This window comes from Chiroxiphia lanceolata, chromosome 7, assembly GCF_009829145.1.
Source record: "Chiroxiphia lanceolata isolate bChiLan1 chromosome 7, bChiLan1.pri, whole genome shotgun sequence".
NCBI lineage: Eukaryota > Metazoa > Chordata > Aves > Passeriformes > Pipridae > Chiroxiphia > Chiroxiphia lanceolata.
In genome coordinates, this window is record NC_045643.1 from 10609957 (window position 1) to 10726503 (window position 116547).

General features: G+C 40.1%; 5 protein-coding genes and 2 long non-coding RNA genes across 24 annotated transcripts; 2 read left to right on the plus strand and 5 right to left on the minus strand.

The window, feature by feature from the left end:
• Positions 1 to 1086: 1086 nt before the first annotated feature.
• On the minus strand, positions 1087 to 5229 carry LOC116789787. 2 transcript variants are annotated; one of them, XR_004358155.1, is made up of 3 exons: positions 4860 to 5229; positions 2330 to 2410; positions 1087 to 2188 (listed from the first exon to the last, which is right to left on the minus strand). It is a non-coding gene; the product is annotated as an uncharacterized LOC116789787 (long non-coding RNA). The 2 variants fall into 2 exon arrangements; XR_004358154.1 differs by having other exon boundaries at positions 1087 to 2410.
• A 248-nt stretch (positions 5230 to 5477) lies between these two features.
• On the plus strand, positions 5478 to 16611 carry COQ10B (coenzyme Q10B). 2 transcript variants are annotated; one of them, XM_032692732.1, is made up of 5 exons: positions 5478 to 5578; positions 8964 to 9110; positions 10860 to 11052; positions 13661 to 13762; positions 16357 to 16611. In XM_032692732.1, the coding sequence occupies exons 1-5, from the start codon at positions 5523 to 5525 to the stop codon at positions 16522 to 16524; spliced, it is 666 nt and encodes a 221-aa protein (XP_032548623.1). In that variant the 5' UTR covers positions 5478 to 5522; the 3' UTR covers positions 16525 to 16611. The 2 variants fall into 2 exon arrangements, with proteins under 2 accessions (XP_032548623.1, XP_032548624.1); XM_032692733.1 differs by lacking the exon at positions 5478 to 5578 and adding an exon at positions 5628 to 6963.
• LOC116789205 lies at positions 8423 to 11960 on the minus strand. Its single transcript, XR_004357939.1, has 3 exons — positions 10826 to 11960; positions 9405 to 9546; positions 8423 to 9066 (listed from the first exon to the last, which is right to left on the minus strand). It is a non-coding gene; the product is annotated as an uncharacterized LOC116789205 (long non-coding RNA).
• Positions 16612 to 18349: 1738 nt separating the features above from the next.
• On the minus strand, positions 18350 to 28665 carry HSPD1 (heat shock protein family D (Hsp60) member 1). The gene is made up of 12 exons (XM_032692713.1): positions 28563 to 28665; positions 27663 to 27838; positions 24650 to 24902; positions 24060 to 24142; positions 23275 to 23370; positions 22882 to 22975; positions 22316 to 22484; positions 21868 to 21967; positions 20433 to 20678; positions 20051 to 20225; positions 19272 to 19450; positions 18350 to 19182 (listed from the first exon to the last, which is right to left on the minus strand). The coding sequence occupies exons 2-12, from the start codon at positions 27834 to 27836 to the stop codon at positions 19030 to 19032; spliced, it is 1722 nt and encodes a 573-aa protein (XP_032548604.1). The 5' UTR covers positions 27837 to 27838; positions 28563 to 28665; the 3' UTR covers positions 18350 to 19029.
• Positions 28666 to 29017: 352 nt separating this feature from the next.
• LOC116789203 (MOB-like protein phocein) lies at positions 29018 to 47611 on the plus strand. 3 transcript variants are annotated; one of them, XM_032692731.1, is made up of 9 exons: positions 29018 to 29149; positions 31076 to 31240; positions 39617 to 39679; positions 40138 to 40238; positions 41429 to 41471; positions 41723 to 41809; positions 43355 to 43434; positions 44268 to 44379; positions 45266 to 47611. In XM_032692731.1, exons 1-9 carry the CDS (start codon positions 29147 to 29149, stop codon positions 45395 to 45397), a joined length of 786 nt encoding a protein of 261 aa, XP_032548622.1. In that variant the 5' UTR covers positions 29018 to 29146; the 3' UTR covers positions 45398 to 47611. The 3 variants fall into 3 exon arrangements, with proteins under 3 accessions (XP_032548622.1, XP_032548620.1, XP_032548619.1); XM_032692728.1 differs by lacking the exons at positions 29018 to 29149; positions 31076 to 31240 and adding an exon at positions 37701 to 37824; XM_032692729.1 differs by lacking the exons at positions 39617 to 39679; positions 40138 to 40238; positions 41429 to 41471; ... (2 more) ...; positions 44268 to 44379; positions 45266 to 47611 and adding exons at positions 32310 to 32399; positions 32962 to 33321 and having other exon boundaries at positions 29019 to 29149.
• RFTN2 (raftlin family member 2) lies at positions 47601 to 83268 on the minus strand. Of its 7 annotated transcripts, none has more exons than XM_032692716.1 (10): positions 80105 to 83268; positions 75976 to 76159; positions 73990 to 74101; positions 72118 to 72430; positions 68967 to 69167; positions 65835 to 65956; positions 64673 to 64776; positions 58185 to 58263; positions 52923 to 53196; positions 47601 to 47734 (listed from the first exon to the last, which is right to left on the minus strand). In XM_032692716.1, exons 1-9 carry the CDS (start codon positions 80241 to 80243, stop codon positions 52927 to 52929), a joined length of 1524 nt encoding a protein of 507 aa, XP_032548607.1. In that variant the 5' UTR covers positions 80244 to 83268; the 3' UTR covers positions 47601 to 47734; positions 52923 to 52926. The 7 variants fall into 7 exon arrangements, with proteins under 7 accessions (XP_032548607.1, XP_032548609.1, XP_032548608.1 ...); XM_032692718.1 differs by lacking the exon at positions 47601 to 47734 and adding an exon at positions 47772 to 51102; XM_032692717.1 differs by lacking the exon at positions 47601 to 47734 and adding an exon at positions 51129 to 52719.
• A 1885-nt stretch (positions 83269 to 85153) lies between these two features.
• BOLL (boule homolog, RNA binding protein) lies at positions 85154 to 112598 on the minus strand. 8 transcript variants are annotated; one of them, XR_004357938.1, is made up of 11 exons: positions 109474 to 109617; positions 106448 to 106539; positions 104212 to 104266; positions 101863 to 101944; positions 98705 to 98871; positions 98122 to 98193; positions 97303 to 97350; positions 96088 to 96213; positions 94579 to 94653; positions 91078 to 91146; positions 85154 to 89239 (listed from the first exon to the last, which is right to left on the minus strand). XR_004357938.1 is itself a non-coding variant. In XM_032692727.1 (11 exons), the coding sequence occupies exons 1-11, from the start codon at positions 112210 to 112212 to the stop codon at positions 89165 to 89167; spliced, it is 951 nt and encodes a 316-aa protein (XP_032548618.1). In that variant the 5' UTR covers positions 112213 to 112598; the 3' UTR covers positions 85154 to 89164. The 8 variants fall into 8 exon arrangements, 6 of the variants coding, with proteins under 6 accessions (XP_032548618.1, XP_032548613.1, XP_032548614.1 ...); XR_004357937.1 differs by having other exon boundaries at positions 94579 to 94656; XM_032692727.1 differs by lacking the exon at positions 91078 to 91146 and adding an exon at positions 112195 to 112598 and having other exon boundaries at positions 109474 to 109614.
• Positions 112599 to 116547: the final 3949 nt, after the last annotated feature.

Genomic DNA, 116547 nt, shown 5'->3' on the forward strand with positions numbered 1-116547 from the left:
GGCAGGTCAAGTCTACCCAATATTGTAGTAAAGGAGAAAGGGAAGCTGTGTTTCTAAAATTGGCAGATGACACCAAACTGGCCGAACCTGCTGGAAGGTGGAAGATGTAACTGAGAATCGTTGATTCATACAAGAAATAATCTGAGATCAAGGAGGTGGACTTTGATAACGAAAAGCAGAAGTTACTACATATTAGAATTCTAAATCAGTATATGAATTCAAAATAATAAAAATCTTTAGAAAGTGATGACGTGGAGAGCAAATCAGAGCTACATGTCTGTCATAGCACTGTGCTGCTGCAGAGGAAGTAAATTACTTCTAGGCCATTAAAAGTGGCATTGCACAAAAATCCTGGAAAGTAGTCATTTCCTTTTACTTGGCACAGGCAAAGCCATTGATGGAGTTCATTTTAAGACTCTACAGTTCGATAAGTTCATGGACAAACTCAACAGAGTCTGGAAGAGAGCAGGACAGACAATCAGAGGTCTATGACACATGACCCAGGTGGGAATGTAAACAAATGGTTTAACTGCCCTGCACTAACTGACCTTACACCACTTCCACATTTCATTTACCAACTTTTTCCCAGTTCTGTGGATGTAATGTACACATGTTTCAGCATCACTGTCTACCATGTACGTCATAACTGAGTGGGATCGATTCTGTCCTCCTGCAAAGCCCTTGGAACTCCCCCTCACAGTCAAATATTGTGAATGAGCTCATTTTTTATTCTCTGAACTTTAGTATGAATGAGCATCAACCTCAGTAAAACACCAAGGTGCAGACTAAGGACAAAGTCCATGATTGCTTACTCATACAACACATCAATGACATTTCATAACACAGTGACATATGTAAACTTAGAGTTTATTTACTATCATGCAGCTCTTTTGTACAACTGCTAAGCTCCTCATCTCAGAAGCCACTGCAACAAGCCAAGTTGGGTCAATTTGAAAAGTTCTGGTAAGGTAAAAAGTATAAAGTATTTGCAAAAATGGGTGATAAATGCATGATGGCAAAACTCATTGACCCCTCACCAATCACTCCCCTTATGAAAGCTGGTAGGTCACATTTTGGCTTTTTGAGGGTTGTCATAAGGCAAATAATACCAAAGTCATGTGTTTGTGTTAACATGTACATTTGATCAGCCAATTGATCTATAGATCTGTCTGCTTTGTATTGATTTGTTTGCAGAAGTTTGTTGAACAGTTCTGCTTGTAATATTTTACAGAACTACGTGTACTCAAATGTTCCTAAGAGCAACTGTCATTTGAAGGTGCAGAGGGTCTTCTGGGTCTTTAAAGTTACTAAACTCACATTCTGCATTTCTGGAAAGAAGCACTTGCACATACTCACAGGCTACAGAAGGAGATATTTCCTGAGCTGGCCAGGGACATGTGGGAGTGAGGTTGAGGCAGACACTAACTCCCTACTGCAAGAATTTAATGCATGTAACTATTTTAAGGAAACGTCACATGCTCAGATTCACTATGAAGATCAATTTGCAGTAACTTTCTCTTGTTTCTTTGGCCCGACTTCCAACTTATGTTAAGCAGAACAGTTGCAATATTACATTACCTCTGTCATTAAACAGAACTCAGCTCTGGGATGAGATCCCAAGGAACACTTTAAAGTAGTCATTTTGGAATGTGCCATAAAAGGGAAACAAAGAACAAACAGGAATTGTGCTGTGATGAAACAACGAGAAAATTGCTTTCTGCTTGTGTCTCTTCCCTGCTTTCCTGGCAAATTCTGTATGTTGTCCCAGGTTCTTTGTGTCTGCCTGTCAGAGCCCTGAATATGGACTTTTGCCTCCTGAACAACAACTCCATCACATAGTTTCCACAGGATACTGACAGAGCTGTTACTTAGTGGTTTCCCAGTCCTATTTCTCCAGCCCAGGTTCCCATCCTTCTCCCCCACATACACACATGTACACACACTTTGTGGAGGTTCCTGCATGGATTTGAAACAGATTGGATTTAAGAGCCCATAAGCTTTGCAGATCTGGAATCATACCTATATTACAGACCTGTGAGATCCCACTTTATGTAAGATTCAAGTCCAACTTCATTGGCAGCTTAAGCTGCCACTGGCTGGCACTGCTGCTGAAGAAGTATCCAGACACTTTGCCTGTCCTTGATCGACCCCATCCATTGTGCCAGTAGAAGCTTCTGGCACTAGTTCACTGTAAGAAGCCAGGCTTCTGACTACACTCTCCTGCTGCTTCTTCCAAAACCAACTTTTTATTTGTATTCATTTTTTTCCCCACACACAACGCTATGAAGAATCGTACAGTGAACTGACATTATGCAGAAAAGCTACAAACCTGGTCTAAACTCTCAGTGCTTCATTTTATCCCAGGTTTGTGCTTAGCTTAGCCAGGGACAGTTCACTGATGTTCATATATCTGTTAAAGGTAGGGGCAGAAATTCTTAAACCAAAGGGAAGAAATATTCAACAGCAGCAACTATGTTTCAACTCCACAGAAACTTAAAATATGAGCAAGAAAAAAAATAGCACAAAATAAAATCTCTTCCAATCCCATTTTTGCTTCTGATGTCAAGAAGGAATAAGGTAGAAAGGATCCTTTTTGTCATTGGAAAAACAGTGAGTTGAAAAAACGCACTTTGGATGACAAACTTTTGGAGGGGTTGTGTTCTGCAGCACGGGAGGTGTGTGTGTAACCTGGACACAAACCACCCCTGCTTTGTGTGTCACTGCTGGCGAGGATGAGCTGAGGAACAGAAATGAAAGAGGGAATGGGGTTGTTATCCATGCTCCCACAGTCCTGTGGGCACCCCTGGAAGGATTTTTTTGTACATTCTGTCTGTAGAGGAGCCAGGCTTCAGGCCCACAGAGCCCGTGTCACCGCTGGCACAGCACCCAGGGCTGGCAGGGGGAGGGCAGCTGGGGAAGGGCCACACCAGCCCTCTGGAGAAGCCCAAGACAAGACTCTCCTCCAGCAGCAACCCTCCCCCAGCCTGCCAGAGCTGAGCCCGGTGTCTGGGTGGGTTAGTGAGGATCACATTCTTCCTTAGCAGTTAAATAGATACAGACAGTACTATTTTGGAAGTGGGACAGAGTAAGAACACAGCAGCTGGATTTCAAAACTGGCTGTGAGCAACTATCCACTGAGATTTCAACCCTTTTTGGATTACAGGCCCACCAAAATCTTATAAAGGTCTAAAAAGTCTAATCCTTTACATAACAGGTTTACAGCCAAATACTTCAATTATCACAAGTTCACTGGTGCTACGTGAAATGTAAGAAAATTCATGTGATTTTATATTGTAGCTCCTGATTAATCCACTTGAAATAGTAAATCTGCCCTTAATTCCTAGCTGCATCATTTGCAGACCATGTAACTAGCAACTTAATCATCACCCATGCTTGTAGATCGTCTTTCTTAGCCTAAATGTATGATTGTGAGATATTTTGAGATCTTTCAAAGGCAAGTATTATTCAAAACTAATTTATGAATAGGAGTACAATGGCTATAATTTTGCTTTGCTCTTTATCTCTTAAAGGAACATACTAAACCAGCTGCCCTTTTCAGTAATCTGTAGAAATAGAGCTGAATAAACTGTGTAAAAATAACCTGCTTTTACACAGGGATGCACTTGCCTCATCTGGGATTGACTGTCTCTCTGCCCACTTAGAGGTGTCTTTAAAATTCTTAACTGTTTTTTAATAGGATAAATCTCATAATCAGAGTTTAAACCTAACCTTTTCTCATGATGGTAGTGTTACAGAAAATAGCACATAGAAAAAAAATTCTGTGTGACCATACCATACATCTCTTTCTGGTGTATCAGAAATGTCTTGCATCCCTCTAAGTGTTAATTGTTAATTTGAGCCCCTCTTCCTGTCAGAGTTAGCAAATGCACATCTCTTTTCTAGCAATAGGTATCAGGCAAGGTTTAATGACTACAATCTTGAGCCTACAGGAGAAAACAAAACAGGCAAGAAAACCTCAGAGTGCCTTAGACATCCATCATCTTGGACCTCTCAACACTTGACTCTTCAGTTATTCTGAAAGACATCAATCTCTCTAAGAGGCAGCTCCTGATCCACAGAGCAAGACAGAACAAGGGGACAGAACACACTCCCATGGCAAACACAGACACCAGCAAATAAGAGCAGCTCTGATGGAAGTTGCAAAACACACAGATGAGTTTAGTAAAAAGGATTGAAGGAGGAGGAGGGAGGCCAGGATTGGGGTTTTTGTTTGTGTTTCTGGAGTGGCTGCTTGTTTTCAGCCTGCGCTGGAGAATGTGGGTTTTTCACATGTTTCTGTTTTACACCAAGTTAATAGGAATATAATACAGGACAGCTTATCTGAAGAACACCATGCCCTGAGGTGGTAAAGTAAAAGCTGCTCCAACTAGTTTCAGTCATCCAAATTGGTGGTGTTCTTGTTTAATGGTGAGTGGTTTTGCTAATGGCAAGGACACTGGGATAATTAAGGAGGGATAAAAAAGGAGGACTTTTCTGAAGAGGTTGTCGTTGTGGGCTTACATAGTTGGAACTGTTATTTTTGTCCAGAAATTTTCTTGCTTTTCAATGCATTGGCTAAACGGCTTTCATTGAATTTAAAGTTCCAGTTGCATTTAATTGGGCGGGAAAGGGTTCTTCCCACAGCTGGAGAGACATTGTTGACAATGTATCCAAGCTGGTTTTCTAGTGTGACACAGCCCAGACACACGTTCAAGTTCAGGGTGAGTAAACACTAAACTCAGTTCAAGATTCCCGGTCAGAAGGCTGCCAGTCCACCAGGTACTAAATTAAACAAAACAAACCAAAACAAACCCCAAACCACCCAAGCTATTTTATGGAAATAGATTTTGCAGACTTACCTTTAAACAACTTACATGTAATACATATTAAATACAAAATATGGAATGTGTGATGAGTTATATTCAAACAGTAGTTCGTCAATCACACTGTAATGGTAAAGCAGGCTTTCGTTGAAGGAGGCCGTATTTGAAAGGCGAATTAAAAGAAAGTAGTGAGCTCTTTGCTTCAGCTTGTGTTAAAACGACGCTCTGTGGTTACAGTCGGGTCTGCGGCCGCACTGTTGAGTTTTAATGACGCTGGTGACCGTAACCCTGAGCCCGCACCGAGCAGGAGAGGGACGAGCTCCAGCTGAGGGGCCGCGGAGGGAGCTCCTTCGGCGGGGATCCCCGGCTAAGCGCTGTGCGGGGGGCGGGACGGGGACGGGACGGGACAGGGACAGGGACAGGGACAGGGACAGGGACAGGGACAGGGACAGGGACAGGGCCGGGCCGGGGGGCACTGAGGGGACTCCCCGCGCCCACAAGCCCAATTATGGCCGCGCGCGGGGCTCGCGCGCCGCCGGGCCAATCACGGGCAGCGCCGCGGCCGCGCGCGCCCGTCCCGTGACTGCGCGCCCCCGCCGGCAGGACGGGCCGGCCCCGCGCCGCGACGGGCGGCGACAGGCGGCGACAGGCGGGGACAGGCGGCGACAGGCGGCGACAGGCGGCGACAGGCGGGCCGGGATGTCGCGGAGCGGCGCGGCGCTCGCCAGGGCGCTGGCCGGAGGGGCCGGCGGCAGGTACGCGGGGCGCGGGGAGCGCGGGGGTGACAGAGAGGGGCCGGCTCCCCGGTAGCGAACTCGCCTGTTCTCTGCCCGAGGCGGCTGCGCGGCTGCGAGCGCAAAGAAACTAAAAACAGTGAAAAGCCTGCATGGTTTTCGCTTCAGATAAGGGAACATGTTCCTTCTCCCCTGAGCACGTGGAAGGCTGGCTGCAACAACTCGAGAAAAGGAATACGCTTTGGAGAAGAGTTAATCTTGTAACTGGAATTAAAAAGAGCAAGCAGATGAGAGAGGGCGCGATTTGAAATGTTAGGAGAAGAAAAATGGTTATAGCAGTGCTGCTGTGTTTCTTTGTCAAAGTCTGTCATACTCACTAAAACTGTCAGAAAGTGGAATAGATGTTGGTTCATGATGTCAAATTTCAAGCAGTCATTTGGCACCATTGTTACTGTGCAATGGTATAATGTAACCTTGGGGCACACTTCTTACTGTGTATCCTTTGTGGTAGAACCTTAAGGATGTGTTTGCAGCATTAAATTAATTCAGTCCTGGTAAACGAAAGCGCTGTTTTAAAAAGTCACTTATTTGAGTCTCGAGGGCAAAATCCAATTGCTGGGAGAAGGGTGTTTTGTATAAGGAAACACATTAAGTAACTAGCTGGACACTAAGTTTCACAATGTTTCTGATGTAAGCTGCGAAAGCCTTGGTAGCTGGTTTTAAGCAAGTGCTGGGTCAAACCCGGAGCTGTGTTATCTGTAGCCTTGAATCCGGAGTTGCTTTGGCTTTGCAGTTGTCACTGGTGTGCACGTTGTACCTGCTGCCAGCTCAGCTGAGCCCTGGCTGTGCTGAGCAGCAGATCGCAAGGGGCCAGGGGTAAATAGTCTCTTCTGCTTATTCAGACTGAGATGCTAATGAGGATACTTGCTGGTACACTCATTTTTTTGGGATATGAACAGCTGTCAGCAAAAAACTTGAATGGGATCAACTCATGTCTCATAGACCATAAAATGGCCATCAGATATCACTAACCTGATGGAAGTATCAGTTGGGGTACAGTAAACACAGTTGCCCTGGCATGCTCTCAGCACTAATGTCAGTCTTTACAGTGAGGGGTTGGAAACCCCTTTTTTTTCAAAAATACATTAACCTTTAGGCTTAGAAAACTGTGTAGCTATTAAAAAAAACCAAAACCAAACCAAAAAAACACTGAATATAGATTACTTACGTGTGCATGTCACACCAGAAATGCTTCTCTTTCAGGTCATGGAGGTCGGGTGATACTGTCATCAGTGCCCAAATGCTTAGGGAGAAAGCAGCGAGTGGCAGGAGTGGAAGAAGGGAGTGAGAGCAGTGTGAGGGGGGATGGTTCTGTTACTGGCAGAGGGCAAACACCGAGGCGGCAGGTGTGTCTGAATTCCAGCATGGACTTGGCTTTTCTTCTGTGGCCCAGGTCAGGTTCACAAAAACAGTCCATGGAAACCTACACTTCTGGGATTTCTTGCAGAGATCTGCTTTCCTGAACTGGGACCAAGCCCAGCACATTCTCACAGTGTCTGTTATTCTTCAGATAAAATCGGGAGAGGGATGGAGTCTCACCAGGCTTGTTAGCATTGTAACCTCTTAACCCTGTCTGCCTCGAATGGCAAAATAATGGTGAAAAGGACATTGTCCTACAGCAGCCAAGGGATTGTTTGTAGGGGTTGTTTTTCAGCCTTGCAGCCGAAACAAGTTTAGATAAAACTGTATGAAACAATAGACTGGTACAGCCCTACAATAAAAACAGACCAAGAGACGAAACCCGGTGACCAGTTTGAACTGTGTGCTGTACATAGCCCCAGATAAAGTGATTTAAATCTGCTGTGCAGAATGAGGTCCGGTCCATACATTTGAACACTTTCTTTGGCTTGGGCTGAGGCAGCTACAATGTTACTGGCACCCTTCAACTTCCTGTCAAAGCAATTGTCAAAGCTTTTCCTTAAGTATTGTCCAGTTTGTGTGGAAACAAAACAGACTATGACCACATCCCTTGAGATACAGTTGCAAACATTTGCAGAGTTGTTGTCTAAAGGCTTTTAAAGTGGACCTATTCTTTCTTAATATTGACACAGTACTTCTGTCCCATCTTAAATAATTTCTTTTCAACTGCAGTGGTTACAATCTGTGTTTGTCAGTCATCTTGTTTCATATCACAGTTGCATAGCTGGTTTTAAAAAAGTCTATACAGATTGTTTCTAACCATCTGCTAATGATGACTATTTTCCTCTAACTCAATACCAATTTATTATTTGCCTGTCTCCCAACACAGTGACCACATAAGCTGATGTGCTCACTCATGGGTTACTACTATACTTCTTTAGAATTTTATGTTGATTTTTTTAAAGAACATGTTCAGTTTAATTGTTCAAAATTGGTAACTAATTTGCTAGACTATTTTGGTGGTTGGGAAAAAAACACATATCTAATGCATCTATCTGTTCACTGTGTTTAAAAACCCACCAAACCAACCAAACAGACCCCCGAAGAAGCCTAAAGCTAAGTAGGGAAGTTTGGTTCCATTTCTGATTATGTGAATCCTGATGCAGAGTCCTGATTGTTTAATTAGAGAAAGAACAGTAAAAGACCTGAGTTACTCTTTAGCTTATGTTTGTAGAGCCATTGAGGACAAAGAGTAGCATTTTTAATTTCCTGGTGCCAAAAATCAGAACTTTTGAGGCAGCATTTTGCATTTTGATCTACTTGATCTCAGCAAAATCAGTAATTTAGCAGAACAGAACTGTTCTGAATCACAATGAATATTTTTTAGATTTTAGTGTAGATGTTCACAGAGAACACTGAGGTGCAATCTTAAGGTTATTAGTCCTTTTACAGGTAATTAAGTTTTATTTATGAAAACACTGTGTCCAAGGTTTTGATTATATTTTCCAAAGGAAATTTGGAAAGCTGGGTAACAATGCACCTTCTGAATGGACTTTCAAAATTAAACTGTCCTTTTAAGAGAAGGATGGCACCAGAGTTCAGCTTTGTACCTCCAAGTGAAATCTTCTCCACTTTGTGTATTCTGAAAGGGATAATTATTGCAAACCTTGATTTTGCTGTTAGGAAAACCTGTTCTGCAAATGAAGTGCATATGAGACTTGTACATGAACTCAGGCTGCCATGTGTCCAAGTGTTTAATGAGGGCCTTTGTGTTTCACTCTGCCAGTTACTTTTGTCATGACTGGGGGCTAATTTTATTTTCTCTTAAGGAAATGTTTGACAGTTTGTGCACTGTTATGAGCCTTTGCTTTTCCATCTGACAGACATTTTCTGGAATGTTTTACAACAGGTTGTTTGTCCCACTTGAATGTGCTGTTACTTATTTTGCTGATATGAAACACATCTAAAAGCATTTTCACTCTTTCAGGCACTTGGCTTCTTGTGGTGTTCTGATGACCAGAACTTCTCCTTTGCAAGTACCTGTAACGAGCCAGACTTTTTCAAGGAATTTCTTCAACATTGCTGCACCACTAGTAAATAAAAGAAAAGAATATTCTGAAAGAAGAATTATAGGGTTTGTATAAAACTGTGGAAAGAGACTTTAAATGCTTATTGCTTTTATATCTGCTGTAATTAATCTGAAACACTAGAAGTTCAAAAGGAGTTAAAACCCCCCGTCCCTACAGACATATGCCCCTATGATTTTGCCCAATTGGAATGTAAAAAGGAGTTCTGATTTTCAGGATTTGTAAAGATAGGATTTACCAGTCCGAAACTGAGTATAAAAAAAGTAGAAACCCAAAACCCTTGGTCCACAGAAAGAAAGAGCAGAAATAACTGTTCTGTTCCATGATGAAACAAAACCAACCTTGAAAGGGAGTGATATACTGATAATTTCATGTGGTAAAATATGAATAAACCAAGGTGTGAAAACTCTGTTTCATCCTGTCCCAAATCCATGCTAATGTTTGCTCGTACGTTATATTGTAGTTCTCAAGATTTTCTTCTTTCTTTAAAAGAAGGAAAATAATTGGTTGTGTGATGAAGAAACTAAGACACATAGAAAAAGATTTTGAAATCCAGTTTGCCCTAGAGCTAGTGGGAAAATTCCAGTTCATTTAACAATGCTGGGATCTGCCCCCAGTCTCTGGTCCACAATAGCATGAATTACTTTTTTATTAGCATAATTTTTTGACTGTACTTAACATTCCTTTATGTGATAGCTCTTGAACTGCAACATATCTGCACAGTCACTAAAACAAGGCCTTTATCCAAGAGTACTCACTGCTGAGTACTGTTGAACATATGCTTCATTTTAAAGAATTGAAGCCCATGTTTAATCCCATCTGTTCCTGAGTCAGAAATAATAGTTAAAAACCATTGCTAATAATACTTTGCCACGTTACAGTAGAATCAACTAAAATGCTGCTATTATGTGTTTCATCTGATTTCAACATCCTGCCTGAGCAGGGGGGTTGAACGAGTTCCAGAGGTCCCTTCCAACCTCAACCTTTCTGTGATGCTGGAAGGTTTTTCCATTGTATGTATTTTTTAATTAAGCTGATGTGAGGAACGTAGTGTTCCTCTGTTTAAACCTTATTAACTGTAATACTTGAGTTTTGATACACCTTGTCTTGGTAGCCACGCAGTGTGGATTTTTCGAATGTGGAATGTCTAAGATCAACCTCAATGAAGACACAGCTGTGCTGAAAAAAAATATGTTTCATTTGAAATGTATGCACATTTACATGACACTTAAGAGAGAGTCATGTTCACTAACTTCTTTAGAATTTTATGTTGATTTTTTTAAAGAACATGTTCAGTTTAATTGTTCAAAATTGGTAACTAATTTGCTAGACTATTTTGGTGGTTGGGAAAAAAAATGTACCTAATGCATCTATCTGTTCACTGTGTTTAAAAACCCACCAAACCAACCAAACAGACCCCCAAAGAAGCCTAATGCTAGGTAGGGAAGTTTGGTTCCATTTCTAATTATGTGAATCCAGATGTAGAGTCCTGATGGTTTAATTAGAGAAAGAACAGTAAAAGACCTGGGTTACTCTTTAGCTTATGTTCACTAACTTTACTGCTGGATGGTGTGTTGTATTTTGCTTCTTTATGTAAAGACTAGCACCAGCTTACTACTTTCTTTTCCTCTTAATTAGCAAACCTGCATTTTTAATCTCCAGAACCAGTGGTAGTTTTCAGGTGACTGTATGTTCACCTTCCAACTGCCCATGCCATTTATACCATCCTTGACACTTCCATACTGAATTAAAGTTAAAATACCTTGTAACTGTAACGCTCCTATTTCTGTTTCCAGGTATTCTATGCAAGAAATGTATGAAGTTGTTGCTGTTGTGGAGAATTACAAACTGTTTGTTCCTTGGTGTAAAAAGTCAGACATACTCTCGAAGCGCTCTGGGTACTGCAAAGCACAGCTGGAAATAGGATTCCCTCCTGTAGTAGAGAACTACACATCAGTTGTTACCCTAGTGAGACCACATTTAGTTAAGGTAACTGGTTTTTTTTTTTTCTCTCCTAACTTTCCTTAACATTTGTTCTTGAAATTTGAATATTCCAGGAACATCCTGTTTCGAAACAAAATTGATGCCGGAAATTCTTTCTGTGGCTCAAAACTTGTGTTGTTTTTCTTTAAGGATTTTAGATAAACTGGGGGAGAATTTCAATGTGCTTTTAAAACATATCCTGCCACACGGGGGAGAAAGAGGAATCACTTTTTCACTTGCCTTTGCTGGAGAAGATGGCAGCCATTGATGAAGACATAACACTTTTGATTTGTATTTTGTTATAATTTTGTCCAAGACTCTCTAAATACAAAGTTAGTACTTACTTTAAAGTTATCTTTGACATAAAAGTTATCTTTGACAACACTAGCTTCTGATGCCTTAGCAAAGTTGCTATTTGTCATTACTTTTCTTCTCACAATTTTAACTAATTAACATGAAAAGCCTTAAACGTAAGTGTAGGATCTGCTGAAGAGCTTGTTATTCAATATATTGATGAGAAAATGGAAGAGTGATTTAAAGTCAATTTTTTTACAATTAATTTGTTCAGAAGAGAAACAGTTGTATTTCTCCTTTCAGCTTTTCAGTAATTAAGAGAAAAATAGAAAAGAGTCAAGGCAGAAATTTTAAATGATGTCTGGATCTTCTAAGAATTTGCTTGCCTTATATGTTCAAACCTGTTTTAGTAAAGAATGGTTCAAAACAGATTCCTGACAGCAAAACTGCCTCTCCCTTCATGTGGCAGATCCTGAATGTTTTGGAGTAATTAGTGGAAATTACAACAATTGGTTGCTGTTCAAGATAATTGTTTGAATACCCTTATTTCTAGGCTTCCTAATAAGAGATACTTAACTGAAAATGAGTTTCTGAAGTACAGGAAAGACGTAAATTGGAAAAGGAATATGCAAAGTGCTTTTATTTAATGCACTTACTGATTCTGGAAAGAAAAAAAAGATTTTTTTTTCCCCTTTATTAGGAAAGTTGAGTAGCTACAATGGGGAAATGTGTGTTTCACATGCTGAGAGCTTTCCTCTTCTACTCTTCCCTGACAAGACAGGCTTTTTTCTTTCACACAGCTATCAGACTGGCTTACCAACTCTTTTTCCCCTCTTAATTCACTCAAAAGAGGTGTTCCTGTCTCAGGAAAAAACCCCATAAAACTAGAGAGGTAAACCATTTCTTCAGATTTTCTCCTCCTGGACTCATTGGCCTTTTCTCTGCTGCAATTACCATTCCTAGAGATTTACATTATGTTCATATGACTGTAGGACATTTCTAGAGAAGCCACTGTGTGCTTGGATTATTTCACTCTCCTCTGAAGTAACTCTGGGCAAAGGCACCTTGCATGTGGTGACAAAATGGGGATGGGTTTTTTTATTGTTGCTTAAGGCAGCAGCACTTGAACAATTGAATAATCAGACTGGTAACAGCAGTCTTTGCTGAGGGGGAAAGCATGGAGTGAGTTTGCTACTCATAAGATTGTGAGCAGGGGGGACACAGTGGCAGTTTTCCCATTCTTCCTGCTGTTTTGGCAGCAGTAGGGAAGCAAACCCAGCTCATTGTGTTTAATCTTCCCTCTATTCCCTTCTTTCTGTTGTAGAAGTAGCAAGGCCCTGCATCATCTCATTCCTGGAAAGAAAAACATAGGTATTTTCGTGCTGCTGATTAGTCTTTGAGATGACTCACCACAGCTTTCCAACCCAAGCAACACCTATTCCTCGTGGGTGGTCTTATTGGAGCAGAGCTGCTCTTGGCAACAATAAGAACTTGTAACAAAAGAAAAAAAAGATTTAAAAAAAAAGCTACAGAAATTTTCTCTCCAAATTCTAACCCAGTCGAGGTTATGTATTTGGATGATTTTGAAGAATAGGTCTTTCAATCTTTTTCTTTTATACATACAGCCAGACAGAACTAGCTCTATGTGCCAAAAGCAAAATGAGTGAAAATAAAGACTCTATTGTCATGAAAATTATGATGCCAACTAATGCCAATACTTCACTGTTTTAAAGGACTGTTTGCAAGCCCTCCTAAAGCACTAACCCAATAGGACTTGCCTAGAACCAAAAGGCAGAGTATAAGCTGATCATGAGCTTGAGTGTATGGTCTACTGACTTTGTGGCAGCTCTTGGTCACAAAAGGATCTTGTGACAGAGGATCTTCAGAGTTTGTCTTCAAACACATTTGTCCTGGGGCTAACCATTCCTATGGCCCAAAGCTACCAGTCCATAGATCAGTATCTAAAACATTCTATACACATAACAAAGTATATCTAACAGTAAATATCCATATCCTTTGCTTAAAGCAGTGTTGTTCAAAATCCTGGTACATAACTAGCATGATGTTCCATGTATCATGCCACAGATCTGCTTCATGATGCTCAACACACAAATTTTCCCCCTCCCTTAAAAGGAGGGGGAAAAAGTTATTTTGCCATAAATTACACATATGGGACCTTATGCAGGCTGTGCTGTGAGAACAGTATCAACTTGGCTGTGACCATCACTGCCTAAGAAACGCAAATGCAAACTTCAGTAATACCAGTTTGTCACGTTTGTAAAAGCCTAATTGCAGCTTGACTTTTTAAATTTTATTTTAGGCATCGTGCACAGACGGCAAACTATTTAATCACTTGGAAACAGTGTGGCGTTTGAGCCCAGGTATCCCTGGATATCCAAGGACATGTACACTGGATTTTTCAGTAAGTATCGTAATTAAGGAGCAGTGCCTTAATTAGAAACACTGTCTTCAACTGTGTAGGGTTTTTTTTTAATGCCTGGTACTTTTTGTTAAACACAAATACACAGAAAACAAGTTAGTTTTAGTCAATACTATCCAAAAACCTGACCACACAGAAACCACTACAGTGTCCTTTAGAGACAGGAATCTTCTGTGAGGTGTCCAGGTATCAGAAAACATTCTTGGGATGGGCACCTCTCACCATACAGTTCTAAACATGCTGAAGTTTTCAGACAGTCAAATACAGAGGGAGAAATGCTACACATAGTTTGCTGTTTCCTTTAATTTTTCTACAGCCTAACTTGGGAGAGCACCTACTTTCTGGTACCATCTGTCCTGTTGGGCCTGCAGTTTGGTCAATTTGATTTCCTGGCTTTCAGTTTTACTCTGTCACGTATTTTAAGTCTTACTTTTTCCTTTTGGCATAAAAGGTTTTTCCTGTCTAATCTTTCTAATCTGTGATGGGATATCGCTGCAGCCCAAACTATTGCTCTTCAAATCCAGTACCTGATTGAGCCTGATTTTACTCCCAGACAAGTTGTTTTCCACTCCAGTTATTGCTTTTCAGTGCTGCCTGTTTAGTCTGTCATCACATTTTTTTCTTGCATTTTATAGCATAAAGTGTAGGAGTTGCATTGAGCACATAATTTAGCTGGGGATCACAGCAGGCTGCAAAAGTGCACAGAGATGGGTTAATCCTGCTGCCATCTACTGGAATACTCCACTTTGAAAATTATCTTCAGTAAATAGGAAAAAGCTTTTGGGGTATTTTGAAACTAGCACGTTAACCCTCTTTGGGTTAAAAAGTTTTAGCTTATTGCTGTATTTCACTTCTTACGGTTCAAGAATAAAAATTTATCTAGTGGCACTCAAAAGAATACATTTCTCATAGGATTTATTTGTGATGCTTACACATTATTTGCTCATGACATTTGAATTTCTCCAGGGAAATAAGTGCCAGTTCCTGCTACTAACCAGCACATAAGCTAGTTTTTAGCCCAAGCCCTAAATCCCAAGCCGTAAAAACCCAAGTTGAGAAAACCTGAATTAAACAACTATTTAAACCTATAATCTAAATACAGACTCCATGAGGAAACACACAACCCACCCCCACACCAAAGCCACATTTTTGACATTTCAGGTCACCTAAAGGGAGTCAAAACTGCACTTGACATGGACATTTTCCCTTCTTGGGGTAACACTATGGACACATCTTACTGCTCACCCCTTTTTGAGGCAGCAGCAGCCGGTGCAGCCAGCTGAGCTGGGGCTGCCTCCCTAGGGCCTTAACCCTTGCTAGTTCTGCCTCTGGGCACATGCAGACAGGAATGATAAGCATTGCACAACAAACTCCTCAAAACAGGCCGTGCAATTACAGATATTCGAGAGAAAACTTTGATTTCAAGAACACCTGTTTGCTTTAGAAAATGTTACTTGAGTTTTGGGTTATGCCGGTTCCCAGAAGCTGCTGTATCCTGTTTTGCCAGCCTGATTCCAGGAGACATACATATCCAGCAGGGAACTTTCCTAGTTTGGTTTCAGCTCTGAAATGATTTGGTACATAGATTGAAACACACCACCACTCTTACCATCTGCAAACTTCCTAAGTGTATGGATATAAATGTACCACACCCCAAGATTTACGAAATTCCTGAGCATGATACCAGTTTCATTATCCCTGCTCTGCAGAACTCTGCATGCCTTGAATGATAAGTCTCTGACTTACAAAATACACATTAATTTTACTGTTGCTTGAGGTCAAGAAAATGTAAATGAAGCTACACTTGGCTTTTGGGCCAAGTCATTTAGTTACTTCTGTTCTACAGCTTTGTACTTAATGTGCATTGCTCATAAGGAATTTGGGAGAAGCTGTATTTGCTCCATTTGGCATTGAATCTGCTGATTTCTCAGAGATGACACAAATACTTCAATCTCAATCCGTTCCATTGCCTGCCTATGTCAGGTTGGGAGTGGGAGCTGTTCAGGTGGGAGATACAAAACAAACCAAATCTGTAGTTTTAGTTAGTAAACTGCTTGTTTGAACATATCAGAACTACTGCCACCAATAAGGACTGATTTAAAATATTGGTATTTAATAAGTAACTATTTCAAGCTGCTTTTAAGTCTCTTGGGTGTGCTCCAGCTTACCTGTAAGTCTGCTGTCTTGTCATGCAGGATTTTTCTTCAGACAACTTTCAGTCCCCCAAGTGAATCCTGTGCACAAAGTAACAGTTATTGTTTGTCAGTAGTTTTTCATTATCCCAAATCTGTTTTGTGATGCATTTTTTATTAAAGACAGCTTAGGTGAATGATTACTTCAGATAGAAAGGATTCTTCTAATTCAAAAGCCCAGGGGAACAGTCCTGAGACCAAGGAACACAGCTTTTCTTCACAGACACACTCACCTTTACCTCAGAAAAGGTAAAGGTTCTTTCTCCCACAACTTACCTGAAAACTTCACTACAGATTCTTTAATAGAGTTGTCTATTTGTAACAGCATTTTATCACAACAGTAGATAACAGGAAAAAATAATTCTTCTCTATTGTCTTAAACAGGTTTCTTTTGAATTTCGTTCACTTCTACACTCAAAACTTGCTACGCTGTTTTTTGATGAAGTGGTAAAGCAGATGGTTGCTGCCTTTGAAAGAAGAGCATCCAAACTCCATGGCCCAGAAACCAGCATACCTCGGGAGCTGATGCTCCATGAAGTTCATCAGACGTAAAGGGACAACTGTAACCACCTCATTTACAACCTTGTTTGTACACTTCATTTGTACTAAGTGCCGTGCTCCACCTTTGGGGCATCTATTTCTTATCTGAGCTGTGTGTTAAGATTTTATACTGTACCAAACATACCTGCTCAGCCAGACCTGTATAGAAAGTTCAAAAGCTGCAATCAAGTGCAACTTAAAGCCTTATCAGTAACAGACAACAGGCAGCAACTGTAACCCAAGATATCTCAGGCTGCCCTTAACGTGCCAAACGGCTCCCGGAATCACGGTCCAAGTTCTGCCTTATCCAAGCTCATGATTTTTCTTTTAGCACTGTAACATATTAACTCAAGTTTAAGTTATTAGTAGTGTGACTGTAATCTAACAGCACCAACTCAGCCAGCTCTGGCCAAGCCAAGGGAAACCGACATTCTGGCTTCACAGAGAACGGAACACTTTGCCAAGCACTGACTGGTGGGTGCTTTCAATCCAGATGAATGGCAAAGGTGAGTCGGGAATCTCTGGCTGCTCCTGAACTGACCTGGAACTGCTATAGAACACTCTCAACTATCAGAAACTAAATGCAGGGGATACACATAAGGAGTACTATAATCTGAGTGCAGCAGTCTCAGCTGCAGCCAGGGGTTCCCAGTGGATCCGTCTGGGCTCCAGACACCGATCACTCTGTAGGACATTTGGCAGGCTGAGCTTGCCCCGCCCCTCCACTCCTGCACCCTTAAAGTTGCACTTCAGTTAGTTACTCATCTAATGCAAACAGTTCCCACACTGTAAAACAAGGAAGTGTTACCTCTTTGAGAGCAAGGGACCACAGTACTGTCCTCTCTGGAAGAAGGGAACAAGATGTCCTCTGCTCCCTGCAGCCAAGCACACCCACAGCCAGCTGTCATTAAAAAGCATTACAAGAGCACTGAAACCCTTAGTTCTTAGGGGGTTTTCTACCATTTTATTCTCAGCCCATTACGATAGCACCAGCTGTCCTGATTAAATCCACATTCAGTACTTCTGTCCCTGGCATAATTATTCTTTCCAGTCTCTGAAGAAACACAGGTGAATAGGTTTGAATAGATTTTAAATCCTCACTGTGTGCTGCCTTGCATTATCCAATTTCCTTACTGAAATTAGGTGAAGCTCTAGGTCAGGTGCTGAAGCTGGTCCTTTCTCCAAAGTGTCTGTAACCCACGTGGTTACTACAGGACAGCATGTTACGTAACATAGGAAGGTTATGTTTCAGAATAAAGACAGCCCTCAAACAGTTTCAGATTGTTTACTTTTCCAGAAAGAGGAGTTGGCATGTCACATGTCCCCTCTGCGAAGGACAGTTATTAAGGGCAGGAAGCTGAGGAAAGTGACAGCTGGATTGAGGTCAGTTTTACAGCACTGAGAAATTGTACAGCAATTTCGTTTGTTGAGGCAATCAGAGATGAGCATACAGAAGTTTGGGAACACCATTGTTCTGTAGTTTGGAAAGCAGATGACTTTACACATCACTGATATTAGCTTTGTCAGGTCAAAGAACCCAGTAAGTGGCAAAGCAACATTTCTAACGGTAAAACAGCATCTAGTGCAAAATAACTAAATTCTGCAACCCAATACCAGAAAGGAAGACAAGACTGGAAGGCTTAAAGTGAGGAGGTAACCATATATTACACCCGATCAAAGGAACTGTTTAAAACCTCCCCAAACCCTTTCTTAGGCAAGACTTACCTGTTTGATACCCTCAGGGCACTTCCCTTCCACTGTAAAAGGTGCACTGGGCCTGTTCAAGCACATGAAACAACCAGCATAGACAGGGCAAAATAAAGCCAGTGCACGTGCCTTGTTTTCAGAGCATTGTTTAATATTTCAAAGAACTGTAGTGCAGTTCAGCTTAGGTATTTCTTACCAAAATTAAAGTCACTTGCATTTCTGAGAAACATTCTAGACAAAGGAATGTTTCTCAGTGTGAAATGCCCTGTCATTTTTTCAAGCATTAAGTGTCTATTTCTAGTAAATCTTAAGAGGCAGGCTGTCCAGGCTCTCCCATAACTATGGCAGATGAAAAAGGTGATACATTTTTGTAACTTTTGAGCAGTTTATTACATAAAGGTCACATAACTCTATTTGCCTACTTTGTACACAATTGTCTAGTCTCACGCACAGTGGCTTCCAAGTTCTTCCTAGTACTGGCAAGCACCAAGAAATTCTGTAATAGAATATCAAGTGCCTTAATTAAGTTCAAATCAGGACCTTGGTAGATGGATCTTGCACCCAGTTATCAGGAATGTACAAATGTCTTTATTCAAAAAATACAAAATAAATTATCTGTAGGCATGGACAATGACTGTAAACAATTACACGTGTGTTAAATGAAATCCAGTAACTGATGGTTACAGTGATTTTTCAACACCAGCCTCACTTCAGTCACTATCCACCCTCTGACACTGATAGCTCAAGTTTTTAAAGTCAGAACTGTCAGTCTTCAACAGCACAGCTCATGATGCATCCCTACCCCAGGAATTAGAACATGCCACCTCCCATTCCTCCGCCCATGCCACCCATTCCTCCCATTGCCGGCTCCTTCTCTTCTTTGGGAACCTCAGTCACCACTGCTTCTGCTGTTGATAGGAGAGACGCGACACCGGCGGCGTCCATCAGAGCAGTTCTCACAACCTAAAAACAGGGAAGAAATAACTTAATGCCTGCTGGCTGTCACAGGAGGTGGGAGGAGAAGAAGCTGAGAATTAAGACTTTTAGGTTACCTTTGTTGGGTCTATGATTCCTTTTTCTACCATATTTACAAAGTCCCCAAGCATTGCATCATAGCCGACGTCTGACGGGCTCTGCAGGATTTTCTCAACTATCAATGATCCTTCGACACCAGCATTCTTTGCAATAGTCATTGCTGGGATTTTCAGTGTTCTCTTGATTATATCAATCCCTGCAAGAAAAAGGGTGGTCAGAGCTATGTTTTGCATACACTGCTCCCACTGCCAAGGCCTGCCTGCACCAGCTGCTGGAGGATCAATACAGAGAACAGTCTGAGCAAAAACATAATCTATTTGTATCAGTTCCAGGAGGAAAGGTTCTCTGCTACCTGACATTTGTCAACAAATGAAATATTTGTAGGATATTCACACACATTTTAGTTTTACTACATTTTGAAGAAGTCAGGAGTACTCTTCATGTGTAACATGGCACAAAGCCTTTTTCCATTTGATTTGCCACACAATCTCTTAAGCATTATTAGATTTTGCTTCTGTCTGCAATGGCTGAGAACAGTCAGCTCTAACCATTTGCCACTCTCTGCAGGGGGCACTGCTGCTTTACTGCTACTGGGTCTTTCACAGTCAAGTCAGGCACTCAGTGAAACCTCCCTCCCCCCGAAAAGCAGAGACCACCATACCAAGGGGGTGTGAGGTTCCTGAGATCAAGTAACTAAAAACTCCCTGGAAGCAATCTGCATTTCATCTGAGAAAGCCTCAAGTCAGGACAAAGGCTACTCGCAACACTTCCACACGCATTCCAGTAACTTCCTCACCAATTTTCTGATCTTCATTGGCTGGGGTTAAGGCATCTAACGCTGGAATGCAGCGGAGCAGCGCGCAGCCCCCTCCCGGGACGATGCCCTCCTCCACGGCAGCGCGGGTCGCGTTCAGGGCGTCAGTGACTCTGTCCTTCTTCTCGTTCACTTCAACGTCGCTCGTGCCGCCGACCTACAAGCAGCAAGGCACACGTCAAGGTCCACACGAGGAGCCCGGGTGGGAGAGCACTGCTGGCTAAACACTGCTGCCCCCAAACTAAACAACCAAGACCACTGACAAGTGCCAGAAAGCCAACCCAGCTTCTCCCGTGCTGGCAGCCTTCTGTACCTCAGCAGTCAAGAAACCCAAACACAGTTTTAGTTCATTATCTTTTAATACCTTCAATACTGCTACTCCATCAGAGAGTTTGGCCAATCGCTCGTTGAGTTTCTCCTTTTCATATTCACTGGTGGTGACCTCAAGCTGCTCGATAATTTCTTGAATGCGCTTTTCAATCTGAGCCTTTTCACCCTTCCCCTTCAGAAGCATGGTGTCATCTTTGGTCACAATGACCTCTCCCACTTTACCAAAGTCGTGAGGCTGAATATCTTCCACATTTAGGCTCAAACCCTCTTCTCCAAACACCTGAAAGAAATTACGTGGAAAGCTGGAATTCACAGGTTCCCCATACATCAATTTTTTATCTATAGGCACACGAACACATACAGCTAATGGTGCAAAATAATCACAGTACTGCAGTTGAACAACACTTTTCCCTTCTCCTGAAGGAGTCCAGGCATGCAGGTACCTCACAAACATTTCTCACAGAATGGAAAACGAGCAGCTTCTCACTCGTGCCTGACTCGTGTAGCTCACTGATTCAAAGTGCCTGGGATGTAAAGTAGTGTTACACAGTCCTCACAGAATATCCTGAGTTGGAAGGGCCCCACAAGGATCATCCAAGTCCAACTCCTGGCACTGAACAGGACAAACCCACGAATTACACCATTACAGAGCATTGTCCAAACACTTCTTGAACTGTGGTGCTGTGATCACATCTCTGGGAGCCTCTTCCAGTGCCCAACCACCCTCTGGGTGAAGAACCTCTTCCTAATATCCAACCCAAACCTCCCCTGACACAGTTTCATGGCATTTCCTCAGGTCCTGTCACCGGTCACCTCAGTGTATTTTGAGAAGTTAAAAATATTGGCACTTCACAGACTTTAAAACAGTTTGCTGGCTTGTTACTTTGTGCTGCAGTTAGCTTAAACATGAAGTTTTATTTCAATAGCCTCCTTTGCGTCTCAGTATCGTGCCATGGTTTTGAAGTATGTGTAACAAAAAGGCACGTAAAGGGACATTAATCAGTGCACCAAGTATATGCAAAGTTTAGTGCTAAGAAAACCATTCAGTCAATTCTACACATTTTCAGTTATTATATTTGCCACACTTGAGTTCAGGCAATTGTGAGACAATCAGTTTTACAAGGCAGCAAGAAAGCTTTGCTGTATTTCTAAGATACTGTCTTGGAGTTCCTCCTTCCCTTTAACAGCCTAAATCCTGCAAGGAAATCACGTGTGACTTCAGCCAGTTACAAGGATGCACCGCTCATGGTTGGCCAGGGCTGTATTACACAGCAGTTTTCAGCGTCCGCATTTTAAAAAAAACAGGAAGATTCTAATATTAGAGTTACTGTTACATTTTTGAAAGACAGAACACAGCCTGCAGCCCATAAAATACAAGCCAAGGACCGAAAAATACACATTAATTTCCCTCCTTAAATATCATTTAACATTTCTTAGAGCAAAAAGCTACTCAGAACATCATTACTTACAGCACCACCGGTAGCAATCGCCATATCCTTAAGCTGGTTTTTCCTGTTGTCACCAAAACCTGGTGCTTTTACAGCAACAACCTGAAGGCCAACCTTCAGCCTGAAGAGAAAAATTCAGAGAGCAACATTCTACATGTGTTCAGAGAACGAGTCTAATTACTAAATCCAATCACTTCAGTACAGCTCTACCAACCAAGCAAACAAGACACCTTCATGAACTGAGCTGATTTTGCTCAAAAAAGTAGTTAAGACACAACTGAGTTTTTGTCTGAATTGACACAAAGTATGGTGATGTCCAAAACTGCTGTTTCTTTGGCACAGACAAGAGAACAAACAGCACTACACCACAGAAATATGAAACATGCTCTCTTCTATGTACTCCTTTAAAAGGATGGAAATAAGAAAAAAAAAGCAGTATTTGTCTAAAAGAATGGATTTTAAGCCTCACCTGTTCAAGACTAGAGTGCTGAGAGCTTCTCCATCAACATCTTCAGCAATAATGACTAAAGGTTTCCTGTTAGCATTGGCGATTTCAAGAGCTGGAACTATGGACTGTACACTAGAAATTTTCTTTTCACTGATTAAAACGTAAGCATCCTGGAATTCACATTTCTGCCCTGCAGAAACAACACGCATTATCTAAACAATTCCATTACAAAACCACCAAGCATTCTTTTAACTTCAACAGCTATTTTGCAGCAACAGCTGCACTTTTTAAACTGCATTAAAAAATGAGACAAATTCTTTCCTCCAAGACCCCACTTTCAGTCCTGCATTGTTCTTGCAGGTCCAGTCCGATGTTAGCTGTCCACTCTTTGTGTAGAGAGGAAAACGAACCCCCAAAACTCCAAGCTTTTACCAAGTTAAAGTTTCCTGATGGGGAAGGACCCCCTGCCTTATTTGCTGTGGCACAAGCATAAGAGACTGTAAAGTATAACTATAATTATTTGTAATTTACAAAATTATTGTAATTTACCACTGTAAGGTATATGACATGGGTTGTTGGTAACTCACCTTTGGTTGTGTTAATAAAATATGGAGAGATGTAGCCTCTGTCAAATTTCATACCCTCAATGATTTCCAATTCATCATTTAGAGTTTTTCCATCCTGTTTAGATGCAAGAAAGTCTACATTAAAAGATCCCTTCTTTGTTAGCAAAAGCACAAGTATAACTTTAGCATACCATGCACAACAGAATGACAGCCTCTGAACCACACACCAGTTTCATGTGCTTCCTTTCCAAATAGAAGGAACAATGTTCAAACCCTGATCTAAGGGAGATGGGGAGGAATTATAATGGGAAACCATGTGAGCAGCAGCAGCTACATTCCATGAGACAAAACCCAGCCCTAACTGGAGAAAAGACAGTCACCTTGCACTTAGTCTGTATGTTGGCCAGTTCTTACCTTGACAGTGATCACACCCTTTCGTCCCACTTTTTTCATTGCATCAGAGATTATATTCCCGATTTCCTGATCTCCATTTGCTGATATCGTGGCAACCTGAAACAGTAAAGCATTTCATCTCATTTCACAATACAAGTCATTTGCTTTTTACTATAAGGAAAACCAGGATAACCATTTTCAGTTAAAATGTGACAAGACATGGCAGCTGACTGTAGCACACCCACCCCAGGACCCAAGATCTCTGTTGGAAGGGCTCACAGCTCTTGGACAGCTCCAGCACAGGAACAGATTCCCTGCACTGGGCTCACACACAGACCACCTGAATCTGCAGCCAGAAGGAGGTATAACCCACAGAGACCAACACACCTGGTGCCCAAGACCCAGCTGGGCACCCACCAAAGTGATCTGCCACATCCTCCAAACTCTGCCATCACCTCCCATCCACAAACACAGCTTTGCTCTCATCAATTCCTCCCAAGTACACAAATTTATGTTTTAAAACCACACTTAGGAATGAAACTTGAAGGTGAAAAAAACAACCTAATTCTGAACTAACTTCTAGCAGTGTAACTGAAGGCAGAATATTGGGAATGTTAAAATAGGAACAGGAAAGCATAACCATGAAGATAATTCATCAAAACATAACTTGGACCTTGATGTATAAAGAAAAATGCCCAGGTGTCACATGCACACAACCCAACTCCACTAAACCTAACTGCCCAAAACTTTTTTCTGAACAGCTGTGTAAACTTGGGTTACGTTTTATTGTGGTTTTTTTTTCTAACCTGTGCAATTTCTTCTGGAGTTGTAACAGGTTTAGACAGCTTCTTCAGTTCACCTATGATAGCATCGACTGCAAGCATCACCCCTAAACACAGAGAAAATACTTGTGAGTGAACAAAACAAGGTATACGGCACAGAAAAAACCCAAACCACCCACCCACCTACCCCACTGAACAGGTTTCATTACAAAAAAAAAGTCCACACTGCAAAAATGCATCAAGTTTGCATGTCCAAAAACCAATAGTTCTAGTTCTATATTGTCTTTTGTGTATCTGGTGACCTTTTTCGGAATTGGTGTGAGATATTTTGTCATGATTGAAATTTGTCACAAATTGCCTTCCATGGCAGCAGTAAATGCAGAAATAGGAGTTTACCTATGACAAGTAAATTAACGGCATATAAAATAATAGAAAAATGATTAGAAGAATGAAGAATTGTTCAGAGTCAGCAAGGTAATAGAAATAAGTATGTTCTCTGAGCATCACTTTTCATATAAAGGCTCTTCAAATACATGGCCCTCTTCAAAAAGAAGGCAACTTATTCAGAAAGTCAAATTCAGGATTAAACATTAAAAACAAGGGAAAAAAATTACCCCTCCTAATTTCTACTGGATTAGCTCCTTTGCTGATCTTCTCAAAGCCTTCCTTGGCAATAGCACGTGCGAGTACCGTTGCAGTAGTGGTACCATCTCCTGCTTCTTCATTCGTGTTGTTGGCAACATCTTGAACTAACTTAGCTCCAATATTTTTGTATTTGTCTTTCAAGTCAATTGCCTTTGCTACTGTCACGCCATCTTTTGTCACTTTGGGGCTTCCCCAGCTTTGTTCAATAATAACTGTTCTTCCCTAGGGTGACAAAGAACAAATATTAAAACCAAAGCCAACCCACAGCACGTTACTCTTAAGAGCTCAGCTGAAGATGAAGGTCCTTTTGAACAGCCAGAGCTGAACACCTTGCACAGAGCCTTCAGCTGGGACTTTTCAGCAAACACTACCAAGGTTCTCCAGAACTGGAAAAATGGCTCCAAGGTTTCATGCTTTCACAGAATGAGGCTTCACTCCTTACCCATAATGCTTAATACCACAGTCTGCAACTAAAGACAGACTGGCCTTACAGACAAAAATAATTGAAGAGATTCCCTCTAACGCTAATATTTTACCCAAAAATTAAATAAACAGCAACACAAAGAACTAAACTTGCAAAATTTCTATTAAACCACAATAAAAAGTCTTCGTGACTGAGAAAAGTAATACAAAGGCCAATTTGCTGCATGTGGTAGAAAGAAAAAAAAAGTAGAGACTTGCAAACCTCGCTGGTGACTAGCAAACAAAATTCAGAATACTTAACGAATTTAATGTGTTATAATAATTTCTCCAACACTGCAAGTTACCAAGCCTTTCCTCTCAGCCCACACTCAGATCCAACTGAAAAGCTAGACTATTCTACCCAACAAACACAGACACAGTTAACAGCGGAAACTGTGAACCACCCAGGGAATGCAGGGCAAATGCACCTGCACAAGAAGACTGCTTGTTCTCAGATGACTTCAATAGCTTGAACAGCTGCCCCAAACAACCACATTCCAGTTTGAGCTGGAGGGAGCAGAAACACAAGGGGCCTCCTCTGCTCCACCGCTAACCTGGAACTCCTGAGCTATCCTGACAGCTGGAGCTGTTGGAAGAGGGAAGGGAGAGCACCTGCCCCCCCTCAGCTTTGCTGCTCCCAGCGGACCCTGCACAAGTGTTCTCACCGGGTCTGTCAGGTCCAGCTCAGGGCTGACCACTCTGGCTCCTGCCTCAGTGTGGCTCCAGCTCCACCCGGAGCTGGGATCACGTGCCAAGCCAGCCCAGGACTCCCCTGCAGTGCCTACTGTGCTCCTGCACAGAGCCCAGCACATCTGCCTCAGCCACTGAGCTGACTCTGGCTGCCTGCCAGACACGGGCTGCTCCCCAAGTACAGCCACCCCTCGGAGCTACAGAGGAAAGGTTACGCTTCAGTTACTCAGGCTGAACTTGGGGAAGGGCTTACGTAAATTTACCTCTCTGACATAGAAAAGCTATGCCAAATAATTCATACCCTGGCTGCTTACCACTGTTTTATTCAACCTGCACTTTTAAATCTAAAAGTGGTTCAAGAATAAGAAAACTCTTCTCTGGTGGATCCTGCTACTAGGAAGTTCTTCATGTAGTCTCTCTAGTTTTGCCTAATTTTATTCTATGTTTTGCTACAATCTTACTCCAAATGTTTGGTTTGCAGCTTTGAGAAGAATGGCACAGCAAAACCTATTTCTCTCCAATCACATGAAAGGACAAAATCTGTGTTCCAGAAGCAGGGAACACCACCAGTAAACACACATGCATTTGGAATACTCCTGCATATTGAGAAGCTGAGCTCTCACATAAACTGGTTCTGTTGAACACTTTGGAGCATTATCAAAAGATTGTGTGAGACCACAAACCACATTCCTTAAAATGCAGAACAGTACCTAAAGGAAGTCTCCTCAGACTGATATTTATTAAAAACACTAAAAGCACAATCAGGTATTGCTGTACAATCCCCAAATTTCTACAAATACATAGAGAACAGCAGCAAAAGTGAGAACACTGGAACAAAAACCCATAAGGTTACACTAAGTTGCATCAGCAGCTGCCCTTCAGCCAGTGCACTCACAAAGTAGCCGAATCCAAAAAACCAGAAGTTAAATTAACTAACTACACTTAAACTTTGTTCGTTTATGGAAAATAGACACAGCTTGCTGACATCCAGTTCCTTAACCTCCATCTGCTCAGTTTATGGCATTTTTGCCTTTGGATAAACCTAACAGAACACTAAAAACATACAGAAAATACATGAATTATGTTACAGAGGCCAAGCAGCCTTGAGAAGAACTACCATGCACATGTATTACATGGAACAGACATTCACACGAGCCCAAAGAAAATCAGCGTCTCTTCCTTAAAAACAAAGCTCATTCCAAGCTTTACTGCACATTGCATGACTATGCAGGATACCACAGCCAGTTTTGCAAGAGACCTAGAACTCACAGGACAGACTATAGTGTAACATGAAGGAATGCCACCTCCACGGCATTTCACTGAAGCTGGTAACATTCACCAGCCAACAGAATGCTCAACATTACACTTTGGATGTGTTTCTCACCTCATTAATACTAAAAAAAAAAACCTGATTAACAACCGTAATTTGTAAAAACAACCCATCTGCCCCCAAGAAACAGAAAACCACACATGCTGATTAACCCACCCCACAACATAGACAGTTACATTATCTACTGCATTGTTACAAGCTATCAACTGAGGTAGTAACACATTATGCACATCACCTTAACCTTCAAGCCACTACACTGCACCTCTCACAGTAATCCGAGTGATTTTAATTTGTTACCATGAAAAGCACGTGCACTATTGTCACGCTTCAGGTGACAAACACCGGAATTCAGCTGCCTGCAGCTTTCAGCAGCCTGTCCATACCCTTCACCCTTTGCACTGCAGTTCTGCAGATGCAATCATGCAGCTCCACTGAGGGAAAGCTAACAAACTTCTGTGCTATGGTGTTTTCAACCAGGTCAGTGTTAAGTCTTCGATTACCTTTGGCCCCATGGTGACAGCTACAGCGTCTGCTAGAAGATCTACTCCTTGTAGCATCAGAGCTCTGGCGTCTGCTCCGAACTTCACATCTTTTGCATAGGCTCGTGTTAGATGGGGGGCGAGTGCTCTGGACACTGGTCTGATCTGACCGAGTACTGTAGATAAACGGAGCATGTCTGAAAGATTAAAACAAATGCAGAGAAAAAAAATCAGCATGATGGCTTCTCACAGCTGCTTCTACAGTAAAAGAAGGGAAATGGATTTAGGAAGTAAAGCCAGTGACCCTGATGAGCCTTTAGTTTTTCGGCTGGCTGGAACCGAGACACAGAAGCAGCTGCAGCGAACAGGGCTTCGATCCCCGCTCCCCACGGCGAGGTTCGCGCTGCAGCAGCTCCCCCGTGCGCGGCCTCCGCGCTCCTCCCGCGGGCCCTCCCGGCGGCGGGGCAGGACACGGCGAGGGCAGCGTGGAGCCCCCGCAGCTCCGAGTGCCCAGCGCGGCGGTGCCGGGGGTGCCCAGGAAGGCTCCCGCGCCCGCCGGCACCACCAAGGGCACAGAGGTGAGGGCCGGGCCGCCCTGGGCCCGCCAGGCCCCCACGCCGGCCCGGGCCCCGCGGGCACGTGGCCGCTGCTGCAGGACACGCGCAGCAAGGTCAGCGCCACCCGCCCCCCCCGGGCCCGCCACCGGCACGCGGGGGGCGCGGGCCGCGCTCCCGGCGCCCGGGCACGGCGAGCCTGCGGCCGCCCCCCGCCTCCGCCGCCCGGGCCCGGCCGCTCCCGCCGCGGAGCCCCCGCGGTCACCGCGGCCACGCGGGAACAGCCGCCGCGCCCCCCCGGGCAGGGCAGGGCTAGGCCATACCGGGCCGGGCCGGGCGCGCGCCTCCGGCCTTGTCAGGCGCTCACCTGCGGCAGCGCGGGGGCAGCTCCGCGGCTCTGCGGGCTCGGGGCTCGTCTGGCGCGGCGGCGGCGGCGGGCGGCGCTCGGCACTCACCGCCTGGGCCCCGCCCCCCGCCACCGCCGGCCCATGTGCGGCCCCGATCGCCCGGCCCCGGAACCAGCATGGCCGCCGCACCCATCCACGGCCCGCCTGCAGCGCTGGGGCGCTGGCCGCCTCTGCGCATGCCCCGCGGACTGCAGCATGAAGCACTCATGTTCCGGGGCCCGCCGATTCCAGAACGTTCTGGAACGCTCATGCCCGCCGCGGGTCAGAGGTGAACTGACCTCACTTCCGGGCAGGGCCCGGCCCGGGACGCGGCGGGCGCTGTGCTGCGGGTCCGCAGTGCCCCCGGAGCGCGGCCGCTGCCGGGACCGGGACGTAGCCCCAGCAGTCGAAAACAAACGGTGGCTCTGAAGGCGTCCGGGGCCGATGCGGGGGGAGATGGCCCCGCCGGGGGGCGGGGCGCGGGGCGCGCATGCGCAGACCATGACCTTCTTCACGTGTGTGTTGGCGGCAGCACGGTCAGTGGTGCGGGCAGAGCGGCAGCGCCATGGTGAGTGAGGGAGGGAGCGGGCAGCGCCGGGGCCGTCGCCCGAGCGCCGCTGCACCTCCTGTCTTGCAGGGCGCTCCCGGTGCCGCGGGCACCGACACCCCACAGGGCCCGGCGGCGCCCCTGCTCGTCCCCCCGGCGCGGCCAGCTGCGGGGCCCCTGAATAGCCGCGGCCGCACCGCCGCGCACGGGTGTGCCCGGTCCGTGCCGCGGGCAGTGCCGAGGGCGGGCGGGAGGGAGGGAGGGAGGCAAGGAGAGAAGGAATGAGGGAAGGGGAGGTGGCGGGCGGGCAGCGCCGCAAGGTCACGCAGAACGTGCGGCAGAAGCGGCCACACCGTCAGACGCGGGGGCTGCGGCCGGGACGTGTCGGGGGTTCGGAGGGGCCGCCTTTGGCTGCCCCCAAGCGCCATCTGAGGGTTCCTCCCGCCGCAATGGTCGGAGCAGCCCGGGGACAGCGGCTCTGCGGAGAGGGCCGTACAGGCCATGGCGTGATCCTGCAGAAACAGAAATGAACCTTCTGTGCTGCACTCCCGGGCGCTCCTGCTGCTCTGTAACAGTTTTTATAGAGAACTTACACACTGAGGAACAACTGGGTAAAGACTGTACTGCCCCTGTTCTTTCAGCGGTATTGATTTTTACGATAATAGTGACGTGAAGAATTGCAACTTAGTGTAAAATGTTCGTGGTCGTAAGTCTGGCAGTTTTATTTCTGTGAAACAGCATCTCTGATCCTCTTTTTTAAGAGATGTTCTGTCTTTGCAGAATGAAAACTGACACAATAGGCAACCTTTTTGCCTTTTCCCTTTGTTGTCTTTCATCACTGTGGCAGTGACATCGGTTGGAGGGACACGCATCTTTCATGCGCTGTCTTTTGTTCGAGCTCTGCCTGTAACTATGTTTTCTCCCGCTTGTGTGTGTGTGTGTGTGTGTGTGAGTGTGTGTGTGTGTTGGTGAGTGCCAGCAAAGGGCACACGGATGCCAGGCCCTTGTTTCTGGCTCTTTCGAGTGTGGGCTCTGGGTACCTGTCTAGCGGAGCAGGAGCTCCATGTGACTTGGCAAGTTGCCATATCTATCCTTATAAATCAAAGCAAGTTCCTTCTTCCTGACCCCTGTTCGTTGGGATAAATGCATGTGCTTGCATATATCTAGCACGTGGGAATTAAACTGATATTTCTGAAATGCAGACAAGGAGCAGTGAGTAGTTGCAAAAAAACCCCTCAAAACCAAATGAGAGGAAAAAACCCCCCCTGACTCTGTTTAAGCAGAGGCAGATACAGAAACAGTTGAGCAGATGTAATACCTTCCTATTTCCAGGGGCTTGAACCTAAAGTTTTTTGTAAAGTCTATTTGTAGAAGTCAGTACAAGTAACTTGACAAGGCTCAGACTCCTGGATTTTCACATACCGTTATATGAAAGGTTAAGTCTTCAAAGCACTTGGAAAAGACTGACAAGGGGGCACATAGCTGGACTTCTGCTTCTTCAGTTTAAGCCACTCCACAAATACAGATGCAACTGTCCCAAGGGGTCCTTAATGATCTTCACATCTGGTTGTGAACTGAATAAATACAGTTCATATAATCAATAGTTGTGCTCACAGCGCTATAACAATTAAGGCTTTGGGGTTAAAAGCCTGCAGAGCTTTCCAGCCAGAGGAGTCTGCTCCGTCTGTGGGTGGTTTATTGCCCAGCTGGAGAACGTCTTCCTAAGGCTGAACTGTCAGGATTGCCCAGCATCTGACTGTGCCTTTAACGATTTCTGATGCAATCAGAGGTAGTATTTGCTTGCTGCTGTTAAATAAATGCCTAGTGGTTTTCTCAAACTATTAATTTATCCCGTAAGAGAAATCACTATGTGTTGGGGTTTTTTTTTTAAACTTGCATTTTTTTTTCTAATGGTCCTCTTGTTACAATGTACAATTACTTCCCCAGGCGGGAAAAGCATTTAGGAAATTTCTTCCCCTCTTTGATCGTGTACTGGTCGAACGGTGTGCGGCCGAGACAGTAACCAAAGGAGGAATCATGATACCAGAAAAATCTCAAGGAAAGGTGCTGCAAGCAACAGTAGTAGCAGTTGGATCTGGAGCCAGAGGAAAGGTAACTATCCTGAAGCATTCCATTTGGGTAGAATTAGTAATGGGATGGTAGTAGCTGGAATAGTGCCGTAAGAATGGGGTGGTTATAGTGCAAATGTGGTAGCTCACAAAAATGGATGGCTGATGGCTGAAGTTGGAAGTACAGACTCAGAAAGGAAGTAGAAATTCTAACTGTCTCTGGCCTTGAATTCCAGCATTCCTTTCATTAGTTGTAAAATGGAGTGGGGGTTTTTTGTGGTCCTGGAAGGACCAGCAGACTTCTTTGTTAAAATTACTACATGCCCAAATTTCTGTAAGTTGAGAAGGGTGGAATCCCAGAATGTGGTATCTTGTGCTGTGCAAAATGTTACTGTCCATAAGGATTAGGCTTATTGGACTAAACAAAATTGGGAATCAAAACAAATAAGTGTCATATAACTTTGTTAATTTTGCACATTGATTACATATCCAGAAACCATAAAAAAACCCCAGTCTTCACAAAAATTCCACTGGCTGTGGGCTTCAGCATCAGAAGGGCTTTTTTTCCACCAAGGCAGTGTTGAGTTAGCAGCACCACTGGAAAACAGGTTAAATTTCAACCTGGGCATGTTGACTTGGCCCTTCTTTACCATGAGCCCCTCCATACATACCCTGCTGGTTTGCGTCACTGTCTGATTTTTAAAGCTTTACGTTGTGAAATGGTGATAATATTTGACTAATGTGTTAATGTTTTATTTGTAATGCGAAAATTTAATTAAACTTTGTCAGGTGTTTCTAAACAACTGATTTGGCAGAAACAGTGACAAGTTGATCAAAGTAACAAAAATGGGAAAGTGCTTTTAACTGGCACTTGGAGAAATTAGCCTTGGCTATAGGATACAGAAATGGACTTTCTCCCTTGATTTTACAAAGGGGTTTCATGGTTCTTTAAGTGAAGTCCTGTTCAGTGTGTCAAATAAAGACCTCACAGTACTTACAGTCAAAACTAAATGCAGAGTTGTTGTGATTTCCTGAACTTTTTTTAATATGTGGATGGATCATTGTGGTTTAGAGGAATTTTAAGGATTTCTTTTTTTTTTTATCTCCTTCAGAATGGTGAGATTCAGCCAGTGAGTGTAAAAGTTGGTGAAAAGGTTTTGCTACCAGAATATGGTGGTACTAAGATTGTACTAGAAGACAAGGTAGGTTTCCCAACTTATGAGAGCAAATTAGGCTGGTTCTCCAAATGTCACACTGCCTGTGATAAACACTGGAGTTACTTTGTAGTGTTAGCAGCATTCCAGAAATGCAGGGGTTGGCATTCAAATGGGAGCAGGGGGACCCAGCCACCTTCTGGTACCTGTGGTATTTACTACTTTGGCCCCTGCATGAAAGGAAACCTCTGATCTGATCTTTGCTGGGTGGACAAAATGGTTCCATATGTCAAGCAGATTACAGGGAACCCAAAAAGGCTCTGAAATTACTGGGGTTATCCTTGCTTTTGACAGGGAAAGCTTGCAGAATTGTCTTCTTACAGTTCTTGTGCTTCCCACTACTAAAAGTAGTAACTTGGTAGCTCTCCAAAGAGTATCTTGTGAACAAAAAGAATGTTTTCCAGACTAGCTCTACATGTTTGCTTCTTGGTTAGCTCACTTTTGCTTTTGTACTTCATGACTGTGATAACCCTGACCTCAGAACAAAACAGGCTTTGCAAAACAACAAAAAACCCACTATGTCAGATACTAATGTTTCTTTTCTTTGCAGGACTACTACTTGTTTAGAGATGGTGACATTCTTGGGAAATACTTGGACTAAACCTGTTGCAGTATCAGTCATCCATTCCACTAAAATGCTGAAATTTTTCTTTCATCATGTAAATAATGTCCTTTATTTTATAATAAGCAGGCATTGAGTCTTTGAAATAACTTGTGATCTCACTGTAAGGATGGAACACAAATAAAAATATGTACAGTCAGAAATCAGTTGATCTTGCTTGAGTTCCATTGAACAGTGAAATTTGGATGACCACCAACCAGCCTTAATTATTCCAAACAACACCATTTTATATCCTTATCTCTGTACTGAGGTTGTAAAGGTCTTTACAATAAACTTATAAAACTCTTCTGCTTCTGTCTCAGTTTCTGCTGTTGCTCAGTGAAACTGAGTCTCGATTGTGTAATGAACTAATCTCTCTGAAACATTCAGTTGTAATAATATGTTATTTTCCCCAAACTTGTATGAAATGAATGTGAAAGGGCTATCAGGCAGATGCATTCATGCTGGGTCTTTCAGCTATCTCCCTTGCACATTGAACTCCTGAGACAGCATGGAGGGGGTTAACTTCCCTTATCTGAAGACCCTGAAACACTGGAAGGTTAAAGCACACAAAGCACCCTGCCACAAACAGCCTGTCCCCCAGGAGAATAGAGGAGCTTGGTACTAGTCCTGTCTGTGCTAGAGCTGAATCACCCAGTTCATTGATGAAGCAGATAAGAATGGTTATTCTTGCTTATCTCTCAGTGAATTTTGCCAATAGAAAATGACTTCCCCACAGCAGTTAGGCAGAAGGGAGGCTAATGCTGAGCTTCAGTGAAGTTCCTTTACTGATTACTATGCTGTTGCACCCAGATCTCCAGCTTTCCCATGCCTCGGTAGAGACCCGATTTCATAAACTGATTTATACTTAACACACCGTTCTTAAATAGCAAGACATTTACTCAAGTAATGCTGAAGTAATCAGATTTGCATATTTCTAGCCACTCTATCTTGCCTTGAAAAAGATTCAAGGTTGTTCATGCAGGAGTACACAAATCTGCACTTTACACACTGTTCCTAGTGACACTTTGAAAGCTGGTGTGGGTACAGTGACCTAGTGCAGTCTAAGAACACACACTCTGTTAAGATGCTCTTGTTGTAGTCTGGGTGAAGTAAGTCAGTATATGACTTACTGCTGCTGAAACTGTTGACTGTAGTTGAACTGTGCTTCCATTCCATTCAAGCTGATAAATCATTGCTAGATACATTATAACCCTTATTCTGGGAGTAACACCAAGGAACTGTAATGAAAAATATTTTTCAGCAGCTGCACTAGGGAGCTCAGACACGCAATCTATTTTGAACATTTGAATGTGTTTGTAGTCTGAAACAATGTATTTTCTGCCAACAGAAAATTCCTCCATCAGCTGAACTTGAGCACAGAGGTGAGCTGGAGCCACATTTTTCCCTAAATGCCAGTGATCCCCCAGCTGTCCCACTAGGAGCTGCATTTGACAGTCTTGGCTGCAATGTCTTTTGTTCCCCACAGCCCTGGGGTGTGCTCCTAGTTGGCTGGTTACCCCTGCCTGCTCTGGAGCTGCAGGCAAAGCAGGCACCAGTCCAGTGGTTCAATTTGCACTGAACTGTGGACTGACAGAGGAGGTGCTCAATTAATAAAAATACATGTTTTAGTATAAAAGATGAAATCTGCCCTGTTGGCGTTTTCCTTCAGTAGTTCCAGCACTGCACGTCAGAGCTGAAACTTAAGATAACCACAGGACAAGTCCCTTGAAAGACAATTGATTGTGTAATGAAACACAAACTCCCTGAGAAGCACTATCTCCCCCTAGAGCCAGCAGGCTTTTATCTTCCACGATAAGGTAGGCGCTCTGGTGCAGTTACATACCAAAGAGGGGAAGGTATTCTAGATATTTCCAAACTACTCAGGGAAACTAGACCCTCATCTCAATGAGAAAAAAAATGCAGTAGGAATTAACTCCCAACAGAGAAATGTTTAGGCTTGACATTTCAGCATTTCTTTCCGTGATGGCTTTTAGAGACGAATTAAGTAGGATCACTGAAGTCTCACCACACAAGCCTGGCTGCCCCCAGCTCTGCCTCCAGCCCGTGCTTTCAGCCCCAGCAGATTTTCAGCAGCTTGATACCGTGCTTATTTAGTCAAATATCTAGCATGGCTGTACCTACCAGTGTTTACATAACTGATTAAAACCAGAGGTCACACTTAGATGGGAATAAGTAATGTACAGATGTGGGGGGAAAATAGCATTCCTGAGCCTAATCAAATTGAGGACATGCTTGAACATCTGCTGGATGGACAGACAGGGAACATTCTATTCTTGCACTGTGAGGCTATCACTGCAAGCAAGGACAAGGCTACTGCTGCACAGCCAAGGTGATCCGTCTGCTGTTACTGTCTTTTAGTCCATGACTGCATGCCAAATTCTATATCCCTCAGGTTCTACAGAGGAGAACAGAATCAATCACAAATCCTCTTTATCTGCTGTGTTGTTCCTGTAGGAATTTAGGCTTCTTTATTCCACTGTTTTCTAGATTATTTCAGAACTTCAAATTTAGCATAAATGTTGCATGTTGCCCTACCTGCCTTTTTGGGGGGGATACAGTCCTTTTCCACCTTTCTTCAGTCTATCTGAATCACAAAGAAACAAGATGGATTCCCCCTCCTTTTGTGACTTTCCTGTCTTAACATTTCAGAACAGTTTCCATGAGCAGCAGCTTTATTATTTTCAGAAAGCTTTTATCATCCTGGTTATGTTATCCTGCCGTGGTAAGACAAGGATGAAACATTTACATGCCAACAGAGGAGAAAGGAAGGCCAGGACCCCAACAACACATGAAGGGTTAGTAAGATTTTGGCCAAATATTCAATTTTTCATTCTTGAAAGCCATGAGGCAATGAGGACCAGCTGAATCAAAACCCTGAAATTAACGTTGATCAGATTTTGTTTAAAAGCAACTTGAAATCCAATAAAATAATGAGCAGCTTTCAGGAACACAGGGTTAATTATCAAGAGGCAACATGAGATACCCTACAGACTTCAACATCTTAATAAACAGGGCAGATTTCTTTCCTTTTTTCTACAGAATCCTGAGCCAGTTGCAGATTAAAGTAACAGATACATATTTCTCTCTGAGAGGTATTTCTTCACAGTCAGATTTATTTCCATTTTAAAAGCAAGATGGCCATGAAATAAAAGTCAGAGACAAATGAAAATGTCAAATCCCCAACTCTCCTGTGCTAGAGATACCAGTTAAACCTTGAATATGATGAAAGGAAAAGAAAACAAACAAAAATAACCCTAACAAGCTGCTGAATTTTGAAGGACTTAGCTAGAAGTGCTTTTATTTTGAGACTAATTATAATATCAATCTCATAAAAAAATTAATGTCAGAATACAGCTGATCTCATGAGGTGAGAGGACATTTGTACCCTTCATTCTAATACACCAATTTCCCTGAACATTTTTAACCTTCTGATGGTTTCTTACACGAGCTGAGTTTCACCACACGACCCCAGCAGCTAACTAACATCTCTGGGGCAGCAGTGCCGACCAGCAGTAAAAAAGTAACTAATGCAAACTGAACTGGGGTGCCTGAAGTCAGGAGCCGGCCCCGTGTTACAGTGTAACGTGAGGGTCGGTGTAAAGTGCGGAGTAGCTGGGCCAGGCGGTGACCGGGGCACCCATTTCTCCTCGCTCCCACATTGCCCAGCTTTCAGCTCTTCCCTGCCCTCCAGAACACCGCAGGGTCCTGCCCATGGCATTGCTCAAGCAAAGCCAGGGTTCAAAGTGCGCTTCTCTTTCTGATGGGAAAGCCTATTTAGACATTTTCCAATGTTTTCAACCTAGAAATGTTTCACAAACTTAACTGTCTGTGGGTAGAAGGAAGAGGTTTTAACATGGGGAAGCACGTGTTATTTAGAGCAAATTAATTGAGTGAGGAGGGGAGCTACACAGAGCATTCATCCTGTAAGGTGGTGGAAGCAGGGGCAGCACCACTTCTCCACTTCTCAGGACACAACACACACCTGCAACCACTTATTCACTGTTTGGATAAGGGAGGTATCTCACCTGTGCCTTGCTGCTTCACAGCCTCTCAGACTGAAGCAATTCACCCTCCTTTATTTACTCTGTGCTCCTTTCTGCCATCTATTCCCTAGAAACAAGGAAGCTTCCAAAATATTTTCTTCCTGCTAACATGAGCCACTCTGGTCTTCCAAAATGTTTAGTTTAGTTGCTTGTTCTTCGCTTAACAACTGTATATTTCGAATACGGGAGCTGGAATGTTTTTTAAATTCGCACCGTTAGGGTTTGTTTCATACAGAACTCCACGGACTGTGCGGAGACAAGACAGGACTGACTGACCTTGCGGGGGCGCCCGCACAGCCGGGGCTGCCGGGGGGGTGCTGATGAAACAGGGTGAAATCCGCAGGGTGGATTTCCTCAGCAACCACTCCGCTCCACAAACCCGGCAGCTCGTTCGCCGCTGCAGCCGCCGGAGCCGTGCCCCCCTCCCGGCCGTGCGTGTGTGCGGGGTGTCGCTGCTGTCCCTCAGGAGGACAAAGCTCCGCCCTGGGGAAGAGGGACCTGTGGCCGCCCACACGGCGCTGCCCCCCAGGGAAGCGGATCGGAGGGGGCGGGAATGTTGAGGGGGCTGGCGCTGGAGCCGTCCCTCAGGGCCGCCCCGCCCGCTCTCGCGAGAAGCCGTTCCCGCCCCCCCCCGCGCGGCCCCGGGCACATCCGGGCCCCGCGGCACATCCGGGCCGCGCTCGCCATGGTCATGGCGGAGGGCACGGCCGTGCTGCGGCGGAACCGCCCGGGCACCAAGGCGCAGGTGAGCCCCCGCCGCTGCCCCGCGGCCCCCGGGCGGGCACGGGCAGCGCCGCTGTCGAGGCGCCGCCACCCGCCGGCCCGGCGGGGCAGTGTCGCGGGCCACGCCGGGCCTACCGGGACTGGGGCGGGCGGCGGCGGCAGCCCCGCTGCGGGGATCGCTTTGTTGCCGCCGGGGGGGAGCGGAGCGGGGACGGTGGCGGCTCCTTCCCCACGGGTCCGGCGGGTCGGCGCCGCCCCCCGGGGCTGCCGAGCTCGGGGCGGGGGCTCGGGCCGCGTTCGGCCTGATGGGTGAGGGACCGGACGGGGGCCTCGGCGGGCCGGGCGCACTGTGACAGCCGAGGGGGGCGGCTCCCGGCGCTGGCAGGCGCTGCCGGTGTTGTTAGTAAAACACGGAACGCACAGCCCGGCAGGGAGCCCACCCACCGTGTGCCGCACCTGCCGGCCCATCCCACAGGGGAGTCATCCTGCCCTTACGTAACTGCGCTCCCGGCACTGGGAGCCGCTGGTGTCACATCGCCTCTCTTCATCGACACTAAATTCGTGTGTTTCTGGGGTCTCAGGGTCAGCTGGAAAAGGCACGTCTCGCTTCAGAGATGTGGTCTGTGAGGCCTCGGTGTGAGACTTTTACTCTGCTTTTGGAAGGAGAGCTCACAGTCAGAAAGGAGCAGTGTATGACAAAAGGTGTTTCCTCCTTTTATCATGACGTATCAAAGTAAAACTATTACACAACCGTGGAAATCAGTTCATTCTATGGGTGTTTACTCTGTGAATGAGATGGAACGTTGTGTGCCTTTCATAAGTTTTGGGTTATCCTGAAAAACAGTAAGCTGGACAGGGACCTAGATTTTGTCAAATATTATGAAGTTCATGTAGGTTGAAGAGTTTTGTGTATAGCGATGATTATTTTTTTTACAGACATGATTTCTTTTTTTTTGATTACACTGGTATAGTTATTAATTGTGTGAATACAATTAGTTGATGATATTTCAGCCGTGGGTATTCCCTGTAGGTATTTTCTCCGGAGGTGACTTATTCTCTCAGGAGCAGATTGCTGAGCTTTGCAGCTGGGACATTTTCACTGAGTCACTGAACCTACTGGGATGGCCAGGGCTCGCTGATGTGCAGGATCTCTGGATGGTATGAGGGAGTAGCACTACGTTTTAGATACAGAAAATGCAGAGTGAGAAAACGCCTGTGTGGGATGGTCGTAGGAGCAGCAGATGGGAATTGCTGCAGAACGCTGAGGTGAAACTTGAGGAGGGTTTTGTCACTAGCAGGGCTGACGACCATCCAGGTGCTGACCTAGGGACTGTGGTACCACGTTAGGCCAACGTGGCATTACAGCTCAGTTCAGAGAAGATGTTCTCAGTGCTGTGTCACTGCTGGGATTTTCAGTTTGATAACCATTGTACAGTGCTGCTCTCTACAGACCTCTTTTCTTCCCCATTCCTACCACGTGAAATGGGCACTCTGTGCAGTATTTAATGGTAGAAATCCAGGCTCAGTGGGTGTTAGAGCAAGGCGTGGAGAAGTGATGATGTTCACATGCCGAGTCACGCAGAACTTTCATTTCAAGACATTCTACTCTTGCAACGTGAGGAGCGTGAGTCCCGTCTCACCCTGTTTCTGCCAGGACTGTGTGCCAGGACCTGCTTCTGTTAAGATGGAGCTTCCTGGAATTGTATAAACTCCATCTATTTTCCTGCATGGTCAAGCTTGTTGTAGGCTGTGCGTTTTTATTCCTCCCCCTCTAGGTTTGTTAAATTGCTTTAAACTTTTTTTTTTTTTAACAGGATTTCTATAACTGGCCTGATGAATCCTTTGAAGAAATGGATAGTACATTAGCTGTTCAGCAGGTATTCTTACTTACATGAAATGTTGTTAATGACGTCATCCTATTTTATCTGCTTCGGATGTTGCTGCACAGCAGTGAATTTCACAAGCAGCAATTTATATTAAAAAACTGTAACTGTGTTAGTAGAAATAACTGGAATTCCCATGTCTGGTTTAAACAAATCAGATTTGAGAAAACAGTGGGGGTTCCTACGAGGTTTGGGTTTTTTTTTTTGACATATATGTTGTAAAAAAGCTGTAAAATTTACCCATTCTTTTACCTTTTCTAATTGAAGAAAAACCTTTTTCAGATCTGGCATTTTTTAATACCCATTTCCTTACCCCACCCATCTACTCTTTAACTTTTTAGTCTGTCAGTCACTTCTTAAAGAGAAAAACTAAGTCCCTCAAAGATGCCCTAGATATCCCCTCTTACTATAATTACAACAAGATCTAGATTTCTTCCTCCTCCCTCTCCTAGTACATTCAACAAAACATAAGGGCAGACTGTTCCAACATTGATAAGATCCTTGAACCTCCTGAAGGCCAGGATGAAGGCGTGTGGAAGTATGAACATTTAAGGTAAGAATCCATCTTTTGTCAGCGTTGTGTCTTGGTTCTGAGTTTTGTTCACCGATAGTGGTAGTGAGTCAAAAAAAAAAAAAGGAACCTGATTTTTCTGCTATTGAGTATGGGTACTATTTTCTGGATTCCCAGTTCTTTCCAAAGATTTATAATGCATTCTGATCTAGTGCTTTTGATGTTTTTTTTAAGACAATGTTAAGTCACTTCAAAAGCTGTATTAGCATGTCTTGAATATGAAAATATAGTCATGAATTTCCATAGCACCTTCTCATAGTGTCATCAGTTCTTCATCTCTGCTAATTGGGAATGTGATTTCCACATGCTCTCAGTGCTTTTTCTGAAACTTGCAGGAAAATAGGCTTTAGCTGGGAAAGCAGGAGTACCCTTGTCCTGATTTTTATGTTTCTCATAAGTGTATCTTCTGAGTTTATCAGATACACTTTCAAGAACAAGAACAGTTCCAAGCTCCTCCTAGATTTATACACCTTGACTTTTTGCCTCCTGTTTTCTTTTTCTCTTCTCTGGTCTGGAATAGTTCTAATAGGTACAGAGAATCCTCAAGAAAGGAAAAAGTGTACGTACACAATTGCAAAAGACACATTTTAAGGATTTCCCCTGTCCTTTCACATACACCAAAAAGCTTGGTAGATTCATAGAAGTGACTTGTCGCTAAATACTTGTCAGTTTTAGAAAATTTATTCAGATTTTCTTGTAGGATGGAGGGGGAAATTCTCATAAGTTAAAGAATGCACTTCCAGATTCATGCCAATGAAAACAGTATTTTCAGAAGTCCCATGCTGATAATGATCTGTGGTAGGACTTTAGCCACTTAAATTATTACAAGTACATCTCAGAAGGATGCAATGATCCAGCTGTATGAGTTTAAAACTTTCACTCTTAAGAAATTAATTTTATTGAAGTGTCCTTTTTTTTTTTTTTTAGTCTATATTTGTGAAATAGCACTTGCTTTCATAACAAAGCTGGTATCTTAAACACTCACTAAATTATTTATTAAGCTCAGCCTGTACTGTCAGTTAAGAATTAAAATAAAATTGTTTAGCTGAATAAAAAAAAAAGCATCTACTGGTGTTAAGAAGATCAGAATGTATACCCTGTTTTTTATGAGATATTTCCAGCGAATAAACAAATAGTTGATTTTTATGCTGCTGTGTTCCAATTTTTTTTAGACAATTCTGCCTTGAGCTCAATGGATTAGCTGTCAAGCTTCAGGTAATTCTTGAGACTTTTATATTGTATAGGGGGGGAAAGACTTTTTGTATTGTGTAGATGCAGAGTTTGCAGAGCTTTCCTCTAAATTTATACACACAGACCTAACCAGTGGTTTGAGGTAAGAGTTTTGTAGGGTTTTATTCTGGCAAATAACCCTTTTTTTGTGGGGGACAGGGCAAGGAAGTGATTTGAAAAGATGAGCTCATTTTTGCTGCTGGGTGGTTTTCTTAACTGAACAATTGTTTTAACAGAGTGAATGTCACCCTGACACGTGTACTCAGATGACAGCAACTGAACAATGGATTTTTCTTTGTGCAGCTCATAAAACTCCCAAAGAGGTATGAATGTATTTTGGAAAACTAAATCACTGAGCCCAGTGATGTAGGAGTTGTTTTTCACAGCTGGTATGTTCATGAGAGCTGGCTCCCTAGTCAAACCAAGTGCTTATGTGGGTTAGGAATATCACTTGAGCTGTTCCTCTTTGCCACTCCGTAGCGTTTTACAAAAGAACAGGATGAGGTAAGAAGGAACTGCTTTTTAGCTCAGTATTTGTGAGACTGCACATTCCTCTCTTTTCTTTATTAATTTGTGCTGAGCCAGCCTGAAACTCCAGGGAAAAAGCTCTTTGCTTAATGGACAGAATAGTACATGCTGAGAATAGGTTGTCTTCTTCAGATTTTGGCCTTGATCCACAGTGTAAGCCTGACACTCAGGAAGTGACTGCACATGCAGTCTTAGGGGAGTTACTCCTAAAAGGTAGTGGAGCCATAAAAATGCTTCATGTCGAGTAGGTTTATCAGCATGGCAGTAGCTCATCTCCCTCAGTGTCCTGTTACTTCAAACTTTGTTCAGATCTTCTGTTGAACAACTTGATACATTTTCTTTTTCCTTCAGAAGGTGTTTGTTACTACTGGCTATGGCAGTAGTGCAGTCTGTCATATTTAGCTTTGTATTCATCTTCCTGAATAAGAGTATTGGTTCTTTTTAATCTTATCCCTTTTCTCCTGTAAGCTTTTTTTCCTTTTTGTTCTGCTTTTAATTTCCTGAGATGTCTTGATTCAGCTCTGAAGGCCAACTTCTTTCCCCCTCCCTCCTTGAAGCCCTGTCCCCACTCGGTATACTGGCATGTCTGGCAGTAAGTGTTTTACTCAGGCTGCTTTTTACCTCAGCATGCAGCACTCAGCTCCTGTTCTCCACATCAGTACTATCTACCTAGTAATGGTCACATGGAGCCTTGACCTGCTGACAAATAATACAGCTGAGAAGTCTTCTTCCTGACACTGGTGAACAGCAATATGGACAGATGTTCGTGCTCTCAGCCTGTCTCAGCCTGTCTCAGTCTGTCTTTACTTTTTTCCTTCTCCTGTACTTGACTGCAGAGCCAGGGCTTGGCTTGTTATACATGTAGTTACACTCATGATTCTAGTTTTCTTTGCCAAGGGAAAAAGCAGGGATAGATTTAGGTGCAGGTTTGGGTTGAGAGCCTGTAAAGAGTGAGTCTGGCAACTTGACTATGTGGGAAACAAATGAACTGTGAGGTAACCATCATCTTTCCTTTCAGTGCACTTCCAGCATGTATTCTTATTATACACCTTTACTTACAGAGATGCATAAAATTCACTTACTCGTGTGCATAATTACATTTCCATAGTAAATTTTTTTCTTGAAATAATTTACATGGGTTGTGAAACAGAGGAAAGAAATGGCTCACTTAAGGAGGAAATGTAGTTATACCTTCAGAAGCAATGTGAAACTTCTGGGAATAAAAATGACCAGTGAATTTAAAAGCATCAGGAGACATAATTAAAATGCTTCTTTTTAAACCAGTTCTGTGACAAGAGCATGTGCTCATACTTGTGCTCACTCACTGTCTGTTTCTGTAGTGTCCTGCTATAGACTACACCAGGCACACACTTGATGGAGCTGCATGTCTTCTGAATAGCAATAAATATTTCCCCAGCAGGTAAAAACACTTTCTCTTGGGAGGAGGGAGGGAGGGAGGAGGTGGCACCTGACACTCACAAAACACGTGGAAAGGCGTAATGCATTTTTCATGGACTACTGCTGGAACTGTCAGAAGTCCTGCATCTGTCACAAGTTTCTAGGCCTATTGCCCCTTTTAAGCCAAGGAATAATTGCTTATTTAAATAGTTTACCATTTACTGGACCTGACAGATGCTTTTTAGGTGGAAACTGTTTTACTAATACCTGTTAGTGTTATGGGGCTTCTATGGGAGCAGTGCCCACCTAAGTAACAGGCTCACCTTTAGAGAGATGCTGCAGCTCTAAGGACTTAAAACAGTATGACAGGAAAGCTTCCAGAGGCCAACAACAGTGTACTGTGGGACAGAGCAACCACACGAGACAGACTGAGGGTACTGAATGGGCAGCTCACATCACAGAAACCCCCTAGAGAAGTCAAGATTACTGTAGGAATCCAGTATTGACAAGGAGGTTCAACTGGAAGTCTTTTTTTTCTTTGCCCATCAGTGCTGGAAACCAGAAATCCAGCCTTCACCGGAATAACTGATGATGATTAACTACATGCAAAACTGTTTTTGTAGTCAGAGTACAATCTGTAATTTGTAAAAACTTACAATTTGTAAGTGTGGAGCTTTCACCAACATTTTTACTTTGCTTCCAAAAATAAGCAATTGCAGACACAGATATCTGCAATACTTAAGTCTAAATTCCCTATGCAGTATGCATACAGTATAGTTTTAGCAATCAGAATTCGTGTCAGTGTGTATCTCACTCCTTAGCTCTGTTATGTAACCTTTCTCCTGGTGCTTACAGGGTTAGCATAAAGGAATCCTCTGTAGCCAAATTAGGATCAGTGTGCCGAAGGATTTACAGAATATTTTCACACGCTTATTTTCATCACCGGCAGATATTTGATGAATATGAAGTAAGTAGTTTCAAATTACATCGTGAAAGCAGGGCATTTACTGAAGTTACAGCTGTGATATAATTGTATAAGACATCTTAGTCCTACCAGAAGATCTGTATTCAAGTGAAGGATTGATTATAGTAGATTCCAGTTTTACAATAACTGAAAAGCTGTTATACATTCACATAAAAATTCATTTATATTATTAGTTACCTGATTATGGTTTCCCTTCATTTTGGGATAAAGGGTCAAAATTTGAGAGTTTTTGTACAAAGAACTCAAATTCATCTTGTTTTCAAGATTCTGAATGTATTCAAGCATTTGATGTAGTTAATACTTCTAATATGTGTATTATATATATCTATATATATCCTGTACAAGTTAAGGAATTTTAATTGTAAAACTAAAGAAAAGGAGTGACTGGTGGCAGCTTGTGCACCTCCAGTAACCTTTGTTTGTTTTTGTTATGGGAAAGTAGAAATTAATAGATAAAAAGGAGATAAGGAGTGTAGCTGGATATAAAGGGAAGCCTTTGCCAAATCCCTCTTAAAGTTGCTGGAACAGCTGTGGAATGGCTGTGCCCTGTTTTGTTTACAATAGTACATGTACAAGGAATTGCAGAACTATATTGACATTTAAATATATTCTTGTCTAAGTGCTGTTAAATTGAGCTGTGACTTACAACTTCAGTAGGTTTTTTTATTAATTGCAGTAACTAAGCAAACAATAAAGATACAAAGAAGCAGTTAAAAGTTTACTATTTAAGCATGACTACTTCTTTGTAAGACTTGTAAATCTAATGCAACAATTACATATAAACAGGGGTTTTTTTTACGTTTCTTCCTAATTTTTTAAAATAATCCTTCTGTACATACTGTTTTTTCCCCTTTTTTTCCATCTCCAGAATGAAACTTTCTTGTGTCACCGGTTCACTAAGTTTGTGATGAAGTATAATCTGATGTCCAAGGATAACCTGATTGTACCGATTTTGGAAGAAGAAGTGCAAAACTCAGTGTCAGGGGAAAGTGAGGCATGATGGGACCGGCAGTACAGAAGCCTGTACTGACTAAAAACAAAACATTAATGACGTACTGTATATATCATTTTAGACACTTCAATCACGTATCTTCATAGCTTTGTTTAGTACACTTTTTGTATGCTGTGTGCATTGCCTTTTAATATGGGAAATACTTTTAAGTTATTCATGAGCTGTATATTCATCAATGTGGCACTCATGGTTTTTAAATAAAAGTAGTAGTATCTGTTTATAATGCCTGTTAATAAAAGAATTTACAGTTCTCTAAAACTGCTGCTAAACAATCATTGAATCACAATCCTGAAGAGGTGTCTGATTGGGTGGGAAAAACAGTGAGATGAAGATTTCACACCAAGCCATTTTGTAATGCAGTACCTATATTAAGTCTTAGTTCAAAGATTATCACCTTAAATATATAATTCTGCAAGGGTCTCCTTGCAATGTAGCTTACTCCTAATTTACCTTTTATTTTTTTAAGATGGCTTTGTAGATTTACTTCTGGATGTGCATATTGCTGTATGTGTATATCCAAATGCTAATAGGATCTATAGTATTAACCCAAAGGACAATTTCACTATGCTATTGAACATATATATTCTTGATATATATCTAACACACTTTCTGGACTTGCTTTTTTTTGTTAACAGTGGAGGTTTGTGTACAGCAGGGGACAGGTGCTGTCCTGTTAAGGCAGACTTGACTTCTCCAGTGCACAACCCCTCTAAAGAATACCTGTGCGTATTGGTGGCAACTGCTTACAGATTATACCTCAACTACTCATGTTACACTACATAACACACTAGCATGGGCTCTGCTTGTATTCCTAGAACAAACATTAAGTACCTGAAATAATGAATGCCATTCTTTGCAAGAGCTAATCATGTTTTCGACATACGTTTGTTTCTCTTCATTCCACCTGAATTATACTGACAGAAAGATTTGGATTCATGCTTCTGTTCCCTAGCAGATGTTTATTTGAAGCTGTGTTTGCAGATTTGCAATAACTGACAATTTCCATGAGTGCTGCTTAATTGTGTTATGTCTAGAATGATAGAACTAAATGTTTTAGAGATGCATATAACAGAAGTACTGCTAAGTGTACATGAATGCAGGGTCTAAAAGCAGTAGCAGTGTTCTTATATTAAATGAATTTTGCATAGCTGTTTAAGAAGTTAGCTGGTTGTTTCTCTTTGAGGTTGCCAGGAGCCCTCTTTATTTCTTTCAGCAGGTCAGAATGGTCTAGCTCAGCTGGTTTCAATAATTTACACTTTGTTTTCTACATTATATTTACATGGAAAGAAGGGAGTCCACCTATTTTTATTGTCTTTTTTTCATAATATACTAAACATGCCTTAAATTCTATGTTTCTTTATATGAATCAAGCACACCTCAAGCAACTGTATCACCTGGATGTAAAGGGAATTAAAACGAGAAAATAGACTAAGCTTAAGTACTTCAACAGCTGTATTCTTCAGCAGCTCTTTTTGTCTCATGTTTATCATTGTAATTGCAGGGTAATTGCATGAGCTGTTGTCTGAGTGAAAGTAGCTTTAGTTGCTGTCTATACACTTAGCTGTAACTGGCCTTGTATAGACTGGGTTAACCTGATTTTGAAGTTTGTACTGCAGGTAGGAGAACTGCATTCTGGAGTTGCAAAATGTATTTAGCTTTGTTACAGTCTGCTCTAGGACCATCCATGGTGTGGTTCCTCTGTCCACTCACTCTGCCTGTGTATAGTGGCTACAGTGACTGAGACAGGCAAAAACATGTAACTGGTGTTGCTAATTACATTTCCTCTACAAAATTGAAGAAAATGATGTGGTGCTCAGGACTGCATTAAAATTTTAAACCTCTTCCTCTTACGCTTTAAGAGTTTCACTTCAAAATAAGACTTGGGAAGTTTTAATCCTGTTTATTCTCATTCAGATTTGCACTGTAAAGTTGACTTGCTATATTAAGCTGATTTTATATATAAGGCCTAAGTGAGACACTGCTTGTATTTTCCCTTGCTATTGTTTACATGAGTACTGTGTACACACATGTGCCTGGATGGTACCATAAAACTTCAGTTAGCCTAAGCAAACCATTGATTTGTCTAATAAATATTAACACATTTAATTTAGACTCTACATAATAGGGAAACTGAGACTGTCTTTGAACTATATTGTAAAAAAAAAGGATGAAATTAAACTTGTTTCTTTATCCATACTACGATATTTTGGCAAGTTATTCTCACTTTTCATGTCGTCCAAGAATGCAGCAACTGCGTGCTTCCAAGAGAACCTTCAGTGCTCTCCCCTCTGCTACAAGGTGTGCTGAAGTCAAGCTGCATGTTTTCTTTCAAAAGCAGAGAAATACAATACTCATTAGCAACTCAGAAGTCAGACCTCAAATTTATACACCTCTCAAAACAGAAAATGGTGGTCGTACAGTCAAAGTGTCAGATCTAGAAGAGGGCCTTCCAGATACAAAGTAAGCATATTATGACAGAAAGTCACAAATGCAAAAGCAACTGTAAGCAAAAACTAACTTCCAAATTATTTTTTCCTTCATCACTGAGGTTTTTCCTGATTTTTGGCTTAGTGTATCTTGCAACACATCAGCCTTTCCTTTTAAGATTTTAATTCTCTCACATGTCAAAGTTCATCTGCTTAAACAGATCAGAACAGGTCATCAGACCAGTTCCTCTAAACCACTTTGTCCCTTCATTTCAAGTTGTGCTTACCTCAAGCCAGGGATGTTCACTTCTTTAAATCATAACACTTGTCTAAATTCTGATACAGGAATTTGGCGTTGAAAAATGTAAATCTTAACTTACATGATTCTCTAAATTAATCCATAGGGAATTGTCAAGACAGCAGCTTGCATTTTTTGCCTTCAAAAGAATAACAGACTAACGACAAGGAAAGCCTAATCAGCTTTTAATAGATGGCTGTAAGTCTATCAGGCTTTGCCCTGTGAGCTGTCTGGATGTACAGACAAGACTGCAGGAAAGCAATTCTAGCTTGAGGCAAGGCATACATTGATTTAACTCATTTAATATCAGTGTGAGACAAACATAATAAACCAACTGATTTGGTAAGTGCTTTTAATGGTGAGAACCTTCCTATATGAACTACAGAGAAGATCTTACCCTTTACAAAAATAGCACTTTACAGATAGGAAACACAGAAGTTAAGCAACAGTTTATTGCAATTGAGCAGGTATGTAAATAAACTGTTCTGACAATTATGAGCAGGGTACAAAACATTTAACATTGGACAGCTTCTTCCTGTTTGTAAACACTAGAAAACTACTTCCTCTCCAAACAATTTAAGCATCAGAAAGTATAAACATTCCTTTGCAGAAGTTAATGAACAGTACTGGCTGCCTTCTATCTCTGTTCTGATGGTTGCAGGGCATTTCTCTTGTCAGGTACAGGTAAGGGACTTTCCTACTACATTCAGACACACGGGCTGCCCCTGACTGAAGCCCTGGCATTGAGTAAAAATGTACTTCCTTTTTCTGTCAGAGAACGCATCCATACTTTGATTTGCAATTCTTACAATAAAAAGTAAGTTAATGGTAACATGGAAGCTGAGCAGTGTGTGTACATATGCACACATAATAGCATACAAAAAGTTTTGTTAGTCACTCTCACACCTCTTGTGATTTACAAACTTCGTTTACTTAATGGACAGTGGTGGTCACCCACACTAGTAGAGGCACAGCTAAATGCTCTGGTTGGTAAGAGCAGGTGATGAAATGAGTCTTTGAAATTACAATCCTGTACACCCAAAATGCATTCTCCCCTTCTCACTTATCTAAGTGGGATATAGTTGTCTTTCAGCATTTTTAACTATAAAGAACAAATTAGAAGATTTTCCATAATTTGTTTCAGAAGCATTTTCAATTTAGTCTGTTTCAGCATCCACACCTTAGGAAGATGGGTGGTTTACTGTGTTCTTTGACTAGTGTGTGAAGTCAGATATAACTCTTGCCCTGACTTTGAAAAGCAAGCCTTGCAGCAGGAGAGCACTCAGCTACATGCCACCAGTGATGAAACCCCTGGTGCTCACAATAATCTAAAGAACAGGAGAGGTGTGCAGTCAGACCAGTTTTTCACAGCCTGCTTCTGGTTCAGTGACTTTCAGAGACAATGTTTTTCCTTTCAGGAGTTTTTTGGTCACCTTTAAATCCACATAACTTTACACACAACATCCTGCACAAGGAATTCTACAGTCAGCTGAACAGATACCACAATTTATTTCAAACTGGCTACTTCCACTACCATGATTGCCCTGATTTCTTGTACTAAAAAAAGAATGCTGAGGAATTCATTCCTTTGCTACCCTCTGTGCCACTCACTTTACACATTTCTATCTTGGCTCCTGTCAGGTTGGGTTTTTTTCCCCCCATATGAAGAATTGTATTTTATTTTCTTCCATACAGAGCCTAAATGTAGCCCTGTGAGGTGAAAGACGATACAGACATGGGAAAACAAGATTAATATTTCTACAGCAGGGGCAACTTTCATACTGTGAGAAAAATGACATTTAAAAAACCCAGCTGTTCTTTAACAGGAATTGCTGAGTGTGTTCAGAGGAAACAATTTCACATATTTATACTGAATTAAAAAGACAGTAAAGAAATTCATAGGTTTGCAGCACTGCCAACACCTGTGAGATTCACAAGCAAGAACTAAAGTACAGTTAAAACTGGGGACTACTGGAAAGGAATACGATTTTATTTCAAGACAAGCCTTGCTAAAAGTAACAATTTAGAGTGTACCTGTGGATATCCATGTGATACCCTTGTACCAAAACAGAATCTCTCTTGTGAACCTCCCATAACTTGTAAGGGGAAAATCTCTTAAAATGATACTATTTTATTTGAATTTTCTGCACTCTCAACAGCTGATAAGATCTCAGTTAAATGATTCTTTTTATCCAAGTAATGTATTCTAGAAAGAGTAACTGCATTAAATTTACTACTTTATACTTTGTAACTCAAGTAGTTGTAGTTCAGTGTTGTTTAAGGATTCACTACTGTTAACCACCACGAGCAAGAATAGTGCTTAATAAAAAGTAATTTCTTTATGTATTTTAAAAGCTCCAACTTGAAATATTCAGAATTGCTGAAGTTTTTGACCAATTCTTGCTTATTTTACAGATTTGACTTGTATGGAGAATGACCAGCAGTTAAAATTACAAGCACACCAGAGTTTTGGATAACTTATGAAAAATACTTTTAAAAGGAGAGCAACATATTCCAAGTTGCTAAAGCCCAGCTGTTACTCCATTTTTAAAATGCCAGAGTTCCCTGGCTTTCTGCCAGAGACAGATGTAACACGTATGGCCGTCATTTCTTCCCCCTGTGTACCAGGGAGGAGATCCCTGCTAACTGTGACCACGACTGCTGTTCCCAGAGCAGCAGCTGCAAGAGGGAGCAGCATTTGGGTCAGGCTCTGCAGGGAACATCCAGCCCAGCCCCCTCCCTGTTAGCAGGGGGATCTTCCTCCACACAGAGCCCCAGACAGGGAACGAAATGCAAGGTTTGTGCCCCACATCTCTGACCTCAAAATGCTGGGAAAGCTGAGAGAGAAGCCTTGGCAAGAAGGGATTTCTTACCGTGCCTCCTATTATAGGTACTCCCTGTGCTCCCATTGCTCCCCACAGTGCATGCAATGGGAAAAAGAAGCTGAAGCAATGTCTCCAGCTCCAGGGCTGTGCATTTTTTTTTGGAAAAAAAAAATTCCAAACCCTCTACAAATCGTTGTTAAGAGTTCCTCTTCCAAAATGAAAAATAAACAAGCCTGCCCCCAAGAATTACAATATCAAATTAGGAAGCAGCTCCAAAGCAATAATATTTCCAGCTCCCACTATGCTAATTACACCAGTAGAATGGGTTTCCCCCCTGCCCACCCTACAAAAATAAATTGAAATAGCAGCAAGGGTAACTTTTTTCCTTCATGAGTTAATTTTTGCTTATCAAAATAAGCAGCTTCTGCCCATGTTATTTCTGCACAGCTCTGAGACTGCAGCTACACTTCCATTATCCTGGTCATCTCCTGGGGTACTCATGTGGAGTTAGTTGTTGGTGTTCCTGTCACTGCACTGATTTGCCCACTGTGTTTAGTGCCAGCAACCTACCACTGTGGACAGGCAGATTCCCACAGCAGCTGGTGGGATGCCCCCCCAGGGGGAGCAGACTGGTGTAGGTAAACATATTTATGACATTTCTCTCCATGTTTGCAGCACAACACACAGAGACAGGTATCAGAATCCCTGGGTGATGTGTGTGCTGTACTGCAAACATTGAGAGCAGGGTTGTGAATACAATTGCTCAGTTCTGTTCTGACTTCTCACCTTGACTAAATTATTTTGCATTAGCTTAAATATGAAGAGCATTTATTTGCAGTTTTTTGCTTCTAAAACTAAATGAAAAATGCAATTTTTTCTGGAGATACATTTTTATTCAGCTTCTCCTCTGTAAAGTGTAGTTTCCAGACAGCAGCCTAAAAATAATTTCTGTTTGTGCCTCTCCCCACATAACCCTTACTTAATGCAAGCAGCTCCTCCCCATGGTAAGGATGTCTGGTATTTGATGCAGTTGAATACACTTTATCCAGTGTGAGATACATTCAGTTGAGACATTTTTTTATATACACATCAGCATGTTTGTATATACTGCATGATCTAATATTGCCCATTAAGTTTAGCCTATGTCCTCCTCCTCTGTTAGCAGCTTCACTGGGCACACTGATGTCAGTGCTGCTCCTGAGCTTCTCAAACTACTTGCTCACAGACTGCAAGGTATCTTCCAGGGGGTGAATGGTTCTTAATTTCCACTCATGAGTAAATTACAAATACATCATTCATTACACAAGTTATAAGCTCTGATAGCACCTGGCTTACACGTACAAGGAACTCTGATACACCTGCAGAGGTGAAACTACTACAGGAGCAAGTGTCTGCCTACAGCACCCCGAGTTTTTCTGTCCACACCAAGTCTGAATGCAGCTTAAATTACTAACACTCTAGGCTAAGACCTGACATTTCTCTAGGCTTTAGAACTTATGCAAGGCAAATAAAGTGAAAATTACATTAAAACTTAACAGCCAGACAGTTCATCTTTCCCCACCAATATTTACAACACCCTTAGAAAAACAAACAACAAACAATCAATCAAACCCGAAAACATTCCTCCAGTTTGTGGAAAATACTAAACATCCTCATTCCTTTCTCCTTACACAACTCAAACTGTCACTCTTTTGCAGCTTTTGTTTCCTTGCTTGTCAAAAGCATTAACAAGTTAGGAGAACACCCAGTCTTGTAGTTATACTATTAAAGAGAGACAGAAAAGGAAATGATTTTGTAGTAGTATTATTACTACAGTAGGATTAACACAACAAAAACTGACAACAATACAAAATGAGTCTGGGCAAAGTCATAGGATTATACCAATGCATTTAAAGTAGTATATTTTTTTAAAAAAAATCCATTTGTGTGAATTATGTACATGTCCATCTGATGCAGTTACTTACTTTATCACATACATGTGACCTGAGTGACTCCATCTTCCTGGTCATATTGTCCATCATCCAGTTCCCTTAATACTCCATCACTGCTACTGAATCCTGGAAAACCTCCATACTGGGAGGATCCCTCCTTGATCCAACACTGTTTAGAAGGAGACAGGTGAAACTCGCCAGGTGGTTGTCCAATTTCTGGAGGGCAAGAAGTAGCTGTGTCTAATCCAACACTTCTGCTAGACACTTTGCTTTTTTCCTCCCCAGTAACTTGTCTTAAGGATTTCCTCTGGAATACAAGAGATGTTGAAATGTTAGCTTATTTAGGGGAAAAAAACCCCCTAGCCAAATACTTTGCAATGTGTTGTGCAGGGATTTAATGTGAACTGCATTTTAACACAAGGCAGCATTTCACACTTTCATTTAAACTGCCAACTCCTTTAGAGAGAAAACCTCCAACAGATACATTTTTGATCTCTATAAATAAACTCCAAGAGAGGAAAAAAAAGATACATAGTTTAGATTCAAGAAAGCACAAATGAATGCTAAGAAAAAAATACTTCAACAATGCTCAATTCTTATGCAGTACTTGGCAGAATCAGACCAATTTACAAATCTTCGCCCACTCTAAAATCAGCTCTTTGAAGAAAGCACCGTTTCTCTGCCTAACATACACGACTAAAATAACCTGAACTCTGACACTTTCTGCCACAGATATGCATGTGCTGCCCTTCCCTGTGCTCTGCAGGGAAGAGTGCTGGCACAGCCCCTGCTGTCAGCTGCCTCTCCCCTGCAGCAGTCCCAGTGCCCGGAGGGGTCGGAAGGCCTGGCAGTGTCAGGTACAGCTGACAGCTCCACCGCCTCCAGCTCCCACTGGAGGCAGACATCCACTCTTCTCACAGACCTACAAACCACCACACACAGTCTCTGGCTACTGCCCTCCTCTGCAAGCTATTCCAGTCAGTCAGGGGATGTTGATCACGTTCCTGAACCCAGCTCTCTCTGGGAGCTTCAGCATCAGTGCAGTGTTTCATAAAGGCGTGAGTTAAACTCCACTGATACTGAACTCTGCAAAAAGAGTGTGACCTGACCACTCCATAGGACTGAAGATTCCCACTGATCCATCTCATGGTGTGACCGAGAGACTTTCCCATCTTTCCAGTTCTGCCCATAAACATCTTCAAAGGCCTCCTCAGATAATGGCACATTCCTTGAGAATTGCATTCAATTCCCATGGTGAATCTATGTGGACAGAAGTCAATGGCTATTTCTGTACAGCCATTTGAAACGAGTTCTACAGAATCCTTGTACAGGAAGAATGTGGTATAAATACAGTCTGACATTAGTATTTGGATTGACTGATAGCTTTCTTGTTGAATGATGATGGTTGCCAATGTTAAAAAAGAAAGTAAGCAGATCGTGACTTCTGCAAACAAGAGGCTGACCAGACTACGCCAAGGGTCCTCTGAGCCATCACAAATAAATAAAAGGTTTATTTCATTTCAGCATCAGGAGCTACCTGAGTTACTCAGATCTATGATGATGCAGCACCTCCAGAAACAGTGTCAGAGCCTTGAGCCACAGCAGAGGAACACGGTCAGGAAGGCAGGAGTGCTAAGATAAGCTGCCTGCTTGGAGCCCTGCTCTCAGCACAAGCACTGCTAACACAGGAGATGCTTGCCAGGGACACAGCTCTGCCCACAGAAGGAACACATCCAGCTAACAAAGGAATCCAGCCTCAGCACAGAGCTGCATTTCAGTCATGAGGACACAAGCACTCTTGCACAAGTGCAAGCACTTTAAAAACAAAACTACACCACAATTGCTTTTACCATGCTTTGGCAAGTTTGTGCCTCTCTTCTACACATTGCTGAGTTTTTTCTCAAACCCTTTTGAAACAGTAAAAACAATGGACCATGTGGCTAAAGGAAATGTATGTAGGGAAGCTGTTACAGGAGACATTGGGAAATCAGGCTAAGGGGAAACAGTGTTGCCTCAAGAGAAACAAAAGGAAATAAGTTTTGCCTGGATGCCACAGCAAGAGAATGAAGAAGTCTGCTTAAGGGAAATAAACAAAGAAATGAGAAACGAAAAAAATCAAAAACCCCTCAAGCATTGCATGGTTCAATCTGGCATCTCCTCTTCTGAACTCTTTTCTTTGAAAAGTGATAAACAGAGTCTACTGAGACAGTACAGCCCTTGTAACCCAAGAGGTTTTTAAACTATTACATAAATCATAAGCCAGTTCATAACACCCCACCCCAGGAACATACAAGACGGCAGAGACGAGCTGCAAGGACACAAAATATACCATCCTCAGAAAAGAGATCCTGTGAGATTAAGAAACAGGTAATTAGCAGAGTTCCCCACAATTTTTACTGAAGCAAAACTTCCTTTAGAAATAGCAATGCTAATTTCAACCCAACAATCAACAAATATAACCCTGAGTACACAAAGCACCCCGTGCTCTGTGTTGCCACTCTCCAGAAGTCCAACAGCTGTACCTGCCTATGGGGCAAAGCTCCTGCCACGGCCAGACCCTCCTGCACTGTGGAGAACCACAAAGTGATGTGACCAGGACACTGGGGCCTGACAGCTGTGTTTGAAAAAGTCCGTATGAGGCTGCTTTCTTATTTTAGTAATGAAAGAGCCTTGTTAGCAGCATTCTTCTCAAGGTATCTGAGCTGCAAATGTGATAAAGGTGTGCTTAAATAAACAAAAGTTGTGATGCAATGTTTTTTAACTTAAAAATTTCAGGCATCTGAAGTATTTCTGTGTTTCAAAAACACCCTAAGTTGTGGATACCAAAATTTTTTTAGTGACAGCTTTAATGTAATATGAACATCAAGGAAAAGATACACACTACAAATAAAAAGGAAAGCGTCATGCCAAACAATATACAATCACAGGAATGAAATGTTTTTACAAAAATGTTTGCAAGGGTTCAATAAAATAGTGCAGCTGTGTTGTCAGTGTCCAGGAGATTAAGTTATTTAAACAACAGCAACAAAAAAAAGTCTCTAGAGCAGAAGGGAACACTTTCAAATTTCAGCAGCTTATTTTCCACCTGAAATCTAGGTACTTAATGCAAAGCTATCATGACATTCTATACCAGTTTGGTATTACTAACAAATCCATGAATTTAGACTGAAATGAAAGTAATAAGCTGTTTGCCGATTCCAACATTTTTGTAAAAAAGCAATGAAGTAAAAAGAGGAAAATTTAAGGGAAAACCACCATAATTGGCAAAACAGAAGGAAAAATGTTACTCTGCTAAACATTTCAACTTCAGCCCCAGTTACCTATTTATCCCATGCTAAAATGACCTCATCATACTGAAATTTCCTGGTGGAGAAGTAAAACATTCACTGGTACTTAAAGAGCACATTTAGATATTAAGTTTGTTCAGATTTTAAACACAGAAATCCTGATGTAAATGGCTACACATCACCACCTACTTGTTTACTTCCAAAGTCAAAGGTTTCCTATTACAACAAATAGAAGAAGAACTACAAAACACACCATTTTATTTGTATAAACCAAAGCTGCTCATCACCTCATAACTGGGTGATGGGATTTAAACTGTGAGTACAGTGCTTCCTATTTTTAATTTAAATCACATCAGTTCCTCAGACTGACTGTTTTTACAGAACTGGTTTGTTCTACGTCTCTTGACAGAACTGAGTCTTAACCATTCTAACTTGTGACAGATAATGATGCTGCCTTTTAAGAGACACTTAGAGTTAGAAATAACATTATGTCTCATATCAGGAGATATGAGATATCATGCCTTTATTATAGAGTATTAAAAACGTAGGAAAGCATTATTTTGTTTTATAATCACTGACATTATGTTCCATATTTTTACAATATTGGTATCAAAACTGTGTTCCAAAATGTACTTTCAGAAACACATTAGGAATGAAAGACTACAAAGTCAGGCATAAGAGCAGAAGATCTGAAACCTAAAAGCTGAAGATGCTTTGTACATAGAAGGTGGTTAAAGGACAAAAAATTCCACTGGCAGAATTTAGAAGAGGGTATGAATGGAAGAGAAGATTAAGACACCAGCAAGGAAGACTACACAGAACATTGAAGAGAAGAAAGAAAAGCTCCAGTTAAATAAATGAAAAAAATTACAGTGTTCAAGAACTAGATGGAAACTGAGACAAAAAAATAAAACAGGACTTGAATCGTGTATGTTGAAAGCAGTTCTTTCAGGCATGGAAGTACTAATTATCAGGGGACACAGTGAGAGGGAAGTTAGACTGGAGATAAGCAAAAGCTTGGAGAAGAACAAAAAAAGGAAGAGTGTATTTTACAAACACTAAACAGAGGAAAACACAGATGACAGTAATAGACTGAATAGAAAGTAAAAGACAGAAAGATCAAATATGAATGAAGTTTAGAGACTCACAGAACTATTTATACAGGACAAAGAAGCAGCTAGGTATCACTGCCTTATAACAGTATATAAAGTTTGTAAAGTTTGGTGCTGGACATGAGTGAAAACATTCATAGCTTAAGACTATCACAGGAAAGCCATGCTGAATAGAGGAAGGTGGAACAACTACTGAAATCCAGAAATAACCACCATGGGATGTCGAAAGCTGCAGCAAAGAAAAGCCCATCAGCAGTTCATCCCTCACTGGCACAGCAGGGTTTACTGCAGCACCATGCAGGTGCAGTAACTGCTGCAACACCGAGCAGAGTGTGGTGACTGAGTTACAACCTCTATTACAGGAGTTTCCCTCAAAAGGGACAAGAAGGTGAGGAGGTTCAGCTGCAGAGTTTTAAATCCTGTCACACATTTTCATGCAACAAGTGTCTTCACCCTGTTAACCTGCAGACTGAAGTATCCCTCATACAGCTTGACACTTGTTTCTTTTAAAAGTGTGAAAGTAGATATTTTAGAGGTCAAAATACTTTTCATTTTTATGTGCAATGATACAGGATTTCAATCAGAACATTCAAGATTTCCTAAAGACTTCAAAGAAAATACTTCCAACACAGGTAACTTCTTCCACCTGAGACACAGTAATTTCTTAGAACAAATAACATGTTTTTCTCCATGGCTTAACTCAAGAGGTAACATCTGAGAAAACAAATAACAGGTAAGTTCTGCAAAAGCTCTCCACAAACTTGAACTGGTAATAAGTGAAATCCTGTTCTACCATTTTTTTCCCCTATTAATTGAGAAGTCTAGTTTGTTTCTATATCTTACCGTTAAGTGAAGTACTAATTTTTTTATATTAATACCATAAACAAGTTACTCACCTCTGGTGTCTGGACTGCAGAACTCCACATAACAGGTCTCTGAAGAAAAATTACTTGCTTTGTAGCGAGGTTTCCTTCACTAAAATTTAAAGAAAACAGTTTCAATGTTTTAATGGCAATAATTGTCCCTAACACATTCATACCTTTTAAAGTCAACTTTAAGTTGTGCGTATTTAAGTCCACGAGTAAGAAGAGGGCAGACTACAAAGCATTAACCAGTTTATTAATTCCTGAACAGTTCTGTAAACATATTAAAAAAAAAAATAAATAGAAGCACAGAGCTGGGTTAAGGTGATCCACATCAAAATATGGACAGACCAATAACTTGTATTACTATGACTGGAGTTATTTAACATGTACTACCTATTAATGCCACAACAACCAGGCCCAACCTCAACAGATCCACAGCTTCAACAAATATCTCAATACTTTGTGGCACAAAACTGGGGAATTGCCACTCTTTACTGCTAAATAAAAGTTGTTTTCTGGTTGTAACATATCTAATTGGCACATAGGGTTAAGCTTGTTGTCTCCTCACCTATGGATAAAAGGACTTGGCTCAGTTTTAATAAGCTCTACATCAACAATGAGATAAGTGACACTGGCTGTTTTGTATGAGGGAGCCTAGGAAGGACTAGAGAATATTTTATTAAGATAAATAAAGGGAAAAAAAAAAGCAACTTCAGTCCTGGAACTTTTACAGATTTTAATACTGTTATGGTACACATATAAAGCAGCACAGGTGCTTTTTTTTTTTCCAGAAGGAAATACTTGTAGAATAATAAACATGATGAGGTGAAGTTTTTCCTCAAGACCTAATCAGATATTACTGATATCACTCTTAGTAGTGATAAATACATTAAAACTTGCAGAAGATGTATTTTCATAACCTTTCCACCAGCAATACAGGTCACCACATTGATAGCATATGTACTACCAAGCCCAACTCTGTGTCAATGAAAAAGTGCAAGAATTTCAAGACCAGAACTCCAGAATAAGAGTTTAAAAAATTCCAGTGCTCTTCTAAATATCAGATACTACATTTTTATAAGCTCTTCTCTCCTCAACTCCTGCTTCTGGGCAGTATTCAGCAAGAGTTTCATGCATATAAAGGAAAAACACTGAAATGCTTCAGTAAAAGGGTGACTTCAGATTTAAGAGTGCACTAAAGACAAGTAGCAAAATGGAAACACCAGAGACACAGTGAGTTCATCTGAAATATTTATGATTCTACCTATTCTATCAACCATAAAACAGTATTATTATGCACAACGTTACAGAAAGAACTACTAAAACAACACAGGCTTTTGCTTCACCATGAGTGTGTCACAAGGTCAACAATCACATACCAAGTTCAGGTAACTGATGCATGTTTCATGACAGGGCTAGGACTGAGAATTTATTTAACATTAGGGACTTGCTCCAAGGAAGATCAGGGACTAAAACTGTCCCTATGAGCTCAGGAAGAGTTCCCAGCATAAACAGCTACTCAGTACACATGTACGCAGATCAAGAGCTGGTGATGATGGGTTTGTGATTGTGTTTGACCCCTCCCAATCTTCCTTTCAGTCCAGCTGAACTCAGGTCATGGCATATCTTTGCACGTCTTCCTTGGATGAGAACAGAGAACTATCCTAATCTCCAGCTAGTGGGGAACACAAAAATGCAGGAGAGCAAATTCACTCAATTCCTTAAACTAACAAGGTTTCCTGCTCCAAGAGTCTCTACCTCACTATATGCACTCATTAAAAGAAAACATGTTAAGATTTTAAGTCACTACAAGTAAGCCTGCAATCCTGCAACCTTATTCCACTTGGCTAGGTATTCTCCCTGCCTCAGTTATGTCTGTTTTGATAATATCAACTGGGAAATCTCTCTTCTAAGCAAGAAGGCTGAGCACAGTCCGGGGCATGGGGAAGAGCCTATGGCTTATTTTGTAACAGTGTCTGCATTCCTTCAGAGACAAGAAAAAACCCCTAAACATTAAGCTACAGCTTGTACAAATTCTACTGGAACAGAGAAAGGACACGATGGCGAGCAGACAATAAGTAAATTAACAATCTTCTAAGTCTGACCTTATTAAAATGCCGCACACGACAAAGCTGCTATGAGCTTAATTCACAAAGAACTCAAGGACAGTGGGATTTCCGCAGAATTTAAATGAGAAAAAGCACTTACAGCAAGGGAGGCTCCGTAGCTTCCCTCACATTTCCACATTCCCTCTTTGCCTGTAAGTCAGGGCATTTTGAAAACACTGATTAAGTAGTGAGCCATGATAAATTAATAACCAAAGTCAGTTTTTTGCACTGCACTGCTCAGAGTCTGCCTTGTCCATTTTCAGGCACTGCAGTAATCAGTGGAGGGAAATAAAGGTCACTGCAGAGTCAGGCTGCTGAAGCTTTTTCCTCTCTCAAGAGTGATCAAGAGCAACAACAGAGACTCTTTTGTTGAAACTTCAGCAATTTGCTTGTCTGCTTATGCTGGATGAGCAAAGAATTTTGTCCTCTTACATGTCTATATTTCTGTCCCCAAAAGCAAACATCAAGCTAGAAGCTCAGTAATACTCCAATGGCTCTGATTTTTACAGGTCCATTTTTTTTTAATGCATGAACATGTTATTTACAAAGCACTGCAAACAGAGGTTAAACAAAGTTTTCTAAAAATGAATAAAAGGAATAAGATAATAAATTCTATTCATCTATTTAGTTGTGGGTTTTTTCACATTTCTCAAAATAAAGCTTTGCACTCCTTTGGAGCCACACAGCACCCAAACTTTCAGTCATGAGACTGACACCAGCTTGAGATACTAAGCTTAAAGGATCCATTTAATGAAACATTTGAAAAACCTTAAAATAATTCTAATTTTCAACCCCTAACATGTATGAAATTTTACAAACTCCTATAATATCATAATAAAAACTGCAGGAGTACTACATTTACCAGCAAAGTTCTCCTAGATACTCACTAGATTTAACTTCTAAAAGGACTATTCATTTTATTCTTGCTATTTATCTGAACTTGGCATAATTACTATCAAAATTCTTGTCTTGAAGACATTGACCAATTAAGTAAGACTTGCATATAATACAGGGGGCTCTTTAAATCACCATTATTATTGTGGATCTATCAGGTATTCCTTTATGGTCTGCTTTTTTTGGTCTAAAAATTTCTTTATTGACTGCTGGCACAGTTTAAATAACCAAGACATGGATGGATACAACAAATGTTTCATCACATGCATTTTCTTTTTCATGCTCTGCTTTCTCATATCCCCAGAGCAAAAAAAAGAATCACTGTCAGGAGAGGGCAACTTCTATGCAATCTCTAGTGTGCTGACCAAAAAACAAACCCAAGACCCACAGGACTTATTTTTCAAACAACACTGCACAAACTGGCCACTGTGAGTGTTTCAAGAATGACATGTACACTGTCTTTGTAACAGTAAAGAGCTTTTCAGGGAAATGTTTCCTGCATCCAACATGATTTAGCCATTGAGGTAGGAATTGAAAGACTACACTGCTGTACAGAGTGCTGCCCCTGCCTGAAACAGGACAGTGATGTGTGACATTCAGCTATCACATCAGCTTAATGCTCTGGGCATTTTATTTTATATTTATTTTTATTTATATATTTATTTAATTTTTTATTTTATATGTCTGTGGAAAAGTGAAAAACCTTAAACAACAACAAAACCACACAGGAACAGACATGACAGCCTAGTGTTTTTTTGAACTGTTTCAAATCCTAACCATGCAAAAGCCTGAAAAGGAACACATCAGTGCATGGCAATCCTGTCACACCCCAGCTGGTCACACTCTTGATCTGCAGACAAGCAGTGGGCACAATGTCTAGGAAAAGATCACAGAAGATCTGAAGTGATGGAAAGTTTTGCAATAAATAAGAGGAAAACAGAATACAGCAAACTACCGCAGTGAGTAAAAATGAGGATAATGAAGATTTTATCTAAATACTGTGCACAAATTCTTTTACGAAAATAAATATGAAAGCATGAATTTGTCAGATGATCTCAAAATGTTGCTTATTTTATTTTTTCAGTGTTTCTGAAGACTGTTAATATTCAGGCTGGGTTTTGAGGACAGAGTTCCAAGTCTGGCAAAAAACCCCAGCTGTTGAGCAGCATAAAGTATCCTTCTTTATTGAGACATTTAACTTGCATTCCTAGGATAACCCATCACCACCAGCACTGTAATGGCATCTTTCATATCAGACACACAGTAACCATCCAGGAATTTCTTCTCTTTAAATGCCAACATCAATGCCTAAAAATAGTAGCTATCAATTGCTACTTAGCCCACGAGGACAGGAAGATGTTAATTTTCCAACTCATGAATTCTCAATTCCTAATTAGGAATTCTTTTTCATGGGCTTTTTCAAGTTTTCTTTTTAAAAAGAAAACTGAATAGCTGTATATGAGATATACTACAGCCACACAAAACATGATTCATCCCCTTTCTTCCAAGAGTAACTCACAAGCCACAGTGGAATAACAAGTATTAGACAATTCACACAGACTCCTACCCAACCATTTAGACCAGAAAACAAATGCTTTTTATTAGTCTGAATTATCTGAGTGTGGATACAAAATGAATCCAGTTTCAGATTTGGCCAGGAGATAATCCCCTTTAGCATGAACACTGCTATTAACGGGCTGGTTGTTTCACATCTAGGATGCAACATTACTCGAGAAATCTAACACTACTTTAATATTTTGCTGGTTGGTACATGTTCTTACTAATTCAAATACTAACAGCTCTAGCCTAATCAAGCTGTTAGCCCTTTTTCCTATTTTTTTTTTCTTTTAGCACTTAGATTGCAGAGCAAAGGCAGGGCCCATAGAAAAAAATCCATGAGGTACAAAGCAGCACCATTCACCTGCTGCAGGCACAGACTGACACTTGGAGTGGTTGATCAGCAGCTGCTCAGGACATTCCTGACCCTGCTCGTCCAAACCCTGCAGGGATGGGTTCAGTTACACTGCCTGTGGGACATGAATTTGTAGGTTAAAAAGTCCCTCATTCTATGACTCACAGCACACCATGACTACTAAAATCTCTCTCACTGTCCACTGACATCCTTCAAAGATTAGATTCACATTGTCAAGACTTACTGTCAAGCTCTAAGATTTGGCCAAAAATATCAGCTGTTTACAAAAGTCAGGCTCAGTAGTTCACATACTCTTACAAGTCACCATGTTCAAAGCTAATACATTTAGACTGCAAAGTTACTGAAGAAATTAAAGGAGAACCGTTTTGGTTTGTATTCTGGAAACTGCTTCTTCTAGAAGGAAACAAAACATACAGAGGCCCTTATTAAAAAAAAAGAAATAAACCAAAAAAATTCCACAGAACATGCCATATTGTTTTACCACTTCTTGTCTTTGCATTTAACCAGTTGGTTAAAATCAACTATTAAAAAAAAAAAAACCAAAACACCACAGCCAAAAAACCCCAACATCCATTTCCTGATCAGAAAAACCTCCTTCTCACATGCATGAGTTGATTTAATTATGTCAAATCACTTGAACAAAACTCCCACTTTCTTGCAGGAGTTTTCTTAGAAACTTTCATTCACATCTTTTTCATGCTGTCTTGATTTAACACAGTGAGGTCTGGGATCCAAAGATTTCTCAAGTCATCCACTCTTTCCACAGTTGTTAGTGAGCCCTAAGCTGTGCCTCAGCACATTTGTTTGTTTTTGAAGCTTGGTAATCTTAATCTAACGGAAGAAAAACTTAAAAAAAAGGATGAGAGAGAAGAGGGGCATTAAGAGTGCTTAATCCACTGCTTCATTTGCCATTTTTTTAACTTGATACTGTGCTGAAAAGCACAGTACTTTTTGGAGGGGTTAAAAAAAAGAAGTCTAGAACCTTGTGGAGGATTCAGGTGGGCTATTTGGCTCTTCTTAAAGAGCAGACAGAGTCCCCTCAATCATCTAAGTAAGTACAACAACCAGAAAACTGAAATCCAGTAGTTTGGTACAATATTTGAAGTGAACCATAATGTCTACATTAAAGAAGAGCAACAGCCCAATAGCTTGCTGAATTAGCACATCCCACTCTAATGTGCAATAAATAGTGCATGACTGTCTTGTGACATGACTTCTTCCATCACCTAAACTAGTCATTCACCAAGGTCCTAAACTAGTGAAACATTTCAATGTTTCACAAACTTGAAGTGCACGAGTAACCCCATTGCTGGGGACTGAGTATGTGGTTCAAAGTTTTCTAAATAAAAATCTTTTAATGTTTAGATTTACACAATGTATTTTAAGTCTAGAATTAGACTCACTGAAACCGGGAGACCTAAAACATCACAGTAGAAGACTCAACAGTAATGGTAGTTATACCTCAAGTTTTATATGCATTTAACATTAGCATTTTCCTTCTTTTTATATTTCAGGATGCAAGTAATGACTCGATAATTCTCAGACATGTACACCAAAAATGCTGCAATCTATAGTGTGGGTACCTGTCATGTCGTACGATGGGGGTGGGCAGGACACAGGTCAGGAGCCATCCAAACTCAGCCAGCGTGTGCAATAAAGGTCCATAATCTGTTTTAATTTCACACCCCTACATTAATAATTATAAAAAGTAGTAAAGAGACTCTGTACAGATTTCATTCACATTTCTACACAACTACAACTCCTCTCTCACTTTTAGTGGGACGAGCCTTTGAGATGATAAACTGTTCTTTGGTGGAGATTCACTGCTTCAAACTGAAAACAATCTGAAAGGTCACGACTACAAAACCCAAAGAAAGCAATTTATTAACATCAGATATGAGCCCTGATTCAGCAACAAAGCACATCTCATTTATCCAGTTTGTCACTTTGCTAAATTAGTGCCAAAACTTTAAACACCATATTAGGTGTCAATTATGTATTTGTTTTTACTTTAGATACGAAGAATAAGCATCTCATCTAGCACTAAAATTAAGATTTTGGTGAGGTTTCTTTGTTTGGGTTTTTTTAACATACAAGCTTTATGCTAATTCTTTTCACATTGGTAAACATATTTATCATTGGATATTTCAAAAGTAAGTCCTTAATATCCTCCAACAATGACTAATTTCAGAAGTCATTGATGCGATAATCCTATAACATTAAAATATTTTAAAAAATAATTTTATTGCTGTAGCCTACTACAGTTATTAGGAAAAATCAAGTACTTCATATTTAGCAGTAACACTTTAATAAAAATATACATCTGAAAGCCATAATTAATTCATTATAATTTTTCTCCTGTTTCTAGTTCTAGCTATCTTCTTCCCCTTCTTATTTAAAAATACTTCACATTGTCAGTGTGACCTGCACTTGCTGGAATTCTATCTAAAATTGGTCTGAAACACATACAAAAAAACCCAGAACATTTTCTTTGGCAGTTGTATTTGTTGGTATGATCCTTTGTAAATGGCAGGCCAGAATCCCTCCAGCATATTTCTTGTATGTACATTTACCAATGGCCACAGACCTGACTTTATTTTTATGATTCAAGGCTTGAGTTTAGCCTATGCAAGTGGCTTCAGGAAACCATTCTGAACATTTATCTAATACTGGTACAAGCACCCTAAGGAAAAAACAAGAAAAATAAAAGTAGGAAATAGCATTGCTAAATAATCACCAATTTACCTCAATGACTGTCCATTGTTCAACAACTATTGCATCATTTCCTTTCCTGCTAGAACCTGGAACCCCAGCACCTTCTTCTTCATAGATAAATAATCCCTCTAAAGATTTGGGCAAATAGTCCCCTGTGAACATAAACAGAAACAAAGTTTTAGGTTGATACATTACCAACAAGTACATATGGGATGTTTCCCCCCTGCCTCACTGAACAGTCCTCTAAAATAAAATTAAATGAATTAGCAAACTCAAATTTGTGGTTATTTCTGCATCTAATTACAATTTGGAGTATGCAAGTCAACTTAATACTCAAATCCCTTTTTTTTTTTTTTTTTTACACAAATTCAACTCTGAACAATTTAATTTTCTCAAAAGCATTAACCCCTTCCATGCTCCAATCTGAATTCCAGTTTCCTGTATTCAACATATCTCCTGCAGAGGATGGGCACAAACCCTCTTTACTCAACCTCAATATCATCTGCCTGACAACTGTGGCTTCTGGTGTGGTGGGAGGGAACAGAGATAAGTGAACCATGAAGTGCAAAGCCAAACTATTGCTACTTGAAAACATAAATGGCCACAGGAAGAGCCTGAAACAGAAGTAATTGTAAGAAGATTCCTGATGGGAAGGAAGTTTCAGAGCCCGACTCCCTGACTCACACGTCAAAGCTCGATGGCATCCGGCTGGCCCAAACTAAAGCTGCGCATCAAATATTGCTTCATTTTCTGGTTTTGCTTCTCCCAAGAGTCTTCAGGAAGCCTTTTGTGGAGATGTACCCTGACAGCTGACTAACTTGAATTTAAACTAAACTCAGACATTAAAAAATTATGTAATCCTCAGAACACCAGATTTAAATCCTCTCCAATACTGGATGAGGTATGTTATCGCCTGGGCATTAAAGTTGGGGTAGTTCTTCATACAGAGAAGAGCAGACAGATCTTCTCTATGTGAGGAATGGGAAGACTGTAAAACTTGTTGGACAACAGCTGCAAAGATTAATTTCAACGGCTGCTAAAACCAGCCCTCAGTGAACTGTAACAGATCTCCAGAGGGTTCTTTTCCAGCACTAAAAAAAAAAAAAAAAAAATCTCTGTATTGAAAACTAGGGAGTCTGAATTCTCACTTCTTTTCCCCCCAAGGAAATTTTCTTCTTCCACTGACTTGAATAAACAGGAATAATAATTTCAGAGCAAAAAAGATGACTACTACAAACTGCATAGTTAGACTGCTTATGTGCATAAAAATCTGCAGTCTGAGAGGGACTAGCTGCCAAATTCCATTTGAGGTAAATCTGTTGATGAGGTTATGTGCCTCTGACAGTCATTAAATTTATGTTATTGCAGAGCTACAGAAATGCAGTGATTCACATTCAAAACTACAGAGAACACTGAAAACCGAAGACTTGTCATTGTTGTCAGGGTTTTGTTTTTGAAGAACCCACATCATTTAACTTTTAAAGATTATGTTTTACTTTTTTTTATTTAAGCTCTGCCTTGCAAAGGAGATGGTGAGTGCATATTATTTTAAATCAGGATTAACAGAAAAAAAGCATAAGACACAATACATATAACAACTATTCAAAGTCCTAGTAATTTTGCCCTCCTCGTATAATTCATATAAGAGGCAGACAAAGTGATTTATGAAAGCAACTTTGACAATTAATTATCTAATGCTCTTGATAATCAGCCTGAGCATTGCAAAAACTGTTTAAGGGCCCTGAAACCTTTATTACCAACGTTTTACAAGACTTTCCTCCACTGCAGCTCTTTATTTTGCCTGCTTACACTGAACTGCCATAATTAATCACACAGGAACACCAACAATTTGCAACTTAGTACTAGCAAGACATGTACAAATTCAACCAAAGTATCACCCTGGAGAAGTATAAAGTCTAGGTTTATTTTAACAAATGTTGTTTGATAGCAGTTAATAGTTTCAGAATTTATTAACCAGGTCAGTTTGCCTTGATCTGCACCCCTAACACCAGGGTACTACCATTTTCTTCAAGGTTTTTTTCAAGCAATTGTGCAACAGTCAGTAGCTTCCTAATATTTTTTGCAACACTTAATTTCTGGCTTTCAGACAAATTCAGTTCAAACAGAAATAGAATCTCTGAATTATGTATCTTACCAGCAACAGTTTTACAGCTCTAGATACTCTGGCCAGCAAAGAGCTGCTTCTGTTGTCACCAGTGGTACAGCACTGACCCACAGCTCTGCCAAAAGGCAAGATTTTGGGCTCAGCATGGTGTGCAGGGGCCTGGGCCAGCAGTGGCACTACTGACAGGTTTGCATCTGTTAATCAGGAGGATGAAGGCTAGGAACTCTCAAAGAGCTGGTAGGATCTCCCCAGAAAAAAAATGGGTATCACACTGAAACTGGTAGAATGAAGTAAATTTGAAGATCCTGTGGCACAGAGGTCTATAATTTTAATTGCTCTATTATATCAATATGACTGTCAACTGAGCTGGTAGATTCCTGCAGAAGAGCACAGGAAGCACGAGGGATCAGGGAAGACCTCTCTCCCAGCTGTGTGAACAAGTCCTGGAGGATCTGCCTACAGTTGAGTGCAAGGACAGAAACGCGTTTCTCTACTCCCTACATGTGTCCACATCTGACCAGAACAGCAAATTTTAATGCAATTTGGTGGTTTGGAAAGAATGCTTAAGCCCAGCAGAGAGTTGAAGAAAGTAGGAAGCATGGAAAGTCTAACTTGGGTTTAATGGTACAATAAGGTTAATGAGAATTCAAGGTGCTATTTTGTCTCATTAGAATATTTGGAGAGCAGCAGAACAGGAACATCACACGATCTCCCCCCTGCCATTACCTTTCCCTTCAAAGAAACCAAAACCAAACTGAAGTTCATTTTGTTTTATCACTATGCTAGTTTCCTGCTTTGGAAATTTTCGATTTGATACATTAAAACAGAAATTTCAATTACTTCAATCTCTAATTGGCCAGAAGACAAATTATTCCCTTTTTAGGTATCAGATTCTACAAAGTTACAATACACTATCTGAACATGTTTACATACTGACCTCCATAGCAAGAAACAAAAACATGGTCTTATTTTTTTCCAAGTCATGTAGTTCTACATAAATAAGTAAAAGCTTTATTATATTCTGGGACTTTACTCACCTTTAGAAGATTCCCAGTGTACAAAAGAATCGACTAAGGACAATCCTTGCTTATAATAAAATGTAGTTAATTCTAGCCAGTCTGCTTCCAGAGTACTAACAACCGGCCCCTTCCTTGTTACTTTCATAGACAAAACACCTTCATGATAGGTCCAGCAGGTGGAATCGTCTTCAAAAACATTGAAGACTGTATACAGCTTGTCTGACAAAAGAGAAAGGAAGAAAAGTAAACCTCTCAAAGACAGTGCTCCAAGATTAATAATATTACTAATCTTTTATTTCAAGGTAGTTTTCTAATTCTAAGCAGCAGCTTTAATAATTGTTTCCTGATGTGCCTGTACTCTGTTTAACAGACCTAAACACACTCAGAACAAGGTGTGAAGGGAAGTATGCTTTGGGATACAAGGAAAATGTGAACTTACTACACTTGGGCTGCCACTGGACCCTCTAGGTAGGTGGGTTTTGCATAAAGAAAATATACAAGAGCTAAGAAGAACCCCGTGGAAACAGGCTTCATTCCTGCCACTCATAAAACTTCTGGCTACAAATATTTGAAATTCTAATAACCAGTGACAATTTTTTACATTTGTAAACATAAGGAATGTCTTGTACAGTATCAATTTTTACCCATTATTTTCTGAAGGTTATTTAAGTACAATATTAATTGCCTGCTGGGGTTTCTCACTAGTTACTGGTGATCATGCAAGTTAAGTATACAAAACCCTCATCTACTCAAATCATTTTATATGTAGGTATTAATACACTGCTGTTACAAAAACATTCAAACAAATATTGAAAGATTAAAATTCACAGTATTTAAGATCCACAGCATTTCAGGAAATCACTGGTGCAAGTTATCAAGTCCTAGCTATTTAGAGGTGTTCCACAAATATGCTCATGTGTTTCACTGCTGTGGAGAAATAACACAAACGAGTTGCCCAAAAATGTTCTCAGATGGTCTAATACTGCTGAGCAGCTTAAATCAATAAAAACCAACCTCTAAACATGGAAGTATTCACACTGCCAAAACAAAGGAACTTGGCTTAGGTGACCCCAAATAAGAAGCTAGTCTCTCTAGGCTCCAGAAACAGAGAGAGATTTCCAAAGTAGGCTTTGTAGTGCAAGCAATCTGAATCAGCATCTGGAAGAACCCCTCTGTTCTGAGAAGTGTTACCACACCCACTGCAAATGACATCTTCTTTACCAAGAATAAGGTAAATTCATACCAAAATTCTCAACTTTCAGTAAGAATGACTCTTTCTAGTCATTCTAGTATACAGTTTTATTTTATCCCCTCCACAGGTGGTTATATCAGTATAAATGCATTTATCCTGATAACCCTTGATTTCCTTTCCCATATACCAAAGTGAGACCGCTTATGCTTCCAAGAAAAGAAAACTGTTTTCCAATACAACTATTCAGTTGTTTGCCTCCACAAGCAATATATAAGTCAAAATTTGATAGAATAAGTCAAAAAGCAATGTAATAGTAAAAACTGATATGTTATGACCCCCAAATCTAGAACTTGGACAATATGCCTCTTCTGAGCAGAGGTAAATGGAACTGGTAGATTGACACAGCAGTACATACATACACACTCATAAGACTTCCTTTCAAAATTCACATCAGTACTTTTTTAAAATGATGGTTACATGCAATATATTCCAAGAAAGGTTAAGTTTCCAAAAGTTCTGCCTTACAAGTTCCAGTGACTTTAATATTTGACTAGTATAGAGGAGCCTGGCATATCCCCTCTAAAGCTTTTTGAAAAGTTTCCTGAGAGCACTGCACATAGGGGATGCACTGGTTGCTCATCTACCTGCTCACACCAGTCTGCACAAACAACACTCCTGAACAGAACCAGTTTTCTGCTTTTTCCTTGTGGGACTTCTATTCTGCCACATATACCAAACCCACTGTTTCAAGATGTAAGGAAAGAGTTGAGCTTTAAGAGATTTTGCTATAAAGGCTCACTTGTAGAACTGCTTTTACTGAAGCGTTAAAAATAAGAAGGACATTGATCATCTCAGTGCACAGAGTCATTCTTCTGACGGCCTACAAACTGGAGAGGCTGCTTTACTTTTAACAGCAAAGTGAAAAGGTTGCTTTTGAGAGCAATTAAAACATGTCTGGCCCATCAGGAAAGAACCTATTATGTCAAAATGCAGCCTGACATGGAAGTTTCATGCTGCCTGCTTTCCACACAACACTGTCTTGTGTTAGTTCTCATGCTTCAGATTACTTCTTCCTTTTCACCTTCTCCTCTTCACAGCCTGGAAGACTCTGAGGCAATCTTTCACACAAACTACACTAAGCATCTCAGACTCTTCTACAACTAAGTTGTCTACCTCTGCACCAACATCTTCCAATTATACTTTCTCTTCCTATACTTCTAATGCTTACTTTTTTCTAGTAAATTCATTTCGTAGCAATTATCGTCTTTGATTTCATGGTCAATGCATTATTTTAAGTGATCTCTTTCAGGGTGCTTCCTGAAGGCACGTTAACCAGAAAGAATCCATTATGAACGGATTTGTCTGCTGTACATTATGTGAGTTGGCTAGGAAGCATGTAAAATTACAGCTCTGGCTGGAAGGGGCTCTCTCTGTTGTCAGCTTTGAAACAGGCACAACTGGAATCACAACATATTCTTGGACATGTTTATGATTTAATATCAAGTGAAAACAATATGCATTTAGGAAAAAGGTTTTATAACAATTGCATCCTTCTAAGAGAAAAGATTTTTACTGCCACATATTTGTTACACACATACCAAGCAAACAAGCTACCTGCCTGCACCACATTTCAAGTCAGAATTACACTGTGGGCAATTCTGGGGGGGTGGACTATGGGTTTTCCTTTATTCAAATTACAAATTAGAATTTTGACAGTACATTTATAATATTCTATATGAAAATTGAAGTATCATTTTAATATATTACCACAGCTCACATACAGAAAGCAGAAGGTAAATATTTATTTTGCTTCTTTAACTGGCAACTTCTTTAGAAATGCATATGCATTTATATATGCATATATAGAGACATCATCCGAAGCCAGCATTTGACAGAACAGCATGTTCTATTTTTTCCAACACCTTAACAGCTCAATAGAATGCCTTATTTCTACAATAAACAAGAAACATTTATTACCATCTCCTTTCCGTGGTTTAGAAGGGCTGACTTCTTTTCCAAACTGGAAGTCTGAATCCTCTAACAGTCTGCTTTCTCCTTGCATTTCCTCCTCTATCCCACTCTCAGATGAGTGACCACTCAATGTCCCCTCATTCCAGTTTTTATAGTTTTCATCAAAATTTTCTCTCCTGTGTTCCCTGTTTCTTCTGCCCAGTGTTGCTTCCAGCTCTGCACTTCCATCTGGGCTTGTTCCATTACAGGCTTTAGGCTGAGGAAAATGTTGCGTTACAAATCCCACAAACTTCTTTCCTCTTTTAGCAGCTTCATTAACCTATAACACAACAGAAATTTAGCTGCAGAGCCATTTTAGAATTGCATGGAACTTCTTTAAAACTTCTATATGCGTGTTCTGTTTAACTGAACTGCTGAGGACATGAAGACATAGAAGGGTACTTATAGAAGGGTGGTTTGTCTTTGACACTCCTCATGCTTCAAAGTAAATGGAAGTTTTCCAGCATGTATCTGGAATCAGGCCAAGAAAGGTGGCCAACACTAGTACTGGCTTGAGGGCATACAAAGTCCTTCATTTTGAACAAACCCAAAGTATTTTATTTACTGTGTCACAGAGATAAGCAGTATAGTGGAGCAATAAATAGTATCGTTTCTTTAAACATGTGATACCAGTCACACTAAAAATACTGCCCTCCAATACTACAGAAATATCTCTTTGTCATGTGCCATGATTCATTACCCCCCAGTTCCCCTGGAGGCTACTCAACTTCATTATTACTGAGAATACTGAAGGAGCAGAGAAAGGAGGGAGCTAGAAGCAAATAATCCTCTTCAACTCCTTCAGCCAGTGGTGTGTCTTTTTCTCTGCACTGAAGTCTCAATCTACAACTAACATCTGTGCCACCCGTGAGATGTGTCTGTTCTTGGAGGTGCTGGTTTTTGTTCTGGGATAAGGAGTGCTGCCATTTAGGAAGGTGATCCCACTGCCATCTTGTGCTACAAGCTCCCTGTGATGCAAAGTTTTCCCAGGTAAATCCAAATACTGAGAACAGTTTAAAATCAAATTATTCTCCCATACTACTTCTGCACCCAATATGCTTCCATGATTGCATCACTGCTCATTTCAAGTGTGTTTTTCCTTTTAATCTTTGGCTGGTACACTACACCACCAGCCTGGCAACAGCCACAGAGTGTAAGCATGTAACGGAATCACACTAAAACTGAAATGCCTGCCAAAGTCAAAACAAGCCATTTAGAAAATTTAAGCAACTCTGATAATTTCAAAGATGATTAAAGATCTTCAATATGCTTTTTCCTCTACTACTTTCCTTGGCAACTAATGTAAGAGATATCATTAACTCTTGTAATAACAATAGTTTCCTGTTTCAGCAAGTCTTCAGTTTTGCAGAGGAAGTTAAACACAAAAAGAACCAGAACTAGAACTTGCATTCCAGCGGAACTTTAGTTTACTTTAACTATGCAATGTTTTCAAAAGCTGTGCCAAGTAAATACTTAATGCAGTTACTGCACATGTTGCAGTTCTGTTAAAGAATGAAAAAACCTTTCTTAGGTACTTTACTTGGAATAACATGAAACTTCACACATCACACAAGCATTTTAAAAAAAGTGATCGAGTTGGGCTTGATTCTGCTTTAAATGGTGTAACCAGCCAGTCTCCCAAAGCTTTACAGCAATCAACACTAAGTCCTACATTAGAAACGTTAACTAGTGAAGAAAAAGAACTCTTTTCACTTTCAGAAAAGCTTTGTAGCTTCTATGAAATAAATGCAAAACTTAAAACACATCAGCCACTTAATATAACTTACATGTATGATAGCAACAAAAGTCTGAAGAAAAGTTGGAAAAAGCCTCCATTACCTTTTCTAACAGTTCTTTCACTACCTCATTTGTCAGTGTTTCATACATTAAAGGACATTCCTCAATCAGCAGCCTGGGGTGCCTTTGTCCTCTGGGTGCTGCATGCTTCTGGCTAGAACACAGAAAGAAAGCAGTCTTTGTCAGGAGTTTGCTGCTAACTTGGGCAAATGCTTGCATATAGAATTCTTCTCTTTTGAAACAGTTATGAAATCCTGACAATGCTTCTTCATACTTTTTAGAACTCAGTGGGTTTTAGTGTCTTGTTCTGTTTCTTATGCAAAGTGACAGGTATTGTGTTACAATGCCATGGTAAGAATATTAATATTTAACAGGAATTTCATCTGAAGGCCACTCATAGGCATCTTTTGGAAATTGAGCTTTACTGATAGACAGCTCTGCTATTGTAACAAATGCAAAAATCTCGGATAATGCAAAACCCACAAATTTAAACTATAGATTTAGTAAGCACAAAACACGTTCGGTTTTGTAGAAAACCCTATGAATAGAAGTGGTCCTTTTACACTCAACATGCTGCTGCTTAGTTTTTGTAACTAACGCAGAGTTGCAGCTGTTGTATGAAACAGTACAGACAAATACTAGAAACACAATGCACAAACAATTACTGAGAGCTAGACAGTGTTTAAATCTCTCAAATTTAAGAAGCCGACAAGCTCTAACTTCTATTTCAAGTTATAGAATAATACTCATCATGTTTTATCTAAAACCAGTTGGATTATTACGCAGACAACTTAGTGTCTGATTTAGTGTACATCAATAATATAATGGGATTTTATTTGATGCTTCCTTCACATAACCATTTGAATTCAAAAGAAACATCAATGAGACCCACTGAAATATAAAAGGTTACTTTCCAGACAGTAGTCAGAGAAGGTGTATTTGCCTACAGCAAAACCAACAGAAGTACATACAGCACCTGCGTAGCAAACTCTGAAGCTACACCAAGAGTTTCACACATAGGCTACAGTGTCTCACCACTAATCTGTTCAAAGGCCTAAAGATTCAAATAACAACTTTATAAGGATGCCACACCTAGAGGGATAAGGCAAGTTGTGGGAGCTGCTGCTGGCAGTGCCAGCTCTTTGAAGCCTCAGCTCCAGAGAGCAAGCATTCCGCTTTCTTACCCAAGCTTTTGCCCACAAGAAGAACATTCACCTTGTTTGCAGATGAACTTACAAAGGTTAAGTTGTATGAGCAGCAAATACCCTGGACAATGTTTGTTTAAGCAAGGGGCTTGAGAAGTTACCTCAAATGAACATGTTTTACAAAAGCCTTGCTGGAGTGGTAGGGGGACAGCATAACAACTTTAATGCAGTAAGAACCTCACTTTTCTAGTTTTTCAAAATAAGAACAAAAGGTTATATTTTGTACATTCAAATAAACTAATTGTAACATTTCTTTGTGTTCTTTATGATCACGTGATAAGGCAGTGAAAACATGAGTAATAAACAAGACCATGGATCTGGAACAAACTCTTGCATCTCCCTCAGTGTCAAAACCAAGCTTCTGTAAGACCTCTGATCACAGAATGATTATCTCCTTCTTAATAAGAAAAACCCCAAACTCTCCTTGACAAGCTGTTTCACAAATTACACGTCATTTTCCCTGGAAAAAGTGAAAACAAAAGTTTTGAAAACAAAGAAGATAAAGCAGACAAAGTAATTTAAAGCAGCTTATTACTCTCCTACTGGTTTGGTTAATCTTTTATTTGCTGCAGGTTCTAAGACAGATGATATTACACTCTGAATTTCTGTTTGGACATTTACTATGGCAAAGTAAACATCAGCCTGCTGTATGCTTAGCATTGATTAAAAAACATTATTAACTTGCTCACCTTTCTAGACCAGGAACAGTTAATTTGATTCTCTGAGGCCCTCATTTCAAACTGATTAAGTTATGCAAGTTGAGCAACCCACTTACAAATGGCTTAAGTAATGGATCAGTGTATTCAAACCATTTCACTGTTACCTCAATTTTAATCGTGAAAGTACCACTCGATACATGTGACTTGCAGGGAAACTCCTTCTACGTCCAATTGGCAGCATAATAGGATGAACAGCTCCTACAACATATCCTTTGCTGTAATATTCTTCCACCTGAGATGGTATATCCAGCACAGAACTGATCTTGATAACTTCTGGATTTGATGAAGCTAAAAGCATTGAAAGCAGAAGAGAAGCACGTGATCCTGTGTACATCCACATACATTTTAGGGGAGTTTCTTCTTTGTAAACCACACAAAACCCATCCCAAGGCGTTTGCTAAAAAGCTACCGTTCTATTTATACAAGAAAAAGCAGATTCAAAGATGATTCAGTAGTATTCAACCACTTGAATGTAACTATTTTTACAACTTCATATGATCTATTTTTAACGTACTTGGCAACATTTTCCGTTTGATCTAGGTTTGCCAAGCTGGTTTAAGAGCTGAGTTAACATCTAAACACACAATAGGGCTGAATTCAACAAAGCAACTATTTTGTCCATCCAAAGCCTTAAACATACTGATGCAGTATCCTTCAACCTTAGTTTTGAGCTAAGTTCCTGTATAACAGATTTAAGCCTGCAACAACTAATTTGTTTCTCTGTTTTTTCCCTTCAGAAGTCATCTGTGGAGTGTAGGTTGGTATTTTTACACAGTCCCGATTACTTTTTCCAGTAAACCTAACTACACATCACCTAAGTAAGCTTGTGGTGTTTAATTTCTATGGAGGATCCCCGAGTGCATGTAGGCATTTTGCATCAATAGGCAACATCTCAGTAATACACAGCTCTTGGGGAAAACTATACAGACAAAGGGAAAACTTCTTGGAGAATCTTTTTTGAATTGTCTAATCCACAGCACCTGCACAGAGGACATTCCATGCTGGTAACAGTATATTCTGCTGCAGTCAGTCTAATGGGGCAGTAATTCCTGTTCCTCTCAAGTACAACTGGAACTGCAGATGCTCTCAGAGAGCAGGAAATCAATACCATATACAGACAGTAACAGAGGAGTAATTATGACAGCACAGATTTGCCAAAGTTTTCATCCCCTTCCATAAAGGGACAATATTTTGCCCTCAGCAATACCTCCATCCCATGATTACACTCATAGTAAATCTAGAGACATACATGCTGAGAAATAACTGCTCCACAATCCACAAGCCAAGAAAGCAGCAGTGATGTGACATGACCATCACTTATTTTGCAAATGTCTTAACTCCTTTTCATTAACAAAGTTTCCCTCCTGATGTGCCATCAACAGGTAGCCAAAACACTTTTACCAATACCAGAACTGCAGCTAACTTGCCAGCTCCACAGTAAGCTTCCAATGCAGGACACTAAAGATGACAACAAAACAGCTACTTCACACACATTCATACTGTTACTCAGAGTGACAAGAACTTCACAGCTTGTCATCTTAGCAGGGTGCATCAATGTTCCTCCTTTTCCCTAACAGGAGGGTTGTGGACAAAGCATAAAACATTCTCTGCTTCAGTAGGAATACTTAAACTATATCCCTACTTCTTAGTTGAAATGACTTGAAAAAACAGTAGTTGTTTTTCTAACTGAGATATGCCTCACGATTAAGACCTTGGAATTTACAATCACTGACAGGCATTTAAAATTATACTTCAGAGTCCACTGCTCCCTTTTCTTTGTACTATCCAGTTCCACCGAAATAAAAGATGGGCTGTAATTTTCTTGCTTGGGATTCTCCTGGTGCAGATCACCCTCCATGAAGCTGAAAGCTAATTTTTTACAGTATGGATGGAAGCTTATGGGGACCAGGAGGGGAGAAGCCAAGGTTCAGTGCACTGCTAATAACTAGTTAAGATGCACAAGCACTCCAGCCAGCAAATTTAGGCTGCAGCATGGTTGACCTAATCTGCATCATGGCTTGGGAGAAGATCAGGGACTGCTGACAGTCTCTCCAGCAGGCTCATTTCCACTTCACACAGCACATACCTGATGAAGCACAGAATAAGGCAGACTGAAATGAAGTAACACACTCAGGGTTGCTATATTTTTATCTTGATGCAGGACATAATAATCTTTAAGATCCTACAGAAAGCTAAGTGCTGATTTTCTGTTTTATATGGTGCAAGAATCAGTGGCAATGAATCACTCAGGCAAACAAATCTTTGTAGGGGAAGACCTTGCTTGGAAATTGGTGAGACAGAAGGAGTGTCATGAAGATATAACACAACTTGACAGCAGAGTGAAAACTTTGGTCTGAAGTGATAAAGGGATCTCACTAATGTTTCACTTAGCCAAAGGACATTCAAGTAGCAACAAGTACAAGAGTGAGTTGACTGAGGTAGAAAAAAAAAAAAAAGAAAGCCCAACATATTCTCCACAATATTTTAGCTAATCCCCACATTTCAGAAGCAATCAGAATTCATAAATACCTCTCAGACAGTATACACACTTTTTTTATTCATTATCGTACCTCTATAAAGGAAAGAAATTCCAAGCAAAAAATATTTTAAGGTCATATACACACAAAGCTATAACCATTCAACAGAATGTGTTCACAAATCCACTTGCTTACAGTCAGAAACCTAAAAAGATTTAGGCAACTATCAGAAACTGATTTTGCTTATTTAACATTCATAATACCACAGTAGGCCACTGAAGCCAAGCATTTCTGAATATCAGACTAAATAGGAGAAAATTAATCTTCACTGCTAAGTTACTTAAACAGAGATGCACCTTTATTTGCAGTTGTTTGATGTGCTTTTACTTAAAAAAAAAAGTCACAACCACCTTTATAAGAGATCCTTTACACAACACTTTCTGAAACTGTGACTTGAAAACACAAGAAAGCTATCCAGAACACAGGCTATTTAAGAACACTAAATGCTCTTCAGTCTCCAAGTTATCCTTTCTATTACCAGTAGATTAGGAGGTAATCCATGTAGGCATTAGGCAGCCTAGCTTTATTTCCAGCATGTTACCACTACTACAAGTTTTGTTTCTTCAAAAGGAACAAGCCAGGAAGAAACTTTGTGTAAATAAACAGAACAACAAAAACAGTTGGATTTCACGTACTATAACCTAGTAGAATGTGTATTCTCATCTGTACCTTGCAGATTTTCAATGAAAAGACTTATATTTTAAATAGAATATTACCAGTTCTTTAATTTAGAGGTAAAACTAAGCAGAAGCCAAGTTTTGTTTATTAAACAGTTCCTGAAATTGCAGTAAGACCTGCACTTACACTTCCTCCCTTTATCAAACCCTTCTACCAACTGCATTTACTTGAAATCCTTGTTATTAAGCAGTTCCAGTAGACTGAGCTGTTCTAAAATGCAAGTTACTATAAAGTGACTGCAAAACTGAGCTGTCTGTTCTCCGAGGGCAGCCATCTGGGCTTGTTTATGTTTTCAACTTTGTGGAACAGGGAGTTGCTCTGTTAGAGATGGGACACCCTCGGGAAGGAAGTATCCCACAGAGCACTGTCTGCCTCTAGCTATGCATACAGATTTTGTTTCATTTCAGTCACGATTTCAAAAGACTATTCAACAACTACAAGTAAAGCACTTGGAAAAAAAATAGTAAGATGAAACTCTAAGAGCCTTACAGAAATATCTACCAAGAGTCCGGAGTGGGCATAAGAGGGGAAGTTACTCCTAGTATACAACTAAGGAACAGACTTACTTCTGCATAAAGTAACAAGGACAATGACAGCCTGTTTTCAGAAGTTGAGTGCATTTAAAAAAAAATTGTTATTCAATTAAGGTTCAGGCACAGTGTATTTTCTGAACCGTCACACTGAATTCAGACAACCATTATTCAAAGGGAGTACGGATGGCAGTATCTGACTCACAGGAAACTAGGAAAATCTCTAACAGTTTTAGCCACCTTCCTTAACAAGGACAGTTGTGTAATTTGGAGGGTTTGGTTGTTAAAAATACTTCGGTAGTTTCCACTGTAATTTTAGATAAGTGAGGACCTCCGTCATGATTTGTGTTTCAAAATAAGAGTCTTACATTCTGGCTGGCTTTGCTAAAAGTGTCTAACATTTACTGTAAGTCACACAAGACAGAGCTAAGTTAAATGCCGTTCCTTATCTCAGAATAGTAAAACATACAGCATAAAAAAAAAAATACCTTCTAAAGTAAAATCCAGCAATACATATTCATAAGCAGAATCCGTCTTTGTTTCAACTTGTGGTCTCTTCAGTGTAGAAAAGATTTTTCCAGGGCTGCTATCATCTGGGTCTTCCAGCTTTCTCAGTCCGCACCCCATGGCAAGATCTGCAAATGATTAAGTTGCAGGAAAAGGTGGGGGGAGCAGCAAGATCTGTCGCTCTTACTACAGGGGAAAAAAAAAAAGTAACCAAATAATTCCCTTTGATTTTGTTGTTTTCTGTTAGCTGTAAATCCAAACAGAGAAAAAATCCAGTTCCCAAAGAGAAAAGTGAAGGTACTTTCCATTCATTTTTAATATAGAACCCGTAAGCCCGTGATGATTTCAAGCTACAAACTTGGTTAAGAGTAGGCTTGATTTCGCAGCAACATTAGAGCCGCTCCAAACTAGCAGAGATTTTCCATGCCACGTCAATTTACAGCCAGCCCCTATCAGTGCTCTCTTGCAGAGGACACCAATAGTGCTTTGTTTGTCCTTCTAGACTGACTGGGTGAGGGGGGGCAGGAGGGGGGGAAGAAGAACTGAAAAAGAAAGTTAGAGAGAAACTTGTCTGTCATTACTTACCTCCAGAAGTTCCCAACTGCAGTCGAAAGTCAGAGGGGAAAAAAGCAAGTTAGTCAGAATGAAAGAATGAGAAAAGAGCCTCAACATGGTTGGAGACGAAAATCACTTCCAGAGAGGAAGTCAGCTTCAAGAGGAAATTGCTTCTGGCATCTCAAAGGGTAGAAAAGCAAATGAAAAGCTGTTTAGTCCTTATTTTAGATTTCAGACTCTGGCTCCTATTTCCTTTCTATAGGAATGTTCTTCCAGAGAAAGAAAAAAAAACAAAAACAAAACACATCAACATAGTGGAATACATTGTAATAACAAATTTATGTAGTAATTTCTTGTCCAGAAAAATCGGTAAGAATCTACATCCCTAAATTAACTTAGGTAACTGGTTTTGAAAACCACCAAAAAATGACACTGAAATATTCCTCACTTTAAATGGGAAGAAAGACTTTTTCAACATTATATATGAAAAAAGTTACAAAACTTTGTTTCCCATTTTTTTATGGGAACAAATAAAATCCTTTCCTCCTCTGTTAGGATGACCTCAGTTGGTACAGCCACAGGCTTTCAACACTCTTTCCTATATGGAACTTTTCTCTAGGTCCTGAAAATTTAGTATAATTTTAAGGGCTCTCAATACTCTTATATTAACTATTTCAAGTCACTTGTAACTGCATTACAGCTGATGTAAACCATGATAATGCACAGAGAAAAAAGGAACAGTAATTTATTTTCTAAGGCTTTGTTAGGAAATTCACCTTTTTATTTTTAGATTGCATCTAGAGAAATTCAGAATCATCTAGAGAAAGCCAAAGATTCATAATACTATTTTAGATTAAAGGAACTGCACATTTGAATTCAAAAAGATTTTCTGCTTTTTTTCATTGAAATATATTAATCTTATTAAAAATGCCAACATTTTGTATAACGAATCACTCTAAGTTAGGCATTAACTATTTGTGGGATTCTGTTCTATTGGAAGAAAAGTGATCAAACTTTTGATTTAAGTAACTTACCAGGAATGACAAATCTAAAGACCATACCCCTTTGAAATACACGTTATAGCTTAAATTTACTTAACACTGGAAAAGTTTACAAGTCACTGAGCACAGAACCTAGGACTGAAGCTGTAATTATCACATACAGTCTTTAAAACAAGCTCCTGGGTGCTGAAACCAAGATGAAATCCCTGAGTATTGTTGTCTTGATTAAAACCTAGGAAAATATACCAAATAAGCAGAATTCATCATCTTCCTGCATGTTGTCTTACAAAGAAATTGCTCCCAGTTTTCAGCAAAGGTTATCCCTGAACTGTTGCTATACCAGCCATACATGTAAACTGTCCACTCAACCCTGAGAACCCCACTGCTTCATTCCACACAGACTTTAAGATCCACTGTAACTGCTTGTCTAAAGCCATGGCATGACTAAGATAGCTGCAAGTAAAACAACTTTTTGCAGCACTAGTCCAGTTGCCAGCAGGCTGCCTTTTGATTTATTAATTTTACTTAACATAGCTACCTTTTTAATGAGGCCAGAATATTGTATCTTGAACTCTTCACGACAAGGCTTATACAATACTTCAACCTTCTCACCAAGACAGGATTTTCCATAATATAAACAAACTCTCATGACATCATAAAGAGACACTGTTACAGATAAAAGCAGTGGTCCTTATTTTGTGCAACCCTAGATTAGTATAAGGAGCTTTAAACTTCCAAGTTGGAAGTCAGTCAACAGTTGTCACTGCAGACTTGACTCAGTCACTAGACTGAACCAATGATACTGTGGACTTCACATGTCAAAATAAAGACAAAACAAAATCAGCAAGAACCAGCAGCATCCCTCACAGGAATTCAAAACTGCATCAAGGCAGCAAAATGACTCAGGAGAGAAGCAGAATCACAAGATTCTTGGATTCAAGAGCTGCTTGAAGAGCTGCCTGAATAGCTGTAGTTTCCTGTTGCAAAGTGGATACAAACTACAAAACAATCCACTTGAGTGATACAAGCTGCAAACACGCTGGTAACTGGTATCAGAGGGGAGTAAATCCCTAAAACACCGATTCACTGATGTGTTGCAGTCACAGTACCCCCACTGAAAGAGCATGTGACTCCTTCATTGAAGATGATGTAATTTTTAGACTCTTAAAAAGGCAAAGTTAGCCAAACAAAGGACCAGTGAATCCAAAGGAACTATGCTTCTGTGGAAGGCTTCCAGGATCCCCCAAGAGTTTTTATTCTGACAAATTGGAAGAGTGACACAAAGCCTGCAGAAGAGTAGCACACCCACAGGAGTGTGTCCCCAGCAATGGATTATTGACTTCTGCTGGCAGTGCAGGATGAGGAGCAGCAGCAGTTCTGCACAGCAGTTCTGACCAGACTGTGAGACAAACATTCCTGCTGCCTACCCCCAGCTCAGGGTTGTTCCTGTCCCTTGGTCATGATGTGCTTTGTTCCCTGTTGTCTGTGGGAGGTTTGAAAACACTTGCAAGGAGGCACTTTTGTCTTTTTTGTTACATTACTAAGCTTACTGAGCAGAAGGTCACAATCCCATGCTTGAAACAGATTTGGAACTACACATGCCCCTGTTCCTGACTCTATGCTGAGCTGTTACCAACATTACTGACACCCAAGGCAGGCTCTCTCTGTCTATGGCATTGGTGTCAAATACAAGAGGTACTGGCACCCCTTTCTGAGGAAATCTCTCTTGCTAGAATTGTAAAAGTAACACTTCCTGGGGTTTCGAACATCTGTGATAAACCAACCTGAATACAGAGCCTATTTACAAGAATGTCTTCTCCAAAACCCAGTATCACCTGCAGAGACCATTTAATAAAATAATCCAGTTTAAACTTTGCCTCCCCCAGTACCTTCAAAGATCAAGAACAGGAAATAGTACCTGACAGTAGCATGGTTTTTTCCTCAAGTCATCTCAGTTTCCTGTTGATTAAAATCATGAGACATAAGGAAAATCACAAAAACCGTGCAGGTACATAGAAGATTTTCCTTGTCTGCATGCACACTGTCTAAATAAAGGCTAAAAATAATAAATAAAAATTCAGGGAGATGAACTTATAATAAGTATTTAGTTTTTAATGGATACTACAACTCAAGACCATAAGTAACTGAATCTGCAGTTCAGTCTGCTCTACCAGTATCCATAATAAATGTTACCTGTCTCTTTCTGATTAGGATACTGGCTCATAAGTTCAAAGCAATATGAATCATTCTGCTTAAATGCTGCATTAACTTCAAAAATAATGAAAAGAGGCAGTATTATACTTTTAAATTTCAAAAGATGAATCAATGACTCAGTAAAAGGGTTACAGAATTTAAGGGGCATCACAACCATGACAAAACTCCTGCTTTGTTACATGATTTAGAACTAGCTGAAGGTTCCAAGAAAATATCACCCACCTCCCAGCCTGTCAGGCCACCACGGGCAGTACATTTGCAGGAAGGCTGTTCACTCAAAACATTTCAACTGTTGAGCTTACCTGGAATAAATTCACTAATACAAGCTGCACAGACTTTAAAGATCCATTCCCAGCCTCAAGGTTGGTGCAGTGAGCATCAGAAATGTAAATACCTTAAAACTCCAATTACCTAAAGAATAAATCATCGTTATTTATAAAGACTGCTAGGACCAAAACTGACTCAACTAACAAGAAACAGAAAGGATAACTCTTAAGTTCCTCTGACAAAGTCAAAACAAAGTATTTGGACCAAACACGTTTCCTACTTGAGGCAGAATATTTTGATCCTCCAAATGCACATAAGAACATTATTGAAAAAGAAAAAAATCAGCATTATTATTGCCTGTAGATCACTGACACAGAACGTTTTTAAACAGAGGACAGACACATCAGTAAGACACAAAGAGATAAACTGCAAACACAAGTTAAATTAGTCAGATTTCCCCAGAACCTGAGGGTATCTGAACAGCTACAGGACTCAAAAACCATTTAAAACCCCCTAAATATCAATATCTCAAACTGCAACATTTCTGAACTTCAGTTCCTCTCTGAACTTGTTTTCAGGCTTACTTCCTTTGTTTTATGGCTGAAAGCAAATGTAAAGTTTTTGCTTGGGAGAGGATAATGACAGAAAAAGCCAAAATCCCATGAGAAGAATTCTGCAACTCAGTTGTCCAGTATTTTTCACAGCCCCATCCCCAAGAACAATTAATTTCAGTAAAGAACTGACATTTATTTTTTTCCTCATAGAACGAGTTGGTTTTAAGATACTAAGAAGGTACCCGAGTTCCATTCTGAAGGCTCTTAGGTTTGGCAACTTGCTTTTTCTGCACCCCAATTTTTTTTCTTTTTAAGGAATAGTTTTGTAAGCATGACAGGAACACAGTCTATAAACATGTTAACTTGAGCATAAAAGCCAGCTTTTAGAACATTAAGTTAAAGATGGTAGCATAAAAGTAATGAACACAGATGACAATAGTTTGCTTTTGCAGTCTTTAAAATATAGTTTAATGATCAAAGTTCAATTCCATTTTTCGTATTTTTCTAAACCCATATTTAACTACTCACGAATGCTACAAACAAAAGTTACAAGCCAAACAGTAGATACAGACCAGTTGGAACTAAACTTTTAGCTACCAACTCAGAACTTTACTAGAAATTCAAAACTGTAGAAACTTATTGCTGTATTACAAGCAGTTGCAATAGAAAGAGCTTTTGATTTCTAAAATTGCTAACAGTTCTCTAAAATGAGATCTGCAAGTTTACCAAGCTTTTATTTATATGCATCCACAGTCTCACTTATCAAGGCTGCAATAAATATACCCTCTGTATCTGCAATACAGTATCAAACAACACAGCCACATGTTCACCATCAACTAAAACCATGTATTCTAGAATGAAACTCGATGGTCTAGATTTGGATTTTCTGTATAACAGCCATATATGGATTTGTGTACAGGACTGCACACACTGCATTATACTTTGTACACTTAAAATACTGCTTTAAGCTATGAATTTTCTTTTTCAATAGGAAACATAAGAAGCTTCCATACCAAAAGAATTGAAAACTACTGTAGCATCTTCAACATTGAAAAGCCACAAACCTAAAAAGCTATTTTGCAGCAATACAACTACATATTTTAAAACTATGTTAACAGAGAAAAACACTTCAAGAGAGCCATGTGTTCTGTTAGTTTCTGCTCAGTTACTATTGGAATGCAGTTTACTCAATGACTTAGTATTAGCTAGTTGGAAAAATCAGTTTCAGAATGCAAAGAATTGCCAATTTAAAATGAAAAGTGTAAACAGTTTTTCAGGGAGAATGAATGGACTTCTGATGTGTAAGATTAGAAGCAGCAGGAACCAAAAAAGCCAGTAAACTAGAGTTCTACTTAACGCAAAATGCATCAATTAAACACAGAAAAATACAGGAGATGGAACTTCAGTACCTTTCTGCCTGTCCACAGGGGTTTTATCCAGTGTTATCTAGTGGAGAAAGTCAGAACTAACCTTCTGCCATAGAAATCTAGCATTAAATAGAGTGTTTACTAGAAATACTGTATCAGCCAGCTCAGTAGAAAACAGAACATAGCAACCAGGACTCTGAATTCTAAGGGGCAGAAGCCAGAAAACTAGTTTAGTCTGCTAATAAATGAATATGACAGCCAGTGCATGAAGAGGATGATTTGCTGTTACTGAATGTCCCCAGGGCACACCCCTCACCTGCTACGTTCCCTCCTGGCACATGTATGAAGCCTTACAACCATCACTGGGAAACTGCAGAAGGCCAAAGAGAATGTGGCCCTTTCTCCAACCCCCAAAATCCTGACTTGACCATCTGCAGTTAACTACATTACTTCTGTATAACAGCACAGGAATCTCCCTATTATGGAGAACTGAACTGGCAGGAGAATACTGTATAGTGTAAAACAACAAAAAAAAAATCATGAATGCTAGAACATCAAGGTAACAACAACCTGAGGAAATGTAGTTCTTTCTCAATGCATCTATCACTTCATTACAGGGATTCACAAGTGGTAAGGCAGTTATATCTCAGTTGTGTCTACAGAAGGATTCAACTCCTGAAAGGTTCAGTCACTGCTGACTGATGTCAGGCCATCAGTGCTGGCAAGCACTTGGAGGAAAGATAAGCTACAAAATCAGTCAAGAACCCTCAGTATTTCAACAGTGACCTCCAGTTCCTAGAGAAAAGCCATCACTGAGCTTCATCTTGGTATCCTCTAGGTGTCTTAAGTCAAAATAAAGTATTGTTAAGAGCTGGAGGTACAATCCTAACCAAAAGCACCTCCAGACTGATGTTACAGACCCCACAGTAGAGCACTGCAGGGAACAGTTAAGTGCCTGACACTGAACATCCTTACAAACGATCAAGTTCACATGCAAATAAAAAGAACTCTTAAGTGATCTTTGAGGCAAAGGCCATGGGATCAACTCAATATCAACACACTAACATCTGTACCAGTTAAGGGAAAATAAACTACATTTTGTGAGTATCTAGAATAGAGCCACAATCTGATGACTTTTAAGTGACTGCACAGTATTTGTACACTTCCAAGCAATTAGTTCAAGAGACTTCTCTCTAGGCACTTATTTTTTAAGTTACTAGTCACTATAAAACTTACTACTTGGATGTCTAAAGCATTATTAAAAACAAGGAAGTCTTGTTTGGTAAACAAACTGCGGATTCCAACAACAAGGACAATCTTCTGAATCCTGGATCAAATGTGTGTTTCATGACAAGAAATAAGGCTCCAACAAAACATATAACCTTTCTTTGGCACCTTTAGAGAGAGTATCATTAAAAAAAAAATACTATGTAAAAATTCTTCCATGGAAATGAACTACTGTTTTGATGAGCCAAGATTTTTGTGACATGTTTGTACAAATGAGTTCTAAAATCTGAAAATTAAACAGAACTGGACAGATGTGTTTAGTGGTACAGACTGGAGCAGAAGTGTGACAATTTACAGCAGATGATGCCCTTCAAAAATAGGCTGAGCTCTTCATGTATCCAACAAGTTGTACACCTTTTCTGATACTTACTGGTAAAACAATCCCCCATTGCTGCTATGGTAATGAGTTTTTTAAAACAGAAACTCTTAAAATTATATTTGTGTATATTTTTCTACCTAGCAGAAGGTGGAAGGTCACTTGAGGAAACTCACAACCAAGACACACTACATGGACTCTCCTTTTACAACAATTTCAAAGCAGTTTAAAACCAGAACAGACTCCAACTGATCACTAGAACCATCTTTAAACAGATTTACATATTACACATGAATTATTTACTGACTACTTTGCTCACTTGGTAATATCCCTGAATGTTGAAAGGGAAAAAAATACCAACAAAACAAAGCTACCTGAAAAGAAAACCCTCAAATTACTACAAATCAGATAAAAAACCCAAACAGCTCAAGGATATTTTACATACATAAAGACCTCAGTCCTACAGAAGCAAAAAGCCATAGCTTGCACTCCTATTAACTACAGCAGCTGTATTTTCAGCCTTTGAGGAATTTGGCTTTTATAATACATAGAAGGAATTCTACAAAGGTGAGAGGGGAAACAAAAATTATCTCCCTGAAGTTGAGGAGAAAACAGTATTTCATCTCAACTTGTGATATTGCCAGGGAGTTCCTAATTTTGCACACAGACAACAGAAAAGGTCAAAGAAGCAAGAGGGAAGTTTTCAATGGCCTTGTAATGCAAGTAGTCAAGCAGCATTGCCTTTTTCTACAGTCAAAAACATACCATAAACCGAAGTATATTGCTTACTATGTTCAAGAAAAATGTTAGGATGAGAACAAATAGTTATTAAGTGAATAGTCCAAACTTTATTTTAAAAAGTTATACCCAAGCACTAAAATGACACATAAGTAAAATACCTTATAAAAGTAGAAAATACTGATTGCAAAAAACTTTAAGCTAGACCAACTGTCTTGGAATTGAAATGAAATACACGTAGATTTAAATAAACAGATTTGAATCCACAGCACAAAAATGCTGTCAGGATGTGGCAAAATGGCTTTTACTTTGTAACTAGTGTATCTTTCAAGTTTATGTAACCCATAAATTAAAGGTGAAATTTTCCCTTTAGTAGAAGTACCCTTGCTTTCCATCTATGTTAGTAACTGGAGTTCATACAGTAGGTTGTGTATCAGAAATCACCATTTTGTCCTGTAACAGGATTTATATTAAGAATGGAAGTGCAGAGTAAAGTTGTTATTTCATGTGTTTCTACCTGACCAAACCACAAAATTTCATTCTGTGACTTGACAAAAAAGAGTAGTATATTAACCGAGGCACTTGCAGCAAATGTAACCAGTCAGGAAGAACATTCCCTCCATGTGACAGGTATGTTAGCAAAGTACATGGCTAAAAAAAAGTGTTTTACAGCATCTGCAGAAAATAGTGTAAGAATGCACTCTTCCATTCTGTCATCTTTGCTAGGATGAAAATGATGACTTCATGCATACTGGGGTTTCAGACTCACAGACGAAGGATGTGAAAAATTTCTTCTCACAGAACGTGACTTCCATTCCTAAAGAGAGGGAAAAATACTTTGTTGTTTCTATTTCAAAGTGTGTCCCATTTACTAAATTAATAATGCTTCAATGAAAAGTTACAGCCCAGTGTGGTATTGCATCAGCTAAACAAACTTGGTTCAAAAAGGGAAAACAAATTTCCATTATGCACCTTGATGAAGTACATAGTGGCAGGAAATATCTTCCTTTATTTACAAGTATGGAATCTTAGAATGAGTTCAGAATTCTTTTCTAAAAAAAATAACCCAGTTTTGTTCATTGATCATACAGTCTCACTAAAGTATGTCAAGTTATTAAAGCAATTGTATCCTCTGTCTAATTAGATGGGGAAAATTTTTACAAAATGTCACAGTACAAAACTATTTAACCAATTCTTTTTTTCACATTAGCATTCTCTTTAACATAGATGAGAGCAATGCATTACTATAGCTATTTATAATAATACTTACAGGAAGGTTTTAGTAGCTAACACATTTATAAAATCTGAGCTAAAAGAACTGAAAGCTGCCTAATTTGTAAACAGGCAAATGACAAACAGGCAGTGGACTGTGCCTAAGTAATTTGTTAGTGCATGCCACTGACAAAAAGCAAGTTGCAGAAGACATAGCTACTGTTTAGGTTCTGGCACAAACAGTTCTCAGAATACTTGTACTCTTCTGTTTATTCTTCCAAAGATAAAGTTTTCCTACGGTCTCCCTTTTTATCTCACCTGCTCTATAGCCCCAGTGTGCAACTCCCATCTCTTTTACTCTCTCCATTTAACTGCTCCATATGACAGCCTCAAACTGTTTGTTTTCTAACCTTCTTACTAGCTCAGGCCTTTTCAGCACTAACTTCTTTGTTTTGTTAAATGTAACTTTTTACCCTCCTTTCTGGCTCTGACAGTTTCCTAATGCAACCAGCTGTAGTTCATACACCTCTATCCAGATATTCAGCCCACAATCATCTCCAGATGGCAGTTTCTTTCCATCATCTACTGGCTCTGCACCATGTTGTGCCTTGCTTTCCAAAATTTCAAGGTTCCATGGTCATGAGTTTTCATTACATCAACCTTACAGAAATTCAATCCCAAAGTACTTCTCTTTCTCTTTAGTTTGGCTCCTGTACTAGTATATGTGGAACACTAACATGTTTTCTCTTTCTCTACTGAGAAAACTGTGTTCAGTTTTGCACTTCTATTATCTGTTTAGAAGCCATAGCTAGGGATAAATCATATGGGCACCTACACAGACAAGAAGTCACACCTTAACAAACAGTAAGGCCCTGCTACAAATTAGTGGGCTGTTAAAAGTATCAAATAAGAAATTACAATAATTTTAACATGTGCAAAATATGCATTCCTCCCTAGCTTCCTTTCATTAAAACCCTGATGTTTTTAGAAGTGTAAACAACTAAGAGAGGCAGCTTTTCCACAGTAAAAGCATGACTGAGCACCTGCCAGAGTACAACCCCATGAAAACAAGTTATTGTAAACAGCATAAAATAGGGAGAAAAGGGGAACAAATTGAGCTGCCAATACAGGAATTAAAACAGTTTTAAGAAACCAAAAATCATGTTGGAAATACTGAAAATTTCCTTCCCCGTTGAAGGAAAACAATCTAAACTCATAAAACTTGGGCACTTCACCTAAAAATAAAATGATGGGATTTATATCTACATTATTACCCAGGAATGAATTACACTGATTATACAGGATTTGTTTTATGAAGAAAATTATTAGGCAACTGACAAACTTCAGGAAGCAGCTAAGTAATGCTGCAGACTGTGCTAGATCTGAGCATGTTTTATTATGCACCAACTCATAAATAGCAACCATTGCAATGAAACAACTGACCCCAAGTTTTCCACAACTCGCAGCTGCTAGCTGGTATGTTGATGATGGATCTCAGCCACAAAGGAAGGACTGCACAAGAAAAAAATAATAAATCAATATAGATAGACTAGAGCTGCCCACATGCTTCAACAGTGAATGCTTCATAGGTTGTCAAGTAAAGAGAGAGAACATATAGATCAGGGAAAACAAAAGAACAAACCCAGTAAACTGAAGTGAGAACAAACTATTAGAATAGAAAAAGGAGTTTGTAAAGAGAACACAGAATTAAACAATGTGAGAAAGAGCATGCCACCTGCACCTTTCCATGTTCATATCAAGTTAGCAAATACAGTTTTGGTGGAGTTTGCCTGTTTTACAGGCAACAGACCTTGCTACAGGCAGTGACAAGCCTCTTGGCAATGAAACCATGACAACTAGAAGTTTATATTCAAATTTCTTAGACTAATATAACTTTAAACAAGAGGTTTATTCTGTTTCACTGCATGTATAAATGAAAAAAATACTTACCTATAGAGAAAATATGTTGTGCTATTTATTGCTTGAGATGGAATATCAGACAATAGCATGCAGTACTAGCATAAAATTGTTGAACTTTTCCCCCAAGTGGTTACATCAAAACTCTTAGAAAAAACATGTTTCTCTACTTGCATGTGTATATACACAAACATTTATAAACACATGTATTTCTGTGTATTATACACACAGACAACACAAGTCTTACCTTATTACTCTTAACTGCAGAGAAAACCAGAGTGCACTAAGTTCAGTTAAAGTCACAGAAGGCTCACTACCAGAAGGCCATGGTGCCAAAGGCCATCATTCACCATTAAGATCTGAATTCAAATATACACAAACTACAACACAAACGACACTGCATGATCTGCCACTGCTGATGTCAGCCAAAACATTCTGTTGGATACAGACTATGGGAACAGCAGCAACTCTGACAGACCAGAACCATGCCTACCCCCCAGCAGGTACACTGCAGCTCAAAGGGATGAATAAAAAGAAAAAAGCTAAAAGCATGAAACAAAGTAAACCCCACCCACCTGCCCACCTCCACAGGGTAGAACCTTTTATACTCTGCTCACTATTTGCAGACTGCAACTGTGCTGCTCAGCCCCTCAGGCTCAGCCCCCTCATACACCTTTACCAGGCCAGTGCCTCAGAACAAGATAATCACCCAGAAAAAAAACAAAATTTAACTCACAGGTATTTCTTCCAGGTCTGAAATAAAAAACCCACAAATTTCAAGTTTCCCCTCAAGTTTCCCCTATTACTGTAGACTACCAAAACTGCAGGTTTTACTACCAAACACCATCTCATACATATCCCTCTAGGAGCATCCAAACATTAATCTCCTTATTGGAGGGTGATATAGAATCTGAAACATCCAAACAGAGATGAAAACACCTCATACTTCCTTAAATAAAGTGTCACCTGGCAGCCTTTGAGAACGAACATTAACTTTATCCATTTGTGTAGATGTGAATATATGAAGTCCTTTCCACATGTTCATGAACAAAACATGCTATAAATCGCCAAAAGAAATCAGCTTAAGTAAAACACAAATGGTCACTGGCAAACACATGATCACAGGGAGCAGAGTAGTATTTTTGATTCAAAATTGATCTTAAATACAGAATTTGAATCTAAGATTTTCTTCTAAATTTCCTTTAGCACTACTAAAAATTTTTTATTAAAAACTAGCTTTTTTTTTTGATGTAACTCAAGTGGTAAAACAGAGAATGAAAAACTAAGAATTATCAGAATTAAAGCTTCCTTTGTTAACTGCTACATGGTTTACATGACAAATGGACTGAGTTCTTCTTATACACTTGTACAGCACTGGAAACGCTGACTTCAAAATCTGTGATTTTCTTCAATTGGTATTTCATCCATTTTGCTTGTTCACTCTTGAGATTTCTTTTAGTTATGACTGCAATGCATGCTCTGTTTTGAGCTGCATTTGAAAGCTGTAAGAAGTCTACAATTGCCAAAGATACCTGGATATTGGCTGTACCCATCCTACTCTCACCATATGACCTACCTAGTATAAAGTGCATATTTATTCCCAGTGCAATTCCTAAGGCAGTAGAGGCAATCAGCAGATTACCTTCAAGGTGAAGTCACTCCTTTAGGCTCCTGCTTTCTCCTCTGTGGTCACTATTTGGCAGTTTTCAAGTAGCAGATACATTTGTTGGGGTATTTTAAGAAGACTACAGTTACCAGGCAGTCTTCTTATACAGCTGGGGAGTAATGACACAACCACCTGCTTCATACAGAGCAGTCTGTTGACAGCATTTGCTTTTTCCATCATTGCTGAGAGCTCAGCCACACTGACAGACAACACATGCTGATCACATTCATTACACGTGAGATACATTCAAACTCCAAGTGGGGATGTGAAAAGATAACTGGAAACTTTTTAAGGAAGAACTGTATTTTAGAACTACTAACTATTATTTGGCATCATCCTGTAATGAATAAAAAAAGAATTCAGTACATCTTTGTAAGGGTTAACTGTATCTGTGAATCTACTTGAGACCTGAACAGAGTTTCAATTCTAGATAACAAGACTTCTGAGAAAACCAGGAAAAATGAGCAGGAAATATAGTGCAGTTTATTTCAAGACGACACTTATGTTACAGCCCCCTCTGCTGGAAATATTTAGTACCTATTGTTACACAAGAGTCTGAAAAAAATGCTTTAAGAAAAAGTAAAATAAATTAAAAATACATAAAAAAGTTAGCCTATAACATGGCTTTTATTCCACTCCTATTTAGTCTGCCACTTGCAGCTGAGTAAGCATCTTTCACAGAAGAGTAAGTGCTGTAATATCAACTACTGATAACTTTAGATCTTTGTTATCAGGCAAATCAGTTTTGACATTATTTTAGAGTGAACAGCCTTATTAATTTAGATGAAAGGACCTTAAACTGGGAGCCAAAAACATCCAACAACCTGCATCAGGTGACATGGAATAATCATATTTTAAAATGGCCTTTCTAAATCAGAACTGCACAGAAAGACACCTAGAGGTGACCACCTGGGAGAGCTTTTCATGTTACAGGTTTCAAATTCCCACCTCTCCTTAACATGAGGTTCGATACAAGGCTGAAAGAAAGGAATTCAATGTCGAGACCCAGAGACAAGAGACAAAGATTCGTAACCAATATTTCAAAGAACTGAATGAGGTTCACCATTTTCTCTCAAAATATGTTTTTCATTTGTATTTTCTTTGAATCTCAATCTTAATAACTAGCCATGTTCTTCTTTTTTAGTTTCCCCAAATAGTTCCAAAGTAAGTAACTTGTATGTCCCCTGTAACAAAGCTTCAGGTGAAGAAAAATCTCGTTTCTCTGCAATGCTTCCAATTTTCCTTATCATTAATAAAAGACTTTTTCACCCACACCCCTCTTCTCTTACTGTCCCCCCTTCAAGAAAGGGGACAGTAGTACTGCAAAATGCTTGCTTTAACTCTCTTGGTTTGATACTCACAGCTGCAGGCATGGCTATGTGACTCTGGGCATAAGGCTGGTGATGTAGTGTTTGAACTCCATGATCAGAATACAGCTGCTATAAAAAAAAAAAAATTAGCAGAAAAACCTCTTTCATAAACTTACTTTTTTGCAAGCCTGTCACATGAATTTAGAATCCTTAGAAATGTCAAATTTTGGGCCATGTTTGTCTGAACTACTGACTTCTTAAACCCCACAATTTAAATATTTAAGTCTGTGTTTTCCCTACTGTACCAGAGTTTGGTAAACTTCATCTATCTTGATCAGCGTCACAAATCACTTTCCTTGGTAGAAGTAGCAGCTTCTCTACTACACATCCATTTCACTCAGCTCTAATTGGAACAGTGTTTAAATGTGTCAATTCACACACTGAAGTGTAATTCCCAGCATTATCAGACTTACAAGATATTTACATACAAATAATACAGAATTTTATACCATTCTTCTGAAATTCCACACACTGCTTCCTTTAACATGAACAAATTGCCTACCTGTAAACCAAGAGCCCATTATACCCAAGTATTCCTTAACTAATTCTATTTTCTTAGTGCTCATATATTTCAAATTTCTCTGTACAAGTTTATATCTGATTCATGAAATACTAAAGGTAAAATAGGAGTACTGTTAATAATATAATTATGGAAAAAATACCAAGATTTATGCACTTTCAAAAACAAAACCCCAACAATCCATGTCTTGTATTAATTCTGTGTCTTTGTAGGGAAATTAAATTACTTTGGTATGCCAGAATTTTCCACTTAAGATATCTGAAACACCGGTTTTGGAACTTCTCTTGGCAACAAAATACACGTTAACTTTTGAAACAATATTTGATTATTGTCCTAATTTAACATCTGTTTTGGAATCCCTATTCATAAGGAATGAATATTTAAGAGAAGTACCAATTAATATAGAATAAAAAAAATGTAAAATTAAATTTTTCTGTAGCCTTTTACTGTCATTTTTAATATACAACTATGAAGAGATTGCCTTATTGTACATCAGGAATCTCTTAACTAGTACTATAAATGCTACTGATATAGAAGCAAAAAAATTGTAAACAATTCAGTCATTCAACCACTAGTAATTCATTTGGATCACCGCAATATTTAGACACAAGCTTCTACTTGCACAGAAGAATCACTTCAGAAAACCACTATGGTTTGGGTATATTAACCCAGTATTCCAAAGAATCTGATTCCCATTTTACTTTAACATTACTTAAAATAAAACAAACTGACTAGCCCTTATACTGCTGTCTGTAATACACTTCTGACCCTCAAAAATATTTCAGAATCAGAGCATCCTCTGACAAAATGGAAGAGAAATTCTAACTTGAGGACACCTGAAGTTATTTAACAGCAGCATGGGTATAGGAACAATTGACCTAAGTGCTCTGAACAGCCAGGGCTTAAATTAAAACATGATGTTTTTCAATTGCAGACAAGCACTTCAATTGTCAGTACTTTTTTTTACTTTTTAAAAATACCTCAGGAACTGCAGCTTCCATTAGCAGAGGTGGAGATATACATCCACCTTCCTGGGTAATTCCTATTGGCTGATAAAAGACTTCAGATGGTTGCAGATATAAGAGTGGAGGTGAAGAGGTAGGAGACTGAAATAAAGCACATTATTTTAATAAATTACATTAGTTAGGCACTGTAAAGACCAAAACTTATTTTACAATCTTCTTTGCTACATATAAATGGAGACACAACTTTAGAAGAAAGTGTCAAATTCACCTTTGATAACAAAAGAAAAAGTGAGTGGGAAGTGGGTAGGAAGGTCAGGTAAGAGGAAGGAAAAAACCCCAAAACATTCTTTAGTAATTTTTTCATAGTTTTCAGATTTTATTTGCATTTTGGAGAGCATTGTTAGACAAATAATAAAACTTGTAAAATTGACACTTAGTCTCAAGATCACAACAACATACAACAGTTAAAATCTTCCCTTGCAAAGATGTTACAGTAGCAAAACAAGTATTTTTGTTTTAAAACAACCCCCCCCAGTATTTCCGTAACTCAGCACTCCAATTGCAAAGCAGCAGATTGATCTATTAGAGTGGAATCTGTCCATAACTGGACAAGGCTGGCTGCTGCTAAAGTAATGAGGCCACACTGTAATGAGTTCAGTCTTAAAGGACTCAGACCCTTCAGCTTCAAACTCAAGTTCCTTGAGTGTCAAGATTCCCATTTGAAGCTGCTCTGCTACAGAGATCACAAAACCAATACATTCTTCCCCCCAAAATGACCAAGTCACCAATTTCAAGTTCTTCCTCCTATTTCAAGGGTCTGGGTCTAACTTCACCCTACTTATGCTTCTACATGCTTCTGCTAACAATACTTTGAAACATCACAATATCAGTTAATTCGCTACTTAATACTCATTTCTCAACAGAATTTGACAGTTTTCACCTGCTTCTGACAACTTATTAGGTAATTTATTACAAACTTTTTGTCAAAGTGAGAGGCAAGGGTAAGATGCTTTCTTTATATCAGATTTGTATTTGATGTTGCAATAGATGCTATTTTATGCCTTCTGCTGTATTAGCAAATCTTGTAAATGCACTGCTAAAACATAGCAATTAATACTCATTTCAACTAAGTTGTGAATAGTAGGAAGTGTCACAGTTAGGTAAGTGCACCATACCTTTGAATAAGGTGAAATGTAAAACTAAAATGCTGAAACTATGAACTGTATTTACCTGTAGAACAGACCATTGCCACTGACTTGAAAAACATTGTGTTGGTGCCTAAAATCAAACAAAAAGATGTTACCAAATGTGATTAAGAACATATGCATACACATTGAATACCAGAATTCCTAACATACTAAACCACAGTCATCTCAAATCCATAATTATTTCTGATAAACCAAAAAGAAGAGAAAAATTTTCATTAAAGTTCCAAGAAGTTCAGGAACATTTTTATTCATAAAAACATTGCATTAATAAATTTTTATTCATAAAAATATTCAGGAATATTTTTATTCACTCAGCCTCTGACTTGGTCATTTCATAAGTTTCAAAAATACTTAGATTCTCAGCAGATGTGTTCAGACCACAAGAATCAATGGACCCTAGTGGGAACACTGAAAATGTTGTAGTTATAAGGAAAAAAGTCTTTTTTACTATGAGAGAGGGGTCAATTATTGCAAGAGGCTATCCAGAAAGGTCATGGAATCTCCATCACTGGAGCTATTTAAAATCCAACTGGAAAAGTACCCAAGAAAACTGATCTGACCAGTCCTGCTCCAGCAGGAGTTTGGCTTAGATGATAAGAGGTTGGTACTATGCCAGTTGTCTTGCAACACAAAAGAAAACTAATTATATTATATTATCATGGCATTACATAAGGAGGAGAAACTGTTGTTTAAAGAAAGCAGCCAATGAAATTAAAATGTGTTTGCTATCACTTTTTACTTCCTAATAACAAACAGCTGTGACAGTGTTGCAAACACACAAAAACAGTGCTGCATGGCTGGAGGAACAGTGTTTGTCTGAAAGCCATTTTTAAACAGATACCTGATAATGATATGTAGGAGACTGATAAACTGGAGGCGCCACCATCACAGGGGAACTGGAAACCGAGCGTGACTTCAAAAATAAAAAGTTACAAGTCTTAATGCAGCAATTTCATATATTGTCACTCCTGTTAAGCACAGCTCCAGAGCACTATAATGCTGAACCACCTCCCCTCCCTTTTGAAAATGCATTTACCAAGTTAACTTAAATTTAAGATTACTCAAAATCACTGTTTCTAAGAGCCTATGTTAGATGAAATAAAATCCCTGGCATATTCACTGAGTTCTTTCCATAAAGCACTAGCCCATCATTGTCTAGAGACAGTAAAGCAGAACTTCTCCTGGGGTAAGGCCCAGACTGATACAGACTATCCTGTCCAACAGGTCAGACCAAAGCAAGAGTCCCCTGCAGAAGCAAAATAAACTGAAGTGATATAAAAAGGACAAAATAAACAGTTAACATAAGGAAACCATTTAAACATCTAACACAAGGCACAGCTGAAGAAACAAAGTATGAGGGACTCAAAACACTGCACTCATCCTGGTCCACAGAAAGAGCATATATCCCAAAATTAATTACTTACTGGCCATGGCTGCTGAACAGGAGAAACTTCAGATGTATGAAAATAAGCCACTCCATTATGGTAAACATATGGATATCCACTCGAAGTAGTTAAGTACATTGTACCAGCTTCTGGTGATACAGCAGTAGTTGTGTACATTGTACCAGCTTGTGGTGTTACAGCAGAACCTGGAATAGACATTTGAAAGCTTACTTACAAATAACTTAAACAATTTATTTTTTAGATGTGTGCACCATGAAAAAAAATAAGGGAAGATCATTGTTGATCTTCAGAGAAAGAAAATACTCCAAGGAAAGAACATGGAGCAGTGTGCCTAGTGCCATCTCAATTCCCTCTCAAATACAAAACCACAAAGGCAGATGGTCACAGGATGTCTCCAGAGGTAGATGGGAAGAGCTGCAAAAGATGACAGGCATATAAATTAAACACAGGTAACTCCAGGTACCTACAAATACATATATTTTTAATCTCCAAATGTCCAAAAGTAATTTGACACTATAGGAGATTTTGATGGGTAACCTCCACATCCTCATATATAGCTGAAACAGAATTCAAGTACTAAAACCAACAATTATTTTATTACAAAGTGCTGTCTGGTTTCTCAGTGAAGACTGTCAAACGTAAAAACTGGTTTTATACACATCAGCAACAGGGACATTTCTCAGCAATGCTGTCACTGTGACAGGGCCTACAAGTCAGCATGGTCTGATCTCAGAGTTCCATCTGCACCACCCTCTGACAGGTGCTGACAGCAGGTGCTATTCAAATAAAGGGATCTCTACCCTAAGCACAGATTGTCTCTCCCCTTCAAACACTGTCTCTGACATCACCTCAACTCTATTCCTCTCTACATTTTAGGGGGGGCTAGGACAGGACTTTGTTTTTCCAAAACCATGTCAAACATGAAGACAAATTTCAGTTTCAAATATGACAAGACTTCTGTAGGGAAAAAAAAAAGGAGGAAAATTAATTCTGTAACTGAAATTAAAGTCTTGAAATCACAAAGTAGTAATGTGGCACAGAAAAAAAAAGCAGGAAGAACACAATATAAAGAAAATTACCAAACAATTTTTAGTTTTCCATCTTGCCTTGCAAAGGTGTGCCACCATGAAGTGCCATTTTACAGACAGAAAGAACACTGCAGAGGTCACCACTATGCTCAGTGGAAGACCAAGAAGGCCCACAGTCATTCAAGAGCTTTTATTGATCAGAAGAGTTTGCCTAATACCCAGAAAAGCCTGAAGACACTTGGATACAATACAGTTGAAATGTCATCCACAGACAGGTCAGGCTGAGATGCTTGTTAGGATAATGTTAAGCATACCTTTGAAAACATAAAGGCTGTTCCAGCTCCAGCAAGCAATCTAGAATAGCAGTTACTGACATCTCAAATGAGATCAACAGGATCCCACTGCCAACAATCCTGTCCCCTTCACTAACTACAGAGTACGTTGCACAAACTTTCTGCTTATGTTGAGCAAGTCTCTGGCAAAGGAAAAGGAAATCTCCATCCATCCCAGCAAACTCACTGTGATGGAAAAACACATTCTGATGCTGGGGAAAAGCAAACCAAGTGGCCCTCCCAGTATGTTCAAAGTCCTATGACAAGGGAAGAGCTAAAACCTCATTTTGCTTAATAGTATGGAAGACAGGCACTAGATTATATGTGGGCTGTAGAGGACAGCAATATATTGGCCAGCCCTTTAATTCTGCCCAATATAACAGAACCACAGCTCTACAGTGATATTGCAAGTCTAGGTGTTCTGGCTTCATATACCCCAAGATGAGCTGCAATAGGACAAAGTACCCTAGCAACTAAGGTTAGACAGGTTGAGCATGAGAGCAGACACACTGAAATCAAACCCTAGGATACATCCTGGATGTCAATATGATCTTGTATCACAGAACTATCCTAGGCATGAGAGGGTAGAGGTAGTTGAACAAGTCCACAAACACAGATCTCAAAAGGACACAGCAGCTTTCTTCAAGACTTTTTTTTTAAACCCCTGTTCCCTCATGTCTCAGAATTAAAACACAGAGATGTCTCTTCTATCAACATACACATTCAGCACAAGAGTCAGACAAAGGAAGCACCACAAGTCAGGCAACACAACTGAGAAAGTACAAGTCAAAGATGGAAAGGGAAATAAAGCACAGGGGAAAAAAAAAACCCCTAAGGTATATAACCTCTTGATGATGACTGAGCAAAGATCACACTGAATAATTTCTAGAGCAAAGAAGCCATACAGTTGGAACAAAGGATTTGCTTTCCCCTGGGGAAACAATATCCCATACACTAACACAAGGGAAAAGGGCATATCTAGGCACAAGGGGAGGAAGGAAGCAGCACACTTCCTGTCTTCAGCAGGTACATCTGCACCAACAGCATTAGTGTACACATGAACTACTTCTAACAGGTAACATGATGGAAACTAAAGAAAGCATCAGAATTGAACCAACAATTCTTTTGTATTGTCCTCTGACTGAAGATGAGCAAAAGGTTGGGCTTTTTCCTAACTTCCAAAAGGTACCACAGAACAAATACTGAAGCAAAGTTACCAAGTAGACTTCATTGCCAGCTGCATTTACAGAAGAAATCTATTTTACATCTGACACACAGCCCTTACTGAGGAACAACTCACAGATCTTGTCTTAAAGTTGGTGATTTATACATTTTCAGTATCCATTCAGTATCTTACAGCAAACAATTCAAGAACAGGATGGTGACTGCAACCACCCATTCCTTATGGTTCTAACAAAGAAAGCAAGATGCAACTGTCCTGATGGATTCTGACAACATAAAGAAATCAATGAATAACAGTGCAACTACCCAGCACAGCCTGATTTATCCCACAGAACCTGCCAGGACAGTCTAGATGTTTAGATTTAAGGTTCTGCCAGGCAACCTGAATGTCCACTGTTCTTAGATAGGTAACCTTTTCCAATAAAGTAAGCAAACAACATATTAAGAGAGATAAAAGAACCAAAAGACCATAAATCTATTTAACTGGACATTTCCACTGGCATGCATTTACTTCCACTGCAAACCACTCTGAGCATATTCCATGCATAGTATTAATGCTGTGTCAGACCAGGTACAGTTTAAAACTTATATTCATAATGACACATAATACACAAATACAAGTAAAGATACATACGAGTATTAGGACTTCGTAGTTGTTGTTTTCGTATTGCTGGACCAATATTCAATTTCTTATCCTTATAATTGAGTTTTTTAGCCTAGAAGTAAAGAAAAACATTATTTTCTGCATAGATCTAGGCATCTGAGAAATGAAAATCACAAGTAGACAAGGCACTTACTAGGTTTCATCCTCCCTTGCTTTTTATTTACAATGCATTGCAAAAAAACCCCACACAAGCTACACTAGTTCCTTTTTCATCTTAACTTTAGACTGCACACACACAAAATTAATCATTAGTCATTTCAAGCATTACTTACTCTTCGTGGAGCCTCTTGATTTGCAACTGGCATCTATACCTTTCAGCAGATTATTTTCCATGCATTTAATGCACATGTGTACATAAATGGACAATTTGAAATGTAAAGACTTAATTTTTTTGGGATCATGACAATAGTTTACAAGAGACAGGAACAAGAAAGTCTATGATTATAAGGACTGAATGTAACATGCCCATATTCACTCAACTGCCTCAGAACTTCCCACCTTTTAGATTTAAAGCAAGGAAGAGACTAAACTATTTTGTTCCATTTGGGACTTCATAAACTAATATTAACTATGGCAAACATACCTATGCTTATTAAAACAGAGAACCTATTAAAACACCGAGCAACTCCTAGAAAACAGATGTACATTTCAGTCAAACTGCATTCCAACAAAAACAACATAAAGATGATTCTTACCAAAGCACTGATGTGATCTACCAGAGGTTAGAAATATTTTTTTATGCACAACTTTCACAGTTGAGAGAAATACCTAATCCTTATAGATTTCTCTAAAGCAAGAACACAGCAATGCATGCAAAATTACAGATGATGTTATAGAAAGTGAAGACTAGGAGGAGAAACTGTAATGAATTAAAAAAAAAAATCACTTCAGAAAGATAGAAAGAAGAAACACTAGTATTAATAGGATATGACTAGAAAGAGTAACCTGGTGAAACTCCTCAAAGGTTCTCAATACTAACACAATTTAGTAATTTAGAAGACTGCAACATAGAAAAAGAAATTTCTGGAGACATTACTCACAATAGAAAAGTAGGATACAAAAAAACCCCCCAAAAATCAGTCCAAAGGATGATCAGAATATCATATAAAAATAAATTCAAGAGTACAAAATGGAAAACATTGATTTCCTACGTTAAGTCTAGAAACTCTCAGCTTAAGATGCAGAAAGACCTAGATGCTACAAGTTGACTGTGAAATAGCAGAAATATGTAAAGATGAAAGAGGTGATAGAACTGCAGAATGTTTCAACTAAAGGACAGAGTAGCCATCAGTAAGGCATCAGTAAGACTTGACATGAAGCAGCCTTTCAGTTACAGAGGCAAATATATTAAACCATTTTCACAATGGTACTCAGTACCATTACTGTTTAGTTTACAGAAATAAAGCAATAAAAACAGGAGAGGAAGAAAAACAGTTGACTCAAGAAATTCCTGTCTGTGGCTCCACATAACTATTTCTTGAAAACACACTGAAAATTCCTTTGAAAATGTCTCAGCTCTTATTTTGAATTTTAATACAAAAGTTTCCAGAGGTTCAGAATTTCAACATTTTAACCAGCCTTATAAATTGTGAGAAGGCAATTTGCAAATCTTAGATGCCATCTCCTCTGAGCCTTTTCCCCCCTCCACCTGGATTTTCACATGAATAAAACCTGAGTGACAGATCTTTCCAATATGCTCCAACCAGAACATGAAGCATACATTTAAGAAGCCAAAATGAACTGAGGAGCTCACATACAGCTGAAGAGCTAAGCATGTCTCAAGGGAGACTCTACAAGCAGTGTCAACACAGCCATGTAGCTTTGAGGAGAAGCAAAAGGTACATGACACGAGCTTCGTTATTTAAGATGTCAAGTGAACCTAATTGTCACTAAAAAGAACTACATTAGGTCTGACAAACAAACATGTCAAAATAAAAAGATAGCAGTTATCTTCCCAACTCCCTGCAAAAAAATCTTGACATGAGTGGATTTTCTAGTAAAGCAAATGAAAGCAATTCTGAAGGATGAAGTTTTTATAACTCTGTACTAACTGCAGACCACATACAGATCAAGAACATCAAGACTGGATGTCAAAGTCAAGATCAGTACTATGAACTAGCACTTTCCTTCCCTAGTTCCAGAAGACCTCAGTATAAATCTTATCTTGGATCTCTTTAAACCATTTTATTAACTATGAGACCAAACCAACCAGATCTTCAAATGTAACTTGGCAAACAGAGGATCATTCAACCAGAGCTACTCGTGCCTAATGTGAAATGAATTATTTAAAAGAGAAACACAAGGGGGACTACTGCTTACATCTTGTAAAATCTTCTGTGCCTCTTCCTGGGTTTCAAAAGTGACGAAGCCATACCTAAATAAAAATTACAGATGTTAAGTCTCTGAAGTTCATATTTACAAACATTGCACATTGCTTGTCAATATACAGTACAAGTGACATTACAAGGCAAATTAACAGGTAAAAAAAACAATAGTAGAAGTAAAGATTGCAGTAACAACTCTATTCTTCACAGCTTTCTTATTTAAGCATGTGGTAATGTATCACTGTGAATAAGCAGCCCACATAGAAAGCCATCCTTGTTACTCAGCCTATGTCTTAAGTTCCTTCATTGTTATTAAACAAACATTTTAATCTAAAGCTTTGAATTCTTGTGGGTGACCAAGATGAGAAACTTGGGATTTTTTTTTAATCTTAAATTATTATTATACTGTAATTTATAGTACAGCTCCAACCTACTTCAGAAACAACTGTGAACGCTCCACACTTCCACATGCACTATTCATCATTTTAAACTGAGTTCTTAGAAAAGGCAGCAATGCAGAGATAATGTTTATCTGGGAATTATTCTTGTAATTCTTAACATGATTAGCATTACAAAGAGTTCTGTGGTGATCACAGATGAAGCAATTCTCATTCTTTGTGACACAGTCTTTCACCATACCTCTTCTAGCTGCTGCAGTAAATCAAACAGGTTTTCTACACACAACTCTTGCTTTTCCAAACACCCTCAATTCATTCCCAGAGTAATCTAGGCCACTGAATGTGACATTGCCTGTGCAAAGTAAGTATCTGATCATATATAATATGTATGTAAAAACCAAAAATGCTCCTCCCACACCCCTTAATCTGACTTTCAAAACTTTTGAAAACTTCTAGTATTTTTTTTGTACACATAATTTTTTAGGGTCATGGTTCATCTCTCAGTCAGATTACAGATGATGTCAAGGTGGCCTCTGTCTCTCCTGCCAGCAGATCAGATTTTGCAATACAAGTTCTTTTCCGTGAGCATTTTCATGCTTCTTTTTAGTACGGAGGTTCAGTAAGTCTGACTAGCTATACTTTTAAATTTGCAGGCTTTTCTTGTATTGCCTTCTCTAAACAAACCAGGACATTTCCATGTTCAAAGAACACAAACTATTTTCTTACTTGGGACCTTACCTACACAGATTTATCATTCTATGGACTGCCTGGACAATAAACTAATAAGACATAATCACATACACCCAAGTTTTTAAAATCACTTTTCAAGGAGAAGCAGTGAAGCCTATTTTTGCATTTCAAAAGAAATCCCTGCACCACGTAAAGTAATTATTTTCTAACATATTTACTGTGAGACATACGATGGCAATCAAAACTGCATAATTATTATGGGTTATATGGACACACATACTGCAAGTCTCATATTTCTTGGAATTGCATAAAAGAGCAAAAGCCTTAGTGACAAGGACCAAGTCCATCACGTCATGGAAGTGCTCACTCTGAGCTAAGGTCTGCAGCTCAGTGTGTAACCTGCTGATACGTGTTAAGCTCTGACAGCACTGAGAGGCTCAAGAGAGAACTTCACAGGTACCAGTTCTCACACACATTCCCTTTTGCTTCAGCCCCCTTCCCACCCTTCTGTGGCAGAGCACTTCCCCACCTTATCTGCATCACCATCCTTTGGGTTCTAGCAATAGTCTTACTAAACAACCTTAATCCTTCTTCAGATTTGCTCTTGGGCATTTCTCTTACTTTTGCTTTCCACTCTTAGTCCCCCTTTTCTGTAATCATGATTCACTGGCAGATTTGTCCCCTATGCTCTTGTTCCAAAAGTCTTCACAAAAAAAATCTCAGTTACTGCCATGCACTCCAGCGTAATCAGGTGTATCTCACCTCTTACTTCATTTTTAGGCTTCTTTCCAAACTGCCTTCCAGTAATAAATATATTTAATAACTAAATAACCTTTTTAGGATTACCTACTTAAATAATTGTTATTAACAAAAAAACCTAGAAAAATGAAAACTATTGATTTTGTCCTAGTTGCACACAGTTTCATCTTCTACAAATACAACTATAGTTTTAGTTATGCCAATTAGAGACATTTATATGGAAATATTAAAGGACAAGAACAGATTTTTGCACAGATAGATTAGCTGGTAAGATCAATGAAAAAAATTAATATTCTGAGCTATGAAAATCAATCAAATTTACTAGAGTCAGTCAAATTTTTTATATTTTTCAATTCCACAAAAAGCTTATTCTACTATACCAACCCCTTTGATACTCCAGCTCTGTCATTTATTATCTTCACTTCTCTCACACTGCCATACTGAGCAAAAAATGTCTTCAGGTCATTTTCATTAGTCTAGTACAGTAATTCAAGAGAGGAAAAAAAAAAGGAAGAGTTGGTTTGCATAGTTATTCAATGAATATTTACCATAGAACTTTTAAGGGACATACTTTGAATAAAGTTTGCTATAAACTAATTATAACCCTGGATAGGAAGAGAGAAGAGTGAACAAGTATGAGCCTCACAGGCCATTTAATTACTGCATTTATTATTCATCAATAACACTAGAAAGTAATTAAAACTCCTCTTTAGTAGATTTATGTAACAAGTGCCCTTTCACAGCTAAGACCACTGAAGCAGGTTTACTAGATCTGAATTTTAGTTTCTGTGAATTACATTCTAGAGCAGTTTACAGTATTAAAAATCACTACCATATTTTCAAACTTCAAAACAGCAGAGTACATAGATTTCCAAAAGGATATACATAGGTCACATTTATTAAAAAAATTCCCACTAACCCACAATGATTTAGTGGTCAAATCCACTGAATACACCATGATCCCTCTTTCTGAAGTAGTTTTAACTTGAGAACTGCAAATATGTACAGGCCCACCAAAGGAACTAAGCACTGTAAGTTAAATAATAAAAAAAAAAGTTGTTTCAATGGCAAATGGTCTAAAACTTGGAAGAAACTTGACCCTTCTGAATACATATGGAGCAAGACAAGTTTCCAATGTACAGGCACACCTAAACTACACCATCACTCACCTACCTTCTATGAATCTTCTCATCTTGTAAATATGTATCCCATATGGTGCCCTAAACACCACATTTGAGATTTTCATTTTTACACAGTCCTTACTTAATAGTATCTCTAACACTGGAAGAAGTACAGTTACATGCATGCATCATTCATTTATACTTTTCCCTAAAGTAGAAGTAAAGCATAACTTCTGGTATAAGTGAATTACTTCCATTGTTTTCAATTGTATGTATGTAATTTATTAGATCCTTTCCAGCACATCAAAGGTTTATCTGCCTCATCCAAGACTAAAACTGATCAGTGCTCCAAGTGTCATCCACAGACATGAGGGACTGCTACACAAGACTATAAACTTGGAAAGTTTACATGCAGAGCAGTGACTGAAGGGGAATAAGAAGAAAACACTGTTCTAAGATACACAGTGAAATCTGCAATTATGTGCACAAACATGATATTGAGAAGTTTACCAGAAACACCTCAGGACTTGCCTTTTCCTGTTTTTAAGACAAAGGCATTTGTCACATTCTTGAGAATGACATAGGCAAAGACTTAGCACTAGCCTAAGACATGTGGACCACACCACTAAAGAAAGTGCTCTTCATAACAAGATGAAAATGTTCCCAACTCCAATTTCTCTTACTGAACTGTTTCTCTAAATTTATGCAGCCAGATGTTTCCTCTGACAAACAGGAATCACTGCTACAGTGGTAGACCAAATGGTGGTGCCTGGCAAAATCATAAAAGAACTTGCTGGAAAGCAAATAAGTTTTTGTTTAGTGTCTCCCTTTTTCACAAAAATAAAATAAATAGCTTTTATATGTCCCCAACTGACCTGAGTAAGACTTTTGGGGTGAGAAAACCCAATGAAACCCAATCCTTTTTGCCATGAGATTCCCAACAGAAAACAAGTTAAGACTGACACAAAAATCCTATGGTTTGATAAGAAATTTAAGACTGTTTGATATAAAGAGCCATAGCAAATGGTAGAGCAGCTAAAATGTTTTTAGATGTTTCATCCCCCCAGCAAAATTCCATCTTCTTTTGGTTTACAAGCATGCTTAAACTCTATTGTTAAAAATAAGATTAATAATAAATTTTGAAGTATCAGCAACTGAACCAAGAAGTCAAGAAACCCCTCAAAATGAACAATAAGGAGGATAACTACCAAAAATATTGGTACATTAGGTAGAAAAGTGTTTTAACCTCTGAAATTGCAGTGCAGACAGAACAGAGTGAGGTCTTTTTATACCTCTAGTCATTTGCTTACTATTAGTGCAAAAAGCTACTGTGCCTCTTTGATAAAGCTCAAATATCCTGAAGGCCTTGTACAACATCTCAAATTACAAACATGTCTATTTGAATTATCTCAGCCAAATGAGCTAGAAGATCCTGGAGTTTCTTGCACTTGTTATGCAAAATAGTCTGAATTGTAAATTCTTATTCCTCTTCAAACGAGACAGCACTCAAAAGATCCTCAGTGAGGATTAAGGAAGAGACTATACTCTTGGTAGGAACAAAACATCAGCTAAGCAGACCAAGCATGTCTTGCAAAAGTCAGTGGTTTAATTACCTGAAATAGGAAGAAAGAAAAAGATGGGAGTAGCTGGTATAAAGATCTGCCAAGTACCTTGTCAGAAATGCTGAGAGCAACTAACCAGTGTAAGAGTAGCTCAATATTCACTGCTACTTGAGGGTTTTAGGGAATACACAAAGGCACAAGCATTCTAAGAATTAAGATTAGTACTGCAAATTACCCAGACAAGCTTTCGTATGTTTTAAAACCAAACACTTGTCTTTGAGAAAATTACTGTGGCAAGTGAGGAATAGTTGCACTGCAGCTTCTTTGTATGAACCAGAAGAGAAGTGCTAGAGGAACTACAGCTACTGACATTTGCCTTGTTTGCCTCATGTAACATTGTGACAGTATATTAAATTACACTAGGTATTATACATAAACTTCTACATACTTTTCTACCACAAGCTCTACTGATGACAAAAGCCATCTTCTTTGAGAAGAGAAAATTCTGAAGATCTGGTTTGTTGAAAGCTTCTAGCAGCTCAGTGTACCAAGTCAGCTTTGTAGGACAGATATGTAAATCAAGGCTTAAAGCTTTATTCTCTACTATTGATTTGGACACTACACTGAAGGGCACTTACCACCTAAGCAAGCACATGACTGTCTCTTTCCTGTTGATTTTTATAGGGTTATACATTATCATTTAGCAGCAAAAATAGGAAAAAAATACCTTAAAATCAATTCCTCCCACAAAGACACGATTTGGAGTAACTGTTCCGAACCTTGGAGAACTGATCAGATTATTTAACCGTACCGGTGACACCGTGCTGGGACATGGAGGTAAAGATTCTGTTTGCATCTGATCTGTCACCTGCTGGGTGAAAGGAAACATTTTCAAAATCTTACAAGTTATTTGTCAGGAAATGGAAATTCTCTACAGACCATACAGAATTTTTTCAAAAGCACAGTAAATGCTGAACTGAACACAAACCACATTTTTATTCAGAATGCAGCTCAGTGTTTAAACATAAGCTTAATTTAAAGCAATTCAGTAACTTAGTGACTATGGTCTGAAGTTCAATGTTTAACATTTTTCCAAATTAGACATTTAGAACCTAATCCACCAATCTTGGTTCAATCTGCACAGCACCCTGATGTATAAATCTATTTCAGAAATTATTTTATACCTCTTAGAAGTCCTTATTTTAAACCTATATAGAATGGACATGGTTAACAATTCGTGCTCTCACACACATCTGCAAGACCCTGCCCTTTGCAACAGCTTCTGGTTGATTTTCCAAGTGCCAAGCACTTGGCATGAAATCAACAAGTTCTGTACAACTGATGAGAATAGTTCTTGAAGACTACAGTCTTCTAATTCAACACTCTCTTGGCCTACCAACTTCCTGATGTTTTAATTTCCACCAAACTTACCCCTGTGAACTAATTTTATTGGAAACTCTTTTCAAAACAAATGCATACTGCCTTACCAAGTCAACCCTAACTGTGAGGTCACAGCTGTAAAGCAGTTACACAGTATTATCACTAACTTCTCCAACAGAAATTACAATAAAGGCTTCAAGACCGTTATTGCTGTGGTAGTCTGTCCCACCCTCCTCCCCAAAAAACTTAATAAAACCAGTCCTGGACTCTAGTGCCCTGACAGTACCACTAGGGAAGCAGCCCAAGCTGAAATACAGGCAGCTGCTGCAGGCTGCAGATACCAAGGCTAATAACAAGCAGAGCAGTGAAAACTAAAAGTAGGAATCTAAAGGTCTCAGCCTCCAATCTTTCTTGTGAAAGGATTTCTGAGATAAATGTATTTTTTCTTACTATTGCTCAACCCTTAAAACTTGTAGTGAGGTCCAACACAACACATGCAAGTATATTTCAAACACAGAAAGCTACTGCATCAAGTACAAAGCTCTTTTGCTTCTTGTAGTATCTGTGCATTTTAGCCTCTCTGAAACCAGAGCAGAAAATCAAGTTCTGCTCTTATACAGTTCTCTTCATAGGATCCCCCTTTCATTTACACTGTTTTACTTCCACATTTTGCCTTTCCCCCATTGACAAGACAGCATTTTCTTGGCTGTGCCTCTAAGCATTCCTGGACAAAGCCAAATCACTTCTCTTTAGAACACACAAAAAGTAAAGGCTGACAGTTGCAGTGTAGCAAGAAATGGAAGATCAGCAATTAAAAGAACGTCAGGAAAAAAAAATCTGTCTTTCTGTTCGCTCCGCAAGCCCTTCTAAGATTATTTGCTATTTCCTTAGCTACCTGAGAATTCTGAGTAATGTGTTAATGCTATTGTTTTGGATACCTTAAAGACAATAAATCCAGTTTAAGTCACACAATTTACTAAACACACATTTGGGGCAGAGGAAAACCCGAAGTCGTTAACCTGATCTATTCTGAAGAATCCCGTGTGCATTTCTCCCACTGGGAATACTAACCTAGAGCAAGGCCCAACCTGAACAACAGCCAACACTACGGGGCAAGGAACAAACATAGTTGCTACAGTCTCAAAGGCTTTAGGAAGAGGACTGGTTTTTTGCAGAGGAAAAACTCTTGAAGGACAAGACAGGTTACTTAGTCCATCTCTCACACCAAAGACAATACTCCAATTGTATAATTATCTGGCAACTCTGTTCAGCATGGAAGCTTCTGGATTTAACTATAACAATTAACAGTTGACATCACAGCCAAAATGTATTCCTTACCTCAAGGAGCTCAGATGGCATTTTCTCCATACAAGTTTTAAGGGCTGTCTTATTAAAAAAACCCCAACAAAACAAACACAAAAAACCCAAATGGAAGAAACGAGAAATTAACCACATCACTTGTGAACTCCCAACACAGTAAATTCCCGTGAGTTTTTAAAGTTAAGATCTGTATTCTGATAACTACCTCTTTATTGCTAGTATGACAATAATAGTATTAAAAAAAAGTTAGATATGTTCTAACATCACTTGCCCAAACATTTGTTTTCACCGGTTTATAAACTTCCATCATTTTGCCCAAATAATACGGATGTGTACATTCAACAACATTTTTACGTTTTATTTAGTGCGCTTGACAACCGCTCTTCAGCGCAAGCGCTATTTGCGTTTTTACAGTGAATACACCCCACGGTCCGCCAACCAAACCCTACGAAGGCCTGGTGATTCACCGCACCTAACTCCCCAGACAGCTCTATTTTCCACAGCCGGCGCGCTGTAAGGCCGGGAGCCGGACCCCGCAGCCCAGGCACGATAACCCCGCACACCCGGGCCCGGTGGTGGGTTCTCTGCACCCTGAGGCGGCCGCAGACAAAATGGCGGCGGCGGCGGCAGCGCCGCGCGGGCGGGCGTGAGCCGGGGCACCCCGGCGGGACGGCCGCACTCCCGCTCCCCTTCCCGCCGCCGCTCCCCGCCCGCCCCGGCGGCTCCCCAGCCCCGCCGGGCTCCTCACCGCGCCCTCGGGATCCATCGGTCCTCGCAGCCGCCTCGTCGGCACGTTCCCGGCACCTTCGCGGCACGCGTCGCGCTCCTCAGCTCCGCCTCGCGCCCGGCCGGCGAGCGCCAGCAGGGCCGGGCCTGCAACGGGCGGGGCAGACACAGCCCCGCGGCGGCGCTGCGGGCGGAGGCGGCGCTGAGCGCGGGGATCGGGCGGACGGGGCAGCCCTTCCTCGTCCCAGCGCCCCGCCGCGTCCCGGTCCCCGAGGACTGGCCCCACCTTGCCCCGGGAAACCGGCTCTTTCGAAAACCTGCGGCCTCTCCCCGGGGGTCCCGCGCCCCCTCACGAGATCCCTGCGAGAAGGCGACCGTGGGTCCCTTTAGCCTCGCCCCCTCCCGGCCCCGCTGGCGCTGCCGCTCCCCGCCCGCCCCGCCTCAGGGCTTGGGGCTCCGTGCCGCCTCGGGGCCGCTGCAGCGCCCAGAGCCCCGTCTGCCTGTGCCGGTGCACCCGCCGGGCGCGAGCCCGCGCTCCCCTCCCCGCGGGTACCGCGGCACCCGCAGCCTCCGGGCGCGTGTCCTGCCCCTCGGGGAGCGGCCGGTACCGCGCTGGGAAACACTGGGGCGGCCGAGGAACCTCCAGCTGTGTCCCCAGCACCTGAGGAGACACGGGCTAACTCCCAGCTGGGTTTTTATCCTCCCGACTAGGGCGTGAAACGGGAAGGAAAATGGAGTCATGCGTTTCACCTGGCCTCTGCGGGAGAAATACAAAGCAGGTGAGGGAGTTCCCTGGGTCTGGCTTACCAGACCATGATTAATGGGAGGTGAAAACATGGTTTAGACTGTATAATTGTTAACATGAAGAAATGAAAGCCCTTTTTTCAACTCAAGGAGTCTTCCCAAGGTTCCCAAAGAGACTCTCAAGCAGGCAGGGTACCCTGAGAACAGCTCTACAACAGCAGGCCTGAGATGACCTTGCAGATGCAATTCGGTGAGTGCTAGCAGAGAGGGCTGGAAAATAACACCTTTGTGACCACTCCTCAAAATATTCCAACTCAAATTATCCTTTTTTCAGCCCTTACTGAACTAGAGGAGAAGCACCAATGGTAATGCTCATGTCAGATGTACTTCTGGGGTCACTCACTGAACAGCACTACAACCTTTTCTCCTGTTCCGTAATTTCATTCTGTCTGTGAATGCAGTTTGCCCTGAAAATATCTGGAACAAAGAGTGAGTCAAATGCCAAACTCATAATCAATGTAGGTACAAAGGTACAGCCTGACAAAAATCCTTGATTTGATGACAATGAGAGCTGGAATGCCACCCCAGTGGGAAAACTGTTTTTAAAGAGATCAAACATTCACAGGCTAAGTCACTGCAGCTCAACCCCAACACACAGTATCAGGAATCACTGTAGGGTCAATTTATCCTTAGCTACTCTTGTGGTTTACTTTTTTTGGGTGCTTTAAAATAAAGACTTCAAGGAATATTATTTTGACAATGTCTACAATAAAATACATTTTAGTTGAATTCAAATCTTTGTATCTTGCTTAAGTTTGCTTTATGCAAGTTATACCCATCCAACCTAAACCAAACATCCCCTCACATTATTTAACTCTCCCTCGGTGTAGGCAGGGCACAGACCTGCAGTCCTTACAGGACCCTACACCGCTCCTTACTTTTCTGGTGTTGCTGCAACATCTACCAGCTTCTGCAACATTATTGTTATCACACAGAATAAAAAACCACAACCCTAGAAGAGTTTCTAATAATTCTGTGCCTGTAATATATAACAATATAATGCTTAACTCTTGGTAGCGTGGGTTTTTTTAGCTGAGAAAACTATAAAAGTAAAGGCAGTTTTAGCAGAGCTGATGGGATTTTTTTTTAGAAATAGTTATTTTGTGAGATTACAGAACTCTGCTGAATTGCATTCATTGACTTTTATGAATATTTATCAGACAGCAACAAAGCTTATCTCAAGAACAGCACTATATTTTAATGATGTGAAAGGCAGAATAGCCCAAGCCTTTCATGTTCTTCATATCTTGGTTTGGGGAATTTAAAGTCAGAACAGCTGAAAGAATAAAGAAACATTCAGAGACATGAAAGTGTATTTTACATAGTTTTAATTGTTGTATCTTCTACATTATACCTCCTCCTTTAGTTAAAAAAACAAAATCCAGGACATTTATATTTAAAATAAGACAGTTGTGAAAAAAACAGGACTTTGGCAAATCAATGAGAAAGATTGTGCTATTCTTTATTCTGATAATTTAAAACCTGAAAATTCAACACATGTAACAGGACTACTAGTACAGCTGGCAAAAATATATGCCATGCATACAGGATTTGAATATTACAACAAAGGCTGCAGGGCTGTCCTAGCACTGTGTGGCTGCTTCATTAAGGGAACAGCATCCTGGCCGAGGGAGCCACTCTCAAAGGAAGTCAGGAGTGCGACTGTTTTTCCTGACACTGCATGTCAGCAATATACACAGCATGAAATGATCTCTCCTGCTGTTCTCTCCCACAAATTAAAAGGCAGTGCTGGACAAAGACAAGAGTCTGGCTGTGCTGGTTCCTGTAGGCTCTTGCTTTTTGTCCTTTTTTTAGCATCGGAGAAAGTCAGAGGTTAAGTGAGGAAAGATAAACTGAAAAAAGCAAGAGAGAAAACTAGGGAGGAAAAATGGATTGGGAGGAGAAAGGAGGAAAAGAATTTTCCAGGCACAAAAAGACAAGGATGATTTTATGAGTAATACATTTCACTGATTGATTCACTGACCTTGGAAAAGACATGCTACCTTTTTTGCTTCTATTATCTTCTATCTGTAGATAATAATGCTAGTTGTCCTACCAGCATGCTAAGATCCTTTCATGGCAATATGAGCACTAATATATCCTTGTCAGAGTGTGTACCTGATGAAAGATTACTTACTTCCTGCTCTCAATTTCATAAAAACAGCTCTTGGGATGTTACTAAAAAATTGACTTCTGTCCCTGCTGCATGGAATACAACTGTATTAAAAATAAAAACCTGTAACTTATGAAGATGTACACAGTGATTTTCTCATGAGCTTGTGAATGGATTCTTTACGCTCTGACCCTAAACTAGAACAATCAAAAAGCCAAGAGCTCTTATGTACTCAAGGACTTGGAGGAAACCTCCTGAGAGATCTAACAGTGCTTAAAAGCAAATTATGGTCATCATTTAAGGAGTTCCACTGAGTAAAAATGTTATGGTCAGTGCTATGTGAAAAATGCAGAAGGAAATTACTTGTTTCTGTGAAGTTTTCCATTTATTCGAAGCGGTGTGTGTATTTCTCTGATATGACATTTCCATCTTACAGGCCCTTTTCCCACATCATTCCCTTTCTTGGGTTAGTTGGGCACATCTCCCTTAGAGATGAGCCATGACCCCATCCCAATTCCCACCATTCTATCTGATCTTTGTGTCTACCTCCTACTTTGTTTCCACTTGCCCTAACAATACTCTTGCTCACCTCCTCTTGTCTCTGTCCCCCTTTCCTCCACATAATGGCTACGCTGGTATCCACTACTCCTTTAACCCCTGTAATCATCACAGGGTGGGTACTCAGAGTACTGCAGGGCTCAAAAATTGTTGGGAGGGCCCTCAGAGGTACTGGAGGCACTGGGAGAATATATGGGAGCTTTAGGGAGTACAAGGTCCCCTGGGAGGTCCTGGGTAGCACAGGGGTCTGTCAGGAGCACTGCAGGGGACTTGAGGGCTCTGCTGGACTCAGAGGGGTTCTGGGGGTTGGATACTGGCGCGGGTGAGTGAGGGTTACACAGTTTCCTATCAATCTATCAAGCTGAGCTACTCCTGCATGAGTTGCTCATTTGTTCCCTGTTTCACATTTCCCCAGCCCTCAGCAATGGATTATCCAGAGGAGACTGGGAGATTTCGATGATCCGAGACCACGCTTCCAGAGTGGTAGGTTGCTACTACACAACAAAAACTTCTTCGTTCAGTCCATCCTTGCAGAATAATAACATTATTATGGATAATTTCTAGCTCAAAATGTATCAGGGCAATTAGTGCTTTCTTTCAAATTTGAAGACATAATTAGGTTTTACAGCTTAGTTTAAAAACACCTTATTTTCCAGAAGTAAACTTCAGTGTGACATAGGTTATTGGCAGAAAGTTGCTACGTAAGACTGGCTTGTTTTCTGTCTCTTTTCAGAGTTCAGATTTATTTATAAAGTTCAGCTTTATTTATAAAGGCATTTGTGTACATTTTGTCTTACCTGTCCCAAAGGGGGGAAAAGCTTACTGGAAACTGCTGCATAAAAGTTCCCTTGCTGATGGAACTTGTCACAATTAAAACATGAAGGATACCATTGAAAGTGT

What these genes read in the sequence shown, in the direction of transcription:
- COQ10B (XM_032692732.1), top strand. Translation starts at nt 5,523, where the DNA reads ATGTCGCGGAGCGGCGCGGCGCTCGCCAGGGCGCTGGCCGGAGGGGCC. An exon ending in GCCGGAGGGGCCGGCGGCAG is followed by an intron (nt 5,579 to 8,963) that starts GTACGCGGGGCG and finishes TCACTCTTTCAG; the next exon opens with GCACTTGGCTTCTTGTGGTG. An exon ending in CATGTACACTGGATTTTTCA is followed by an intron (nt 13,763 to 16,356) that starts GTAAGTATCGTA and finishes TGTCTTAAACAG; the next exon opens with GTTTCTTTTGAATTTCGTTC.
- HSPD1 (XM_032692713.1), bottom strand. Translation starts at nt 27,836, where the DNA reads ATGCTCCGTTTATCTACAGTACTCGGTCAGATCAGACCAGTGTCCAGA. An exon ending in AGGGTGTGATCACTGTCAAG is followed by an intron (nt 22,976 to 23,274) that starts GTAAGAACTGGC and finishes GCATCTAAACAG; the next exon opens with GATGGAAAAACTCTAAATGA. An exon ending in TTTTATTAACACAACCAAAG is followed by an intron (nt 22,485 to 22,881) that starts GTGAGTTACCAA and finishes TTGTTTCTGCAG; the next exon opens with GGCAGAAATGTGAATTCCAG.
- LOC116789203 (XM_032692731.1), top strand. An exon ending in GTACATTAGCTGTTCAGCAG is followed by an intron (nt 39,680 to 40,137) that starts GTATTCTTACTT and finishes TCCCTCTCCTAG; the next exon opens with TACATTCAACAAAACATAAG. An exon ending in GATTAGCTGTCAAGCTTCAG is followed by an intron (nt 41,472 to 41,722) that starts GTAATTCTTGAG and finishes TTGTTTTAACAG; the next exon opens with AGTGAATGTCACCCTGACAC.
- RFTN2 (XM_032692716.1), bottom strand. Translation starts at nt 80,243, where the DNA reads ATGGGGTGCGGACTGAGAAAGCTGGAAGACCCAGATGATAGCAGCCCT. An exon ending in GCTGGATTTTACTTTAGAAG is followed by an intron (nt 76,160 to 80,104) that starts GTATTTTTTTTT and finishes CAATGCTTTTAG; the next exon opens with CTTCATCAAATCCAGAAGTT. An exon ending in TGAAAGAACTGTTAGAAAAG is followed by an intron (nt 72,431 to 73,989) that starts GTAATGGAGGCT and finishes GTTGTGTTATAG; the next exon opens with GTTAATGAAGCTGCTAAAAG.
- BOLL (XM_032692722.1), bottom strand. An exon ending in CACAGAAGATTTTACAAGAT is followed by an intron (nt 101,945 to 104,211) that starts GTAAGCAGTAGT and finishes CTTTACTTCTAG; the next exon opens with GCTAAAAAACTCAATTATAA. An exon ending in ACATAGCCATGCCTGCAGCT is followed by an intron (nt 89,240 to 94,578) that starts GTGAGTATCAAA and finishes CCCTCTCTTTAG; the next exon opens with GAATGGAAGTCACGTTCTGT.